The sequence below is a fragment of the Cuculus canorus genome, chromosome 1, assembly GCF_017976375.1.
Source record: "Cuculus canorus isolate bCucCan1 chromosome 1, bCucCan1.pri, whole genome shotgun sequence".
Classification (NCBI taxonomy): domain Eukaryota; kingdom Metazoa; phylum Chordata; class Aves; order Cuculiformes; family Cuculidae; genus Cuculus; species Cuculus canorus.
The window spans coordinates 203,098,224-203,242,402 of record NC_071401.1 but is presented as its reverse complement, the minus strand read 5'-3'; the positions used below and the strand labels follow the sequence as shown (position 1 = coordinate 203,242,402).

General features: G+C 38.0%; 1 long non-coding RNA gene across 2 annotated transcripts; it reads left to right on the top strand.

Moving 5' to 3' along the window:
• The first annotated feature begins 36,125 nt into the window (after positions 1 to 36,125).
• On the top strand, positions 36,126 to 96,016 carry LOC128854085 (uncharacterized). Of its 2 annotated transcripts, XR_008452986.1 has the most exons (6): positions 36,126 to 36,461; positions 46,036 to 46,162; positions 83,659 to 83,760; positions 84,224 to 84,297; positions 93,359 to 93,502; positions 95,825 to 96,016. It is a non-coding gene; the product is annotated as an uncharacterized LOC128854085 (long non-coding RNA). The 2 variants fall into 2 exon arrangements; XR_008452987.1 differs by lacking the exon at positions 46,036 to 46,162.
• The last annotated feature ends 48,163 nt before the right edge of the window (positions 96,017 to 144,179 follow it).

The window sequence follows — 144,179 nt, the reverse complement described above, 5'->3', positions numbered from 1 at the left end:
CTCTTCTCCCGAAGTTCCTTCAAATACTTCCTATAGCACATGACTATAACTCACTCCCACTCCATAGTTAAATATGAAAAGGCACACAGAGCAAGACCTTTGCTTCAGAGGGCTTCATAAATTCTGTGAAATGACAAGAATCCTCCCAAAGACTAATTTAGCTTTTGTTTTCCTTTAAAAACTCAAACTCAAGGGAGTTTCCCAAACAAAGAAATATTGCCAGAGTTAAAGTTGCGTATGATCATATCCTATCTACTTAATCACTAAGAACTTATCAAATAATATATCAGAATTAACCCTGTCAGCAGCTTTAAAGTACCTCTCTTCCTCGAAATATCAGAAGCAAATATTCCTACAGGCTTCTCCCCTCCACCCATTCTTCCCTAAGCTGGGATTCAAATCCTGCTCTTCAAGATTGTGTTCGTGTATATAATTCATATTTGCACCAAGCACTTCTCGCTGATGTTTTTATTGAGTTTTAGTGGTTGAGTCATGCTCAGCCCAGAACATGAAAACTGATCAGATAGGTGGTCTAACATGACTTTCGACCTATCTGGTTCTTCATCTAGCACGAAATGATAGTGGCTTCCCAGTATACCTTGCAGCAAACCAAATGCTACTCTAGATCACATCAAGAATGGTTTTACTTCCTAAATGGGGCTATGACTCACAGTCATTTTGGATTTCTATAAGACTGATGACATTGCCTTTGTCATCACTCCTTCTCCTCTGCCTGATCTGTCAGCCAAACATTGCCTTTTACAGAGGCAACCAAGTTGTCTGTTCATTCTGCTGTTTCATAGCCTCAAGTCAGTGTCGTTTAACTTCCTAGATAGGGCTGCCAGGCTGTGGCATTAAAAGATCTAATCCATGTTTGCTTCTGCTATCTCAGAGAGCTAATTATCATCTAACAGGCCTGAAGGACAGCTGGTCATAGGGTGGCTTCATCTGTTGCAGCTGAAATGGAACCAAATGGAGGTACTGAGAACATATCTATGTTCTGCATACCTATCAGTAGCTATAATCTGCATCTGAGTTATGGTTCCTTGGTGGTTGTTGGAGGAAAATGGTCACTTTTAGAGCAAAGTTTGCCTTATCACAAGATAAACATGTAGAACAGAATATATTAATCATATATCTTGACAGCCAGGGTACTCAGGAAGAGTTGGTGAGATGTAGACATCTAAAAATAAGGGGAGTGAATTCACTCCCCATTAAGTTGGAATCTTATGACTTTGACTTTGTCACAGCAGCAAAGAGCTGATGACCAGAGATATGTTGATTTACAATAACTCAGCTGTGACTAACTGTAAATATGTATCCTGGGTGCTCTGACATTATCCAAGCAATGTTTTGCACTACTTAGTTTTCAGAAGCATCAAGTAAATTATCTATAGAATATGTATGCATACACATACAGAATATGTATATGTGTATGTGTATGCGTATGCGTATGCGTATGTATATGTGGGACAGCCAAAAAGTAAGCTGAAATGAAAACGCACCAGAAATGAACTAACAGACATTACTCTATATAGAGCAAATCTGTTCTCCGTGTCCACCTTAATCCATGCATTGCAATTAAATTCACTTCTCTGTACCTGAGTCTATCCACTACATCAAAGCCAAGCCACTAAATGTACTTATTTCACAGTAATTCAGCTATTAATTGATGTTTTCCTTCCCTGCTCCCCCCATCCCAGCCCTCCTTCTGTCTTCCTAGAATGATTTATCACGAAGAGTGAAAATTCACACGTCACCTTGTAGCGTGGAGTAACTATGAAAGTGTGAAAGGTGTTTGGAAGGACTCATTGTCTGATCTATGTGATGCAAAAAAAAAGCACTTATGCTCAGGATCAACCTTGTTAACAAATTTCTTCATCAGTGAGGGAAGAAGTTGCTGCTGCCAAATTATGCAGTAATGTTGGTTCAAGAGGACTAGTTCTTCAAATCATAATGCCACCGTTTTAAAAAAAAAAGGTAAATCCATAGTGTCTTTTTATGACGTTTGGTAGGGAATAAATCCAGATTAAAAACATGGCTTAGGAAATAGTTTCCTGTTTACCTACCTTTCCTCGGGTCTCTGTTTTCCCTTGGCAAAGGTAAAGTTATCTTAAAATTCCTCCTCCCTGCTACCTTATTTTCATATTACAAAATGCTTTATCAAAACAGAAACTCTGAATGCAATTATATGAAAGAGTGACTATTTCTACCGGAAGAAAAAAACCAAAACATTTAATGGTATTGTATTGCAATATATTCATTTTTGTTTCAAAATAATTTTTAAATTCATTTATTTGACACAATAATTGTTTTGAAGAAATTAAAAAAAATAATCTAAAACTGAAATTAAATGCTTTCATTAACCTGAATCTTTTATCATTATTTCATTTCAGTTCCTGGAAAACTCTGAGAGAAAAAGCTTTGTTGTTATTCAGAACAAGGAGTAATTTCTGAATGCTGGAATTCCTCTGGGAGGGGAAACTGCAAGTACCAGCTCTAATCATGGCTTTCTCACTCAGTGTCTCTGCAACTGGTACTGCAGTGGGAGTTGTAGATACTATATGGCAGTTTGATGCAGAAACACTCTTGCTCTGTTACACAGTTTCCTGTTTCATGGCTATCTCTGTATTTTCAAAGAATCATAGAATAGTTTGGGTTGGAAGGGCCCTTAAAGATCATCCAGTTCCAACCTCCACCTCCAGCTACATCAGGCTGCCCAAGGCCCCATCCAACCTGGCCTTGAACACCTCCAGGGATGGGGCAGCCACAACTTCCCTGGGCAACCTGTGCCAGTGCCTCATCACTCTCAGAGTGAAGAAATTCCTTCTGATGTCTAGTCCAAATCTGCCCCTCTCCAGTTTATACTCATTGCCCCTACTCCTGTCGCTACATGCCTTTGTAAGAGGTCCCTCTCCAGCTTTCTTGTAGGTCCCCTTCAGGTACTGGAAGGTCACTATAAGGTCTCCTCAGAACCTTCTCTTCTCCAGGCTGAACAACCCCAACTCTCTCAGTCTGTCCTCATATAGGGGATGCTCCAGACCTCTGATCATCTTTGTAGCCTCCTCTGGACCCGTTCCAACAGCTCCATATCCTTCTTATGTTGAGTACTCCAGAACTGGACACAGGACTCCTGGTGGAGTCTCACAAGAGAGGAATAGGGGGGGCAGAATCACCTCCCTCAACCTGCTGGCCACGCTTCTTTTGATGCAACCCAGGATATGGTTCGCCTTCTATCAATTAACTGCTTTTGAATAGTTACTGCATTACTTTTCTCAAGGATCCATTACCTGTACAAGCCAAAAGACAGAGCTAATTCCTGTATAGAACTGTGCTATCAGCTCCAGCAAGGTAATACAGAGAAACTATCTTGTAAGAGTAGAGTAGTAGTAGTAGTTACTCCAGCGTAAAAGGAAAGCCAGTATCCTCTGAAGGGTGATACTGCAACAATGGCACGAACGTCCCTCTCCTCATCACGTGGGTAAACGTCAAAGCAATGCCAGCCAGCCGAAATACCTCTGAATGAGACTCAAACACTGCTAAATATTAGTCAGATCTCTTAATTTATTTTGCTTTGAAGAAAAGGAAGTAGGTACATTTGGAAATTGTGTCTAGGATCTAGCTGGAGCTGGTTGTTTGTCCATTGACTAGAATCTCAGTTAATGCCTTGTTGGGGACTGGATTTCACTGTAAAGAGGTCATAATATGTGCTGCTTAAATGGAGAACATAACAACATCTCCGCCCAAAAGTTCACAATGTAAAGTTTTCAGGTCTGGGCTGGAAAGTAAAAGCATTCAGCTTCCAATGGGGCTGATTTTGTGAAAGTGAGATATTCTGAAGTAATTAAAAAAAATACATTTCAGTTCAAAAATTATTTGGAAGATTTCTGCCTGACCACTGACATTGACAGCGGTGGCAGGAGTAGGTCCTGTTGGTGGTAAGTACTACTGAAGTGACTGAGAAGGAGTCATCTCCTATCCCCAAAGCTCTCAAAGCCTAAGAAGGTAATTTGTAAAGGCCACGTTACTGCCTACCATTTGCTGAAAGAAAACAGATGCACAGAGGAAATATAAGGTAGATGCACAGCTAGAATTAAATCTCCTGAGTGCTGTGTTAGTATTGAAATGGAAAGGCCTGTTTGCCTTCTGTTTAAGCTTAGTAGAATTTTTTTTCTGAATTGAGATCCAGGACTTCTTATCCAGGGGCATTGACTTTCCCTGTGCCTCAGTTTCCCTATCTGCAAGGAGAGTGATAATGTCATTTGCACCAGACTATCATTTACATGAGGTTAGTCATGAAAATATTACAGAATTCTATAACATTTATTAAAATGCTATGGAAGAACAAGATTCATCTGCTACTCATTACTCATTTTGTGGGATTACTCACAGGGTAAATTACACCCAAATTAGATGGCCACCAAGAATAAAGCGACTAACAGAAATAACTGTAGAGGTGATAGAGAATGACAAATATTTTTATTCTGTAGATTATTCTGTGTATTTTTAAAGAAACAACTGAATGAAAAACAGCCTTTCTGCAAATAACCCTATGAACCAAAGACACTTATTGCAAAGAGGCACAAACAGTGAATTAAAAACACACACCAGATTTCCATCTCAGTTCAACAAGTTTCACTTGGGCACAAGTCCATTGTCTTCTTCACCCAACCAAGTGAGACACAAATCAGGCTGACACATATTACGCATGTCAGATAAAAGTGCACAGGGTTATGTCCATATTAGTCATGCGATAACAGGACAGATACATGTTAGGGTGGAACAGTGTTAGCAAATTATCTTACAAAAGGCTATTTGTCTTCCTTGGGATGTGTGCCACCGTTTCAACAAGTCTGAATGAATCTACATTCCTGACTTCTTGTCATGGAGACTTAATCCAGCTCGGTCAGTGAGGGGAGGCAGGCTACAAAAATGTGGTTGGAGAAGGAAAAGCTTTCAGATGTTCTTCCATTTGGCCTCCTGTGGGTCCACTTCTCTGCACTCAGACTCAACAAGATACCCACAGTGGGGAAAGGGTGAAAGAAGAAACTCATTAGAGACACCTGTAACCCAGCTACGACGTGGCTGGCTGCATTCCCTCCACAGTCGCTGGCCAGATGTTGAGATATCAGTGATGTGTTTCATCTTATCTGCTGTAGCAGCAGCTCTTTCTGTGTTGACTACGATGAGAGCTGAGGGGGACTAGTTTGCATAGGGTGTGTTTGTCTTGTTGGATGCAGGTAAATTTTTTGCTATGCCTGGCAACTTTCACCAGAAGTCAAAGTGCAGAGCCACTTCATTTTACCTCTTCCTGTATTAAGCGGCAGTGACAAGATGACACGCCTGAGGACATGCCTCTGCACCACAGGTCCTCTCTATGTGACATTAAGAGCATTGTCACTGTAGAAATAGCTGGAATTTAAGCTCCCAGTTGGCTTTGCTTAAACCACCACTGATTTGCCCTGAAATGTGTTGGGAGCACTCACATATTCTCTTTCAGCAGCAGTGACAGCAGCCTGTAGCAAACAGCAACTCCTTAAACTTCTTCAGCTAGATATACAAAGCTGTTCTGCCTGTGCCTTAAGTTAAACAAGCACAGATTCATGGGGAGGCGTGAGCTGGGAAAGAGAGAGCATTAGACCTGTTTTCCTCTCCCCATTTGGCAGGGTAAATGGATGACCCGGATCACATCTGCCTGCGCTCACAGCCTCGGCTTGCCTGCTGCTTTTACGTGATGAGTTCTTTTGTAACCAGACTCTGACATGTAAGTATTTACAAAACAAATTTCTGATCACCGGGTCTTGCTGTCAGCTACCAAATATTATTTGCTACACTGGATCTAGGATAGGTAGAGGCTGAGGAAAATAACAGGTCGGGTCCTAACTCTGTTTACTGGAGCAGGATCTAAATTGTGAAGTTTACATATTGTTTAATACCGTGACCTCTGCGCACTTGCTAATCCCTCATCCACTGCTCTGCGGCTTCTTTCTTGTTCACAGCCTCCAGACTAATACCCAGAAAGATGCTTGGATTTCCGAAACTGCAAAGCACGCAGCTGTCAAATTCGCAGAGGACATTTTGTTGAGTCAGCACACCACCCCAGCACGACCACGGCTATAGGATCTCTCCTTCCTATGGATAATCACATCTTCACACGCATCAAGCACCTTCCCACTGCAGCAGGATTTTGATACTAGCAGCAAGATTGTTTCTGGCTGTCAGGGCAAGCTGAAATACAACCAGAGAAAAGACTTTGGAGACTATTATCCAGATAAATAATGTTTCAAAAATCAATGTTTATATCTTTTGAAACATCGATTTTTCCCCATAGTGATGATTTAATAAATACTATCAGATTTTATTGTTGGTTTGTATTCAGGAATATTTAGTTTGCATTTTGAACTTGGGAATATTCTCTTTTAGCTAAGAATATGCAGTGCTGCATTGGTGCAGACTCAGAATATGGAGTTCTCAGGCTCACAGAGAAGTAGTGAGGACAAATAAACAGTGCATCACACCTTTACAGTATCTACACACTGGCACATACTTACCTTGTGGTACACGCAAGATACTTCGTTCTTCATTAATGCAGACTTTAGTTACTTCACATTTTTCCTGCATATATTGCAATGACGTGTTGAACGTTCATATTCTATCTATGTCTTAGTCATTACTTGTATAATTGTACACTAAAAATCATTGTGATGAAGAGCTGCACTAGTGTACAGGTAGTACAAAACCAGAATAAGGTGGTGACACTTTCGTTCCCTGTAAAGCTTTCGTTTATGCTGGAAAAAAATGGAGAGACTCTTGGTGCAACACTTCACCAAACCTGAAATGAAATTTCAGACTACTCAAGGTGAGCAGAAAAGGAGGATATTCCCTGGAGGATATTCACTGGGAGATAAATCAAAGCAGGTAGGCACATAGACCCCAAGTTAAAATGGTTGTATATAGCATCCATGATATATCTGTCCAAAACAAAAAGGCTGGCAGTGCCTGTCACACACAGTTTCACAGGGAAATGCTGATTCAGCAGTGCTGTACCTCATGTAGTAAAAAACCGGTGCCACTGCTTCTACAACTGAGCTTATTGGAATATCTGTTTATTAACAAATATTGAAAACATTACCCTGTAGTCCCACTAGAAAAGCATCTGTTCCCTCCAACAAAGTGCCTTTTTGCTCTTCTATCTTAGAAAATCTTTCCTGTCTTCTAGGAAACAGTGGCTCTCCTCCTCTGTTTTTTAAACCTCAGTTTTCCTGAAATGCGGCAAACCAAAAATGTCAGTAGTTTGAATGCTTTGAAATAGCAGTTCAAAAAGAAATGCTTATTTGGAAGAATCTTACTAAATATCAAGCAATTTTCAACATTTTTTTGAAAAAAAAAGAAAAAGATAAATGAAAAAAAGAAAAAGATAAATGACTCAGCCTCATGAAAAAAAGGAATCATCTTTCATGAAAAAGAGAATCATCTTATTTAGGTAAATATTTGCCCCTGTGAATGTCTCAGTCCCCCCTGTCAGTAGGTACAGCGCTAAATAGGTGTGCAGGCCATGAATAAGCTTGAAAGAAAATAACTAAGGGCAAATAACAGAGAAAAGGAGGGGGAGGCTTTGAAAATAGATGTTATTAGGAAATACTAAGCAAGGGTCTTTCCTGAAACACAATCATGTTAATATTGAAATTAAATATGTTTAAAATATGATGCACACTTCACAATATAGATTCTCCCAGGGCTTTGATTATGAGGTGGCAGGAACAAGCCTATAATTAATATTCTATGGTGATTTCTGTTTAAAGTAGATTGTTCCAAGAGCTGTAAGCTCTACATAAGCAAGTTGTACTTCAATAGCTAAAGAAGGAATTAGGATCCAGAGTAAAGGTAAACATGCAAGGCTATTTAATTGCTGACAATTTTTTGTGCAATAGTCTAATTGAACCTGGGATTTGGATATTTCTGAGTAGTTTTAGCAGCTGCAGGGTGGGTCCTGTCTTGAATATAGATCCTTTTAATGTATCCGGACAACATTTATTCTGTATAACAGAATTGTCTTGAGGAAAATGATGCCTTCAAAAATTTTTGCTCTGTACCTTTGGCCTGAGGCATCATCCTTGGAGACCAAGACATTTGAAGCAAAGAAATAGCCTCTAAACGGAGCTGTGAAAATAGCAATAACATCTGGCACGGTGAGACAGAAATTAGTAATTATCATCTCCCAGCAGACCAATGGAAACCAGCTATCCTCTGTCCATCAAGAAGAAGGTAATTAATGCTTAAGAAAAAGAAAGACATCTTAAAGAACGAAATTAAGTCTACCTAATCAAATACTCTAATACAGGGAAATTTGTCTGGATCTCCATTTAACTAAGTGGTTATTGAAATGGTGTGTAGCATTTAATATCAATCCAAGATACGTGTTCCTTTTACATCCCATGGCAACATATTCCATAAGTTAATTACATGCTGCCTTAAAAAAAAAAAAAGCATTTAATCCATTTCATGGTGGCTATGTTGCTCATCAAATGCCTAGAACAGTTAGCATCTTGGTAAGAGCATCAGCTCAGCAATTTTTAAATCCAAAAGAGCTTATTTTGTCATCTTGTTTGACCAATTAAGCGATAAAGGCCAAGGGTCTTCTCTGAAGTTATTCCTGCTTTCACTGCACTAGATCCTGGCTTTACAGCGGGTGGCAAAAGGAGTTGTTCCAATGTATAGTTGCTCTCATTTTTTCCATCCTGTGCTTGTCTAGATTTCACCTTTCAGATCTTGTATATCTCTGTTTGACAGAATAACTATCCCCTTCCTTGTCCATCATTGATTTTTGGTCGAAGTGTAACACTTTGTCTTTGCTTGGGTCCATGTTAGGCAATTCAGACCATAATTGGCCCTTTTTCATTATTCGCCTCTTCTGTGCTCTTGTACCATTAATATATTTTTATCAGCACTGACTTAAAAATTTCTCATAGTCATATATGTCAAATAATAACTTCAGACCCACAGTGCTTAAAAGTGATGTTTTTTAGTCAATGAGCTGCTTTGGTCATCTCTGCAGAACAGGCCAAGAACTTGTGCACTGTCCCTCATTAGACTTCTCCTCTCCAAAGCTACGATTGGTTCCAGATACCACACATCTTTTCCCAGGTAAATAAATCCCGAACAAATAACATTGGTCTAACCTAGCTTTCCAAAATGTATATTCTCTTCCTAACAATGTTGTGTTAACCACTGATGAACCTTGCCCTCTTGTTTGGACTGTTGAATCTCTTGAAAGAGAAATGATACTGCTGTCCGGAGACAGTGAATCCATTAGTGCTGACGGAAGTATTTCCTGAAGATCAGCTGTTTGATCCTAGTGGGGGTATTGCATGACTGAACTCATCTCAAGCAAGCCAGAAGAATCCTTTTTGTCTATAAATTTTGACCTGTGTGAACCAGATCCTGAATGACTTCCTGTTCAATCTAGGGAATGTCCACTCCACCAGAAAAAGGATCTAAGGAGGTATTGGTTAATGCAAGAAAGGGGACATTTATCTGAGGTGCAGTACTCTGAGGACATAATTTGGATTTCAAGAAACCAAAGCTTTTGCAACAAAACCTGTCAATGTATTCCTGGGTATGTCAGGAGCAGTGTCTCCAGGAAGCTGCAGGGCCCATGACATGGGACACTACTGGCAGAGAAGCCCTGGCAGAAGTTCCAGGTTGCTCTCTGAAGAATTTGCAGGGAGTGGATGGGACCCACTTCTGGTCGTCTGTGATTATGAGACCATGTCCATGGTGGCCCTTCACAGGCAGGTGCAGGCCTGAACCCCAAGACCTAATGCCCTTTCATCATGTAAAAAATCATGGCTAAGCAGTGGGGCTATTTTCAAATGGAATAAAATGTGGAAACATAGCAACAGACACAAAGAGCACTTATGAAAAAGGACTTCTCACATTCATGCCCATGGTTTCTTTTTTAAATTCTTTTTGCTAGCTTTTTTCATTCTGACCCCTCTGTATTAGAAGGAAATTCAAACCAACTTTAAAATATACTTTTAAAAGTATGAACATAGTATAAAGTGATCCTTTACAAGAAGGAATGCCACATTAGAAACCTCTGTGCATCACTGATATGGTAACTTAGATTATTTTAAAATATCCTAGGGCAAAAATCCACTGCGGTTTCCCTGAGCTGGCAGCACAGATGGAAAGATAACAGTTGTGACCAGACTTTTTGGGTATGAAAACACATGGGAGTGCTGTTTTCATTCCTCCATCATGTGACAGAGAAGCAGTCAAGTGAACTTTAGCAGTTCAGTTTTTAGAAATTATCTGTGATATGCAATGTAGCTGAAATAAAACAACACTAAACCTTCAGTGCTCACTAGTTAACTCAACGTAGACTCCTTGCCAGCTTGTGGCCAACAATGCTCCTTATTTCTAGTTTCTCCTCCATACTTAAACATACTAGAAATCCAACCAGCAATTTCCTACCTTTATGTGCATGTGTCAGAGATCCCACGTTAGATGCCAATAGGATCTTGCCTCCATGGGTTGAACGTTGGATCCAGTAGATCATGTTTCTTTTCTGCTAGAGTGATACAGATGTTGTTGTCCTAACTAGAAGTAGAGGCATGACAAAGCGGAGTGTTCACAGAGTGCTGATGCTGCTCCAAGTCTGATAACGGACATCCTGAACCTTCTTCTGCCAGTTCTGGCTGGTGGGTACCTGTGTAGTAGCAAGTGTGTGCCAGATGAGAGCATGCTCCACACCATCCAGCTGCAGCCTTGGTCTCGGGAAAGCCCACTCATCCATCCTGGACTCTGTTTTCCCTTCTGTCTCCTGAGAGGTGGCTGCATTGGGCAGAAAACTTGATGCAAATAAGAGTTTTTCCCATTGAAATTATATAAGCTGGTTGACTGGAATGCTTTGTGAATTCATACCGATCAAAGAGATTTGTTTCAGCTGAGGAAAAAAAAAAGCTGTTGGAAAATGGGAAAAGGGTTTTGGAAAAAATGTAGATGTTTTTTATTTGAATGCTTTTGAAGTAATTTGAGGTGATGTTTCATTTTAAAATATACTTCAGTTTTATTTAAAGTAGAATAAACATTGTTTCCAAGGACTCAGAACTGCAACATTTCATTTCAGCTTGGAAAAAAATTGACTTCAAATAAAGCTTCTTTTGATGTTGTTCTTCTTGCTTTTGCCTCTCATTTTTATGTCACTTAAAAAAATAATTCAGAAAAAATATGAAAAAAAGTTACTGTGAAACACAGAAACTGTGTAGCCCTGAAAAATCCTTTCTGGGTTGACATCTCTTTCCACATCTCATGTTTTCATATAGAAAGCTGTTGGGCTGCTCCTACTGGAAAATTTCCCAGCCTATGGCATGTGGGTTTGACCTGGATGATCTTTAAGGTCCCTCCCAAACCAAACCATTCTACAATTCTATGATTCTTTGATATTTAGCATTTTTGTCTAACTGGACTCGTGTCTATAGCAAGACTGCATGGTCCCACAGGAACTATCTGCTACTATAATGACAACGATATCTCCAGGCAAGAGGAAGACAGTTTGCAATTTCTGTTACCGAGGGTACTACGCGACCGGTGGAAATCTGAAAACCAGCACAGTCTCCTCTGACAATGGACCAAAGGACCACTACCTGTGTGTGGATCTTGCATTTTTTTCACAGAGATCCATAAAACTAATTTTCAGTAGCTTTCCTCTTTTCTTTTCTCTGCCTGACTTCCAAACAAGAGGTCAGGTCAAACTTCTGGCTGGTATAATAGCTAATTACACCCCCTATTTGGCCTAGGATGTGGGGTGAGGTATTAATTAGGACCTGATAGCTTAGATGGTGCCGTGGCAGGTTATTAGATGTGTGTCAGCGAGCAAAGTTCTGATCAAAGCTCCCAGCGAGGCAGCCAGAGGTCGTGAAGCATGGCTGGGGACTAATTGCTGAGCTGTGCTCTAAAAGGAAGTTTGCAATGAAAGGGTATTAAGCTGCAGCCTTTCCAATCGGTGGAGCAAAACTATAGAGGCACGCTGCTTGCTGAGTGGGCAGGGAAATGAGGCGATTTGGTATGGATCCTGCTCCGAGTGATGGTGGTGGCTCACCTCACTTCCAAAGAGCTTTCCAAAGGAAACACAGGATCTGGTCCTAAATGCCTGTCCTGGAAAGGACTTATTAACCCGTTCTCTCCATTTAAATGGGTTGATGAAATGAAGCAAACCTTTTTTAAAAGCTATTTGTAAAATGAGCTGGTGGCAACAAAACTTTGCTGGTAGGACAGAGAATGGTGAGGGAAGAGGGGTTAGTCAGACACATGGAAAGGCTACCTAGATCTTTGAATGACAGCATTTACAGCCATATAGAGAAAAAGTGATTAATGTTTTTTACTCTCAAAATTTTCTACAGTTTGTGCAGCATACCAGCTGCATTTTGTCCATTTTATAAGTGGGAAAAATGAAACAAAATGAAATAAGCTTCCCTTTTTCATTATTTTTTTTTTTTTAACACTCACGTTCCCATGTGCCAGACTTTCTGGAGTCCAAATGACATAGCTAAGCTGATTTGAAGAAGAACGAACAACCTGTTTTTTTTTTCCTCTTCTGTTGCAAAAGTTAATCAGTTGTGACCTACCAGTCACATCATCAGTCTTGTTTCCTTCCAGGTCTTTTTCAGGGCTCTGAGAATTTTTTCCAGTTAAAGCTTTCTTGAGGATGGTATCCATCTCAATTTCTCTCTCCTCTTCCTCAGAAAAATTTTGAATAAAATAAAATAAATCATAACTATCTGTACATTCAGAGATTATGAGGATAAACACTTCTATTTACTAAACATTGGTACAATTTTTACATATGCAAACAGTTTAAACAGACTGAATATTTAAATTACAACATGACACAAGACCTAAATAGCAGAGACCAAATATTTTCATGTCTGTTTGGAAAGGGCACCTTGAATATAAACAACAATAAATAGCTAAGAAATGTCTAGTGACTCTGGCCAAATATGGGATATCAGAACCAAAGTAGGAATTTCCACACAGAGAAACGTCCACTCCATCAACATTTATTTTCAGTCTGCTTTGGGACAAAATGTCACATTTTTGGGGAAAGAAAAAGAATCTCATGAATGCTTCAGTCAGAAACATTGAAATGCATTTCTGTCACTTTGGCTTTCAGTGGCTCCTAGTTATGCTCTTGCGAAGCTATGGAAATCGTAGCTTAGATTAGTCATGTCCAACATTTCTTCGTGAGTTTTTTTGCCATAACTGCATTTCTCATGAACCCATATGTCCCAACTCAAGGAATGATGTCTTGATTCATAGGTAAATATCCGGCCTGTTGTAACACGTCAACCTAAAATGAGAACTGCAAGAAGGACAAATACCATTGCAGTTTTAGCTTAGAAAAAGCTCTTACACAAACTGCCATATGTTTGGGAGTCATTCTTCAAATATCTCTCCTCCTTTCCCTTGCAGCTGACTAACATTTTCTGTTTTCTGCTCCCCTTGTCCTTGGAGTAAGACGTGAAGGTGTCATTGGATATGGTAATTATTGATATAATGTGATTTCCAAGACGTAGCAGCAGCCTGTCAATTAAGTCTTACCTCTTAAATGTACATTTTATTATTTAAAAGCATATAATGAATCTTCTAAGAAGTAAACTGTGGCTGTAGTTTTCTTTCTTTGGATCAAAAGAATTGCAGTTCCACATAAATGAATGAATGTAGGGAAAAAACACTGAAACAAAGATTAAAATCTCTGTGTGGTATTTCACAGGTGACATAGAAAACAAGAACAACATTTAATAGCTTTCCTAGCTGCTTGCAACCTATTTTCTTTGAAGAAAGTCACTCACTGAGTTAAAGAAAGAAGGGAAAGAAATATTTTGTTGTTGTTGGATTTGTCTTTTTCTTTGCCTTGATAGTGAAGGAAATGAGAAATCTGTTCCATGTCTCTTTCTGTGCTTTTCATACAACTTAACTAGATTATTAGAAATGTTCACTAATAATTTGTAGATGAAAAGAACGTTAACTCTTGAGTCTTTGTTGTGATTACAGCTTGAAGTCATTTCAAAAATTGTATGTGGAACAAGATCTATTACATCTTATGGCAAATAGAAGCTCATACATTTAGGTTACAGCTAAAGAGTAACATCTGCCTAAACGTTGAAGAACTAATTGCTAGCAAAAAAGAAATGAATATGTTTGAGGCTATATGGTAAACTCAGCAGTAAAGAGAATAAAGTCCTCATGTGGCAAATTGTAAAGTAAGTTGTTCTGCAAAAACAAACCATTCTTCTGTGAGGAGTAACAGAAGAGATCTTTTTCTTGTCATAGCTTGAGACAGAAGGCAAGCATGAGACTGTATGGTTTAAGGTTGACCTTCCAAACCAACTGATAAGTTGGTTTCAATAGATGTTGTTGGTATCATTGCCAACAGCAAAAGTGCTCTGGAAACAAACTTGCTCCTGTTGGAGTCAAAGACAAAATTCCTTAACCTGTAGCATCCTTCTTGGTATTTACATAATTTAGAAATGAGCCAAATTCCCAGATTTAACAGTGGTATTTGAACTTCCCTAAATTCAGGCTTAACTTGTTACTGGGCTTTAGGTTCTGCTTGCTGGAAAGCCAGACTAATGCCATTTGAAAATTTCAGATCTGAATCCAGTTTTTGATTTAACATTCAGTTCCAAGATTTTATTTCAGGTCTTTCTACTCCCAGTTTTATAACTGTGTACATGCAATTGTTTGAAGCCTCTAAAATGATTAGTAATCTAAAATGATTATTTTAGCCCTGTAAAAACATTCTTTGCTGTTCCTCCCATTTGTGGCTTCATACATGAGAAAATGAAGCAAAGAAGAAATATTATCCTTACTTGCATTGCAGCAAGTACCACTAGTCTTGTAAATATAGCCCCAAACAGTAAAAATTACTCATCTGTATTTGAAACACTGTGAAGTTTAGCTTTGTTTTACTGAGGTAGCTATTAGAATCCAATGTCTTTAAATGCATAATTCACTTCTATGGGGAAAGAAACCAGAGTCAGTTCTTCTTGTGATGTAAGCAGCTATCAGGAGAATTACAGGAAGTACACAGGTTTATTACTCAGAACCTTTTCACAAGGCTTCAGTAACACAATTACTTAGCCATGTTTAAACACCTCAGAAAAATGTTTTTAGATGTGAGAAGGAATCACAGCTAACAGACAGGTAGATAAGCGTATGTATCTGGAACCAAGGAACCATGGATATGAAGTTCAACAGATACATATTTGCATGCTGCATTTACAAATATGCATAAACACAATCCATAGATAGTCTGGAAAACAATGAATTAGAAAACACCTCCAAATATCATAAGGATTATTTTGTGCACAAGACCGTTTTCTACATAAATTGGTGAAATGCAGGATATAATCCTGGCATGTTACTAACCAGATTGCCTTCTATGACAAGGTGACCTGCTTAATGGATGAGGGAAGGGCTGTGGATGTAGCGTATTTGGACTTCAGTAAAGCCTTTGACATAGTTTTTCACAGTATTCTACTTGAGAAACTGGCTACTGCTGGCCCGAACAGGCGCACTCTCTCCTGGTTAAAAAAACTGACTGGGTGGCTGGGCCCAAAGAGTGGTGGTAAATGGAGTTAACTCCAGCTGCAGGCCGTTCACAAGTGGTGTTCTCCAGGACTCAGTGCTGGGTCCAGTTCTGTTCAATATCTTTATCAGCCACCTGGATGAGGGGATTGAATGTACCCTTAGTAAGTTTGCAGTTGACACTAAGCTCGGAGGAAGTGTCCATCTGCTTGAGGGTAGGAAGGCTCTACAGAGGGATCTGAACAGGCTGGATCAATAGGCTGAGGCCGATGGGATGAGGTTTAACAAAGCCAAGTGCTGAGTTCTGTATTTGGGACTCAACAACCCCGTGCAGTGCTACAGGCTTGGGGAAGAGTGGCTAGAAAGTTGCCTGGCAGAGAAGGACCTGGGGGTGTTGGTTGACCATGACTGAACATGAGTCAGCAGTGTGTCCAGGTGGCCAAGACAGCCAATAGCATCTTGGCTTGTATCAGAAACAGCGTGATAAACAGGTCCAGGAAGGTTATTCTGCCCCTGTACTCGGCACTGGTGAGACCGCACCTCGAATACTGTGTTCAGTTCTGGGCCCCTCACCACAAGAAGGATGTTGAGGCTCTGGAGCGTGTCCAGAGAAGAGCAACGAAGCTGGTGAAGGAGCTGGAGAACAAGTCTTATATGAGGAGTGGCTGAGAGAGCTGGGGTTGTTTAGCCTGGAGAAGAGGAGGCTGAGAAGAGACCTTATCACCGTCTACAACGACCTAAAAGAAGTTATAGTGAGGTGGGTGTTGGTATCTTCATCCAAGTGATAGGTGATAGGAGAGGAAATGGTCTCAAGCTGTGCCAGGGGATATTCAGATTGGACATTAGGAAAAAATTTTCAACTGAAAGGGTTATCAAGCACTAGAACAGGCTGTCCAGATAGGTGGTTGAGTCACCACACCTGGAGGTGTTTAAAAGACAAGTAGACGAAGTACTTAGGGATATGATTTAGTAGTGGACAGGTGTGGTGGGACTTGATGATCTCAAAGGTCTTTTCCAAGCTAGGGATTCTATGATTCCATGATTCTATGAATGTACAGGTTAGTTAGTTTGAGTAGAAGATGACGCTATTCAGATACATAATATCACCATGATTGATACTGAAAAAATATGTGCAGTCTTGGTAGTCATACCTAAACTAGCATGTAGACAAATTGGAAAGTGATGACTATAGTATAAATTAAGTTCAGGGTCCAAAAATGAAAAATGTCTGATTCTTAGTGAAGTTCTTTGGCCTCTGCTGCCAAGACTCATGCAAGATGATTGTGGCAAACTCTTCAGTGCTCAAAATTTTAAAATATGACTGTCATTGATCATTTTGACCTGCCATTTGCTCTTCTAGTACAAATATAAGAGTATGGTCTTTGCCCTTCCTATTCTGAACCACAGATCAGAATGTCTTCATGTAATCCCTGATCTCATTTAGATGAAGGCAAAAAAAAGTTGTTTGGCAAGAACATGAACACATGAACTCTCTGACAGCTCTCAGCTCCATGGCTTTTCCCTAACCCTGTCAATATACATCTTTGATGATGACTGTGTGTGCAGGGCAGAATAGGGTCTGTTGGTGGTGGAGAAGTATTATGATAACCATGGTTTCCAGGTGTAAGATGCATCTTGAACATCTAGCCTAGAATGAACAATGTACTGGACTCCACTGTATAAGCGCATGTTAAGCAGGAGGTGAACTATGTGGAGAGATAAATAATTTCCCAGTCTGCCCCAAAAGTAGTTTGACACCTATAGGGAGAATATGGAAAAGTTGTAAAATTATAAGGTCTTCCTCGTCAAACAGTTTCCAAAATCATGAGTAAGTCTGAAAAAAACAGTCAGCATGGGCTGACATCTTCATCCACAGCCAGTGCAAATCCTGGACCGTATCCAGGTGTAAGGTAAGACTGCCTGGAGCCAAACATATCTCAAAACTCCCAATACGGTAAACATTTCCTGACCTCACTCTGCTCAAATTCCTTTTCCATAAAAGAAAGACTAAATCAATACCTAGTGAGTTTATGCATTTATGCACAAGTCTCTAATATCAGACTATAGATACATTTGGGGTAATGCATTAATATTGACATTGACTCCACTAAGATATTAGTACTAGGGGTATTGAGGACATTCAAGTTACACAAATCTGACTATGCAGAAGATAAATATTTTTGAGCTTAAATAAGCTCCAAATATTCACGCGATATAGCAAGTTATATAACCCTTCATATACTTCAGCACATCTACTCCTGGTTGTGATGGATAGTTTTTTTGTTCTGTGAGATCCGTGTGCTCTGGATTTAACTCGTTACTGACAGGTTTTGAGCTACTTAGTTGGGAAACGTAATTTTAAGTTCACTTTCAATGTGTGTCATACCTCTTTCTTAAGAGAAATTATAAGTCTTTGTTAAAATCCTGTTGAATGCTGTTTGTGTCCATTCTGTATTTGCATTACTGGAAATGAGAATGGTATTTGATGTTAAGATACTGGGGTGGGGACAGATCTTCTTTTGATGTGAGTATAAATCTGACAAAATATGTGAGAAATACTCCACATTATGGGTTTCCTCTACATTTCATCCCTCCCCTTCCACCCAGAAAATCAGTTTCCTTATTGGAAATTTCCTTTCTACCAGAACGTCTCTCTTGCAGATTTGCAGTGGTTTGAAGCATATCTAATATGGCAATTGAGAGGTTTGTTGGGTTCATACGCGGCACAGAAAGCAATTTGACTTTCATACTTGATGTTCTTGTGCACATTTGACCAGAGTAGCCAAGTGCACAAGTTGTAATCTTTCCAAAAGCAGTAGGTTGATATCAAAGACTTTGCAGTGAAGCAAGGAAATGTGGCAGTACTTCAAGGAACAGGTTTGCAATTAACTGTTAAATACAGATTGAAGGAATGCCCCGCTTGGTTGCTGCAGGCTTTCCTTGAGCACCAGCGATTTCTGAATCTAAAGCACAGAGCACAGAAAGATGATAACCTGTTAGCAGGGGTAAAAAAAACAGGGGAGAGTTATTGAGTAGTTGATAACATGCAGACTGCTTAATGGATTCAGAATACTGCACATACTACATAACAAATCAGATCCTCTGAATTGCAATTCTGTTGACAAAAAATGAAATGAAAATAACCAACTCGTATTGTGTATATGTGAGGCTTCTTTTAAAAATCAAATCAAGCTAGAAATTGTTCAGACTAAAAGCTCATTCAGCCATCGAAAGGATAGTACAGATGGCAGTGTGCAGAATTTGAAAAACAAAACAAAACACTTTGCTGGAAAAAAAAGAGACAAACTGAGACTGTTTTCGTAGTCAGTCATGTAATCTGAGTTCTCAGTTTTTCTAGATTTAGGACAAGGCATATGGGACAGAATATTTTTATTCTGGTTTTGTCACATTCTTTAATCATTAGTCTCATTTGTTTACACTGTAAGTTCCTATTTGGATTGCAAGCTCCATTGTACAATGGATGTCTGTAGCATAACTAGACACGGATTTCATCCTGATGTGCCTACTCTATAGGAGGCCATGATTTCAGATAATGACCAGGGGAAACTGGGCTTCCAAGGCTTCACTTCTCTGGCAAAAAGAGAGAGAAAGACTCAAGTCAGTTTCTATCTTCATGCTCATGGTGATAATTCTACTTACATCAAAACTTCTGTCCTCACTACTTGTCTTTAGTACATGTTAGAGTGCTCTATGCTACTGTGAACTCTTTCAGTAAATAAAGGTATCCACCTCTTTTTGTTTGCATATCCCAGTGGATGAGTACACCTTTAATGAGAATGATCATCAGAATTTCTGAAGGGCTTTGGGATTTTTGTAGTGCCATCCTTCTATGCATCATTAATCAAGAGTAAACCTCAGATGGGAAGATGTAAACCAAGAACTTTGATATCTAAAGAACTTTTTCTTTTAGATTTCAGACATGATCAAACTCTTGGATTTCCTGTGACTGGGAGTCACAGGGTCTCACTATAAGAGTGAAAAGGAAACCTTTGGATGCATTAAAAATCACAGAGAAATAGGACCTGAAATAAGTGTTTGTTCGTGTAGATGTTCTCCAGACTAAATCCAGCTTTTCAGAGGACTAAGGCTTTGTAGAGGGTCTTCAAAACCAACTAACATCAGCAAAATTGGCAAATATGTGCAAGTTGCTCAACATGTGTTAGGTTTTGGCACCAAGCTGTTAATGTAATTTGCTTAAGCAAATAACGTTTCTGTGCAGTTCATGGTTTAGCCTGAACCTGAAGATCAGCACTTAAAAAAATAGGAAAAGGTTATGAATAGTCAAAAGATACTGTGATTTCTCTCCTTTAACAAATTAAAAATAGCCCAAATAAAGAAGAATCATAGCTGGCTCTGCTTTGAGCAGGATTTCAGGCAATTTACAGTTGAATTATCCTATGAACATCCAAGAGGTTGCATATCAGGCTGCCTATTTTGTGCCACTGGCTGCAGCAACAGTCAGCCTGCCCAGAAAAAATGAACTCAAATTTAAACCATGTCCTTCAAAGATCAAACCTCACTGCTTTGGCATTCACATTCCAGGAAGTTAACTGATTTTCTGCCATTTGTTCAGGAAAATCTCCTTTGAGACAGTAGTCTAGCAAAGTTATATCTGAATGATGGGTTTCTTGTCATTGTTACTACAGGCAATCTGCCAGTGCAGTGTTCTGCAAAGATCAGGATTTGAGCTCTTCCTCTCATCCTATTTTTGTGTGTCTGTTTCATCCCTAAGTTCCTAACCCAGGTGGTGTGTGCCAATATCAATAAGTAGCACCCACACTCACCATCTCTAGTCAAAACTAGGCATTTACTGCATGCCTAAATGTCAATAGTTGCTGATATTTGCAATAAGAGCCCATGCAAAGAAATTTATTAAGTGAATGACTCAGTTTAGATTGTACCTTGAACTCCTGCTTTCTGCAGAAATACTTGCTCATAATTATGTTAAAAAAGTTCTGAGTAAGTTTTGCTTGGAACCTTTAAGTGTTTTTATTGTCATTGGAATCAGTGTTGATGGGTACCCCTAAAATTTTGCTCAGTATCAAATGTTCTACTAACTTTAGAGAGCTTTGTTTTGTTTAGTCAGAGAAGTCAGACAACTCAAGCCAGGGAATTAACTGGAAATTGCTAACAGTGAAGTTCAAGTTGAATTCTTGGGTTCTTGGTGTCCAGGTCTGCCGTCTATCAGATAAGATGCACAAGTGCTCTTAAAGGTCCAAACCTCAAAATTACTTTACATCCTTGAGTGGAAAATACAAATTTTCCCAGTGGAGCTGAGGTCTAGTCATGAGGGAAATGATTAACACAAAGCTTTCATTCCTGTTTTGTACGAAGAAGGATTGACTCCTCTCTTGTGCAAATAGGAATAACTCGTTAGAATATTCCATGGGCTATTCTGCAAAAATATGGGAAGCAGAAAGAAGGAAGGAGATGGAGAAAGAAAACCCAAGAATGCTATGGATAGAGATCCTATGGGTCAAGAAAAGCAAAGAGAGCAGTTTAATATGTGATTATTGTCCTGCATTTGACTGAAGGGATTGTATCTTGGGACCAGTGTCAAAATGGTTCTAGATTTGCTATGTGCAAATGAACACGTGGAAGAAGCTTTATGATCTAGAATTAATGATCCTGACGTCTTTTTTTTTTTTTTTTTTTAATTTCTTATATTACCATTAAAAAATGTCTTGGCACATTTCCAAGAATAAAAAATAGTATGGTAAAAGAGCTCATGTTTTTTGTTTTGGTGGGGTTTTTTTGTTAGAAAGGACTGCTCTGCAATATTTTCCCTTTCAAAAATTAGCTCTTTCCCTCCATATTTATCCTGGAGGTAGGGATTCTTCACTCCCGTTTACATAGGTGTAAAAGAAGGTAGAGACGAACCTTTGTAAATGCTGGGTGAACTGCAGGTATGGAGCAGTCTTAAAAACATAGCCCAGCTCAGAGTCCAAAATCTGACCTTGAGCATTGCTGAAAATGCAGCTTGTCAAGTAGCAACTTGTCTAGATGTTGGTAAACCAGAAGATGAACAAGCTGTCTAGCTGCAGAATCTTCCTACTTAGCTGCAGCCTCCACATGGGTGTGACAGAAGGCAGCAGTGGGCATAAACTATGTTATTCACAGGATATGATGTGAGGCATTTGAACTTCTTCCTCAGACCAGCAGTTGCACCTTTGTTTATTTGATCACAAATACCGTGAGAAGCTTTACCAAGGCTTATATTTCCAGAGAACCTTTTACAACCCATCATGGCCTTGCAACCAGTGTTGTTAGCAGGGTAGTCTCAATTGAAAGAAAACATTAGTAGAAACTCCAACCTATGGTGTAAGTAGCTAAACTGACATAGAATCGTAGAATCATAGAGTCATAGAATGGTTTGGGTCAGAAGGGATCATCCATCCCCCCTTCCGTGAACAGGGATGCCTTCCACTAGGATCAGGCTGCTCAAAGCCTCATCCAACCTGGCCTTGAACACCTTCAGGAACGGGGCTTCCATGACTTCTCTGGGTAACCTGTTCCAGTGCCTCACGGCTCTCACAGCAAAAAAAAATTCTTCCTAAAATCTAATCTATACCTACCCTCTTTCAGCTTAAAGATGTCACCCCTTGTCCTGTCACCACAGTCCCTTCTGACAAAAGGCTCATAGATTTAAAAAAATACCTTTTTCTCTATGTGCACACACACACATACCTGGCCAAAAATAACGGATGCTATTCATTTGGCCAGCTTTCTTTAACTATTTAACTACGAGGTTGTCTAGGGACTAAATCCATGAAATTCCTGCAACGTGCCTGCATTTCATAAAGTTTGAAAACAGTTTTGTCAACAGTTAGCTGAGTTAAATGGGAGATTGGAGCTCCCCATCACTTGCTAACTGCAGTAAGTCACTGAATTGTCATGTTCCAGAGACTGCTTTCACATTCTTGTGAATTAGTGTAGCGTGGATCAACATTCCTTAAGTGATATCATTCAGCTCAGAAGCTTTCAGCCGGTAACGAGCCCTGTCCTCCTTTAAGCAGCAGTTCAGTAAATTCAATACCTCTTCTTTGGGGAGCAGTGTCATCAATCATAACCAAACCTTAGTCTCTCACTGTCAGCAACAGTGATAGTGGTATCTATTGACTAGACTTTCTAGAAGAAAATGAGAAAATACATTTAAAGACTAGAAATTACACCTGAGTACGGTTTGATGTTTTCTTGATTCCATGTTTTTCTCAATTCAGAGGTACCTAGATTAATTGTGTTGGGTCATATCAAAGAGTGTAATAAATAAGAGTCCACAAAAGGTGAAGGGTGAGATGCACAGCATCTACCTTTAAAAATCAGTAGTGCTTGCATCCACAGCAAAGCTAAGTCTCCTGGTTGCCCTTATTGTTGAGTTAAGAAAAGGTGATTATAGCCCCATTTTCACATCCTTAAGTAGCTGCAAAAGTAAACCAGTTGACTTCATTCCTTGACAACAGAGTCTTAAGAAACTAAGATGCAGAAGACTACATTAAAGATGCCCAAGATACTTATGCATTCCCACCCTAATGAAATCATTCAAATTAGCATATGCATCACTTCTTGAGATGGGCCTTAACTACAGGTAGTAGAGGAAAGTAGCCTCCTATCCTCTGGAAGCATTGTGGTTAGACTGTGCAGAGAGATGGAGAGGGGGAAAAATTGAAAAGTGTTGGAGTGAGAAACAGGAATGAAGAACAAACCCGGCGGAACATAGTTCTGCAGCATAACAATTGCAGCACTCTGGGGAAAAAAAAAAAAAAAAAGGTGGGACTCCTAATAGTTGCTCCATGCGTTCTACAACATTTCTGTCTTCAAGCAAATTATCATCAGTACAAAATGGTTTAGGTGACATTAGAAAGAGACTTTGGAATAAGACCTGACAAGCCTGCCCTAAAAAATCTTTATATTTCTTCCATCTTGACCTTCCTGTTGCAGACATTGCTCAACATCAGTATTCCTGAGTCAAATATTTTCTGGCCTGGAGACTACAGACAAATTTCCTAAGAGGTGGAAGTAGCAAGAGGCTAAACTAGAAATGAACACATGTTTTCCAGTCCTTAGATAGGTGATCTAGCCTAAAAGTTATGATACAAATACCAAAGGTGGCTCCACCAGTCACAAAATGGTAGTCATCAGTGCTTCTTCCAGGGCTTTTGAGCTTTCTGATTCACGTCGGAAGTGCTCTGATGATGCCTGACAGTCTGGCCTCTTCATGAGACCTAGGCAGAGGAGCAATTCCTTGTAGACTGTGAAGCTGTCTAGACACAAGCCAGAGTGGTTCTATCCTGTCTTGTCCAGCGAAAAGCAGTTCTGGGTACACGCAGTCTTTAGTGCCTGGACAACTTCAACCAAAAGAAGTGAGGTGAAGCTGAGTGACCCCTAGTGTTAGGAAGAAGGTTTTAGGATGGCAGTTCAGGCCTTAGGAACACAGATTCCTTTCAGTCTTTCTGCCTGTTTGACTGAATGAAGATGGACACTGGTCTCCACTCAGCTGTGTACAATTGGGCTGTCTTTGACATCAATGGGAATATATTAATCTCAGTGCTGAGTGATTTTGAAAAAAACAAGCCCTTATGATTAGGTAAAGTGGATTTAGGGATTTTTTACCGACTCTTGCAGCAGAGCCCAAGATAAATGAGATAATCTAGCACGAAAGAGCACGAAGACCAATGTCTGATTTGAAACTATCTGAGAGCCAGGAGACTGCACAGAAGGAACCACAATGGACTTTAATCCAAAGACTAGAAAGAGACATGACCACTATACATGTACGTGAAGTCTTGGTGTTCTCTACAACTAGACATGGGCTAGGATATTTTCATGGACTGGATATTTTCATATGGTGAAGCATCAGCTTTAATATGCAACTGCCCTTGGAGCGGTGACAATTCTTTCTATGCCACTTTGTAGGGAGTGAGCTCTGCTGTTGTTTGAAGTGTCCATGGATTTTTTGGTAGGCAGAAAGGAAAGAATCTCTCTGTAAAGGTTTTGCAATGATTAGAGTGGGTACTGGTTGTCAATAAAGGCATTTAAGGGCATGTTGGCCTCTTGAAGAAGACGTATTTTCACCTCCACCTTAGAACAATCTCAACCCACCTTCCCAATGAAAAGGGGAAATCCTTAGTCCAACATCACAGAGCCATAAAGGATTAAATGCAGGGTAAGTGGAACTTGTCAGCCTCAAGGTTGAAAGTTCACTTTTATTTCTTGCACACACTAAGCTGCCTGAGTTTTTATTTCCCACATGTTTCTAGTTGTCATGGAAGGGACTGTGACTGAGATCCAGACCTGATGGACTGTGAATGAGAGCATGAGTGTGAGGAGAGAGAAGAAAAACTCACAGCAGCTGCAAGCAGAGAGCTGGGGTCTGAGACTTGTCAGAATTATTATGGATAGAAAGGTAAGAGACATGGTTTCTGTGCTGAATCAATTTATTCCAATTCAGAGAAAAAGTTCAGCTCTAAAGAAATGAGACATTTTTATGCTTTGGAAAGGGCTTTTTAGTGCACCGCTGGACAACCTGAGCCCTTTGACATACCTGTTTGGCAACTGGGAAGACATGACTGTGTCTAAACAAAACGAACATCAGAGTTTGTCTTTCTGCAGAAAAAGCTGGGGCTTCAGCATCTTTCGTAGAAGGGAAAAAGAGCTTTTAAAGAGTGGCAGTTGTGGACAGAAGCAAGAAGAAGAAGGGAAGGGAAAATAAAAAAGAGCCAAGATCACCTCATCCTTGTTAGAAATGACTGTGGTTCCAGTCACTTCGATGAAACTTTATGAAGCTGAAAGTCTGTTGCCACACGCTGATGTCCTTTATAAATGTGCTGGAGTGAGAAAGAGGTGAGGGAAGAGTTGTGATTTTACTGTTGCTACAAATCATGCAATGGGCCTTTTCAACCTAGCCCTTCAATATTTGCATATAAGGCTTCAAAGAAAAATACCTTAAATCATGCAATAAATTTGAAAAATCTTTCTTATATTACCCCTAACGGAACACACAATTTTTTATTTCTCTGAAATAGCATGGAAAAGTTATGTTTGTGACACTGTTCTCTCTCCAATGTGCTTAGCATTCCATATAAGAAAGCGTGATATTTTCTAATGGAGATTAGACATTCAAGGTACTATAGTTTCCAAGCTTTTTTTTGTAGTTCGAAGAGTTGAAGTATGAAAAACAGAAAAGGAAGAAAAAAAGAAAAGAAAGACAGCAAGGAGATCCGAGGTTATGATGAAATCACATAGTTGGAGTAACAGGTACGTTTTAAAATTGCCAAAAACTGGGACTGGAAGCTCTTACCATGAAATTTGTGTTCTTTGTGTTGACAAAATGGAGTGTTCTCATAGAGAAAGATGAAGTTTCAATAAAGCAAAATAAAGTGGTAAATGTAACATTTAATGCACAGTAAAAGTTCCTATTTCAAACACAGGGAAATAAAGCACTGTTAATATAAAAATAAAATATAAATAAAATATATAATTTTTTATTATTATTTTTTATTTATAATATATATAAAATATAAAACCATCTTATTTAAAGCAAGAATGTTGCTTAGTTCTCTTTCATATTTTTCGTAACAAAATAAAGTCCGAACTTCCACCGTAAGATTTTCTAATGCTTGTAAAGAATTTGGGAAAAATCGGAGTATATCCATCATTGTTAAGGTGAGTCCTAGATTTGCAGTGGACAGATTTCCGCCACATTCTTTAGGTAGTTAAGCACAGAGTAACCTTTAACAGAATAAGAAACTGTGGAGGGAAGAGACCGGACAGTTACACAAAGAGGATGACCCTCTTGATGGTCCAAAGTGATATTGAACTACCTAATCTACCTAGACACTTTCAATTGGGAGGAGAGTGGGACCTCTGCAGATGCTTGAATTAGATATTCTAAAGATATACTTGCACTGTGGCACCCAGTAGCACCTCCCTGTTCCCAGAACATGGCACGGTGCCGCATTGCATCCTAACTCAGCAGTGTACCACACCACCCTCCCTGTGCCTTGTTTTCAAGAGAAGACAACTCTTCAGTACGGTGCACAACCAGCGTCCGTGGCCAGGATCCTGACCTAAGTCGTCAAGAGCTGGTATCCCAAGGCACCCCATGACAATATCAATGCTGCCAACTTCAGATCTAGCTTGGAGGACCTCCCGGAGGAACTTACCCTCTGGGACCAACCACACCCATTAGCAGCCTTGCTTGACTGTTGTCTGCACTACCATATTAACTTGTTGCAATACAGTCAAAAGGCAGTTATGTCAACATAGGACAACTGATGTAGGCCTGGTTGTCCACCTCTCTACCAAGGATTTCTCTCTTTCACTCTCTTCAGCCCTAACAAATAAACCACCTCATCCCCTACTCAGAAGGCTTACATAAACCTCAAGAGAAGAGCAAAAGTATCAGGCTTATAGTCTTACTATACAGGAGAGATGGTGCTGTTCCACTTCTTTGTCAGCACTGAACCACGCTTGAAACTTCTAGTCCCAAATCGTGATTTCCCTAAAGGCCACAATACATGTGTGGAATTAACTATATAATTAGATTATCCACCATCATGGCCCTGGCAGGATGAAATATTTTGAGCATAAGTATAACAGCTGTATTATGAGTTAGGAGGAAGGTAACATTTTACAGACTTTTACGCTACAACAAAGAAAGATAAGTGTGACATGAAAGTAGAAGTCTTTTATCTATGTACGTCTTTGAAAAGTCAATCTACACAGACAGAAATCATCTGTTAATCAAATTATGGGCCATATCCTGCTCCCAAAACATTTACTAGCAAAGCTCTTACTGATTTCCTTGGGACAGAAACATGCCCTTAAGGAGCACTCTACTTCTTCATAGGCCTGCTTGTTAGAGAAACTTTTATACCATTCTAAAAAGGAAGGTAATTTCCTGGAAGCAGAAACTCCTACCTGCATTTTTAATAACTTGGGTTATTTTTAGGAACTGAAAAATTCCATCCAGCAATAGGATCATATTTTCAAAAATGTTTTGTTCTTGTTTCTCATGCTGTTTCTATGCCACCCATGAAGGGAGCTGTTTTTTAATTGACAGGAATCATGCTTTCTGTGAAACTTTCGTCCCTGTCAGATCTTCTCTTTCCCACCCTCTCATATTAATTGTTGGTCCTGAGCCCCTGGTAAGACACAGATGAGGGTATGAAACATTTGTACCAAATTCCATAGGGAACTGGGAATATCTGTCCACATCAGACTGCACCATCATAGTTGATGTTCACTTTGTTATTCATTCTGACAGCGTTATATGCTATTCACCAATCTTTTTCTCACAATAACTTCTTCCAGGTCATCTTTTATTCCAGCACTTCTGGTTTATTTCTATTTACAGGCTCTTGTGTTGTATTCAAATCTTCACCTTCCTTATATAGCAAATAAGAAGAGGCAATTGCTGCCTATATGTAAGTTGCAGAGTTTAAGTTACTTGTAGACTTTTGGTCATTAAGTAACAGTAACATTCTTACTTACTAAATAACTTACTTCATTTTAGTGAAGGAAACCATCAAAATGGAGATTTAGATATTTCCTTGTAGCTTGTGCGTTTTTGGGCTCCTCCATTACTTAATTTGGCTGCTAAGCCAATGTAAAACCAGAATGATTTCTTTGTGTTTTAGTCCCCAGAGTCTGATAATTGGGACACCTCATTATGGACACCTTTTGAGACACTGAAAATCAGGAGTGTTGTTGGAAATTGTTTGTCACAGTTATTTGCATTCTGTAGCCTATCTATTTGGGAGGTGAGGATACAATGGTACAAAACATGCTTTGCTATCTTGGAACACAGATTGCCTTCCAGCCCATGCAAAATGCAGCTTGCAACACTGCCTGTTCTCATGCCCACACTGACATAGACGGACACTTCTCCATTCCACTTGCACTGGGATCTTTGCTGTTACACTTTGGGCTGCCTCAAAAATACGTCAGTAGTTAATTTTAAATATATTAATTCCCACAGTTCGACAGCGGCAAACAAGTTTTCAAGGGCTTCCTGAGTACAAAATCTGGACTGAAATCTCTAGCTATATAATTTCATCAGCAGGAAGTACCTTTTGCAGACCTCACTGCTAGTCAGATAGAAACCACAGATTCTGCTTCTGTTGATAAACCCTCTACATTAAAGACTTCAACCTTCAACAATTTTCAATTCCAGGCAAAAACCCTGACAATTTTATTTCCTATGTACTTCTCATTTTCTGTGAGAAATGCAATGTCCTCTTCCACTGTATATCAGTTTAACTCAGCCCACAACACCACTGAAAACTTGTGGAAGCTCATTTTCCAGAAAGTATGTTGCTTTGCATTAGCTAGAAACAACTTCTTCCCCTGCATCTGTCCTGAAACTGCATGCACATTTAGTCCTCTACAGCATTAATTCATGATCATGCAGAAGCTTTAAACAAATTGCCTTCAGCCTGCTGTTTCCACAGCAGCCTCTTTTTATTTCCACTTGTGTTATAGAGTCTCTGCATTGACACAAATGGGAACCAGGACAGGCTTTATTGAAATTGAACTAATATCTGTTACTGTTTCATACAGATCCCAGCCCTAGTCCCACTTATTACATTTATGTAGTGCCTATATTCCCCCAGAACATAAATATCTGAGGACTTTTTGAGACTACATTAAGATATGTGACTAATGTATATCATGTAAAAATCCTACATGGCCTGTATGAAGTGCTGCTGTACAATGGGATCTGTTAAGCACAAAGCTCAGGGCAGTTGCCTTCAAGAAAACGTTATGAAAAACTGAATTTTTGCCTTGAGTCCTACCATTTCAAATACCAGAAGATGACTGACTTAGTGCTGTAAGGGGATGTCTCCATCCATTTAGGACCCCAAATCAGACCTTGCTTGACAAAAGAAAGGGAACATCCCCAGGGTTGATACAGTGGGACATGAATAAGGGTAAGCATGATTTATCTAACATTTAGGTGATATGGAGTTTAGTCAATTCTCGCTGCCTACAGTCCCAGTTGGGTGACTATGTTCCCTTTCATTAACTAAGTAGACAAGTCCTTCACTGTAGGGCAGTGGTTAGGGAACTTCTGAGGAGCGTATTAAATGTGTGTTTGAATCTCACTGAAGCACAATCTAAGCTTCCATTTCCCTGAGAAAGGTGCGAACCTTCATCTCCTTGGACGGTTTGAAGTGCTCTGTACTCCCCGTGTAAAAATGTCTAAAAAATAATTCACCATTCTCTTGGCAGGAAAGCCTAAAAGAAAACATTGCTCTTTGGTGACTGAGGGCTCATTTTGATGGAAAGAGTCCTACATGTCCGTCACTTTGCTGGAGACTGGTTTTGCATATTGTCTAATGACTGTTAAATATGAAATGACCAGAAATCACCCTTGGAATACGCACTAGCATCTAAGCTGCTTTCTGATCACAGGCATGCTATGTAATTACTATCCTCTTAAATCATGTCCTTGTGTTGCTGCTCAATGAAGCTAAGAATTTTGGAAGGTTTGGGGGGATGGTGTCATTTCCCCCTTTTTTTTTTGCAAGGACAGTTTCTAAAGGCAGATCCACCAACATACCCTTCCATCACTCAGACCACTATCAATTAGCCCACAGGTTTCCAAGCAGAATCTTTTTATTTAACGATATGTGTATGGATACACAGAGGGGAACAGCTGAGCTGGTCCCCCATGTCCTGGACAAGTGTTCTGACAAGAGGTTACTCTGCTGTTGAGGGTGCATATGTGGTTTCCTTCCTTTTCTATTACAAACACTATTTCTTACTTTCCATTTAAAGTCTCCAAGTTGGGAATCTTGAAAACATTAGGGTATCTCTTCACAAAAATAAATGAAAGGTCTGTGTCCTAGCAGATGTGGTCTGAAATGCTCTGCAGTTGGTGTATCAATACTTTGAGGTAGTACATCTTGAAATATTTTGGATAATGATTAAGCTTGTGGAAATGATGCCAACCAAATTTCTTAAAACGCAAGCTGGATTTTGAAACCTAAAAGTTCTCTCACAACATCTTTTGTGTGCTTCATCTTAGCTCCCATGGAGGCAAATTTGATTTGTTTTTCAACAGCTCGTTTACCAAACTTAACAAAAGGAATGGAATTTTTGTTTTTTTCCTGTGAGTACTGAGAGGTCTAAATTCCTTTCATGGATATATTCATGTACTAACAAACAATAAGAAATGTTCAAGGAGGGGCAAGAAGAGGTGATTTATCAGAGGGAGCAAGCTTATTTATTTGACTGTCTTCTTTATTACTGATATATTTTAGGAAATCTACCCTTCTTAGACTCCTTCCATTGTCAGTTAAGAAACGGTGTTTCTGAGAGGCCACTTGGTTGCATGTTTCAAGTCACATTTTGGCAGTGGCAGTGTGCATCTCATAAACCTTAGTATGCTCGATCTGGGCTGTAGGGGCTGCATTGCCATCTATAGGCATTTGACGCCCAGAAGGAAGGTAACTTTTCTTATTTTCTTGTGTGACTAGCTGAGCAGAGACGGTAGCAATGTGAGTTTTCTTTTAATCTTTCTGCTGTTTGCTCAGTCATAGGTGTTTTTCCCTATTTCTGCAAATACAGTGGTTAAGTTAAAGAACATCTCCAGAAAGGAGGCAGGGATGTAGTTTTGATCACTTTTGTGGCCAGTTGTGCACCAGCATTTAAAGGGAGCTGTCTGTGGAGGTGAGTTTTTTTGGGTATCCTCACATTTGAGTTGTGATATGAGTTGAGGTAGATGTGGATGTTAATGTTCCTATATCTGGTGATAATCTTGGGTTTGAGTGATGTTGTTGATAAAGAGGTGGGTGTCTTTGAGTAACCTTACAACAAGCTTCAGGTTAGGTTCGTATAATGCTACATATGCTAGTATTTATGATGCAGTTCTAGGAGACAAATCCAGAACTGTGCATTTGGAACTGTAACAGTGATTACTAGATGGGATTTGTGGTGATTGATCTCTGACTTGTCTGGTTGGCCGGTACAGTTGAAAAGGTTATCTTCTTGCATGGTGCTGAAAAAAACATTAATATCAACAGAAGCTGGAAGGAGATATTTGGCCTGAAAAGTTTAATAGCTTTTAGCCTGTTTTGAGCTGAGTTGGTGAGTTTCTATTTCTTGTACTGTTTGCGTTGTTGTAAAAGCAAAAAACTCCACTTTGGGGGTCACAGACTTCTTGCTTTATATATTTTGGGTGGGATATTTCTTCTCTTGCTTTAGCCATCTAAAGCTTAAGCATCAAAGCTCGCTCTCTAGTCTATGAAGAGGGTTACACAGCTACAGAAGACAAATCATACAGCCTGTTTTATGAGAAGATAAATGCTCCTGCTGATGTCCCACATATTTTCTCTAATTACATTAGTGGTAGACAAAGTAAAATTCAAATAATCTACAGTGAGGTGACTGGAGCTGAACTAAACCCTCCTCAATTCCCTTTGCAGTCCATGGAGAATGTGAAAATTTTAGGTAGGACTTATCCCACTCTCAGAGAGTTATATTTCAGAATAAGATGTCTGAATGAGACTTAGTCATAAGCACTAGCACAGGTGTAGTACCAGAACTGACTTCAGACTTTGACACTTACTTGGAGGAATTTTTTTCCTAAATAAATTATGTTTTTTTCTAATTAAAGATAGGAGAACTCACCTTGACTTTCTATGTAAATATCAGTATAGATCACAAAGATACACCCAATCTAAGATAAGAACTAAGAAAATGCAATGTCAGCCCAAATGGATTATCTGTCATAACAGCTTGAGCACACACTGAAAAATACATTTTAGCTTTTCCCCAAACAATTAAAGGTCAGCTGGGGTGTTACGTTTTTATCATGTCAAAATATCTCTGGAAAAAAATTACATTTTTACAAACAAAAAGTACTCATAGTAATAATGTCTTATTAATATTCAGATGTGAATTCTATTGCAGATATGGGAAATAAACTACAAATCTTCAGTGCCAGACCACCCCTTAATCATAAATCTTGTTTCCTTTTAAACTACCTGGAAATACCAGGAAGATATTCCTTTCTGGTGAGAAAGGCTGGCAAAACATGGAGTTATTATCAGCTGTCAAAATTAAATATTTCTGTTTGTCTTGGTTGAAAAATGTGTATTATAATATTGTTTCTATTTTACTAATTAAAAAACAATGCCAATATTTTTCTGTCTAGTGTTTTGATTTCATTATTGATTTTTTTTATGGTGTGAACAATTTTTAACTGTGTCGTGGTTTCACCCCAGTTGGCAGCTAAGCACCGGACAACCACGCGCTCACCCCCTGTCACCTTGCGATGGGGCAGAGAATCAGAAGAGTAAAAGTGAGAAAACTCGCGGGTTGAGACAAAGAGAGTTTAATAGGTAAAGAAAAGCTGCACATGCAAGCAAAGCAAAACAAGGAATTCATTCTTTACTTCGTACCAGCAGAGAGGTGCCTAGCCATTTCCAGGAAAGCAGGGCTCCATCCCATGTATCAGTTTCTTGGGAAAACAAATGCCGTCACTCCAAACATCCTCTCCTTCCTTCTTCTTCCTCCAGATCTATATGCTGAGAATGAGGTCGTGTGATGTGGAACATCCCTTTGGTCAGCAGGGGTTATCTGTCCCAACTGTTTCCCCTCCCAACTTCTTGTGCCCCCAGACAACTTTCTGGTGGAGTGGTGTGAGGGGCAGAAAAGACCCGGCCTCTGTGTTAGCGCTGCTCAGCAATAGCTAAAACATCTGTACTATTAACACTACTTCCAGTACAAATACAAAACATAACCCCATACTAGCTACTGTAAAGAAAATTAACTCTATTCCAGCCAAACACAGAAGAAAATGAAAAAAAAAAAAATTTCTCCAACCTAATCTCTTATATGGAAAGCACTTTACAGGATCATTTTCTTCTCTTTACAAGAGATATATCTGTTCCTGTCTCTGCAAGATACTCTTTGGTTCGAAAGTTAATATTTCAAGAACGCTGACGGACTTTTACAGCATCAGTCCCTTTTTCTGATCATGGAAATAATTGTGACAGTTTTAGGGAGGCATATCAGCTCCAGTAATGGTGCTGGATTTTTGGAACAAAGCCAATACTTTTCTCAAGGTACTTGAACATGCATGCACTTCTGGTTTTGTTTCCTGTATGTCTGCTTGCAGATGAGGCCTTTTCATTCCCTTTCAAATGCTGGAATGAAAGGACATCTCCCATATGCAAACAAACAGGAAAACTTCCTTCACAGCAATATTTGTAAATATTACTCGCCATTTGCATATGTATAGCCTTATGGACAAATAATCATCCTTCTTTTTTTACCTAAATAGGATGATTAAAATAGCTATTTGATTTCGCAAGTGTTTCAATTTACCTCCTTCAACTGTATTAAGCATTTCTGCACTTCGTTTTTGCTGTAGTTTGGGATTTAAGTGGGGGTAATATGGGGCAGGGTCTGCAGCTTTATTTTGTTCTTGTTTCTTTGTTTTAAAAAGGAAGGGTACTTTGCTTGTTTGTTTGCATTTTTGTTTTAATTCTTATAAATGTAAGTCTTATTTGTTTACATACACACTCCTGTTGCCTTTAAAGAAACCATCATGCTTTAAATACGAAATAGAAAAGGGGAGTTTCTTTAAAAGCTGTTGTTTTAAATCTGCACGCAGAAAAAAATTATAATCTTCTTTCCCACACTTTTATCCTTTGACCCAGATCAGCAAACACAAATTAAGGATTTAATCTCACAACAAGGAAATCATGTATATAAAATGGCCAATTGAGGTTAGACCCTCTATATTTTTCTCTTATTTTCATAGCTCTGCATTGTTTTTCCTCTAGACGTATGTCTGTTGGAATGCTTAAAGCTTTGCATTCGTAGAAGTCCCCAGAATGATCTGAATTAGTCTCATTTTGACCTCAAAAAGGTAAGTTTGTTACTTGTCTTCAGAACTGGAGATATCAAAGTATGGAAAACTCAAGTGACTTATCTGATCACCTAACACGTATTTTGCAGAATTAAGGAAGATTTTGGAAGACTAGACTTTCATGTCAACTCTTTGACCTGGGAGATTTGAGATGATCTTTTGGGTTACTGGAACTATGGCATGGTTCTCCACATTGATTTAAAATCTGTAGAACACTGAGACAGTACATCAAGCGTGACCTTGGCTGAACTTGCAACCTGAAAATAAGAAAAGAACACAGCAAAACAGAGTGACATGGAAGAACTAATATTGAATATCATGTGGACACTATTAAGCAATATCTTTGTAGCTGTAACTGATGTGAATGAGACAGTGACATCTAACCAATAATGTAGTGTGATTTTGGATGGGGGAACTGCACAGGGGAGCTGCAGCATTGGGGCACTTGGGGTTTGAGGAAAGAAATCAAAGAAAGAATGTGGAAATGGGATGCAGACGAACCAAGTGGGAACATAAGTAGAAATCTGTTGGGAAATGAGTACCTCATTCTTGTTTTAAGCAAAAAAGTAATTTCACATAGTCATAGTTGGAAGGAGGAGCTTTTAGAGTATTCGTGGTATTCTAATTCCTTAAACCACAAGGTAAACTGAAAAAAGGGTTCAAATTCTTTATTTCCTACTTTTTCAATATTTGCAAGAGAAGTGAAAAAGGGATTTATTCATGACTGTAGTGTTTGGATCTGGCAATCATGCTGCGGGGCTTGGGTACAAAATTTGCATTGCGGATGCCTGTTCCCATGGGAAACCTGCTGAGTACTGAACTCATGTCAGAGGTCCTCGTAGCTTTCAATAATTCATCCAGCTTGGCCAGAACAACCACTTAACATGTTGGATTCTTTACAAACCTTCCTGAAGTTTGCGTGTCCTTCAGGATCTTTTCCTCATATCTGTTTTTGATCTCTATTTTTAACCAGACAACTTCAACTTCTGATATCACAAGTCTGTCCAGAACACATAAAACCCAAGGTTATTCCTTGTAATACTTTTTCTTCGTCATTGGTGAGGTTTAATCCAGAAAAAGGTACATGAATCCTGCAACATCAGAAGTGAAAGACAAATTGTCATCTCCTCATTGTTTCCTCCTGATTTCTGACAGTTGACGTGGTAATCTTCTGAAGCATGAGGGTCCCTGTCTCTCCCTACTGCAATTCTGAATCATACAAAACTCTCTGACCTTTAATCATGGTGTCATTTTCCTGGTTGTTTTTTGTTTTGTGCCTTTCTGTTACAGAAATAACCAGATTATCTGTTCCTCTGAGCTTGTAGGGTCTACTCCAAAGCCTATTTAAGTCAACAGTTTCTTTCCTCTGGATGAGGCCCAAAATGAACATAACTTAACTAACTGAGTATTAACTATTAACTGGTTGCTACTGGAAATAAATTTATGAGCCTCTCACTCTAGGAGCCAAACACAGTAACTTTAATTATACAAAAGGAAGTATTTCTTGTGTAAAAACATTCCAACTACTTCCATTTCTTTTAAGCTACTTCAAAAGTGGGCAGAACTACAAAGTAATATTGAAAACTCAGGATGGGGTGGAGAGGTATTTCCCTTTCTCTGAAATTCCTCCTCCATATATGCATACTGCTAAACCATCCCTAGCAGGGATTACTTTTATCTCCAGTTCATGAAGAAACTTCTGAAGAGCTTTTTGCTTTTGTCCTTGGAATACAACACGTTGTACAAAATGGCACGTGAAAATCTTTCTTGAAGAAGGAACTTGAACGGCTCCCACCATGTGCTTTCCCTCTCCTTCGTTTGCCATTAACAAAGTTCCTGTTGTGCAGGATATAATATAGGATACCTGTGCCTTTGTTCAAGTATTTCAAAGCGAACACCCCGCTGAAGATCATCAAGCTACTGAAGATATACACAAACCCGCTAAATCGCATATCCTGTACATCGGGTGAGTAGATACGGTGAATTTATGCTTCATCTGTATGTAGCTATGCCAGTGCTCTTTGTTGAAAGTTTGTATCTTCTGGGAATTTGAACAGGTCAGTGACAATAATCACATTGGTTTAATTTGAAGGACTGTATTTAAACACATAGAAGTGACAAAGAGTGATGGGATTCCTCTATTAGCCAAACTTTAAGTCTTTCTGTCAGTACTAATAGCAGCCATGTTTTCATTTTTAAACAGTGGTTGGTGTTACTCAAATTCAGTTTTGGTTATGACTGACATACCCTCCAATGGATCATGCAGCATGTAATACTACAAATCTTTGCCTTGATTCCCTTCCTGCATGGTGGTGCTCCCATTTTAGGCTATAAGCTAGGACAGAGTTTGCTTTGTCATTCAGGAACTGCTTCTACCTACCATGGTGATATTCCAGTCTCAGAGCTCTGAAAGATTCTATTCCTTTTTCTCTGCTTTGATATTTTCATGGCAATGTATGTGAAGAAGAAAGCAGGAAGGAGAAGATTTTTTCTCCTCTTGCATCTACCTCCATTTGTTCACGCATATTTGGATGTAAGACATAAATACTAATGACACTGAGGAGTATTCTCCCAAGATCTTTGGATCAATATTTCGCAGCAGATTATCAAAACAGCTTCCACTCCATGAAGTGTAGAAACTCCCATTAAACGAGAAAAATCAGCAAATCTATTCAGCTTCTGTGGAAAGAATCGTACTTCTTTGTACTCACACAAACCCAGAACAGTGTTATCACCTTATCTTTCATCTAACAATTTCAAAGGACTGGACAAAATTTAAGCAATGGAGAATCGCTGTGTCCTGGGAGGCAGGCAAGTCTAGGGATGAGGCATTATCCCAGTCTCTTCCCCTTAACCCTGTATGATAGGAATGCCTCACCTCTTCTTGCTGGCAGAAGGAACAACCCCTTTACAAGGTAAGCACAGCAACTTCTCTGCTGTTCCCCTTCACTTCTGAATGAAGCCCAGAAGTGGAGGCAGCAAAAGAAGGGATAGAGACAGCCATGCAGTGTTAAACGCAGCTGTAAGAGGTTAAACTGTTGGTAGGAAGGCTGGAAAAAGGTGCTGAGATCTTGAGATAAAATGGCTGCTCCACGATTCTGTTAAATACTCCCTCTGTATTTTCTCCCATGAAACTAGAGTAGAGCCATCAAACCAGGCTTGTATGGATGAAAACACACTGCTATGAGTGAGTGCAGGGAAATCCTGTCACAGCTTTGGAGGTAGATATTTTACATACTTAAGCACAGAAGAACCCTATGACTTCCTAAGGTAATGTAGGAAGAAGGGAAAACACAACCTGAGCATCTTGACCCTTATGATACTGCTAGATGTGTCAAGTCATCCTGAATCCTCTCCTCTGCCAAAACAAACAGAGTGCTCCGAACTCTTAAATATATTCTGCTATAAAGATAATATTTTTGACAGATAAGAGTGCCATATGCATTATATATGAAGCTGGAGCAGTCAATAGTCTATTCATGCTTTCCTTCCTCTTCGCTATGTGAGACAACTCTAAGAAAACAATCTTAATGTAAATGAAAATTAAAAGAGATATAAGGAGAAGAACCACATAATACAAACACAGAGGTACTGGTTCATGGCAAGTTTTTGCCCTCGAGAAGCAGCTGGTGCCTCGCTTTCCATCAGAAAAACACTCCCACTTAGAGGGTTTTCTGTTTTAGTCTTTGGGTTATAACAAAGCTCCCCGCTGTTATCTTGTTTTGCCAAATACCTGCACTGTAATTGAAGGAAAGATCCACACTGATGAGGATGAAATGCAAGTATGGACTGAGTGGGGATGTTTTGTGTAAGGAAAATAATTATAAACATTCTCAGAAGGGAAATATAGATAAGGGAATACATATTTTATGGAGGCCAAGCTGGTGAGCTTAGTTAGGACTCAGGAGAGAGACTTCGCTCTTTCCTGTCTTAAGCTCACTGCCTGCATGTGGGATGCCAAGAGGAGGAGGATACAGCTATAACTTCCCCTGAAAATTCACTTGGAACTGGAATGACCACCTCTGGAAGCTCAGGGGGGAATATTCATTTCCAACCAGATGTTTGGGTATCATATAAATGTATGTATGGGGGCTCTGGCATCTCTATTATCCCCATCACCCTTATTAACAGGGACTCCAGACAACAGAAATTCACTGAAATTTTAAAGGATATAATTTAATCTTTGAGTGATGTTCTCTGAAAAAAAATTAGACAAATATTTTCTATTAGATATTAATATTTCTCAAAATATAAACACCTTATTTATTTTCCAGTTAGGGAAATAGTTAGAGCCCTTAACTCTTGGTTACAGATTAAGAGTTGAAAATAAATAAAGTGGGCTTTTTGGAAAATAAATCTGAGATTGTAATGCCAGTAAATCCCTCTTAGCTGACCTTCAACGATATGACGCAGAAGTCAGAGCTGTAGGAGCATGTGTTACGGACTCTTTCTTTGCAAAGAGGTTAATGAACATGGCATGTTATATGACTCTCATCTTTCAAAACAGGTTAGTTGCATCTAAATTGCTTATTGGGACTGATCCCTGGCTTGTACTAAATCCCAGACTGTGCCTACTAATTTTTGGGGAAAATGCAATCTGGCCCCAGGGCTAAGCAGCAACCTTCTAACAATGTAGTGGTGGGCACTGCACTCTTGATACAGGCTTATAGAACTTTACTCGTAACTAAGCTTGACTAAAATACAGGATTGGGATTCATTCTGGGATGGAGATGCTTATGTTTAAGTGTTTAGATGAAGATAACTGGATATTGAGGATGTAGACACCGATAACTGAATGGATTCTGGAAAGCAATTCATTTAACCAAATCTTGAGGTCTATTTTATGGTGAGTGACCCTTGGCCTTCCATGTCTTTCTCACATTTGGCAAGTCAGATTCCATAAGGAATCAGCCATGCTCAGCAGAACATTAAGGCATACTCAGGACACTCAGTTTATGTGTCAGTACTGTAAGGCTTCTCAAATGCAGTAAATGCCAATGTGGGAACGGCTGAGCCCTATGTATCTATTGACTATAACGATAGCTTAGATTCCTCACACACTTGTAGACACCTCTTATAGAAACTTACCCCTGTATGTCTTATTCTTGAACTGAAAACTACTCTACAGACTGTTTGCTCTTCCTTGAAAGCCTCCATCCTGAGAGAGCATCCAGATCATGCGTAACACACTGGCTTTATCCTAAATGGAGGGGCATCGCCTTTCTGCTCATGGTAGCAGCAATAGAGTAACTTAGTAGAACTAATGTCCTTCAGGATTTGGATGATCCCCTTCCAGTCTCCATCCATTCCTCAGAATGTCCTGTCCTATTTCCATTCCCTCTGTGTCCCTCTTCCACTCAAGAGGGGAGGACATCTTTACACACACTGTTGCAAAGATATTCCAATTGTTGGGGGAAACAGTAAACACAAAACTGAAAAACCTAGATGCCTGCAATCACGTCAGAATACCTACTAGTTAGAAACCAATCTGTAGAAAATGTCATTTGTAGCCTGAAGTCAGCCTGCACATTTGTCCTGGCTTGCAGTGAGTACAACATGATTACAACAAGTGAGAAGCTGAGGAGCTGTGGAGATGTAAAATGCAAAGAGATAGTTCTGCTGTAGCTTTATTGCTGCCTGCTCAGTTTGTGAGCTGTGGCAGCCCATGACATTCCCACCCTTAAAGTCACACTAGAGCAAGAATGTCTTTCATGGCATCCTCACTTAGGCTTCAATATGGCACTCATAAAGCTGGAAGGGAGGAGGACAGTTTCAGCAATGCCTTGTTGCTGTTGGTGTGTTTTATCCCAACAACCATTTGGATAAAATATTCTCATTTCATAAATGCTTTGGCAATATCAGCTTTTAATGTGTGCCAGTCTCAGCTTCTGGAGACCTGCTTCCCTTCTGTGCCCCAGCATCTCCTTGCAGCCTGAGTTAAAGTTCATATCTAAGTTTCTCAGGTCAGAAGGCAAATAGAAACAGTGGTAATGTTAAACAGTTTAATACCTTCTCAGAGGAAGCACGGGGCCAGAAACTACAGCAGAGAAAACAAAAACTGGCTCAGTCTGATAGCTTCCCCCTTCCCTCTTGGAACTGTAGTGCTGTACTGCCAACAACAGATACTCTTTGATGAGGCTACAAACAGCAGGGCATCCTTCAGAGATCTAAAATACACTACCCAGCCAGCATGACCCGGGGCTGCCCAGAAAAAAGTAAGAGATTCTTTGCTAGTTGATGCAGTGTCGGTATAGCCAGTAAAATAATATGATTTGCGTGGAATTTTCATAATGTATTTGCTCATTGTGTAGTAAAACAGGCATTATTCGATATCACTGGTGGAGTTTTTAAGTTCATGTATAAGAAGAACCAATTTCTGCTGTTTATCTATAATGTCTTGAATGGGATTTCACTGAAGGGATTTCCCAGGCTCTGTCTGTTTAACGGTTTTGGAAAACGTGTCTTGACGTTAACTCTGACACAGATGCTCCCTGTTGGGTTCGTCTGTTCTTTGGGATATATGCTGTCACAGTATTGAACTCCTCCACTAGAGAAGCACAAAGGTTACTATTTATACTCAGAGCTGATATAAAAAATAAAGGGAGGCATATTTTCTTCTTTCTTTTTCTTTTTTTTTGTGTGTATACCTCTGTGTGTGTGTGTCTAGAAAGGGAGGAAAAAGGTTTAAATCAAAATTGCACATATCTCTGGGACCAGAAATTTTATCTGATGATAAATAAATATAATTTGTATGTATGTGTGTGTGTGAAAAGTCATAGAAATGTTATAAAATTTATTTATTTGCAAAGTTTCAGTTACTGACAATTTAATGGGGAGACAGTCTATGAGTACCAGGGATAAGTGAGAATCCCTAGGAAAGATAACCTCCAAACAAATCTAACACATAGTCCACATAACAGTTTTTTCCCAACTTCTTCCCCCTTCAAATGTAAACCATATTTTCATTCTTATTGCAAGTAATAGTGAGGCTTCACAGTTTGCCCTGAAGGTCAACAGACCTGGGCTACCTCAGGGAAAGAGATCAGACAACATTAAAAGCAAAAAAGTTGGCTTTACTTGCAACAATGCTTTACTACTTGACAAACATAACCCTGATTTTTCAAGGAGACCCTTGTGGGCAGATTACACAATTCAAGGCCTAAATTAATATTTCATTTTAATCAGAACCTCATTTTAATGAACTTATTTTGCCAAGAATAAACAATTCCTGAATAGTATTGTAACTTTTCTCTCTCCAAATATGCTTTAAAACTGTTGAGGCACACGAGGGAAAATATTCATTAGACAGTTCAGGAAGTACCATACAGCTTTCACACTATGGCTCTATTCCAATTTCTTCCCCCTCTTTCCTTTAGTGTTTGAAAATTTTAAATCCCAGTGACAGTAAATTCCAGGTGTTCATTTCTGACAGGAGTGACAGCTTTGAACTCTGTGGAGGAAACCAAACCAGAGAGAGAAAGATGAAAAAAAAAAGGGGAAGGAAAAAAAAAGAAAGAAAACCTTTTGCTTAGATTAGGTCAGGAACCTCTTGGCACTGTCCACATTCTTCTCCTGCACCTTGGCTTCTTACTTCACATCTGAAAGGGAACAGAAAGAGCAGATAATCAACCAAGCCCGGTGCACTTTCACAATTTCTGTATAAAATTTCACTTAATGCAATTGTGGCGCCAGGGCTGGGTGTATGATGGTACCATTCAGAATATGTTTATATAACATGACTGCATGCCACTGCGATCCTTTAAATTCTTTTCTAAGAGCTTTACTCACTCCAGGTTCACTCATCCAAAACCCTTTATAATCTCAAATATCTCTGTTACTTTCTCCTTTGAGAGCAGGGCTGGAGACGAGGGGGAAGGGGAAGGGTGGGTAGAAGAATAGAAATAAGTAACTGAAGTGGACACTGTGAAGAGTTTGCTCATTTGGAAGGCATAAAGAACTTTTCTGCTTTAGTGTAAATTCAGTAGGATACAACTGTGATGGCTATAAAATAATATAATGAGAGGATCTGAGTTGCGCTGAGGAATGCTTGAAGGAGCTGCTAGGTTTATATCACCAGTGCTAGGTGTGGTACACGTATGAACACACAAATATGCCCTGGCTCTGGAGGGTTTGGGACCTCTCTGTACAAGCGTAGCTCAGTGAGGGACACAGAGAGGATGATAAGGTGGTGGTTTCTCATGGTTCCATTCAGTCCATGTTTACTGGTTTCTGCTTATCGCTTTCCATTCACTGTCAATGTATCTCCTCCAGCCTCTCCTTGTTTCTTAGCTGTTCAAGTACACCTTTGTGCCTGTGTCCATGCTTGGAGGAAACACCCCAGAATCATATTGTCACATATTTTTCTTTCAAATCCTTCTTGCTAATGTCCTTTTTCGTGATGCAATAGGCATACAAACATCCCTCATGGCAGGGAAGCTGCTCGTCTGCTGAACTCCCAGAGTGTCAGACAAAGCGACATAACACAATTTGTATTTTATTTTCCCTTTCTTTCTCCATTCTTACACTTTTCTTTGTCCATCTGGTATTCTGCAATGCATTTATCGGTGATATCAGAGGGACTATAATGGTGTATTACGGCTTCGACAGTAAATAAAGACATGTCAAGTAGAATTTACCTAGGGAATACAGTTCCTTATAAAGGATTTTTTTTTTTAATACGCATGCTCTTCCAAGCCTATTAATAGGACGTTTAAATACATATTCGAATTTTTGACTCAGCTTGCATAATTTCTTCACAGTTTGATTTAAAACAATATTATTGCCAGACATGAAAATTTCCAGCCAGAACAATGACACCCTTTCATTTGGATGGTACGTTGCTCAGTCATTTTAACCTAGGCTTGGGAATTAAGACTTGCAGTTTCTCATCATGTGTCAAAAAGTACATTAGGGAAGTGAAAGATATTACACTGTGGGGTATGTTACTTATTTGTAGAAACAGTATGTATAGCTACAGCAGTGCTGTAAAACTGAGGGGTTGATAAAGCATGTTGCTCTTGTACATTATCCAAAAATTCAGTTCTGAATGAGAAAATACCTCCAACAGGCAGGTAGGAATATGCTGTTGTGTAATCATGGCAAAGAAAGATAATAAACTCCATCAGGATGTAAAGTACGATTCTTTTAATATGGTACTGGTCATTTCCATGGAGTTACTGGTTAAGGGAAAAGGCAAAGAGACCACTCCAGTAACATGCTTTGCAAACCTCTTCTTGTGTTAATTCAACCTGTGCGGACTCAGTTTACCTATCAAAACAATCTAGACTCTCTGGAGGACTGCAAAACACGAGTACCGAGAGCAAGATTGTTGCTTTGCCAAAGGGAATGGGAGCCTGAGCGCTGGTTATTGTGGGCCATGATTTTATTCCTTGTGCAATGCACAGATCACACCAGTATTTTCAGGGCAATTAACTGCAGAGGCTTCATATACCAGGAAGAAACCAACATTTAAAGATAATTTCTCTGTTTCTGTTAACAGGCAAAAAGCTCCAGGCTTTAACTTTTGCTCAGTATATCCTAAGGGAAGTATTATGTGTGTCCTGATGCCTTTCCATGTTCTCCTCCCAGCTCTGCAGTCTCAGGGCACCATGTGCTCATCCAGCACACACTTCACATTAGAGTGATGTCTTGTGTGAATTTACGGCACAATAGGTCTTTTCTTTCTGCTGGTCTAGTAGACACTTATTGCACTCTGAGGCATGGACGCCTCCCATGGAGGCAACACACATAGAGGTATTTCCGTTAGGAGGACAGTTGCTATCGACTGCCTAGAGAAAATGTAACATATTCAGCCCCTTTAAGATCTGCAATATCTCTAGATTAAAAAGCATGGTATAGAGCTACATAAATGCTATCAAGTGTCACAGGAGACTTCTGGCTTTGTTTTTGTCACTAGTGTTGATCAGGACTTCGTGAAAAAATTAGAACTTGTATTCATGTAAAAAAAATTCCATGTGTTTTCAACTCATAATTTGATTTCTTTTCTCCTCAAACTGTCAGCAAGCACTCTGAAAAGCTGAAAAAAAAGTCTCTTGCTTTTCTGGCTCAATGTGACCTTTTTTTTGTTTTAAAGTTTTGCTAAAAAAAGTTTAGAAAAATAAAAAAAAATATGGACAAATTTCATTCCAAAAGCATTGAATTAACCAGAATGTATTTTTTTTGCATATTTGTTGTTTGTTTTGTTTGTTGTTTTGGAGTGAAGCAGGTTTTCTGGGATCTCAAAAACATTCTGGTATATGGAACTATCATTTACGCAACTTTATTTACTTTGAACTGTGGCACACTGGAATTGACTGGGAATCCTCCTTTGAATATCTGATTATCTGGATGCACTGTGAACACACTGAAAATAATATGAACTTTAAATGCATGCCTTAATTCTTATCATAGTAGCACAGGAAAAGAAAATTTATTTCCATGCTGTTTTCTTCATGGAGTTTTTACTAGCAAGTAAACACATCCAGTGATCATTCCATGGATGTGTATGTTTTAATAGGCATTTTAATAAAGTAATGTAGAATATGTTTACTGCCATTCATTAAGAGTTTGATATCAAAATGTCTTACAACCTGTCTGAATTCATAATAACTGCATACTTGTGAATATTTTAGCTTTGCCTACAATCACCTTGGAGGTTTATCACATTATGCATAGAAAAATATTGTGGGAAAGCACAATAAATATAATCTCAGCAGCTCTTCCCTTCAAAGACTTTCAGTTTTATGCATCTTGAATTCTAAATAGGTTTATTGCCAATTATACACGATGATGAAGCAGTAACACGGAGTATATGCTATATTTAAGAGACTCACACCAGCAGATGCTCTTGTAAATGTATTTAGCTTCAAACCAAGAAATCAGTATTGTGAAATCCCCCCGAAAGCTTGCCATTGCACTTTCTCAACTCAAAACTTGTAAGTATTCTTGCTCTTTGATGGATGGCTTCTTATAAACTCTGGCCAAAAGCAACCACAACACAAAGATGCTTGTTTATGCCCGTTTTTTCCATATTGCAGTAGAGCTGGAGGTGTGTATGAAGCTCAGGTCCTGCTGCGATAACATCCTGTATCCAAACAAAATTGGCAGTCTCAGAAATCATAGATAATAGGGTTGGAGGGCATGGAGAGAGGTTCATCCAATGAAACCTATCCTTGTCCTGTTTGCAAGTGCATGGGAGAACAGATTACCTTTTTCAGCTACCTATTTTTAGGTAGCAGATGACTGATATGGTATTTCTTCCCTCCTCAAACTTAAGTAAGCCTCAGTTTTGCCATCTTTTCTCCAGAAATATGTCATTTTCCTCAATAGCGAACACCACATTTCAAACAAAGCTGGGCAGAACCAAAGCATTGTTTCACAGGTTTTATTTAAATATACGGGGCAAATAGAATGACAAAAAGAAGGAACTATTTGGAAAGGAGAGAGATAAAAAATAAGGTCTTGATCCTGCAGATATAGATGCTCTCAATCAAGCTACTAATTGGGATGGTTTAAAGGATCTTGGTTTTGGTTTGCTCCAGGCATGCACCCAAGTACTGCTGAAGGTTTGAAAAGCAGAAGACTTTCTCAGCTCACACCAAAGCAAAGATGTGAACAGAATCCAGCAGTGCCTTTTCTTAATTCAGTGCCTTAACCACAAAACCACAGGTTGGTTGTTTTTGTTTTTTTTCCTGTGAAAGGGAAGGTTTCAGGCCTTTCAGAAAAAGAAATACTCACCTGTCTTTTACAGAAAGTTCAGCTTGTTTATCACAGTGATTTTATGGTTTGGTTTCACTGTTGTTCTCAAAGCTGGTAAAACAGAGGTCCCCAAGGTCTATGATAATTGCAAATGTGTCATTTTTAGCATCTCGTTTTGTGACTTGGTCCAGGGATGTCAATGTCCATATTTACAAACACGCCAAAGGGTCAAATCATTTTAAGAACAATGGCTATTTTTATTTGACTCCTTGCTACCTGTGTTTGAGCAGCCAACTCAGTGAAAGCCCTACACCACTCCTCGAGTCTCTGGATTCATCTAGACTTCCTTTAAAATAATCTCACTTCCTTTCACAAGACTTGGAAAACATTAATCTAGACCTGTGAGAACACATGGCTTTATATGCCACCAAGTGAGTCTTAGAGACTAATTTTGATTCTAAAAGACATACATGGCCCTACCTAAACATCTATTTTACTAAGTATACACATGAATGAGACAAAATGTGCCAGAATCCAGAGTAACAACTAGGCACTGTTCACATTTAAAATCAGAGCAAAATTTTATGCGGAAATTGCAGCCCAAAGGTATGTTTTCTTATTCATGTGTCATTTAACTCTTTTGCCCCTACATTGCACCCCATGAACTTTACTTAACAGCATCTATCTCCACATTAACACGTCTAATGTTAATACTCTTAACATCAAATAAAAAATAATGGAAATTCATTGCACATCTAACACTTTCTTTCCCATTCAGGAAAATACATGGAAATGCCTTTAAGCCTATCCATATTAAGGACAGCATGTAAGCAAATAACTTTAATCTTGTACTAAGTATGTGCTTAAATAAATGAAGATGCCTTTCTAGTCTATATTTTTCATATTACTTATAAGCATGTCAGAACTTTATTTATTGGCATAGGAAGGATCATATTGTTACAAGCCTGAAGTAGGAGGTCTAATAAAATTTCCTAATCTGATGAACCACATAAAAAACTCCAGAACAAATAAAATTATATATCTCTACCTGGGGGAAAAAACAGATGATGTGGCTTAAAGTTTGTTCCTCTACCTTATATTAGGCTGTAACTTATAGAAATTATATCAAGCACTACAATAAAATGAAGCTGGATTTATTTGTAGGCACAGATCTTCTTAAAAAGCTGATTTTTTTTAAAATCCCATAGGAAGTAGAAGCTGTACATAAAATTGCACCAGATTTAGAAGAATAGCAAATAAAAAACAGATGATGTTATTATAATATTTTAAAATATGTATTTATCATGTATTCTCATTTTCCTTTCTGAAAGAACATTGTTTCAGGTATTTCAGTAAAAATAGCAGTTCCTGTTCAGTCTAATAATAACAAAGTGCATAAGAGAAACTATTACCTGAATATGTGCAGCATGAGATGAAGCAGAACAATAAAAAAAAACCTAAATGAGAAAGAAAGAGAAAATTTTGGGAATGATCCAAGCTTTATGTTTCAGGTGTCAGACATTCTCTCACTGATAAATGGGTAGGAGGAAGTTTGCCTAGTGGTAATCACTCAGCTCTGATTCATCGTGCTAAAGTTTAGGTGTCTATGTATCTAAAAATTAAGTGCCTAGTCATGGCTAATTATCTATGTTCCTTCTGTAGTCAATAGAGATAGGCACCTCTGGAAAGTGATTCAGTCTACATATCTCAGGACATTTATCTTGGGGATGGAACAAGTCTCTCTCTCCTGGTGCCTATTTCTGTCTGTTCATTACAGAGGGAGCCTAGGTGGTTGGTTTAGATTAGATGCCTGACTTGTAGATAACTAAATTTAGCTAAGATGATTCTCTCCATAAGTAATTACTCTTATTGTTGATACTGGGGATAATTTCTGCTGATATCAGGACATGATATTTATCTGTATACCTTGTGGGATTTAACAAACAAAGTTTCCCAAATGATAGTAATGCTTTCCAGAAAAGAAAATTTGTGCCTGAATTTGTTCTTGCCCACACCATCCCTTCCAGTCACTGCCAATGGTAAAGTAGTTGTTGCCCCTGAATAGATTCTGAATAGATTCAGTTGTTGTCTGAATCTATTGTTTAGCAGTGAAATGAGCAACTCCCACAATCCACCCCAGGATTACACAGAGTTCAGAGAGGAGAGAAATAACTGACTTACACTACTACAAAACCAGCAGCATGAAAGTTCTGCCAGTTGTTCAAGATGGAGATAAGGATCTTCTCTTCTGGATTGTGAGAAAATCCAATTTTCTGCTAAAATTAGTAGCCTCAGATGAAAAATGCAATGGTACTCCGTGTAACACAGACCTAGGTTCAGTTCTGCAGATGGATCTCTTCCTGAGCTTCTTCTCATATGCTGTATGCTGTATGGTGGAAAGAGGAGGTCACATGATGAGAGGGTCTCTTCCCCTCTCACATATTTCTTTAATGGAGAAGACTCCATGCTCTGAAGCACTACCAACAGTTCCTATGACACACTCCAAGGCACCCAACCTATATCCTCAGTGTCATGATGGTAAATAAAAGACCTTTTGGGGAAATAATAAACATAATTTAAAAAATCCAACCAGTTGTGAAACAGTTTTGTCATTATTTCAGTCATTAAAAATTAAAGAAAAAAATGTTAATAGAAGTTGAACAACTACAGGAGGCCAGAAGAGACATGGGATGAATGCTAACACAGCTGTGGCTGGTCCAATGTAGAGACAACTAATTCTGACCACAGTAGGTATAAGCCAAGCAGCAAAGATTAGCTGGAAATAACTTATTTTAGGAACAAACCCAGATTTTTTGACACTAAACTTTATTTCAGTCGTCAAAGCCCATAAGTAATTCAACAAAATTTTCTTTTGTCGCTCAACAGAAAAAATTAGCAAAAATTGGAACTTGCTTTGAGATGTGGTGAGTTAACGTACATTACAAGTCAAAATGCGAAGGAGAAAGGTTCAAAGATTTTAATATTCTCTATGAAATTTCAAAAAAAATGTCCAGATTGGATAAGGAGTTCCTTTGGCCGTCTAACACACAGAACCCAAACCTAAGGGCTTCCTATTTAGTGTCTTTAACTGCTAGATCAATGGCAAGTCAAGAGCAGGGCAAACTTTCAAGAAAATTCTAAACTAACTTCTGGACTCCTTAGTCCAGAGCCTAACTCCTGGCACTAAGGAGGCACCTCTGTTCAAATGTTTGATCTAAGCTTGAGTTGTGTCTTAAGGCTGGCCATCACATCGCTCATCAAATTACTGACTGATATTGTCTATGGATGTAAGACAAGTCTTGAGGAAAGAGGTGATGCAGTTAACTGAGGAAAAAAGGAAGAACTACATCTCCTGTCTTTCCAATACACAAACCCTTTGACTGCATGAAGCTCTATTGTGCCTCAGAACTTTGTTTTTTTGTTATTCCCCCAGCTCTGAGCATACTGATTAGTCTAATAAAAGCCGTATCCTCTGTCTGCAGAGCCAACTCCTTTTCAAGTAATGTTTGAGTATTGATTCTGTAATAAACATTACTTTGGTTTCTGCAGAATGACAAGGAACTTTGTAGCTTACGGACAGTTCTAATCATGGACATGATTCTTAAGTAGCACAGTTAAATATTCCATTGAAGGGAGTTTGGGTGTGTGAGTAAATATCTTTCTCTTATAACAAGATTGAGTTTTACAGAGTTAAACAACCTATTACTGTAAATTCTTTGGGGTAGGGATCATCTTTGTGCTCCAAGTTAAGTGACTTAGAGCAATAAGCTTGTGGCTCTTAGCAACTGCTGAAACACAAAAGGTAAATAAGGATGCTCAGAGATTGATCACAGGCCTTTACTCTACTTGGTAATTTTTTATTTGGGTGACTCCCATGTACTTCGGCGTTACTGCAGGCCACGTTATCATCTAGGTACATACCACAGGAAAAACCAGACAGTGCAGCATCTCATTGCTTTCTGTGGACCAAAAGGAAAGAAAAAAAATCAACCTACAGGGCTATTATTCTGGCCTTTCTTTGATCACTGGCTTCACTTAATTTAAAATTAAAGAAAGATCAGAAAGAATAAATGCATATTAAATTAATAGCACCTATTCAATAGGCTTGCATATTGCAGATAACAAAGTAATGTTCACAGAAAAGATAGAGATACAGAATAGGATGGAATTTCCCTACTTGTTCTTGTTTTCAGATGTCCTTATTCATAATCTTTTAATCATTACCATAATCTGTATAGAAAAATGACCATGACAACGTGTAACTCACTGTGTGCACATGCACATGTATATTAATTGGAAAGGAAACACAAGACCTGTTTCTTTTCTCCCTTGTGTAGCCATTATGTATACAGAATTGTTTGTCCAGCGTGTGAATGACCCAAATGTCGTTCTTTCTTTGAGCATAGGGTCTTTAAACTTCTATCATCTTTTGTCCACAGGCATTCCCCACTCATCATCTAGCAGATTATATCAGAACTGAAACAAAGCAATGAGTTTTTTTGCTGTGGAGGCCAGAGTTGAGGGTTCATGCTATGGGTAATGTATAATTGTATGTATCTATTGCCTGACTGTCATGACATTCAAATAAAAAGAAACAGTCTTGAGTTTTTGTCCCTACATCAGTCTTACTTATTGTTTCACAAGCTACGGGGTAAACTATGGGATGAGCAAACCCTGGGGTGTTAGAACCAGAATCCAATTTCTCCTTTTATTTTGAGTGCTGTAACCACTAGGTCTCACAGTTCCACTGACCGCTTCTTTGTTACGATCTTTGAATGAGTCTGTGTAATTAAAACACAATCAGACGGATATCATCCTTATGTTCTTTTCCTATGCATTGTTTTTATACATGTTCCTCCTGTACCAGGAAACAAAGGTAAATGACACAAGAAGAAAAACAAGTTCTACCTGTGTCTGCTTTCTTGTACTATTCTTTATTGGACATTTTACCTGTTTCGTGAAGTCATATAACACCACAATATCCTTGGTAAATTGTCACCTCTTTTAGATGTCTCCAAGTTTCCCATCTGAGCTCCAGCATCAACATTAATAGCGATTAATAGGATTAATCATGGATAATTGAGGAATACTGTGGCATTGGCTGCATCAGGAAAACAATCCTATCACATCTCCTTTGAGCATGAAGCCTCAGGAGCTGTCACACATTTAGTGGTTTCACAGCAGCACAGTCTTTTCTGTTTCGACCCTTCTTGCACCAGACTGAGTCAATGTGTACTCACAGATAGGGCTGGTGCAGAACAGTCTGGGTTCCAGGGTGGGAAAAGAAAGGTATGCACAGGATGGAAAGCCGGTAGGAGTAGGGACCTAATGTCGGTGGTGACCAACTCAGCATGCAACCTGCTGTGCCTGGGCATCGCTGTAGATCAAATTCACACTTTGGATTCAAAGTGACATGAGATTCTTTGGTACTCCCAGCCCCAAAACATACATTAAAAAGAGACTATTTTTTTCCCCCTTGAAGAAAGGATATTTTGAGGTGTCATGTTAGAAAATTAATGGAGGCTTTGCTCTTGAAATAAATGAGACAAGGATCAGCTTGTTGTCTGCCCAGGGGAGATTTTGAAGAACAGTGTTTCTTAAAGGTAGATGGAGTTTCTGCACAGTTTCATACTGTATAAACCTCCTTGATTAAGTTCTTTTCATTTTCAAATTACTTAATTACTATCCCTCTTGCTTTCAAATCAAAATGTGCAATAGCTTATCTCAGTCGTATGAGAAGACTGGTAAGGAAGGCAATATCTCCAGGAAATTAAAAAATAAAATAATGATAAAGCCAGTCAGCCTCAAGAAGAGAAGGAAAATTGACTCTTACTGATGTTATGTATTAATTACACTTACCCTTATTTAATGTTCTTGTTATATGATACAGAGCAATGATCAGTAATCGCAGTGTATTTGACAGTCTAGTCCACCACATCAGTTAAAAGTTCCCTTCCACACTCTGCTGTCTTAAAGAAGCAAATTTCATTTATGCTTTTTTTGTGGTATTTCTGTTCCCTGAGAAGAATTTATTTTTTTCAAACAACATCAATCTTCAATTTTATGGGACAGCTTGGGTCAGATTTTAGGCAGACGTAAGTTTTAGATTAATCTAGAATATGCCCATGTATATTGCAAAACCATGAAGAAACCTGAGGCTCATTGATTTCAGATTCACTGATATAAAAAAAAAGGAAAAGAACAAACCTCTAGATTTTTCAGAAACATATTGAGAAGGGATTTTTTTCCAAACACTGTTAAGGGTTTCTCAGTAGCTGTTGGGACAATTTTACATTGATTTTTCTTTTTAACAAGTAGAGCAGAGGATTTTTATGCAAAATGTTTTCTTTTAGTGAAAAAAAGTCAGTTATACCAAAATGTTTAATGGTGCCACCTACAGTTTGCCAAATTATTCATTATATTAAAAAAAAAAAAAGAATTGTGGTTAATATAGGATTGCATTTCACTATTTCTACGGAAATGTTGTTTCCAGTGTGTTTATTATTTTTTCTATAAATTTTCTCCATATTTATACAAGACTGTATATACAGGAAACTTTATCATGTTTTAAATAAATCTAAAATACACCATACAAGAATTAGTAGAAAGTGTTGTAGAGTCCCTGATTTTTTAAAAAATATTTTATTTTGGTTTAAAAAAGATACAAACTTAATTTTGTTTTAAAACCCCTCAGTAAAAAAACACACTTTAAAAAAAATCACATTTAACATTTTGCCGAAAATTAGTCTATCATACAGGTACCTTAACTGACAGGAAGCTCTGTGCCTAAACTTATAATGAAGAATATATACGATGGTTGAGGTTTCCCATTGTTCTCACAAACACTGGTGTGGTAGGGATCCACTCTGCTCTATAAACACAACTCTTATCTGCTTCAGTAAGATATGTTCAACCTCATTCAGTTTGACAACTCGCGCAATATTTTAACTTACTTGATAAAAACTCTTTCTTTCTTAGATTTTCTTCTCTAGTGAAACTGTTATATTATTGTTCAGGTCTGATTTTTTGCTGTAGAATAAATGGTTCAAAAGTAAATAGTTACAGGCTATAGACACAACCCAAATCTTCCTGGTTGTTAGTAAAGTTTGATTTTGGTTGCTAAGCCACTCAAGCATTTAAAGCCTATTTTTAACTTTTTACTCAAGTTTCTAGGACTTCTGTCTAATTATTTCCATAAAGACATTCTTATTCCAGGGTGATTATGCAGATTTATGTTGAAAGAGTACAAGAGATCAGAATCTGGCCGATCCCTAGCATGAACATCTCATATCAGTCTTAGCCTCCTGAGCGTATCGCACTTTGTGTACCTATTGATGACTTACTAGTCCAGTGCAAACCTATATCCTGTTCTGGCTAGTCTTAAAAATGAAGAGTTGGCAAAGTTGCTCTGTCTGTGACCTCGTAATACTGTAATTACAAAGTCACAATGGATGTAATTGCTCTATGAAACTTTCACATACCATGGAAGTACATAATCACAGAGAATAAGACTGACAAGGTGTACATTGTACATTATGTTTTTTTTTTTTCCTCGGGACAGTAAGGCTCCATTTAGGGTGTGTTGTGACAGGAGAACTTGGTATTTTTTTCTTGCTGGAATGATGAAGTGCAAACAGTTCTCTCTTTCAGTCCTGGAGGTTACAGGTGCGCCACCATGTTATCTATATCACTCTGCAGCATTCTTCACAGCTATCATCATACCCATAAAATAAACCAAGCTCTTGCTCATGCCTGAGTTTATACACTGTTAAAAATTTACTGTCACCTCCTGATTTATGAACTTGCTTTTGTAAAGTTTTGAGCCTAGTGGTGGGTGACACATATTTAAGTAGTTTCAGCTTTCTTCTCCCACACCATGATAATACAATGTTAAGCATGTTATTTCGAGGAGATCCTGGGCTCCTATGTCCAATGCCTGGTGATTAGAGCAGAGCTACGTCTAAGAATTTCAATGAATGAAGAACCTCAAATGGCTCAGGGATTCAGGCTGAGGCAAAGCCTTCAAGTTTCAGGAGTTGTTTGAAATATTCAAAGCTACTGATTGTTCAAAGCCCATCTTGACATCTTTTCAGAACTATCCGATTTAGCTCATAGTTGGTTTTAAAAGTATCTTTCTGTTTCTAGCTACGGGAAGAAAGGGCAGATTTTTTCAGCAAGTTGTTGAATATTTAGAGGTTAGCTATATAAAAATTGTTTTGCCCCGAGTTTTCTTCAAACACTTCTTATTTTACTTTATTTCTTGCTAATGCTGTATCACAGATGGGTTTCTTTTGAAGCGTACGAGAGTTTTGTCAGAGGCAAAATCTGGCTTATAAAGGACATGCAGAAAATAATCTGCAGCAAATGTGTAAAGGGTTGGAAGAAGCTTCTATTGTTCTTTTGATAGATCAGATCAGTGACTGTCAAAGATCACTTTCTGATGACACACAGAAATCAGACCTTCTGACTCAGGAATTCTTGAACTTCCTCATGATGTAGGTAATGTCTTCATATGAGGGAGAATCTCACAAAAAAACTCTAAATACCCAAAAGTTAATCTCTGTCCTTGTTTTAATCATATCAGGCTCTCAAGGTGAAAAGGAAGAGGCAGTCTCAGAATGGAAGTTATCCAGCCTATCTCAGGTGGTTGTTTTTCAGTGAGCTGAATCGCTCTCTGCACACGCTTCTCTCTTCAAAGAGATTAGCTCAGACTTAAGTGTCTATCTTTTTTGTGTCTAACTTTTGTGTATCTATGTCTGCACACCCCTTTAATGTCATAAAGTTTCTGCTTAGTGACAAACGTTGTGTTGGAGGAGAGTGATCTTGTATGCTGGTTTTTTATATATTGTATTTTCTCATGATCTGGTCATGCGGGATGAAGAGAAAGGATTGGCTAATCAGCTGTCACTGCACTGCCAGTGACTTTGGAGTACTAGAATTGTTCTTTTGTCTTTGAACTACACATTGATGATGGGTTTTTTTTCACTTATTTCAAAGAGCATAGCATCAAATGTTGATGAGTCAGTCAGCATGGACCAGTAATCTTCTGAGAAGAAATAGAGGAATTATTCTGATTTACCTGTCCAGTCTCACAGACTGAGTCTTCCTACCTAACAGTTGCATACAAGTGATCACCTGCTCTCTCTGCGAGGCAGATTTCAGCCTGAAAAGTAACCTGTTAATAAGCTCTGCTTGAAACTTGGCTGCAAGAATGAGAGCAGCAACACATAGTAGGATTCTGCATTGGGAAGATCACCATTGGAAAGGACTCTCTCTGAGTGTGTCATGATGGATACCCTTTTCTCTCCTGTATCACAGGACCAGTCACCGCATGGCTGGTTAGAACACGGTCAGATGAGCCTCTAACTTAATGTGATGTGTTAGCTGTGTATTTTCATCTTGTAGCTTTACAAAGGGGTTCTTGCACAACTGAGGAAGAAGAGAAGAAAAGACTTCTTTAGGAGAAGGGGAGGCTTGGTTGGACCATCTTCCACTGCCTAAAGGAGGATTATGGAAATGTGAGCCAAGACTCTTTCCAACTGAAAAAGGACAAAAGGCAACATTGTCTTGCAAATTTCAACATAGGTACAATGTTTACTATGGAAGTAGTTAAGCACTGGAACAGTTTGCCTGGAGAGGCTGTGGGATCTCCATTCTTAGACATTTTTTAAATTTTAATGTGCAAGGCTCTGAACATCACAGTCTCCTTTGGAAGCAGGAGATTGAATTGGAGATTTTTTTAAGGTTGCTTGCTGCTTGACTGAGGCTGAGATTCTATGATTTTAGGTTGAGAAGTGTGACAGATATGATTGCATCCATGTGATAGAGTATCTTATTCTTAGAGCTCTAATTTGGGGAATAAAGCCAACGTCCAGTACTGCCAGAGACAGGAAGAAAATATAGGCAGATCCTAATGGCAAAGAGAGAGAAAAAGCTGCACAGTCATGTCCACTTCTCTTACTGTAGGCTCTAAGACCAAAGCTACTGGTTGAGTTACGAAATTGTCCTTGATCTTAGCTAGATTCACATTCAAATTCTCTCTGTATAAAGTTTTACAAATATGACCTTTTAAGACTGATTTTGTAAGGATACGAGGACTTTGTGAGCCTTCACTATGTATCTGTGAGATGCCCACAGTCACCTGTGCATCCTTTGGCAAATTTCAGCTCATTGGGCAAATTTTGACAAGGGGTTAAGCTGTCAAACGAAATGAGTTTGTAGGCATATTTTCCCCCTGAAGACAGATATCTGGATAGATAAACCAGAAATAAATAATGCACCTATTTGAGGAATTCTGCTAATGAGAATCCACTTTTTATCTGTTCATGTATCTATGTATCTATATATCACATACTTGTATACTCCCTTTATTATGAATGCACTTATGCACAGCATATCAGCAGAATAGCAGTTCATACATTTCACCTGATTTCCTTCTCTGATTTCATTCCATGTTTAAGGATTGCAAACTTAAATACATATATAAGAAAGTATGAATCAGTGACTATGTTAAAAACATAGTTACAGAGAAGATAAAATGTGTATTCTTTCTATTAAACACTTCTAGCTTCTGTCTCTGGTGTGTATACTTTCATATCTGAATCAGTTGCAGTAAAGTCTCCTGCTCCAGATATTGTTAATATGGCAGAGTGACTGTATCAGAATTCATTTTACTTTATACTTCTGGGGTTTTTTTGAGACTCTGGCTCAGTTGTAACTCCTCTATGTTGACTGGTGTGGAAACATTAGAAACAAGAGTAATATTAATGTATCGTTATAAAGGGATTAATAATATTATAACTTTAGTAAAATAAACTGTGTGTTAATGAAAGAGGGAATGTAACTGATCTGTCAATGCCTAGGGCTGATTATGTATAACTGTAGTCACACAACTCAGAATTTAAACTATATCATCAAAGTAATGATGATATAGATTCCTTTGAGAAGGAATTTAAGAATAAGATACTAGCTGAATTCTGCAATAGAAACATTTAAAATCATCCGCAAATGTATTTTTAGGACTACACAAGATACTATGGAATGACCTCAGATGAGGTTCTGACCTCACAAATTCCTCCAATAAGCCATGTGAGGGCTAACGTAGAAGGTTTTTTTAAGTGTGAGTAATTAATCATTTTTACATCTTATCAAGAAAAGTAGAGTCTCAGCCATCTGCACTTTAAAAATCTGGACTAAACATCCTTCTGAAAAATACCTACAAGTTTCAGAACAATTCAGGGGGGTTCAGTAAACTTAATCACCATTGAAATTCCATAGATAGCAGCTGGCAGTTCAGATCAAGAGATGATAATAATCCTCGTGGGTGTTAATGTCTTCAGGTGAAATCACCCCCCTGGCCTGGTCTCTTATCACCCTTTTGACTCATTTATGCCATTAAGAGATCTTAGAAACACCAGTACACCTCTGTAGATGTAGTTGAGGATAACTGGGGATAAGGCAAGATTTCCTCCATACGGGCATTGTGGAAAGCAGATGTGATATCTAAAACATGTCTTTTATGGCACAAAGGAGTAAGGCTGTTGGGATGGAAATAGACTGTCAGGAAGGAGGGGAGATTCAGAGCTTCATTTGGACACGTCTGAGGAGCTCTGCAACTGCCCAAGTCCAGTTTCACCAGGAAGAGAGGAGCATCCACATGGAGGGCGGGTGGCAAGTCTGCCTAACTCTAGTGGAGTAACACATTTCCCATGTTTTTGCTGGCATTTGGCCCTCAGCAGCTTTCCTGCCTGGTTGTCTGAGTCACAGTAGTTCAGCCTCTGCCCGGAACAACTCCAGCCAGTTCTGTCCTGATTGACCAAATGTCAATGATTTCCTTTTTTTGTGTGTGTGTTTGTTTTGGTAACCTCTATTCATCGAGGAAGTCTGGATCTGATAGCTTTCCTGTTTCATTTCCTACCTGTGTTTTATAAGTGATCATCTTTCCTTGTTCTCAAGCAGCAAGTCTCCATGCGGTTTCCCTTATGAAATTATTTTGGCCATCCTTTTGAATTCCCATCAGAGATGCTAAGCAGTGAGGAAAACAATTTTCTGGTTGGTATGAAACACAGCTACGTCTGAAAACAAAATTCTTGTTTAAAAAAATGAGAAATAAAAAAGGGCATGAAAAAGATCATGAAAGGTAGTATGCGATTTACTGGCTTAGATTAGTCCTTGAATGAGTAGAACATATTTTGATAATACTTGCATCACTCTTGCTTGCATGCATTGCATTTTCTCCCTGCTATTAAATAACGGAATGGAAAATCCAACCACAAAATAGGCAAGATTTGTGTTGTTTTTTTTTAAAGAAGTGATAAAGGAGAAGTATTTGGAAACAACTGTTTTATTTTTGGGTTCAAGATTATATCAGGATTAGGGTCCAGATGAAATTTTAATAAATTTTGCCTGTTGGCTTTTAGTTACACTCTTTAAACAGACTGGGACCATCTAAAGCTTCTTGGAGCTTTTTGAGGGGGATGTGTGTGATTATTTGTTGCTTGAACTGTCTTCCGGAACTTCAAAATAACCTAAACGTGAATTAGAAATTTTTTGACATTTATTTTTTAGTTCTATCCAACTGGAGAGCAGAAAGATAGGCAGTATTTTACTCATAATTACACAGAACTACACAGTGTCATTTAGTTTGGAAAAGACCTTTTACATCATTGAGTCCAACCGTAAACTAGCACTGCCGAATCCACCAATAAACCATGTCTGTAAGTGCCATATGTAATGTCAGATGCTTTTTATTTTCCTTTGAAGATATATTTCCCTCGAAATTCTGCACAGACTTATTTACTGTTCTTTAGAGCTGCTTGAAAACTCTGAGAGGACCTTTTTCATTATATTTTTCATGACGAGATACAACTTTTTTTTTTTTTTTGCTAACTAAACTCTTTCTTAACTGATAGACTTTCCGTTTTGGCAGTTGTTTTCCTGGATACCAAAAATTTTGCATGACCAATACCTCATCATATATTCAGACCTGATCATTTAAGACTTTGTACAAAGGCTATGAAAAACAAAGGAAAAATTTCCACTTACCTCAGCTGGCAATGGATCAGACCCACAAAAGACTTCACTCCAAAATTCAAAGAATTTTGCGTTAGCACCAATGTGCTATCTTTTCTGAGAATGATGCAAATGGAAACCCTACATCTAGATATTTATTTATTGTCTCGTTCTTTTTGTTAGTTGTTGAATCATTTTTCCCATTGCTATGATTTCACCACCCTTCTATAAGTCCTGTTAAATTCAGTGAATTTGAAACTATTTTATTCTAAAATTCTGATTATCAACCATATTGGGAATGTTAAGGTACAACTAGCAAAATACTAAAGTATGAACATCGTTTACTACAGTCTTTACCCTTTAAGATCATCATTAATTTCTGCAGTACAATTTATTTACTTAAAATTTATGGCACTATACGTGCTTTATTCCACTATTTTCTGTTCTAATTCCATCCTGATATTTTTCTTTTTTTGGCTTATATCTTTCCAGCTTACAAGACTGATAATTAGACTTGCTTAGTAATGAACTGTAGTAGATGTCAAAAGAAATCTTATATTTTCTAAATCCTTATCCAGGGCACAGACAGTAATCTGGATTGTGGGATGAAGAACTTTTTTGCTCTCCCTATTTCAGTATTATTTGCACTAAGGCAATATCCAGAACACCAAGAAAATAGTCCACTAAAGCTGAGTTCTGCTTTATTTAGAACAGATAGGCCAACAAATTTAGAGTTCAATCAGACAACTCATGAAGTTTACCAAGGAAGCTGTTGATGATGATTTTTGAAGAGGCTGCTCCACAGTCACAAGACAGTAGAGCTGGGGATACAGGCCAATTGTTTAATGATCTGCCAGTGACCGATCATGCAAACACCAAGAGAAAGATGTTTAGTCCGTATGTGACCTTATAAAGTACCACAACACTGGCTTGAAAGGAAACCTCAGCAAAGCCAGGATATCAGAACGAATCTCTAGATGTGTCTGCTCTTTTTCTTAAAGAACTGTAATTAAATGAATGTTTAAATGTATATATACACTCATTTCTTTCCAGCTAGACTGACAAATGTGCATTTTCTGTGTTTCCTATTTCCATACTTTTACTGAAATCTTTTCTGATTCTGCTCCATTGATTTTAACTAGTTCTTTTCACATTTCCATTTCCATTATTGCTCTTCAGAGAAAGAGGCTGATAGGTTACAAATGTAGAAACATTCTGTAAATGAACTACACAGTCTGCAAATAAATTGCAGTTTCTTTAGGAACACTAAATGAATCATCTAGAAAGATGTACAAAAGAGTTTCTATTTTCATAACCTGTATTTTTTATACACTCATAAATGTTTCAGCCAGCAGACAAGAATGTCAGAATTGAATTACAACATTTTGCTAAATCATTTTACTTCTTTTTTTCCTCTTAATTATCCTTATAAAAGCTTATGGTGATCATTATCCTTATAAAAAGAACGTCTTTCTCTCCTGGTTTTTTTTTTTTCTTCCTCAGTAAGATTTCTTACATCTATTTTTTTTCCTTTAAGGATGTTTACTGTCTATCAATATGCTTTCCACAAAAGTACACGGCAAGCAGCAAAATGCATTAGAGCTATTACTTTCCTCAATTACTTAAATTTCCAAACACTGAGTTTCATGCCTTTGGGTTATGCAAAGTTTGGTCTATATCAGAATACAGCGAAGACACGCTAATAGCACCATGTTTACCTTCTTCCATGTCTCTAATTAATCACCAAAGGTCCAAGTGATAGTCAACTGTAAATAGTACTAAAAGCTACTGGTTGGTACCATTTGTTTTGGTTGGAGGGCATGAAAGGAAATGTAGACTTGCTTTTGTTATTCGTTAAAACATATACCAGAATTTGTTCAACTTCTTCCAATCACTGATGATTTATGTGGCTGTATTAAATAATTTATTGTATAGATGAGCTCTTCTGTTTTCACATCCAGCTCTTCAGTATCATAGGAGTAAGTGTTTAGAATAGTTTTAAGCTGCAATTTTACCCATATGTTTTCAGAATAGTACAGGATGTGCTTAGAAAATACATTGGAGATAGCGGTTTAATGTGTAAATATCTATACGCACACAAAAAGAAAAATGTCATTTCCTATGTGTATGAGCATTCATGCAATCATATCAAAATCTTCTTTCCTATTGGTTTTAAGAAGGTCTGTGCTGTCTGTAGCTCTACTGAACTCTTAGTTTTGTCCCATGATTTCTGCTCACATGAGAAGGTACAAGCCTGGTGAAAACAATGGTACATCTTGCACAAATATGAGCATTAAGGGTCTAATAAAAATAAAGGTGATTGGGGGTTGTAGCTTTAGGACCTGAAAAAGTGTTTTGGGCTCTGCTCCACTGAGTCCAGTGGTTCACCTAATGCAGTTGAAACCCTTCTGAATCTAATAAGGATCCTGTGTTTGGGAGGGATATGCGATTGCAAATGTGCCTCAGACTTTTGTTTGCATGCATATGTTCTCCATACTTGATCAGTAATGGGTCTTGGGGAACCCTGGGACCACTCTTCAGATGTTTTTATAGTGAAAGTAAGATGAGTTCAGTGAAGGGAACAACAAAACTATCACATGGAAGTCTTATATTTCACCCAGAACGACTTAATCTTTTTTCTTCCTTTCAAAAACATATAAAAGAGCTTTCTTTCCATTCCCAATAGCCCTGACCAGGTAAGGTATTACTTCTACCATCAGCAGTCTGGAAACTTTAGGAAGTTATTTGCTAATGAGTTACAGACTGTGTGGTGTCTATATATGAGTCCCTTGAAACCTAATTATGTGTGTAAGTATATAGACATATACACACTCTCTCACAAACACTGTTTATGTGTTCGAGAAGTTTGGACTTACAAAGAGCACTCACTCAGGTAGTGTTTGAAAACATCAACTGGAATTTCCATTTTGATCCGATCCAGGACTTAGCCACCTGTACATGCACAAGCACAGAGACCACCTATGTAGCTCACACAGTAAGATTTATAAAGGGGATCACTCATACATTTTAGTTAAGTTGTGGTATGTGACACTTCTGATAGAAACAGGTGCATTTATTCTATCTGTAAACAAATTACTACACTCATAATCACCCAAAGAATGCCTTGGAGAAAAAAATATTTTTTATAAAACTGTAATAAATGATTTCTAGGAAAAAAGATACAAGAAAGCAGATCTTCCTCCATAGCTCGTCACACTCCTTGGCCTCTCAGTTGATGCTGCTGATAAACTTGCTCATAAATTGGGAGGGACTTTCACAGGGGAACTTTACTTTAAAGCAGCTATATAAGACTAAAACCTCCTTACATTGCAGATCTGCTGATCCCTGTTGTCTAACTGTGGTTACATGTGCTTACTCTAGTTGCAGAAATAATTTCTTAATCACTTTTGGCTCATCTTGGTTTTTCACATTGCAAAGCCAGTGCAGCTGTGGAAGGATGGACCAGATTCCATTCTCCCTCACACCCCATCAAAATCAATGCTAATCAAGTTCTAGCTTTAGGGCCAAGTTACACCCAGAGATACAAATGGCCTCCAGACTTGGTGTAAGGGCTTTTCTCTTTGTTTGTGCATTGCTTAGAATGATGAGGTTCATGGATCACATCTGAGATTCCTGGGAATTACTGCAGTAGAGATAATAAATAGCAATATTATATCGGTCAAGAAAATTATATTAATTCCTTCATGCAGAGCATGTCAGCAAGTCCACTTTGTGTCTGTATGGTGCAGTGTCCTGAAGTCCTGGGTTCATGACTGTCCAAGCTGGAGAACGTGGTGGAGTTCATCACGATTTTGTCCTGTCCACATGCAAAGAAAAGCAGAGGATGTAGAGAAGTGGTTCACTTTCACATGGCATCCTGGGAGCAGGGAAGGGCTGACACGTCTCACAGCACATTTGTGACTGCTGAACCTCTTTGCTAATTAAGCTGATTCTTCTCTTTAATGTACTCTGCTGCAAGCTGCTTCTCTCATTCTGCAAGGCTGCCTTCTTCAGCAAAACAGATGAGCTGTTCCATTAAATGCTTCAGACTTGTGATACCTTTCAGGGTTTTGTTTAGCTCAAGCAGACAAGTCCTCATCCCAGTACGAACCTGGCTCTCCTTCACTCTCTCTCTTTCCCTACAGTGTTACTCGAGTCCCTATTTTGAAATGCTGTAATAGCACGGAATAACTATTTAGTTGAATACAATCACACAATTGTGTGACAAGACAAATGTAATGTAGAGCACAGGGGAAATGTGATCCTAAACTCAGGGCATCCATTCTGCACAAGAACAGTTGAGAGCTATGTAGTTTTTGAAAGCCAGTCTCCTCTTGACAATTACCTTCAATTAATGGTACACTGCACTAAGCAGAAAATAAAAACTATGCCATTAAATCCTTCAGAGTAGCCTGGAAGGGTTCCAGATTAGCTCTGAACTATCCTAAAGAGCCTGTGTTCATATTACATAGTTATAACTTTACAGGCCTAAAAGAATATGAATCGAAAGTCATTTATGCTGTTCCCTGCACTTGTCAAAGCTTATGTCTGAGAGTTTTAATCCTGATGTAGCCAGGATATATGGAGGTTGTTTTGCATTGAAAATATAAACTTGTCCACAAACATCCTCAACTACTTTAAAACCAAATAGCTCCTACGCAGGTATTTCTTTTGTTGGCATGTATTTCACAGAAATCTATTGAAAGAATAAAAACTTGCTTTTCTTTTGGAAAGTATTTGCTATGAGCTTTACTTTGTAACTCATGCACCTGAAATTGGGTTCCTTATTTATATGCTCTCTGATATGTCAACTTTGAGTAAGCCATGCAAATGAGAGAGTTATCTTTTAGGATTGTTGAGGATAAGGTGTCCCACGATGCACCATCCAACCTGTCCCAGCCCAATTCCACAGTGGAGGCAGAGGTCGGATCCTTGGGAGCGGTTGTCACCTCCCGGTTGTCCCTCCAAATGTTGCTTAGAGTGGCCTTTGGCTATGTGATGAATACAGCATACAGAAAGGTCAAGAAGGATTGGCTGACCAGGCTAGAGGTCATCTAAAATTTATGATGGAAGCGTTGGGAGGTGAGAGACTATGCTCTGAAAAAAAGTGAAGCCTACTGCATTTAGTTATCTCTTTTGGCTTTAGTTGCCTCTATGGACTAAATTATTTTCTATGTAAGTTGCAACTTGGTTAAAATTTTTCTGTCAATAAAAACTCAGATATGAAAATATACTTACAACTTTAAAGGGAAATACTTTTAATGCAATACTTTAAAGGGAAACACCTAGTTTTATTTAAAAAAAGAAAAAGAAAACAGCTAATATTTTTTCCTAAATACGTATATATATTTACTTCAGTTTCCTCTAGATTTTTTGGCTTTCAAAGGCAAACTTTCTTTTGGGTTGGTTTGCATTTGTTAGTTTTTAATTAGTTTTTTCAGTATATTGACAAATGTAAACGTTTTCCTCTGATGTGTATAGAACAACTCTAACTATCCTCTGTGATACCTTGGGTATCAAACTGGGGAGGTGGTTTCCACTTGGTTTATCATTCAGAGGGTTGTTATCACAGCTCAAACCAGTGATTTGGTGCCTGTTCCCCTCTGAAAAGCATGTCTGAGATGTCCCCAGGGAAACTAAGGACATTTCCCTTGAGCCTTTCTCATGTAGGACCACAAAGTCCTTCAGATTCTCAGAGCAAGCAGTGTGAAATGTTCATAGAAAGTTATTGCTATATTCATCTTTTCCAGTTTAATTCCTAATAAGCTCTTGATGCATGCTTTGACATTTTCCTTACTTTACTGTGACAACTTTTTAGCTTTCCTTGCTTGTTTTTACCCTCCCATACAATTGGTAAAACACTTTCTCTCCTCATGTTTTTCCTGTCTGTTACACCCAACCAGTGCTTTTGGCAGCTCTGAAGGGAGACCAGTACACTTCTTCCCTACTTGAACCATTGCAAGGCTTTACAAACACCTCTCATAATTTTGAGATGTTTGGAAATTAACTTTTAAAGTATGAAGTTTAACAGGAAATCTTCTCAATGGTCTCTAGAATGACAGTATTTTAATTGTATAAAATGATAGAGTTTAAATGTCTTGTTTCCTTAAAACTCTTCAGACAAACTGTACTTCGGGTTAACCTTTAATAATTCATACAACTTCATTCGGCCTCAAAATATCCACACTGTTTAGAGTTCTGCTTCCGAAACATGTGATTATTCAGACCCAAAAAGAGAAGGATGTTCTCAATGCACAAGATGTCAAACTAAGATTAAACCCACTAAGGTCTACAAAGCCTGCTGCAAAAAATGATAACTATCTTTGTCAAAATCCCAAGCAAAAACATGTACGTCAAGTGAGATCTTCGATAAAATATGAATATCAGGGTGAGACTAAGTTGTGGCTTAGTTTCAAAGAATTTTTTTCTTCTGAGATGCAAAAATTATCTCAAATCTTACAACCCATTTCTGAACACTGCACTTATAAATTCTGATGACATGTGTAGTTTCCTTCTATGGCAAATCATAACTACAAAAGTCTTGTTTATTAAAACTATCTGTGTGTTTCTGTGTATCCCTGAGAGATTTGGGGTCCTAATTTTTTTTAATTCTAATTTGTCTGCTGTTCATTACAGGAATGCCCACAAACCTACAGCTTTCTCACACTGGATATGTTCATGATGAAAGATAAAAACCTGAAGATGGGACATTTGATTCCCACAGAGACATCACCTGCCACACCAAAATTAAAAGGGTTTTGTCTAAATGATACGATGGGGATTTGGGATTTGGGATTTCCTTACTGCTTGGGAAGGCTGTTCTGAGCTGCAGCTACCTCTGTTGTCTTAGGGGTCTTCATGTAAATTCCAGTCCAAATTCTACCTCTCTCCTTACCGTAACTGTTTATCTGGGATGTGGCAAAGTTTACTTTAAACATATCTTAGAGGTTCATTTGTTTGTCATTGCTTGTGAATCCAAAGTTGTAAATGACAAAACACAAAACCAAGCATCAGCTTATGCTTCATGGATAGTGCAACTGAGGTCTTCGAAGCTTAGTCTTTATTTACAGGAACTGATTCTACCCCTACATCATAAAATGTGAAAAAAACACTTACTGATGACTACCTAATTTTACCCAGGACATAGCGCAAGCTTGTAACTGTATCAAAGTGAAATTTGTTTTAGATCCTTTTAGGTCTTGATACATAGACTTTGGGCAATAGAGACAGCATTATGGGATTAACTACACCAAGATGCAATGTTACAGTCTGAAGGTGAGTGGCACACTACAGATAGGGTTAAAATAACTCGGCAGCTTTTGCTTTTAGGCATTTGTTTTTGTTTGATAACTACGAAAGTTTCTGGTATCAAGATCTTCCTACCCAGGCCAAGATCACTGGGTTCTGCTGTTCATCGTGAGGGGAGATGAGGGCACTGAGATTCCTTCCATGTGCTGAGAAAAGATGGATTGAGATGACCAAGTCTTTCCTGTGTGTGGCCAAATGCTTCTTTGTAGAGCCACAGATTGGCACTAATGCATTTCCCTTATCAGATTCCTTCTAGGTTCTCAAAATCCTGCACTATCATTTGCCTCTCATAGGTCCTTCAACTGTCAGGGTTTTTTTGTCTTCCCTCTGCCATTCTCCTGTTTTTCTGTCCTTTGGATTCATTGGGGTCCTTCCTGGTCACTCTGAATTAATTTCCTCTATGTCTGGGTAATCGGTGGCAGTAATTAATGAAACTTAGGTGTGTCTGATACTCGGGCGAATATGGACGCTTACTCTCCTCTAAGTCCTGATATGGTCTGAATTCTCACCATAGCTTCAGGTTCCCATTTTGCATCAATGCATAGCTCTTCTTAAATTATTGATGAATAATTAATTAGTAAGGATACTTGGATTGAAGGAAATGAAATGGGTCGTTATGGAAATATGGGTTTGGATTTGCCTATCCGTTTCAAGTATCCCACTTTTGGTTCTCTGAACAGGCTTAGATCTCATTTAAATCATTCCACTTTTGAAGCATACACGACATTTTGCCTGAATAAAACACAGAACAAAACTGAATGATAATTCCAAGATTTGTCTTATATCACAGAAAAGAAAGACAGCTCTAGTTCAATTATTTTGATGATTCATCTGTGAACTGTTCAAGTGTTAACACATCCTATCATTACAGTTTCCCTACTCCCACCTGCTTCTTTGGTTCAACCACCTGTTGCATCTTGCCTTCTAGATCTCAGGCTGTTTGAGGCAGGTACATTGTTTACTCTGTGTACGTTATACAAAGTCTAAGTATGACCCAATTTAGGGTCCTAGGTTCTTGTAAAAATAGAAGTAAAAATGCAATGAACATCAGAGATAAGCAAAGGTAATATTAAGATACTGATTAGTTTTGGGATAGAAATCTTTAATGTGCATTTTACTTTTTTTAATAAAGATATAATTAATGTGTGATAATAATCTTAATGTAAAATCTGACCAGAAAGTAGACACCTGTTGTTTTTTTCTGCAGAGTAGTTAAATGAGGTCAGCACTTTAAGCTTTCTCTCCTCCCTTCCCTGCAGCAGAGGGCTGACCTCGCCTTGGTTAACATGAGATAAAATTACAACCTCTGATCCCACCAGTGTCTTGTGGTAGGAAAATTAAAAGGAGGGAAGAAAAGCCTATCAGCCATTTCCTTCATCTGACATCCCATGGACTTCACCACACAGGCTGACTTTCAAGATGAACTCTTACGGTTGTCTTCCCTGCTTATTGCAAAGAATTTGCAGCCTCTTCCAAAGCTGCAACCAACAACACATGTGCAGAGAGGTAGAGATCCTAGCATAAGCTGGATTCAAGTCCTTGCTCAAGAAGAGATAGATTTGTCTGCTTGCTGCACTGTTCCCCTCTACCTAGTCTCTGTTTAAATAAAAGTGTTGTTCCCTGCTTGACAATAGAATATTTAGCAGGCACCAGTCATCAATCAAAGCACTATCATTAATAATCAAAGTGAGACATTGGACAGAATGGAAAATTAATCACAGGAGGTAGGTGAAGCACCTTAGCGCAAGAGGAGGTTTCTGCATACTAAGAAGAAGAATTTTTCTACTAGTCTTCACAAAGAAAACACTGGGTTTAATTCCAAGTTGCACCATATTCCCCTTCCCTCTGCTGTGTAAAGGGAATGGTGTACAATTGTTCTGTTGCCAAATGGTATAAACTTTGGAGTGGTACAAAGTAGTCTCCTACAGTACTACAACAGTGAAACAGGGCCACTATTTCTTGAAGCATTGGGAATTCCAGTGCTTGGCAAAATGATTCGGATAATTTCAGAACTCATTGTGACTGAAGAAATTTATTGTAATTATCACCTTTCTCCTTCCCTCGTGGATCCCTCAACAGGTACCAAGAGAACGGCAGTGATTAAAAGAAACAGAGTAATAACTCTGATTTACTCTGATTAATAAAGTAATAAAACTGATTGAAACCTAAACAATTCAAATGAAAGTCCTTCTCAATATACCAACAAGTTCAACTTACGTCACTGACTATAACCACTTTTTGTTATCCTCTCTCCTGAAATGGAAAATGATTCATTCTTTCAATATGACAGTTATGACCTGAATATCATGCTGAGCTAATTGAAGCTTGCCTTTACGTTAGAGAAATCTACAAGGCATAGAGATAATGTGTGTGTCTTTCAATAGCTTCTGTCCCAATGCTTTTTTTTAACCAAAGCCTATTTTTTTTCCTGTAATTGAGTGACATAAATTCATAAAGAATGGAATAAAATAAATGCGTATTTACATTAAGTCACAGAAAGCACACTTAGCCAAGAAGTGTGCAGTATAGTTTCCAGCCCTCCAATGTATAAGCAATGATGATTCTATTACTGATAAAGATAGGTACAGGAATCTTTATTGCTCCAGCTTTTAGCTCAGGGGAATACAGGGGTGTCTGGTAGATGTTTTAGGATGCTTGCAAGGATGGCAGCTGCAGCTGCAAAAATGTGGAAGAAGCTATGGTGGCTAGCAAAGGACTTTGAAGAACTAATGGTCCTTTAGCAGATCATCAGCTGAGAAAAGCTGGGCAATATAAACTTAACACACTTGGTGTAATATTCCTTTTTCACAGTAAAAGCCATTTCAGCATTCAAGGCTCGCATCTTTTATAGACAGCGGTCAAACACTGGTTGGCACTAAAACGAAGTGTGCTGTATTCTTTTTGAAGTGTTCTATCCCCTGAAGGATAATCCTGATCTAACTATTCTCCTGTATGTGGGATCCCTCTCTTTTTGCTGACATCTTCTCAGATGATAATGGTGGTCTGAAGCAGAGGAACATGAACCCGACATTCAGGGTCAGAACAAGATTAATCTTTCCCACAATTTTGTTTTAAACAGTAAATGATAGAAGATATTGAGGAAAAGAGAACGGGAATAATTCATCCTTTGATAATCAGAGATTTACATCAACTTTAGCTGAAACTATCTGGAGCATAATGTGTGAATATTTTGATAGACTATTTCATTAATTTCTTACTTTTGCCTTCACAAAATCCTGTGGCAATATGTTCTACAGCAGCATGAAAAATAATGTATTTTCCCCTTGCTGAAGGAACACACGGTTCATAAATATATAGGACATAATCATCGTCAACAGACTCTATTCCAAAGTAGACTGCTATTAGGTTTAGTACTTCCTTAAGATTTTCCACCCTCCGCCAATGACAGTGTCATCATTCTATAAGTGTAGGGAAGGGGATGCTCCAGCCACAAAGACCTACCTTGTTATCATTTCTAGTCTACCTTAATTCTAATGATAGCCGGAGAGGTTTGACTTGTTAGAGAAATCAAAGTGCAGCCTAACAAACACTGAGACCATACTATACGAAGCCTTCTTGCTCACTGTCCTGTGACAAGAGCATAGAAAGGACTGCTTGTTGCTTCCTGGATTACAAAACCACAATGCATCTCTGAGCAACTCCTCCAAACTCTGGAGCAGAAGTTGGGTGGTGCAGGACTTTGCAGAAGCACACTGTAGGATTCTTCTGGCTTGCATTTTGCAGGAGACGGGGCAAAATGTTAGAGATTACAGTTATAAGCTGACTTTCTAGCTGAAGTTCAGCTAAGTATGACTGTGGAAAAATCTCTGTCTATAGCTACCTCTTTAGTGAGATATATATGGGCGGTTTCTTAAAGAGTACACCTCTCCTGCTCACAATACTTTCCTATTGATAAATTGTCACAAGAAGTTTGGCTTCCATTAGAACTCATGATGCATATTAAAAACAGATGGGCGGTTCCAGATCTTAAGGGGATGAATGCTTAGGGAATGTGCACAATAATTCATTTTAATGTTTATATTCAACAATAATAATAGGGGTAAAGAGTAACTGACACAGGCAGATCATTTTTTGAGATGTTGAATTGTTTTAAAGCACTCGTTTGTGTTTCAGTGACACAGAATTTGGAGCCTATGAAAACACTCAAAAGCAAAGCACATTCCTTTACAGGGATAAGATTACCCTTGGGGTTGCTGAGACTGGGAAAAGTTCTTGTTGAAATATAAAATGCCTTTAAGTCAGTTGGGAATATCCTGCTGAAAAAGAAAATCAAAGAGTAGAACAGGGGAAATGTACTGTCATTTTCAGTTAAGGAGCTCATTTTTTGCCTCCTATTAGAACCATTAGAAATTACTTCAGACACAACTTAATAATCTACATCAGTATAGCAGGAGTTAAGATAGCAAATGGTATTATGGCAAAAATGTCTTAGATAAAATAAACCTTAGTAAAACCAGAAATGTTGCTTTTTCATTAGATTTCTGAATAGTTCAAGAGCTGTAACATCCAATTTTTAATTTTACTTAAATGGGGATATTCTTTCTCCTAAATGACAACAGTAGTTTAGCACAAGGTATATGCTGTGGAGTAAAATTAGGTTAAGTGTTATATAAGAGATTGTGTAATATAACTCTTTCACATGTGATTGTGCAATTGTCAGTATTAACTGTAAGTATGCAATTATCCATGTTCTTTGGATGTTGTTCCCATCCTACTTCCCTGATCCTATGGGCTGCATTCCAAAATCTTTATATGGGGGAGAGAGGTCGTGGGCACAGAGTGGCAGTGATGGATGGAATTCCTGCCTTATTTCACAGCTGAGAGAGTCACATCTCTTGTCAAATTCATGCCATTGCCTAGTGGATGTGGGCTGCATGATCTTGCCTTAGCAGCCCTGATTACCTTCCTCCAATACCCAGGAATTTGGCTTAGCTTGGAAATTCCTGCTCTATGCACAGATTGTTCCTCAGCTGTGACATTGTTGTGGCACAAGGTGACAGCTGTTATAGATGAGCCATATGTGACTCAAAACCCACAGCTCGGGCATCCTTGTCTACTGCTTCCTGCACATTATGGACTAAATGCATAACAATGAGTCAGGTTGAATCTAACAGAGATAAGTCCACATAGACGAAGTATCTGAGATGACCTGGAGTTGTTTTAATACTTCTTTTTCCTTCAGCTTTTAGCATAAGCACTCTGGCAATGGGCTCTGATGGTCTTTTAAGCACTGAACTACGTTTTATAGCACCCTTACCAATTCAGTATTAAATAATGCAAGTTTGCAGGCCAGCATGCATTTCTTTTTTAATGCCTCTGTTGAGGAACATAAGAGAGGTAGAATAGCTAGGGATAAAGGCTGGGAGGTACGGAGGGACATTTGACAAAGCCTACTTTAAAGGTTTCTGAAGGATGGTCAGGACAGTGACCAAAGGGAAAAATTGTTATTCCTTATTGTCATTCAAGATGGTTAGAATTCCTCTGACCAAGCATAGATGCTGACAATGATGGCATCTATGTGTTTGCAAGTCATTCCAGTTTCTCTTTATAGTCACAGAAAGTCTGCTTGATATATCCTATGATATATTCATCGCCTTCTCAAATATTCTTCTCAGTTAGGTCAGATGACACACGCCTAGAAGGGCCTGCTTTTCTCCTCTAACTGTAAGAGGAGCCAGAGAAGAAAAGCTCAGTTATAGATGTCAAAAATGCATGTATATGCCTGAAATTTGCTGAAAAGACTCGTATTCTAGTTTTTTATTCCTCAGTGTTTTGTGTTCAAAAAGGAGATACCAGTATACAGCCTTACCACTGTTAGGCTCCACTATTTGGAAAATATTAGATATTTTTTTTTCATTATTATGAAAGTGCAGTTTATACTATAGATCATGCATTTCGCAAATCAAATAGCAAGTAAAATGATGTGCTACTAGGCAAACAAAAAGCCCTTCTAAGCTTATTGACACAAACTTTCCTCCCAGCTGATGTTATCTCTTTCCACATTATATTAGATCATATCTCACCAGGAGAGCAGGCTGGTTAAGTGTAGAACTGACTATGATGACACACCAGTTTTACTGCACTTAGCTCCAAAAATTTGAATGGTGATTCCACTGGTGTGATACTGCCGCGTGACTAGAGTTAGATGCACATTCACGTCTTCGTTCTTTCTCCAGAGAAATCATGAAGCCTGCTTGTGAGTTTGTTCAGTAACAAAATATTGCCCACTTTGGAAGGAGAGAAGGAAATAAAGAAAGAGAAAAAAAGGAATAATTAGCTTTAAACCTGTATATATATAATTATATGTTATTCAGACTAAGCAAGCAATATTAAAACTACATTCAACTCTCTCCAGCTGGACTACACAAGGAATTGACACAAACCCAACAAACCTCACACTCCTAAGTATCTTCACATACCTTTATAGAACTCTATAAAACGTTCAAAACATACCTTTCATCCTAGTGAAAAATACCATTCTGAGGGGTTGTGCAATAGTTGCATCATTTCTAGTCCTTTGAATGAGAACAAAACACAATAATAGGAGTTGGACTAGATGGTCATTGTAGGTCCTTTCTAGCCGAATTATTCTATTTTATTCTATTCTAAAACACTCTATGTCAGCAATTAATATTATAGTTTAAGAACGAGGATTCCACATTGAACCCAGTAAAGGCCCAAGTTGAGTTTGGAAGTTTCTGGTTCACTCATGATGGGACAAACTCCAAGTATTGGCAAAGTGTTTGGAATATGGAGGTACAAAATTTTTTAATGCTTTGCAAGGCACCATTCCAGCAAGGTGCGAGAAGGCTAACAAAACAAACTAAATTAAAAACAAAAAAAAAAGAATAAAGGAAAATAAAATCTGTTTTATACAAGATTATATCATCCAGGCCCTTTGATTTCTGTGCCACTTGCATAGCATCCAAAAAGACCCATTTCCAGGAGACCAGTGTACTGAAAACTATGCAAAATTCAAGGAGAATCAGGTTTTATAGCTGATATATGCCGACATTGAGGTTATCGATGCATTGAGCTACTGATGTGCACTTTAACTCCAGGAACATAAAGCATGCTAAAGCAATATTACACATGAGAGTTATTCAATAACATGTGGAACATAAATCTATCCCATATCTCCTTGCATCAAGAACATTAATTAATCGTGTGATGAGAATGCCATTTTCAGCTTACCGTGCAAGCCTGGAGATACTGCCAGTGATCCTTTTGGTTTTAATAACTGTGCATTTAGTTCAAGGAAGGAAAAATGAATTTAGTTATTAAATTGGAGGCTTTTCTTGATCATTATAAGATTGAGCTGTAGGTAGAATTCACAGACTTTATATTAGAGCAATGATAGTGTGGATGCCTCTTTTAGTATCAGTATTTTGTTCTGTTTTGTTTTAGAAGACTGTACAAATTCAGATTTAGATTGTTGCAGAAGGGGGAACAGGGTACTGCACATGCTTTGGGGTGCATAGTGTAACAATAGCCACACAGTCCTCCCAGTATCCAGTGAAATCCAACTTACAGTCACATGAACCAGAATGGGACCAATCCTGTAGTTTTTACTGAAAACTCTTCATCCCCAATGCCATTTCCTTTGGTTTGTTAAAACTCAGGGTCAGCAAATCCTGTGTTTGCTACTGCAGATCACGATGATGAGAAAGGTAAAGATTATATCGACCTCAAAGAATATTGAGTCTGTGAGATCCTATAATGCAGTGTGACCCAGAGATATTGTCTGCTAGAAACAGCGAACAAGAGTGCACATGTTTAAATCTTATGAAAATGGGTCCTCTTAATTTATGCAGCAATTCCAAATGTAATATACGATAACTAAAAAATTTATTAGCTGGCAAAACCTTGGCTACGTATCTTTCTTAGAACAGCACCTTTAATGAACTCTCAATACTGCAGCCTAATTTCATCATGTGCTAGCATGTCTCGTTGAAGAGAAATCTTGTTGTTGTCTAGTTGATCTTTAAAAGCTAGAGATAAGAAATTCTCTGACAATGTCTATAACAGCCCACTGATATAAACCGTATACAAGCACTGATAGCACTTGCATCTATAGGGGGAGCTGCTTAAATATTTTTTTAAATAGGTTGTTTTTCCGTGCACAAAGGTGTCAACTCATGCAAATTTCTTTTTTCTGAGAAGTTATTTTTGTCTAAGGAATTATTAGTCCAAGGGAGGATGAAGTAGGGTTAAGACGATGTTGATCACATGCTATTCACAACAATGAACTAGGAAGAAGCTTGTTTGACTCCGTGCTCTGAGGCTGGTTTTCTAAAACTAGAATAGACTCACAAAGCACAAGCCTTTTAATAGCTTTTTATAAAAGAGATAGGAACTGAAGAATTCTGTTGTGGAATAAAGCACAAACAATAATTTCCTGATATTTTTCACATGACATTAGGGAAAAGGGCTTTCTGTAAGTACATACTACTGTGAGCACATACAGGTAAAAGCAACCTACAGGATATATGGTTATTTCCAACAATTAATGTAGAGCCAAGTATAGTTTTCCTGGGAGGTTAGAAGATGACTGAAGTCCTCATATAATCCATTCCTTCTGCCTTACAAGAGCCTCTCCTGTCTCCATTTATAGTACCAACATCCCACCCAAGTGTAAGTCCTCCATGAAGTCTCTTCCCAGGGTCCCAAGGACTTCCACACACTTCTCTTTTGGGTCCATTATTTGGGGAGCAAGATGGGGCCCTGGAAGAATGGCATCCAATCAAAATGATTGCTGAATGTTGTCTCCCTAGTGGATGTGTCTGCACAGTAGAGGACTATGTGGCAGGGAGGAAACATATATTGGTAGTAGCCATTGACCTTTCATTTATATGTTTATCGGTTTTAAATCTGATATTTACTGCACAGGATTAAGAAGATGAGACCACACAGACTTTCACACCCAACTGATGTACTACATTTTATTACACAAATTTTGTCTCTCCTGTAGTATCTGAGGAAAAAAAGTCATGAGTGAATAAAGTGAATTTGTTGGCACTGTCCCGTGATTGACCATGCTTATTTACCATTAAAAGACGTGCCTGGCAGCTTGTGACTCCCACATTGTTTTACTGAGATCTATAAGGGAGCGATGCTATGCCATATGAACAAAGAGACTTTTGCCAAAGACCCTGGTTCTTTCATTGACTTTGCCCTCAGTACGACCATATTGGTGAAACCAAAGTGCTTTTGTGTTTGTAAAAAAACATAATAAAAATCTGTTTGTAGAGGTTCTGAAGATATCATGCAAGTCGCATATGCACAGGCAGGATTTCTGGCACACTTACCCAACCTTTTCTTTCTGTGATAGGGGTTCTTCTCTTCCAGTTACACAGGCCACCACAGAATTTGGCAAGGATGTGCAAGCGTGGGAACCTTGATGTGTTTATGCCGTTGTTTAAGTGATTGGGTATTTTAATCAGAAACTTAGTCTGGTAAAAAACAGATAATGGATTAATATGCTGTCCTATCTCTTGGAAATTCCTAAAAGCCATCTAAATGATTTTTTCTATGTCCTTAAAAATTAGTGCAGGAAAATATCAAAAGACAAGTTTTAGGAGAAAGGAAAATATTTTAAATCTTTCCAAAACATTTCTCGGTACTGTGCTGGAGAAAACTGTCAGTCTTCCTCTGTTTGAGAAGTTTCATAATCACATAATCCTAGTAACACTGTTTCCTTGTTGCATATTAACAAAATATTCCCAAGTTCACAGAATTATAGAATCATTTATGTTGAAAAGGACCTTTAAGATCGAGTCCAACTGTCAACCTAACATTGTCAAGTTCACCAAAGGAAGAACCACTAATTCCGATATTAGAAAAAAAATTCATTTTTTCTGCTGTTGGTGGCTTTTAAAAGTCGTAGAGATTTAAAAGTCATGATATTACATGTACAAACGTTTTTCAAGGCCAATATCCAACTGATTAAATCTCTGAAAAAGTAATTAACTCATTTTCTTGAAACTCCGCAGCAAATTGAAGTATTATCCTGGGCTTAAAGCTGAAAGTTTGGGGAAGGTTTCATTTATTTTTAAAAATATGCCAAATTATTAACACTTAACAGAGCTTGCTAATTATTTCATTACAACAGTGCTGTCATAACCTTTAACAAATTATGTAAAGCAGTCAATATTTTAAAATAACTCAAGATTAACTTAGAGTATCCGAACTGACTCTTATCTAATGCATCCTTATTTGAAAGTAGTGTAATGCTGATGTTTTGCGGGAGTTAATCATGCTTTGCAATCATAAAAATAATAAAAGGACTGGCGCTAAGGATGCTAATGTAGTACCTTAATTCTGAATTTCATAGTGCAAGGAGAATGCCTAGAGACATTTGCAGTGTATTCCTCGAAAAACAAAACCAGCCTGCTTTGAAATGAAAAACTTGTAAATTAAATATTATATGTTCAATTTCTGCATTTGGCTTTGTATGTCCAGGACTGATGGCTTATATTGCTGTTGCTTCATAGATGCAGTTTACCCTGATACAGAGGGAAAGGGGAAAATCTGATTTCTTGCATTTCAGCACTGCAATGTGTCCAGTCATCACTTAGAATCAGCTGGTTCATTCTAGGAAATAATAATAGTCAAAAGCAATATTGCAAGGGGCAGGGAGTTTTTTTTAAATGATTCACCAAAATGTTCAAGGTCACATGGAAGATTTGAAAATAGAAAAATATTTGTTCTGTAGTTGGGCAAATTAACAATATCTACTTATTCACAATAATATTAATTGGTCTTTTTTTTAGTTTCTCTTATCAGGAACTAAGCCTAATTAGACTGAGGTGGTGTCAAACTCCTTGATTTAATGTTGATCTTTGCTGTTATTGTCTCAGAATCTTTTCCCATTTGTGACATAGTTACCTTTTAACGAGACTATTTTTAAAGGGATATTTGTAAGGTGTCACTTCTTGGAGGATTTATCAATGCTTTTTAAAATATGCTCAAAATAGATGCAGGTAAGAAAAACTACTGTTAAGTGTTATACTAAAACCTAACAAAACCAGAAATTCCACCTTGCCCACTATAAAAATAGCAATCACATATTTAAGGAAGCATTTGTCAAGGAAAGCAAAATTAAATACCTTCCTTATAAATATTGTTTTGCTCATACAAAGGCCAATTTGTTTCATTTGTTGAAGTTCACATTAGGATCCATTTGATTTAACCATATCTCCACTTTGGAGATAAAAATACAATGTATTATTAATGACTCACAGTATATGAGAAAAGAGTATATGAGTCAATATTACTCCAGTGCTGTGCATTATTAAGGAAAAGTTAAAGTAGGTCACCACGGCACATGAAGCTAAATAGACTAATAATGCATTCTACGGGTAGACGCTCATCTACCAAGGAGTCATGCGTTATGTGCTGTCACCCACACAAGATAAGCATTTTGATTTGTGAATTTTCAAGATCACATTTGTACTGAAAAAAGAAACAGCTGCTTTGGCTTCTCTGAATTTCACCCTCACTTTTATTAAAAGGACAGAGCTGGGTCTACTTTTGCTCAAAATTCAGGAGCTTATTTGGAGCTTTTTTTTATTTTTCCAAAGCCAAATCTAGTTAAGTTATACAAAAAAAGGAGATGAGACAATAAATTGATCTAATTAAATATTCCCCTCAAGTGTTTGCGAGTTAATCACAGAAATTCCGTGATTCTGTTCTGTCCAAATTAAAGGATGTGCTGAAAGCAAGCTGCAGAGCACCAAACAAGGAAGAGTTCCACAGTGAATGCTGCTCGGCTAGCTGAGACTGCATTTTAAGAGCAATCACTGCAAAAATGTTTTTTTTAATTGTCATCAGCACCCTTTCAGGGAAATTCATCTTCAGAAAGTATTGGAAAATAATAATATGGCATTCCATTACTATTAAGTCTCAAAGTCCACAGACCACATCTGTTTAGGTTACAAGTTAAAACTAGGTTATCGTGCTCAGGTTTTTATTTTCTTTCTTGAGTATCATTCATCATCAATAGGAGAGATAATATAATTGAAGATTATTCCACGGTTCCTGATCTCTTAGCCAAAAGCTGAGTTGTCTCCCCAGAGCTAACAGTACTAAAATGCAGTTAAAATGATCAAGTATGAGTCAAATACACAGAGAGAAAGGTTTATTAAGCAAGGAGCCTTTGATGGACTTACACTTTAAGCAGTGTGCTTCACTCTCTGCTGGCTGCATTATAAAACCAAAGGGGAATATCTCCTCTTTTGTTGCTTTAAAAAGGATAGCTTTAGATCTGTTAAAGTAAAATTTTAATCATGTTGGGTCTGTGTTTTCCCAACCACTAAATAGTCCCAGAACTGTATTCATTTCCACAGCCTAAATACTGCAGATGCTATAGGGAAAGAGCGACCACCTTGTAAATCATGACCGAAGTGCAACCAAACATGATTCCCAACCTGGGGTCTGTCCCCTGGGTTTCTAAGCCTGGTGAAGGAGTGACCTCTGTCCAAACTGCTGCTGACATTAATTCTGGGTGTTAAACTCGGACACCGCTGTGGACTTGTTCCTCTCGAACATTGAGTCTGGGGAACCATCAGCATCTCTGTCCTGCAACCTGTACCCCCTGCTTCATCTCCACCACATACGGGGTTAACTTCTGAGACAGACAGGGAAAAAAAGTCCGTAAAAATCAAGTTAATGCATGCAAATGATAGCATTCTTGTATTTAGCCTGTCTCTTTTGTGTCTTTAATGTCTAAATATCTTCTGCCAGTAGCTGCCAATCATCTAATTTTGTTGTGTCATTAACAGCCTTTGAAACAGCACAATGCAGGTAATGGAAGCCTGAAATGATATTGGGATATCATGTTATGATTGTTTTCTGGCCCTAAAATCAAGTTAATAAAGAGGAACTTGCCAGAAGAATTGGGCACTCCCTGGTAGAGAAAAACACAGGATGAACTCCGTGCACTTCTTTAGTAGAACATACTCTTGCATAAGTATTTAATGATTCATGTATATTGCTTAAAGATGAGCTATCTGCAAGAGAAAAACAAGGAATCATGTGAGATTTTCTCCTGCTTTGTTTGCTTCAATATACAAGTAAACAATGTAATTTGTTAGGTATAAATTTTTAGTTTTGTTTTTTTCCTTAATTTTCATATATGCAAATAACAGATGGCTAGTGGAGAATGAAAAGAAATAATAACATAATGAAACTCAAGACAGTGAAAGACAAATATTTAAATTCATGTTTTTCAGAATATTTCTTTGTATTCCACTGCCTGCTAAACACTCCGACATAGAACATGTTTGTTATATATTTGTAACAAATCCCATGTTTCATTTCTCAATTAAAGTGCTCAAGAAGCACTCCAGAAAAGACATGCAGAAACCCCTTGTCCTCCAGGAATAGACAGCCCTAATGTTTCTAGGTTTTCCTAAGCTGAAAAACATAAGCAGAATAATCTTCTATTTAGATACATCTAAATATCTAATGACATCTAAAAATCAAATTAAATTTTGCCTGAAAGTTCCTTTCTATTAAAAAAAAAGGCATAAATAATAAATTCTGCATTCTAAAAAAAACTGTTGTAAGTTAATCATTTATGTACAACAAAACCAATGCAAGGACTGTAAAAATGCCCTGAAATACCACTTTACTTGTATGTATTATTTCACAAGGTGCTTATTAAAGGTAAACTTTGCAAAACTACTTCTGCATGTTTGGCTTTTTTTTTTTTATAGAAAGAAGAACTGTCCCTTTTGAGTATGCATTGAGGACACATTACTATAAAACAGCTTGGGGAATATGGGAGATTTCTTATCTTGCTATATTTAATAGGACAATCTAAAACTGTGAGCTCTGGTTTTGCAATAAGAAAAACATATCTCCTGCCATCATGTGGAATATAGCAGTATCTCCTTTTTGAAATGATCTGATGTTTGAATACCACGACAGTAAATATATCATGACAATGACATTGTTTTGTGCCTCACTTGAAAACTGAATAATAATGTGAGCATTTTGAGGGGTAGTGTCTCAGCTCATCTTCAAAGAAACATCCTTGGTGATTTTGTTGGGGGAGCTCTGTTTATGAAACTCTGGTAAAATGAGCCCATTTATTTTAATTTCTGATATCAGAAATTTTAAGTTAAATGACAGTTTTGAGACTCCTCCCCACAGGATTGTGTCTACATTATGCATCTCACAGATTTCAATGATGTTATACCAGGAAGAGCTTTGGTTTATACTGCATTCTCATAGCTATCAGACTATCTGAAAACATGCCAGGTCTGATACTTATCTGCTGGTATCACTTACACCATTTTAAATACACGGAGCAGAATGAAGCCAAGGTTGTCTGTAGAATATCTTGACCAAAGTCGAGAATCATACAGTCATATGATCATACAATCATAGTATCATTAAGGCTGGAAACCTCTAAGATAATTCAGTTCAACCATCAGCCCAATATCACTGCATTTACTAAACCATGTCCCGAAGTGATTCAAAATCATTGGATTTCTTTTGACCTTGATTTATTTTGACCTCAGGTTTTGACCTGGGGTGTACCCAAATTTTCCATCTTTCTGCTGTTGTCTATCTCTGGGCCCTCAGAGATAGCCCAGGTCATGGGGGGGATTCTGCTTACTGCTCTACTCTGTCCAAGATAGATTTTAGCTTAATTTTAGTTTTCAGTACTGAAATATTCTTCTCCCCATTATTTTATTCTTCCCCATCACTGTCTGTGGTACTTTCTGTTTTTCCACTGAAGACAGTTCTCCTGATTTTTTTTTCTGGTAACACATCACTTACGCTTTTCTTTTACAGTCTGATGGTTTTCTGAAATGACTCAAAAGAGTCTTCTTTTCTCAAGGTGAAGGTGATACATGAATGTTTAAATAGAAACTGATGATAAAATGAGAATACTGGCTTCCAACTATCCCTGGAATTCACATTATTTCCTTCATTTAAGTTGTTGTTTAAGAAAATAACTGTTATAAAATCACCTTACAGTGATGCATTTGCTGTTAAATGAAGTCGCACACCTAAATGTTGGAAAGCAGAAGACATCCTTATTCTTTCAACTCTGCACAGAGCTGATCACTTCAACCTCTCTGCTGTGCAAATGGACTTTATGAAACACTCACTGTTTATGGATTTCATCACATAAGATGACTCTTAAAATATGTCTTAAAATAAACAAACCATGAGTTACCTCAACTTTGAAAAAGAGTCAGAGTGGATTGCTGCTCAATATGGTGATTTTCAGTATTCTAAGACCCAGTTAAGATGGAATTTCATCTCTTGACTCTAATTAAAGAATACGCATCCATTTTAGAGTAATAAAGGAAATTTTCATTTTCCTTAGAAATTTTGATCCCTTTTAGACTAAATTCTGAAATGATTTAATAGAAAGTACGATTGCTCTCAGATATAAGGAAAATAATGCTTCTAAGTTTTAGAGTAATTCCTACAAGATATTTAGCTTCTGAAATAATTTGTTTCTCCCTTGTTTTCCTCTATTCCTTCAGAAAAGTTTAATTTCTTTTCATAATGACTGACGTATGAGTTCTGTTATGTTTTTTTTAGAAAAAATGTTTAAAATATTTCTAGGATAATTTAAAACATTGTCAATCTTTCAATAGAATACATTCTTGAAATTATTTACCTCATCTTTTTTTTCTTCCCCTGGCTAAATGCAGGTGGCCAAGCTGTGTAGGGTTAATATAAAATCTTTTAAAAATCAGTCACTTTTGTTTAGGGAAAGCTGAAAAAGGATGTAATCCATCATATTTTCCAGTAATAATTTTCCAGGAGATAAGAGCTGAACTAGGAAAAAAGCTGTATTCAGCCATTAGAAAACTTGTCTAACATTAGGTAGCCCGTAGATCTTGCACCTCACTGACACTTTCTGTCCCCATGGACTTCCATCTGTAATTCTATAATATTGCTGAGGTCCAAGCCATGGTTTGGAGAACAGTGGCATTAATGTAACATAAAAAAAAATTCCAGAGGTATATTTATTTTTCACACATTTTATCAAATACTTTTCAATGATAATTTAACATCAGACCAGTTTTCTTGGCCATGATGCAACGTTTGCTGCATTTGTGGCTACTGTGAACTATTAGTGAATTCTTCATTCATTCAACAGTAACAGTGGTTTTATAGGTGTCATATGAGGAGTTTTTAACTATGGGGCTTTAGCTTTCTTCTCTGTAAAGTGGGATGATTCTTAGTCTCTGGGATTGTTGTGAAGTCTAAATCAGTTGTTATTTTTGGCTTAGACTCCAGCCTATGAGGTGTCCTTGAAGAAGTCTTTTTTTTTTTTTTTTTTTCCTAATTTTTCTAGTGTTAAATATTATGGTAATTCATAGGTCAGATCATGAACTCTTTACTCAGGCAAAATTGAAATTGACTTAACTTCTGTCGGTATGACTATATAAAAAATGCAGTATTATTTGGATTTGTTATTTACGGTGAGAAATACAGTACATATTTATTTGTGTGTGTTTATTTTACAGAACCTTCTGAATTCTTATCTATTTTCATATGTACACTTATTTATTTCAAACTGTTTATACAAGATAACTAAAATGAATAAGAAAAAAAAAATATCTTGCATGTGTTTAAATACACCAATGTGATGCATTGGCTTTTTACAAACACAAACAATACAATGAATATATAGGCTTCCTATTACACGTTCAAGTGGAAAAGCTACACAAGACCAAATTAATCAGGTCTGATATTCTTGCTGCAATCTCTTGCCAGACAAATTAGGTTCCTTATGGCCGATGTCAATGGCATTCTAAAGTTCCAAAATCAATAAACAGGCTGTAAAATTGCATCTGTAATCAGGATAAGGAGCACAAATATTTACAGAGTAACTTGCAAACATAAGAAAATACTGCAGCCAGCTAAAATTGAACGAGACGTCCTGTTCAAACGCCATTATTTTTAAATGCATGTTTAATTTAGAATCTCAGCTGAGATAAAATGCAGACGGAGCCATGTTAAATTGGTATTACTAACCGCCTGAAGATATCTCCAGATTAACCCACCTAACCTCAACCCATCTATAGCAAAAAATAAATTAAAACTAAACGACAGAATTCAGGCTTTTTGGTCTTTTTTTTTTTCTTTAGTATTGTACACCATTATCGAAACATTCAGAGAGAAAGTTTAGCCATGCAGAGAGCTGTTTATTATTTAGACAAGCTACAGAATCAGCACCAGGATGTTCCCAGGTAAGCACGTGTCTTAAAAAGTCTCTATGTGTTGTAGCAAGTTGCCGCGAGTGAAATGTTTTGGAACACTCCAACAGGTGTTTCGGGAACACGTTTTTTAAGCTAAAGCTGCTGCTCTGTAATCTGTCCAGTTTGCTCACATATCCTGTAATATATGAGTGATCTTTCCAGAGGTTGGGGGAATAACCCACAGCAGTGTGAGTTAACAGCAATGATGAAAAGAGACAGAGGAAAATATCATCCAAAGACTGGAATGGGGAAGTGAGTGTGAAAAATGAAGCACAATCTATCTATTATTGTTGATGTTTGGGGGACAAATGTATGGCGTTTGGTTCTTAAAAGGAAATACTGGGTTGCATATAAAAGAATATTGCAGAGAATGTCTCAATCTATAACATGGTGTAAATTCTCAGGCTATCAAGGAAATTTTCATTGTGGTTTGTGTTTTTCATTAAACTTTCAGCTCCTGGAAGAATGTGATTATGGAAGGATCTCAGATTTCAGTACAATAGAACGAATGAATCCCTGACGTGAAAGGTGCATTTGATTTTTTGAGTCCTTGCTCTTCCACGGACATGCTCTTTCAACAAGCAGTTTTTCCTTTCTGTGCTTTCATTCCCAATCTGTGAAATGGGAATGAGTGTATTTGATTTCCTCATAGGAGTGATGTGAAGATAAATACATTAAAAAACATACACTGTTCCAGTAAGCTATTGCATTCTTGACTTCCATTTAAAAAAATTATTAATACAGGACAAATGAAATTAAGCTTGATGATGTGCCTGTACCTGAATACCCCTAAGGGCGCAATAATCAAAAGTCAAATGAAGGAAATAATTTGATATCAATCTCACACATTCTTGGAACTGGATCCTGTTTTCTTTTTGCATTAATGGTTGACAGGATTGCCGTCAAGAAGTGTGTACAAGGTAAGTCTTCACTTTAGTTGCAAGTATAATGTTGAGATACCTGTGTTAGCTTCAAGCAGGCTAGCGATCTAACTATGTTAGCATGGAAATCTGAGAAAGTTATTGGCATTTCCTAGGTGTAAAATAGTGAAAAAGGTGTAATTTTGGTAGAAAATGCACCAAAAAAAATATAGTTTCTCCAAACTACCATACTTCTTGTAAGGAACAGCTTTGGTACTGTTGTTTTCCAAACCTGTTTTTCTTAGTTCGGTTATATGCCTCAGCTATGAGCACTAGGCAGCGTCAGGTGAAGGGAGGGAAAAGTGCAAATAAGTGAGTGGCAGGGAGAGAGAGGCGAAAGACCAAAAAACAGTTGTATTTCAGGAATGAGCTGAAATATATCAGCAGAGTTAGCAGGGGTCAGAGCAAGGGTATCATAGATGGTAAACATTTCAGCACATAGAAATTCTTTTGTTGGAACTACTGGAGATTGCCAGCTGAGAGGCTAATGACATACTTGGTTGGATGAGTAAGAAGTGTGGAAAGGATATAATATGAGGGAGAGAAAGAGTCCATCTGAGAAGTTTAATGCAGTGGCCAGGATTTACCCCATTTAAGCTGAAGTGTTCATTTAGGCTTCTTGTGAGTTCCTTCTGTTGTCATCATGGTTGTCTATAGGAAGAGAGATACTCTGTGCTGCCATACAGTGGTTCAGATACAAAGAGGTCTAGAAAGCATGATCTAACTTTACTGTTAGCCCTGCTGTGACCTGACGACTTCCAAAAGTCCATTCTAACCTAAATTTCTCTGCATTCTCGTGATTCTTCAAACTGTCATCTGGTTGCAGCAACTTTCTCCACTGATTGCCTAGAAAGCTAAAGAGGAATACTTTCTTGTAGATGTTTCTGGTAAATTCCAAGCATGGGATGGAACCTGGGCCAAGTTGAAAGGAATATTTTCAAAATGACTAAGAAAGAAAGGTATTTGTTTGCACATAGGTGGAGTTCCCAAATGGGCACTGTCACTCTAGAATGCAAGACATCCAACTACCCTGAAAGTATGTAGGATGTAATTTTCTTAGGGTAGAATGTCTTCTAGAAACTTAAGTTAATCTCAGTCATAAACACTTAGAGAAGATGTCTAAGCTCTCTTGTGTCTTTTTTTTTGCAGAAACTCCTTGATATCCATTTCCTCTTACAGAAGTTACTTCAGTGCCGACACCAAATATTAGCCAGGGCATGTCAGCGCTAATCCATCTTTAAGACAATATGAAATCACATTATTTACTAGTTACATTAGACAAGAAAAGACAGAAGCATACTGACTATTATGGAATTAAAATCAGAATTTTATATGGAACAGGAATAGAAAAATATTTGGTTTTGAAAATGCCATTGAAAGCTGAGATTTGGGAATTTCTCACCGCATAAGAATTAAAGTTTCCTACAAGGTCTTTACTTTATCTTGTCTAATGTAACTAGTGACTAATAAAACTTATCTTGTTTAATAATGGATGAACTAATTATCCCTATACATGTTTAATCCTTTATAAAACCTGCTAAGCTCTTGGACTTGCAGCTATCATGTGGCAATCAGTTCCACAGGTCAATTATCCATTGTGAAAAAAAGTCTTACCTTTTATCCTCTCTGTATGTCTTGCCATCTGATTCCATAGAATGTTTCATTATTCTTGTAATATGAAATGGGGAAATTTGGAACAACCATTTCATGATCTCTATCACATCCCTCATGTTTGTTTATTCTCTTTCTTTTCTAACCTATGTTTCATTCAAAACATTTTTTTCTGTGCCTTGAACATTTCCACTACCCATTCCCAAGCCCCTGATTTGTTCTGTTTTGATGGTGACAATACCTTAAGCTCAGAATTCTACTTTTTTCCTCATCATGTTATTGATAATAACATAAATTGCAATGTTGAATTTGCCACTGCCGTCGACTAGTCTTATAAATGTTGCAGCAGTTATATTTAATGGGTTTACTCACTGTCCTAGGTTGCTCAGCTTATATGCTGCAATTATTATTAATAAATCACCATGTATCTACAGTTACGTCATTGGGGAGTTGTTATTATTTCCTTTTTCTAATTAAAAGGAAATAATTCAGCGGTGATGTATTAGCCACTGGAGATGCAGAAAGACTAGAACACTACAGTGCTCATTGCTGCATTGTCTAACTTTGGCTGCTGACTGGTGTATGCAGCTGCAAAAGGAATCTGTATTCTCCCAAGGCAAACTCACAGAATAAGGTATGCATCTCCTAAAATTAGTTTCACAAACCCAGTGCATGATCCTGAGCATATCACCTGTTAGATATGGGATTAGAACCCAAGTTTTCCTATTCTGCTTATGTCTAGAGTTATTATCTCTTCCATAAACACAATGAATATTTAATTAAAGTGGAACAGATTCATTGGAAAAGATTGTGAGACCCACAATCTCCTTCACTATCTCTTGGTGGTTAGGGTATTCTCCTGGGAGGTAGAGAAATAGAGATGTGGTTTCAAATCCCCTCAGGAAGAAGAGAAAATTGCACCTGGGACTGCCCTATTCCAGGTGAAGCCCTGAGACTTTTGAATAAAAAGGAGTCAGCAAGAGGGTTATAAATCTCATTTTCTTGGATGAGTTTCTCTGTGCTCTGAGAATAGTTTTGGCTTAGGTTCCGTGGGCCAAATAGGCAGGGAAACCACCTAGTTTGCAAATCCAGTCCACAGTGGAATGAGTGTGGAGCACCTTGGCAATATGGGACTGCTTCAGAAGTGTAAGGGATTTTACTGGAAGAATGGTAGCTGTGGTAGCTCTGCTGGACTGAGGATACAGTGTGAAGTGAGGTGAGGTTTGTAGACAGCCAATGTCTTTATTTAGATCAACTGATATCAGTGGTGAAAACCAGGTTGTTGTTTAAGTAAAGAACCCCCAAATTTTTCAGGTTTGCAGTAAACCCAGGAACATTTAATGCAAATAACAAACTGAGAATATTTATTCTGAATTTAATAACTTTTCTTAAGTAAACTAGTCTAGAGGAAAGGTAGAAAATCATGGAAACCCAGGCGTCTACTGGGTTAGGCAAAAATTAGGCAGTTAGGGTCTAAAACATGACCCTTGGCACCAGCAATTTCTTTCAGTGGTTGTGGTTTTGACTCCTTAACACTCTTTCTCAGCAAAAGCATTACAGGAAGGCAGTAACTGCACCAGGCTCAGGGAGCTTGCAAGCTAAGAACATTAATCAGTGCTGTTCAAAGTTCCCATCCTCCACAAGGGAAGCATTAGGGATAACACAGAGAAGGATGACAGTTAGAAGCAGATGGTGAGTAAACTGTTAAGAGTCCAACTTCATTAGCATTGCTTTGATAGATTAATGGTGCCCTGAAATCCTGCCAGGGAGGCTGTTGCCAAAGGTGCCATCTGCGTGGAAAAAAGCATACACATCAAGAAATTCAGCAGGAAAAAAAAAAAAAGAACAATAAAAAAGAACAACTAGCTCCATCAGTCACACCCCAAGTTATTTCCACCCACCATGTGTTGATGGATAACCAAAAAGTCAATAATAATTATAGTAATGTAGAATTATATTTAAAAGAAAAATTATACCTGAACGTCATTCTCTGTACTTTCAGACAGTGGGTCCTCTCAAAGTTAATAACATCTTCTATTATTATTATTATGTTGTCACCAACAACATCAGCATCATGACGCTTAGTACTTTTTGCCATCATTTGTAATGTGATGTGGACACAGCTGGAAGGCCAATTGTTGTATGACTTTGCATTTCAGTGGCATGAGGTAAACCCTGCCCCAGAGAGTTTAGCAAAGGATTTTTCCATTCAATTCTAGTTTGTATTTAGCTGCAACTGAAATTATTCTTATTTAGTTCTAGTTCAAGACGCTAACTCTTTCCTAATCTCTTTGCTAACCCTGAAACAGGTTGACGTCGTTCACAATCAGAATATATAGAAAGGGGAAAGTTTCAGCTGGGGAGGAGATGGCCAAGGCATCACCTGAAAAGAAGCTTTCTCCTAGCTCCTGTACCTGTTTGAAGGGACTGAAAACTTTGGTGCTACACCGGATTAGGAATATATGGGATCCATGTTTTGGTAGGCAAGGAAGATACATCACTTGGAAGAATTAGATATCTCACAGTTCTCCCTTCCTCCTTATTCACTCCACCTGCAAATAAATATGTTCCTAAACATGATTCATTTCTGTATAACAAGATAAAACAGTGAGATTATTGCACTAACTTCATCAGGCTTGCAGAGCTGCAATACAATACCTCTGATAACAAGAATCAAAGATCTAGCCTCTTCTCACTGGATCCGATTTGAAGAACGCTCAACTGCAGCATGATCAGAAAGCTTGTGGGCTACATCATTCTTACATGGGCTCTGTAAAGACGCCCAGCCTTGTGATGTAGAAACAAAGCCAATGTGATGCCCAGCCTTGTGATGCAGAAACAAGGCCAATGTTGTATCAGCTGATACTTCGTTATTGAACAGATATAGGTATGTGCCTAACCACGGACTTCTACTACCACTCATGATACCAAAGGGTATTAAGAAGGGCCTGAGAGGGCTTAAGGCTCTCTTATAAGCCCTGGGTCAGACGTGCAAAGGCTACAAACATGTCTTAGATATGCTACAGTGTCTCAAATGGCACTTAATGCCTATGTGAGCAACTGAGTCAAGTCTATGTTCGTATAGCCATTTCTTTAATTGCAGGTGTCTGAATCTGGAGTTGAATAACATCACATGAGGCTTTGTGCTGGACAGACTTTTGACAGAATACTGTATATTCTTTTCGACAAAAAGACCCCAACCATACAACACCAAACCCAGACTTTAAATTAGTAGTACACTTCAGTCAGGCAAGTAGTACACAGAGGAAATATTACCGATACCTGCTGATTTTTGGTCCCAACAAGTTAACAAGGTACACCAACCTTGTATGAAATTCTCTAGAATTCAACACAAACCCAGCCTACATTCCAATAGCATCCAAGCAAAATTTCAATCAGTGATGGCAACAGACAGAAACAGCAGATGGAAAGGGAGATACCTGAAAAGGAGGGTGGTAATATTGATGGCATATAATTATCTGCAATACCAGCAAAGGCTGGGCAGGTGGGGCATTCTCCATTACAAATGTTGGCTGTGTTTAACACGTTGGTGAGTTCTGAGTCACTTGCACAATGTTGACTATGACTTCAAGTCAGTTTAGACCAAGCTCACTTGCTTTCAAAGCTTGGCTCTCAGTTCTCCACCTTGCTTAAGAATGTTCTCAGGTCTCACCAGCCTCAAACCTAGTTAAATCCAAGTATTAATCACAATTAGCTGGCATGATGCTAAATACATTTTTTCATGAGTTGTGGTCAAAATCCCTGCATGTACAGTCAAGCATAAAAAAATTCCCAGGAAAGAAAGCACACAAAATGTCCAAAGTTCATGTTAATGTTGATTCATGGCATATTGATTTTCCAAGGAAGCAATAAATCTCTTGTGGATTTAATATTTATTCTGACCTATCCTTAAGAACCATGAAAAAGAATTGAAAGGAATTAACTACACTACATTAGAGTATTCTTTCAGCAGTGTTTTTGCCTTCATGCTAAATTAGCAGTGTCTGTATTATTTTTCTTTCATTTATTTTTAATACAGACTAGTCCAGACTAAGTCTAGCCTTGCAATTTGCATACTCTATTGTTTGGCTACAGAAAGCCAATTTAGTTATTTTCATATTTTTACCTGTTAAAGTTCTTTTTGCTGTTAGGATATAATTTCTGCATGTACTTAATTTATACTGCTAATAGACTCCCCAAATCCCATTGATACTGTGAAATCAGATATAGATTCATCAAACATGAGAGACAAAGAAGACCTGACAACAAGAGTTTGATATTGTGTCTAACTAAGGCTATGAAGTTTGCCTTCTCTATTTTTACACTGAATCTCATAACTGCAGTCACAAGAAAAGATCTTGGTCCTCTGAAGTCTAAAAACCAAACTGGGGACAGGGAGGACTTGAAATTAGAGTGAATATGACTTGGATTTGAGGCAGTGGGTCCTTGAACTTAGTGAGTGTGACTTGGAACTGCTGCAGTGAGTCCTGCTCATATCTGTCCATGTGTCAATTTTCTCAGGGTCTTCAGCAATGTTTCAGGGAGATCTCAGCTGCTTAGAGAATTCCCATTTGTGGCTTGGTGCTTGGTAAAGAACATGAGGGGGCTGTTGGTTCGTGTTAATATGCTCTGCAGTAAACTACAGTGGAGTGTGAATGGTCGGTCTCTAGGACATATCCTCAGAAACCAACAGCAAAGAGAGAAGAATGGCGGAAACAACCATATTTGTCCTAATCTAAGACATTGCCACTTGTGAGTCAAGGCTGTGAACTACCAAAAATGCTTGCAGCCCTCCAGAAAGAAGTAGGTGCTTGCGTGAAGTATTTCCAAAGGTGCTGGACCCTGGTAAGAGTAGACACAATGGATAAGCATCAATAAAATAAAATTTTCTGCATCACTGTGAAGGCCTAGTCTGCCTTAATAACTACTTATTTATTTTCTTTTGTCATTTATCTCCACTGAACTTAAGATCTACATTGAAAGGAATGCCAAAATATGGAGGCATATCAGATAATATTATATGACATGCCTCAGATACCATGTGCACTATAGTGCTTTACATTTCAATAACTATTTGTGGACTTTCAGGACATCAAATACCCGGTATTTTCAGTATCCAATACAGGTTCTTCTATATCCTCTGAATTAGGGAGACAACTTTTTTTTTTTTTTTTTTTTTTTTTTAATTACTTGAGGGTTCATCTTTCTGCTTCTTCATTTCCCTCTGGTTTTGATGAGAACAGTTTCTATACCTCCACTTCTCATTTATTTTCAATTTCTGAATCCCAAGCTAAGGAGTGTCCACACCCAAACAACAGTGACTAAGACTTTGGAACAACAAGAGGCATCTTTAACTTATTCCCCAAATGTGTAGCAATGAGTGAGGTGCTGCCCAAAGAAACTGGGTGAGACAATTTCCCAAGTAATGAATTAATGAATATTGCAACACTTGTTAATGCCAGCCAAAATCTCAGCTTGGCGTGCTAGAACGTGATCAGAGCTCTCCTTCTCAGTCACCTTCACTTTGCTAGACAAGATGTTCTTGTTGTATTAAACTAATATTGAAAAGGAGGACTTGGTATCTGAAATCTGTTTCAAAATGCTGGAGAAGAAGTTCACAGAGCAATAACTGGAATCATATACCGAGATTAAGCTGGTGCTGTGTGATCTAATTTGTCCAAGAAAAGCTAGACTTCATGTCAGTCCAGCTCCAGCTGACATTGAGAACTACTTAACCACATAACCATCTACCTTCACCAGAAGCAACATCATAAACCACCACGTCAGTTTATCAGGAGTGATTTCTTTAGCCTTATATAACACTGAATCATGTATTCCTCACTTACACCCATCAAATTTTAGCGATCTTAAATTTGGATTTGTATTCTAAATGAACTATCCGACGCGCCTCTATAGGTGTGAGAAAGTGAGAAGTGACTTCAGTTGGGCTTAACTCTCTTGGAGGTGCCATGTGTCTCAAAGAAAAAGAAAGGAATCGTAACCAAGTAGTTTTGACCAAACACCTAGTATCTACATGACCAATGGGCAGCATGGTGCATCTATCATAACTGCTCAGAGATTCAGCCTGCCACGATGTAAAGCTGAGGTGTGGTTCTGAAGCATCTTCTGTTAAAGTTTGAGACAGATGCATCCTGGTGGTAAGAATGTCTCGTTCCCTCAAATTAAACACAAACAGAGAAATAAGCCCTTCTAGGGATCTTGGGGAAATTTTTTGATGCAAAAATGAAGAAATGTCCAGTTCCTGCACATGGGCCACAACAACTCCACGCAATGCTACAAGTCTGAGGAAGAGAGGTTGCAGATCTGCCTGGTAGAAAAGCACTTGGGAATGTTGGTTGATAACCGGATGAATACAATTTAGCAGTGTGCCCAGGTGTCCGAGAAAGCCAACAGCATTCTGGCTTGTGTCAGAAACACTGTGGTTAGCAAGACAAAAGAAGTGATCGACCCCTGTACTTGGTGCTGATGAGGCCGCACCTTGAATACTGTGTTCAGTTTGGGGCCCTCCAGTACAAGGACATGAAGTTGCTGGACCGTGTCCAGAGAATGACAAAAAAGCTGGTGAAGGGTCTGGAGCACAAGTCTTATGAAGAGTGGAAGAAGACTGGGGCTGTTCAGGTTGGAGAAAAGAAGGTTTCATTGCTCTCTACAACTACCTCAAATGAGGTTGTAATGAGCTGGGTGTTGGTTTCTTTTCCCAAGTAACAAGTGATAGGATGAAAGGAAATGGCCTCAAGCTGTACCAAGGGAGGTTTAGATTGGAATTAAAAATTTCTTCACAGAAAGGCTTATCGAGCATTGAAGCAGGCTGCCCGAGGAAGTGGTTTAGTCACTGTCCCTGGAGGTACTGGAGGTATTTAAAAGATGTGTAGATGTGACGCTTAGGGACGTGGTTTAGTGGTGGACTTGGCAGTGTTAACATTTACAGTTAGACTCGATGATCTTGAGTCTTTTCCAACCTAAATGATTCTATAATCCCAAATGCCACCCACTATCTGAAGAAAATTCAATGTTTTCTGTGACCCTTCTTTTTGCAGAGACTGGAGACACACTGAGTGACTAATTTGCACCAGAACGTTGTTCAAGGCAGGACCCCTCAAGGTGATAAGAACATGTCCACTGCCTTAGAGGACCCGGCCTTCCTATGAGACTGGTGGCCTCTGTGAATATCTCCTTAGCACGTGAGTCCAAATTCTGTGAACTAAAAGATTAATCAGGATCTTCTGAGTTTCTAGTCAGGCTCTGGAAATCAAGGCCCAGGAGTCTGGAGTTTTAAATGATCATCTCCCCAGTGGTTCTTAGGCGTTTGCAGCTCTTTACAAATCTAGCCTTGTGGACTTAAGCCACCAAACCACTGAACTAGATGAATAATTTTCACAGCAGACCATTGGCTTTCCCATGCTATTTGTGCTTCAGATTTAGGACACTCTTGAGGGCTTTCCTGTCTTGGAGTCTACGAAATATATCTCCTGAAGCCAAATTTTCAACAGCAGACTGTCACACAGGAGGGAAGGAGGGCTCAGTTCTGGGTGTCCAACTTTGTCCCATTGTATTTGGTGTCAGAGACCTTCTCACTTGCAAAGTAAAGCATGTAATACTTACGAATGGGGGCTCTTGACATGCCTGGTGTTTTATCTTTAAAATCCACCCTTCTTGTTTAATCTTTTTTATGTGCCTTTATGCTCTTTGGTTGACTTACATCCGTGTAAATGTGTGCATAGACATGCTCTGAATTGCTGTTGTCCCAATGAGTCACTATTACTCTAGTCAAAATGGTGGCATTTAACGCTGCTTTTGTCTTAACACTTATAATTGCATAACTGGTAGACTAATGGGTGGTTGATGGAAACCGAAATGTAGGCAGGGGTGTTAACAGAAGGGAACAGAATGTAGCTTGTTCTGTTTCAAGAAGAACAAAAAATAAGTAAAAAAAAATTACTTAGGGAAAAGAAAAGAAAATAAGTAAGGGAAATTAAAGGGAAAGGAAAACTAGAAGAAGAAAAATTAAAGAAAAGAGAAAGAAATTCCTTTTATTCCTTGTGCTAATATTATCAACAGAAGTACTATGGATGACATCAGAGAAATCACAGTGAAATTTCATTTGCATCTTCAACTGTGGATATGAATCCAAATAGGATTTAATACGAAAAATAGAAATTTTTCAACAATTTATTTTTTCACTTCTCTTAACTGACTCAAATTTTTAGGTCCCTGAATGTTTTCAAGCACTGATTAATGTGATTAGCAAGATAAGTAAGGCTATTAAGTGTTTTGCCTTTCACTTAAATTTTTATTGCAGTCAGAACAGATTGAATATGTTATAAAATTAAAACCTAAATTTAGGCTCCCAAATCCTTATTTAGAAACTTAAGTGAGAACCTTATTTAGCAAAGATCATAAGCACATGTTTAAATTGATCCTGGTTCAGGAATGTGCTTAAGTATATGCTTTAATCTGATTAAATATGTGTTTAATGTTAAACACATGTTGAAATGCTTTGCTGAATTGTGGCCTGATTTTCAAAAGTGTTAAGTACCTTGAACATCTCATTAAGGTCAAGAAAAGCTGCATGTGTTCATGCTCTTACCCATCAAGGCATTTTCTTACATGGTTAAATCCAGACTGAGGAGCCTAGCCATTTCTTTAGTAAAATTTTGGACTCGGTATTGCTGAAGATAAACACAGAAACATCTGGATTCATACCTTATCTTCACTATCAACCCCTAATGAGTTTTCAAAGTTGAACTGAAAGACTAAAAACTTCAGCACAGCCTTGGTTGTTTGGTTTTGTTTTGTTTAGTTTTTTTTTTTAATGTAATTTTTAGTGCTCTCTGTTTCCATTTGGAATTGCTCTGCTTTTTCCAATCCCAGCCAGCACCAAGAAGTGAAGAGGTGTGTGAAAAGAAATATTACTATTAGCATTATTTATTAAGTGCTGACAGCGTGCTTAGTTCAGTACAAAACACAAGTGAAGGCATACCCTTCTTTGCAGATCTTACTCACAGGTAGTCTGGATAAATTTCAAGTTCCAGATGGCTTTTCAGGGTGGTTTTCATTTTATCTGAAATAGTTTTCCTTTTTCTAAGAAAAACAAAGAGATAGTTTAGGATTAGAAAGATTTTTTTTCCCTGTTCTAAGACTATAATAAATTAAAGGCCAGCCATGTTTTGGTTTCTAGAACTTCTACAAGTCTGCTCAACTCAAGTACTCTTTTTATCATTGTTCTTAAGAAGAAATAGCTTTTAAACTGTCTCTCACTGTATAAATACGCATTTGTAGGCTTTTTGCATTGTTTTTCCTCCATAAGGACCTTTCCTTTCCAGCAGTATTCACCCACGTATTTTGATTTACATCAACAGCATCTTTCCTATTGACTCAGAAAAAGAAAAAAGGAAAAAGAAAAGCTTTAGGTCTAACCTAAAAGCCTTTCCACAGCTAAGCTTTGCTAAGAGTGGTAAATTTTAGCCTATTCCCACCTGCTTATCTTCACTCTTTTCTTCCAGGGAGAAGAAGGGACTCTTGATGACCTGTTGTGCTAAAGACTCCAAAATAGTGTGACTTCTTCCAGGGACAAGTGCCGACCCTTCCCAAAAGAGCAGATCAGCTAGAAAAACAAATGTACCCTAAGCCCTTCCTCCCTGTCCCCCTTGTTCCCAAATACAGGGGTTTCTTGGACAAAATACTTAACCATGCTATGATACTTGCTGATACTGTGATGCTTTTTGCATCTTAAGAAATAAAAGATTCACGTTATTTTTCTGCAAAATATCGTGTGGTCATGTTGACTATTCAAAAGGGCTGATAAAGTTAATATTATATGAAGGGAGTGATAAGCATTTTGGAGCAGACTGACATCGGTCATTATTTCACCCTGCTGCTGTGTGGGCCAAACATGACATCTGACTGTAGCCTTTCAAGTAAGTTACTAAATCCTTCATTTTGGTCTCACATAATATTAACTATCTAAAATACATCTTGATAGCTGTCTAGGCTCCCTCTACAGATAATGAATAGAATTCATAAAGTGGTTCATCCCATAATAGTGAGGTTATTTATTCATTTAATGCACTATGTCTGTCTGCAGCCATTTGGACTATAGGGGGAATTTAGAAAACTATCTAATATTAAACATTGCATTTTTAGATGCCTAGCATAAGACGAAGCCATCTCAAAACCTTTATCAGCAAGGCTTAACTATCAGATCAGCAGAAGAATTGCTTTGGTACCTTTATTTCACCTCAGCTGATTCACAAGCTTATTTCCTTATCGGGACTTGTTTCGTGTGTTCCAGATTAATGATAATCATGATAATTCTTTAGGGAGATTAAGTAATCTTCGCAGTCACCATGTGTAATAGGTAAATATAGATATCACTGTTTAACAGATGAGGAAATACACAGCGAGAGTTTAAGTGACTTGTTCTATCTCATTTAATCTTGTTTGAGCTAATCTAATCTATGTTTTATAAATAAATCACCCAATCACTGTGATATGTAGGCAATAAACAGTCAAGAGAGTGCAAGAGACATTATTCAGGAACTCCTAGCTTCAAAGCCTATCTTTGTCCCACTAAACCATTTCCTTAAGAAATAAGACATAGCAGCAAATGATCCTGAAAGTTTCCATGAAGAATTTCCAGGCCATGTGTTTTAATGCAATTGGAGTTCTGAAAACATGGTACTTTCTTTCTCTGAATGGATTGGGATAAGGTTTGTCGCTGCACAGAGGAGCTGAGTATATGAGGAAATAGATAAGAGAACTGTGTGGTAGGTAGCATTTCTGTTATCCCTTTGAAGCATTTTTCTGGGAGAAGAAAAAACCCCTCTGAGAACAGGATGATGTGAATTCAATCCTAACTCCTTTCCCTAGGACTCTGAAGGACATTAAAATTAACAAAACAAAGTTATTTATTTGAATTACTTTACTAGTTTGATTTTTTTTTAATTTTTATTTTCTTTAGTTGCTTTGTTTCTTTTTTTTTAATTTTTATTTTCTTTAGTTGCTTTGTTTTTGGTTTTGGTTTTTTTTTTTTTGTTAAATATAAATAGTTTCTACTCGGGTAGTATTTACTCCTAAAAATTGAAATCTGTTTGTGAGATGTGCCTGTATGGGCAGTACCCTGATTGGGAAGCAGGAGTTAAGATCTATAACTCACTTTTGACTTACATGACTGAAGGGATGAGGTCCACTCGCTGCAAGTCACTGCTTGCTGGAGCAACAAAGATGAAAGTTCAGTTCCCGTTCCTAGCGCAGACAAAGTGCATATATGAACCAGTCTGGAATGAACGGTTAACCTTGAAAATATTTGCTATCTGTTGGCAAAATCTGTAGTCTTCGGGATTTTCTAGTGGTTGTTAAGGCTGGTGAGGTTCTTCTGTGGAAATGCGAGATTTTTGAATCTTACAAAGACCATGGAGAACGAAATAATTGTTCTATTCAATTATTTCAGCTGATAACATAGACCTTCTAGATATATATAGGAAGGGAATACATTATAATAAACTTGTGGGACTGGCTTCCGGGGTTCTCCAAATTATAGAGTGCATTTGCAGAGGAAAGAGTATTTTTTGGTCTGTTAAACATGAAGGTGATCTCTGTTCAAAAGGAATGATTTCTTCCCTGTTCAGTTTTCACTGTGGGTACAGTCAATGAGGCCTTCTGCGATTAGCTCTATCTCGGAAGTACGGGGCAATCACTTCTCCACAGAAACATGTTCTACCTCTTTCAAAGCCTCTGGTTAAATTTTTATCTAAGTCATCAGATTTAGCAATTTGTAACTGATCTAATCTCTCTGCAAAATCCTTGCTCACCGAAACTGTATCCAACAACCCTTCACTATAAACTTTGTTGTTCATATAAAAATAGAACCACAAATTATGTCAGTGTCTTTTCTTTATTCTCTCTCTATTTTTTTTCACTTCTTATGACCTATCGCCCTTTCTTTTAACCTAAATCAAACAGATTTGCAGATTTGCTTAACAATAGTACTTTATGAATCATATCACCAATTGCCAGTTATCATCCTGTGAAACAGCTAATAATGTATAATTAACGTTATAGGCAAGTAATGAATTACATCATCATCACTGTCTACCACATTATTAAAAGGAAAGATTTAAGTAATCCCAACTACCTTTTTATTTTCTTCACTCCTTCCCGCAAAGTACTGCAAGAAGAAAAGGAAATTCCAACTGTGTATGTCAACTGTTATTTCCATCAAACAACATGATACATCAAAATGATAGCCATAATGATTTACATAGGAAAAAACTAAGGCAGCTGAGTTACCGAAAGTCTTCACCTCTTTATCTATCATATTCACTGTCAGCATGCACATTCAAACAAGGCGTTTGCTAAGATCAAGAATATCTCTGAGCAAAAGGAATAAAGAATTCAATTAAAAAGACATGTTCATCTACCCTACAATTGGAAAAACTGATAGAAAGACCTCTAGGCTCCTGGTGGACAGTGTGCAACACCTGTACTCTAAGAACTAAGGCGTTCTTCAGGCCTCCAGGTTTAGGTCACATTTTTTTCCCAAGTTAGGCAAAGTATTTGAACAACTTGTTTCACACCTTCTGCACCAAATTCTCATTTATCTTTCTTTCTTTCTTTCTTTCTTTCTTTCTTTCTTTCTTTCTTTCTTTCTTTCTTTCTTTCTTTCTTTCTTTCTTTCTTTCTTTCTTTCTCATTTTTTTCTCAGTTTTGGCCAATAATTCTGCCCAGATCTGAGCATAGGTATATTGATTTTTCAGATCAGGTTTCACTGAAAATAATGATGATTTAGTGGAAAGCTTCTCTTCCTGCCCTCCCCATACAGGAGAAATGGTTCACTCTCTGTCTCACCAGGACTGAAGTCACCAAAAGCCCTGTCAAAGCCATAAATTGCACATTCCAATAGGTGAGTAATGAGAACAATATCCATACAGCCTTACGTAATATAGGTAATAGGTCAGATGAAGAGTGCTTGCCAAGCAGTTTCATTGTCATGTTTGCCTTGTTCAATTTGATTGGTGGAAGAGCAACTGCTAATGCTGATGAAAAATCTGCACAACAGCCATTCTCGATGACCCTTAATGACAGCCCAGGAACTCACCTTGTTGAGACTGTTGACACAGAAGTTGAGTAAATATTTACATACAACAGAATCAAGACTTTTTGACTATTTTGTATGGTCTCAAGTCTCTTAAAGAGGAAAGCTCAAAGTATGTATCTCCCCAACACCCCTCAGATTTGACAATATACTTACTTGCAGGTAGGTAGATAGACAATAAATCCCTTTTCAATAGAAGTCTGTATCGGACAAGTGTATTGAAATAAGGTTATCATCTGTCTTCTTGGCAAGTTTCTAAATACCAAACTATCTTTCTCCCTATAAACTTTTTATTGTTAATTCTTCTTTCCAAGTCTCTTTATTGAGCATATTTTAAACTTTTTCAAGAAATAAATTTACATTTTTAATCAGAAAAGAGAAACTGATAGAATTTCAGGATTCTAATATTAATTTTCTAATATTATTACCCTTACTTTCTCCCCCATTCTTCACTTCTTCCTTCTGAGGGATTATCTCCCTGCCCTTATTTCTGCTTTGTTAATGGAAATAAACAGAAACTTTGGATAAGACTTATTTGTTCAAATGCTGAGGTAATCATGGTAGACTCTTTTCCTAGTGGAAGCACGTGCAGAAGGAAAATCTTGTGATTAACTGCTACCTTTTCCAAGTATGCCTACATCTGTCCTTTGAATACAGAGTATGCCTACAGCAACTGGTTCATACTCAAACCAGCCAAGTGTAAATACGTGAAGTTAAACAATAGCCATACCACCCAGGAATGAACACTTGAAATAAATTTGATATTCTCTTTTCCTTTGATACCTTTTTTTTCCTCCTTTTGCAAGCCAAAGTACAAATGAGAAGGGGAAATGAGAGAAGAAAATTAAAAATCACTGGCATTCAGCTTGTTAAAGAAAAGCTAGGAACAAATACCTACTAAGATTTCCATCATTAGCTACAGTTTAAAAATTATTAATAGCAATAGCAATCTAAAACATAGACTGTCACAAAATCACTCAGTATGTAAGTATCAATTCAATGTAGCTCAACGCAGGTATATGACTGATTTCTGCACAGTAACCAGCAGTTAAAACAGTCAGTCAGAAAGAGAGAGAGATGAGCTTATATCTTCCCCAGAGTTTAAGCAGCTTTGTATATGTAAGACTCACTTCCCGTAGTTTTTTTATTGACAATGTAGAAGAAGAAAAATGTAAAGAAAATCAGAAATGGGAGCCTGACTTGTTCTTATAGCAGTTAAGCTGCCCAGCTGAGAAGGAGTAGGTCAGGATCATGACCTTTGTTCCCAGGCTTGGTTTTGTATTTTACATTAGGCAGTTGCTGAATAAAACAAACCTGGGAGCTATGCCAGAGGTTGTCCACACCCAGGCAGTTGCAGAACTGGGATCTCAGTCTTTCCCACAAATACAATTTGTCAGTCCTTTCATTAAATAAAGGGGAATTTTCTCCTACAATGTCAGTGACTTATTTGTCCCAATAGTATTTGAAGAAACATAAATAAAGTTGTTTTTTATATTGATTTATGAATTATTCTTTCTATTGGTTTTATTTCAGACGTCTTGTTGATATTGTTCCCCTTTCCTGGGCCGTTTGTCAGATATGTTTTTTCTCTTGAGCTACTGAGTAATTTACTGTTTTATGGAATGATAATCTCCAAAAATCTAACAAATCCTCGTGCCATTTTCCTTTAAGAAAGGCCTTACACATGCTACCAAATTACATTTGTAATGCTTCTCATTGAATTTAAATAGCATTTCTGGTATTGGTCAATGCACAATTAAGTTGCCTCCTGGAAAAAAAAAAAATTAAGCTGGTGTAAGTGTGAATTTTGAAGTAATAATTATAGTTTTATACAGTAAAGTATTTATTATATTATCAAATTAATACACCTTTTGGCATGTCAGGGGCTGTGGGTAATTATAGTTTAGCATTGTGGTAATAATTTGTATGATTTATGTTACCTATGGAGCAGTACTGAAAGCCAAAAAGCTGTCTGGCATAATTACTCTTAAGAGGAAAGATCAGCAGATATCCCTAGCCAAAAGAACACAGCCCTAAGGGCAACAGACTCAAACAAGCAGAAGTCACCTCAGGTATTCACTTTGCAGCTTGCCTTTTCTCACCTGAGAGATGGCCCACCCACTATTCCAGGCTACATTAACAAGAATTGGTCGCTTTTATGTTATTGCTCTCCACTGACTTTGAAGTTCTCATTTTAAAAGTGAAGTATAAGAAAATGGTAGTGGAGGACCCTTTGCAAGACCTAATTATTTTGAAATGTGAGGAACAGGGTTTGCCATGAGATGAAGGTGGGTGAATTATTGTGGATTTTCTTCTTTCCACTGGTTTGGGCACAGAATTTTTTTTAATTCTTTCTATATTTATGTCTAAGGTTTTATTTTTTGTCCGAAGTGCTGTGTAAACACAGAACACAGACAGTCTTTACAAGAAAAGTCTGTGCAAAGCTGATTCTATACAGTTAAAGTTTATTACATTTAAAGCAGATTCATAAGTGACTTAGCAGCTTGAGTAGAAATAGGATGAAAGTCATCATTCTGCACCCCGCTGCCCCCAGTTTCTGTGTATTTATGCAAATAAATGCATGGAAATGCAAAGACTACCCTCATCTCCTTTCAAAACTCAGACTTCCACCGGAAAACACTTACCACTGGTTTTCTTTCTGAAATAAATAGTCCCCAGCAATTTTACATCAATAGCAATATCTCAGGAGCAATCTAAAAATCTTTCCAATAAAACCACGATCACACTGTCCCGTCTAAACTGTAAACCTGCCTTGCTTCCCTTTCCCCTCCATCCTCAGCATCCCTTCTTCCAAACAGAAAATGTATGTCTGGTATCATGTTCTGTCAAGGTTATAGACTCAAGCCTCAGCTGAGGAAGGTTATGAATGAAGGCCAAGATCCACAAAGGTATTTAAATAAGTAATTCTAATTAATTTACATGTGCCTGTTAAGTACATTTATGTATGTACTGAACTTTCACTGACCATATGATCTTCTTGAAGTCAAAGACTTTACACATTTGCTAAAATAAAGGTCTGTACATGGTGGTTCAGTAAAGAAATATTGAATGGAGAGTGTCCTGCCAGTAAGTCCTTCTTTTATTAAATTACAGAATGTCACAAATTCCGCCTGAATCTTGTGAGGGAGAAGGTATTTTTTTCCTTCCTATTCCTGTACTACTTTATTACTGAAACTCTGTCCTACCTAGAGAGATAAGTAGCAGTCCCCTTCCCCCCAAATGCCCAAAGACCCTGTTCTTCATTTTCCCTGACAGCACCAAATGACTGTGAGGGTGCTTGAACCAAGCCTGAGTAGAAGATATGAGGTTGGGATTCATCTCACATATTGTTATATATCAAAAAGTTAAATGTCTAAATCTGAGATAGGCTCACTTCAGAGTCAAAGGAGACAAGCAGGAGACCTCCAGTGAGTGATTCGTTCAATCTATTTCAGACACTTATGATGGGATGACTCACATTCTGGAGGTGCCCATTTCTCTCCACGAATGGAGCTTGAGGTGACGAGCTCAGACTTAGTTGTTTAGTCTTAAGACATCCAAGTTAGGGCAGATGAATTTTACCTCAAAGGCTTGGAGTGTTTTCCTGAAACTCAAACCAACCTTTGAAGTTTACTTCTCATCCTTATAGAATACAGGTGTGCCAATATCCAATTTCTCATGTTTTTAATTCTATAGAAATAAAGTTATATATGTCTGTGTCTGTATGTGTATATACTTAATGGCTACAGTGTCGAGTTGACCTTCAGCAAATAATTAAGATGCATTCTAATCCTGCTGCATAATGTTTTTTTTTGGCAGGTACCCCAGAGAAAGTACTTTCCTACAAGGAGGCAGCCTGAGAATGTCTGCCCTCTGTATCATTATTACACAACAAGTGGGAGCTTAAGCAGCTTATAGACCATCCTACAGCTTGATAAGGCTGCTTTGTAGTATGGGGGTAATTAATATAAGACCTCCTTCACTGGGGCAACTGTTATGCCTTTATCTTTGTTTACCTTCTCTGCCTCCCTCATATGATGAAAGTCATTAGCTATCGCCAATGGTTATGCAACATCCCTGGGCATGATCCTACATCCAAGCTAGCCATTGAAGTTGGGAGGGGTGGAATTAGTTCTTAAATGCATATTCAGATGGCGTCAAATATCAATACCCTCAAATAAACTTAAGAGAAAGACTTGTAAATGGTCTGATGAGGCCAATGCTTTTGCGCTATCAAGGAATTATTAAGGTTCAACAAGTAGGCTCTATTATTGGCATTTCTTTCTTTCCCATGGTGACTAAATATCCTTTCCATGTGCCTTCTTTGCCTTGAAGGTGCAGATACTTGAGTGCAGCAGTTGCTTGGCTGAGAAATAATGCCAACACAATGAAGCTCGTGAAAGTGAAGCAGTCAAGTCAACAAGGTATTTCACAAGCCTAATGAATTTGGATGACTCATGCAACGGTACGAACCAGGCTGGTTGGTTAGGGTCCTTTGTTAAAAAAAACCAAAACAAAGCATAGTCAATCTCAGACAAAGAATTCTGTCATGTTTTGCCATGCTGATGTTTAATGAAGCGTGTAATTATGATGTTACCCGTGATGTTGCCCAGGCATGAGGCATGATGAGGTGGTCTCAAAACAGGTCAGAAAATGCTGCTGCCTAATATCTGAGCTCAGGTGCTCTCTGTCTCTTTTGAGAGATAGGATGAGTAACTTAACGTTGTTTCCTCAAGTAATAATCATAATGATATGTATAATAGGAGTAATAGTTGTCTCACCTGCCTGACAGGGAGAAGGTTCTGTGAGAATTAATTAGTTTGTGAGGCACTTTGAAGATAAGTGCTATGTTATTAATAAGTAAAATGCACTGCACTTAGATACAACTTGCAAGTGATTGTATTATATTACAGTGCTTAGATAACACGGAGATAGTTGCCATAGAAATACCAATAGATGATAGAGAGTTGAAGAGATAGATAACCACCGGATTTCTTGTGTTTTCATTTTACATCACAATTTTTACTTGGTTAATGATACTTAGCACCTAAAATATGTTCCAGTAACGGAAATTATTACCCCTGTTTTAAACATGTCATGGGAGAAAGGAAAAGCAGTGTGTATGGTGAACAAATACCTCCCAAGAGGGAAAACAAGATGACCTCTCCAGAGCCTCTTCCAACCCTGTGATGTGTAATCTTTAAAGACAGTTCATTAACCTCAATTCAGATCATTCAGCACACCTCTCTGCTCACTAAACTTGTCTACCATGAATTGGAGTTTGGGGGATGAGTGAATAGCATTCAATAAAAAGCAACAACTGCAAATGTGTGAAAACTGGCGAGAACAGTCACCTCTCAAACGTAATTAAGCCAGTGAGTAAGGAAGTTTAGTATCTTCTGGGTCAGCAATATGATCCTGTGATATGAATTTTTGAGCTGGCAGTGGGAGCTGCAGACTGGAAGCCTGACAAAAGCTGCTTAGGAGGAAATTTAGCAAATATGTGAAAATAAGTGAGTTAATGTAGAATTGCTCACACTTACCTTTGCTTGTCAGAGAGTTCATTGGTCTGTAAAGAGTATAAGGATGTAGACAGCTATAATCTCAAAGGAGGAAGGTATCACAGCTGTTGGTATTGAAGACTTCTGATTCCATACAGGCTACTAGACTTGATGGTCTGAGAGGTCTTTTCCAGCTTTAATGATTCTATGATTCTGCGACCTGACTCTTGCTTGTGAATAAGGAGGGCCTTGAGCAATGTCATGGAATTTTTTCTTTCCATGTGACACTGCATTATTCTGTCACTGGAAAGTGTCCAGTACAACATTTATGCTGTATGTAGCTTTCCCACCAGGCCAACACTTCACAATGGGGAGCTACCTCAAGAAATTAATGCAGCTGATGAAGTTTGTTTCCAATTTCGAGTCTGATGCGATCTTCTGAATCCTTCACAACCTCTCCTAATTTATGAAACAAAAAAAGTGGTATACGTGTCCATTTATATATTCATATAGTAAACAGAGTGAAGCTACAAGACTACAAAATTAGCATGATTCTGAAAACTACGGGCAGTCAGAACTGCATAGAGACAACAAGGACATCTTCCTAATCCTCTTGTTCTTAAAAATCAAGAGAGAAATGGAGCTGTTTCTTGGTTGAACACAGGACCTCTGCCACCCACCTCAGCAGTGCTGGCAGCACCCAGAAGAGGGCGATGGCATTTTCAGACAATGACCACTTTATTTTCTTTCACAACAGAGGCACTGGAGGTCATAAAAATCGCCTGAAAGCCATTTCTATTCTATTCTCTGCTGAATGTGGGGGTGTAGCTGCCATAAATGTTAATGAGAGATCACGTGCATCAAAAGAAGAACATCCTCCTTTGTGAAGACAAGATGAAAGCCTTTTATAAATATGACCTGCTGGTGAAAAAAGCATACATTCAGATGAAACCTATGGGTTTATACTGATGGGTTAGATTTTTTTTAATACAATATATTTTGTTAAGAAGAAGGATTAAAGTATTTGCCAGAATGATTTGTGTTGACAAAATGGCTTAGTACATTTGGCAGATTTATTTTATGAAGCGGAATAAATTAAGGTGTCTCGTAAAAAATGTGGGTTACATCCAGTGAAACAATTTCAAGTATTTCAGAAACTCTATTTTTATTCACTTTGCAAACGTGCTTAGTTGAACTGCCAGTCACTGTTACATTTCCATTTCCAAGCAATTAATTAAAATCCCAAATCAGGTTTTTTCTTGATCATGCCAGCAGGAGTTGGTTGCCATGGTAATAGGACGATCAGTAGCATTTGGGAGGGAGGAGAGGGAGAAAAAATGTTCTGTGTTTGGGCTTTTATTATCGAAACATAAGTGCAGGTCTGGAGGAGCGTGTTGGCTGATCTGTGCAAGCCTGTGGCCCCAATGGTGACAACTGGAAGTGAACAAGAGTTCTTGGGATTACATTATTGTCAAGGCTATCATTTGGTCCAGTGTAGAAATCATTAGTGAAGCCTTTTCAGTCCTACAGTCTATAGGCTGTAATGGTGAATGCAGCTGATCACAGAGAGTTTCAGCAGGGCTAAGGAGGATTTTTTTTATCTGTAATTGCCTACATTTGCAGAGAGCTATCAAATATAATGGTTTTTCTCTCCCACAGGCCTGCAAACCTTTAGATTTGAAGCTCATTTTCAGACAATACTTTAGATCCATAGTGGCTTCTGAAAGCTGTTGCATACATGAGTTTAAGCAAGCATTCATGGTGTAGTCAGAATGGCAAAATTCTAATCATTGGTGTCAGGGATAGGTGATTAGGGAGATCACAATATCTGGCAAACCAAGAAGGAGGAAAGGGGGGGACAAGTCATTCTCTGAAGCAAGCAGAGAAAATTGAGTCCTTCTTGAATGAAGAAACAGGTCCAGGAGAAAGCAGAGCTTATTTGCAACACTCAGTAATATGCAGTGGGGGAACAACTTGTGATTTAATAACCATTTCTACTGCAGCCTTCCAGCAGCAAGAAATTTGTCATACCCATCAGGTGTGATCCACAAAGCCCACTGAAGCTGGTAGAAATATTCACATGGACATCTCAGAGCTTGGGGTCAGGTGTGCATCTTCTGGGAGGCATGTGGATCAGTAGACAGTTCAGCTCTGAATCCTGGTCTCTTATCTGACTCAACTGCTAACATGCCAAATGTGTTCTCTCCTCTGACGTGTGATCACACGTTGATTTCTTCATTACTGCTGTTAATGACTGCTCTCTTAGGTCAAGCCAGTAGTGGACAGCTGAGAAACTCATGCCTCCAAATTGCCCCCCAGGACTGCCCCTAATCCCTTCCTGTGTTAGCCATTTCAACCCAGTTCAGGACAGTTTTGTTGCTCTTCCACCATTAGTTAGTTGTGTCTGAATTGAACAGCATGACCACAGTGATTACAAAGGTTGGAGGAAAATAACATTTACCTTGTGAATATAATGTTTACCTTGTAAAAATAACATTTACTCCTCTGAAGAGAGGCACTAACTAGAGGCAAACAGGCTGAACACCGCACTGGTGTAACTGCACAGCCACACTGCAAGGTGGACATAAAGCTGCCTCCAGTTTAAATAACTCCTCAACATTGCGGTTTTCCACTCAAATCTGATCAGTTTTAAATGTGATCAGCTTTGGTACATAGCCAGAAAGCATCTCATAGGTGGGACCATGAAGCAAGTAAGAGAAAATGTGTGCTGGCAGATGAAAGAAGTTGAGTACTGACACAAAAATCTTGTGCACCCAGAGCTTTGGTTGAAAGGTGGCATTCAGCAGTGCACTGAGTCATGAGGCTAAAGCCTTTTCCTGCTCCTTCCACTATGTTACTCAACACATTCAGTTAAGGCGTGCTCTGGACTGGTTTATGCATGGCTGTGTGGTGCCTTAGGGTCCTTTGCAGCCTCGAGGACATCAATATGGTAAAAAACATTTCAGCGAACCTCGATATTGCCATTCTTCAGCTGCTGCTGGCTTGGCAAAGCAAGATAGTAGCAGAGAGATTCCCTGGACTGTTAGGCTATATTAGTGCAGAGGAACACAGTGCTTCACATATGGTGCTTGTTAAGACCCCCACGAAATCAGGAGATTGGTAACAGAATTGCAACATGCTTAGGGTTATAGGTCACGCGCCAAATTTCATCCTTATGTATTAGCTGGATATTAATCTGAAAATAATTAGGAAAGAATCCAGATATTTAAAAGAAAAGATATTTAGTACATTAGAATTTCAGGTCTTGCTGCCATGCAAAGTTCAATTGTGAGAGAGGATTTGAAAACACTGACTAATGGCCTAGCACTTCTGCTGGGGAGGAAAGTGATTTTAATGAAGCTCTTGGACAAAGTCCTCACTCAGTTGTCCCTTCAGAAAAGCCTCACCCAGCTCCAAGATGTGTTACTTGCCTTATGCTTGCATTGACTTGAGTAGGGGCTCAGTGTGTTTGGGATCTGAACGAGTTCAGATGGAGGCCAACAAGGGATTTATTGATTTGGATATATCAATTTGCACTAGTCCAAACAAGTTGGGTTCAGGGTTCTTCAAATTCTAAGGGCAGCAGGGCAAAAGTTGAGCTCTCGATCTTCTATGTATTAGGATGTAGTATAACATAATGATTCAGGGCTTTTTTAATGTCCCAAAATGGGTGGGATGGGATACGAGAACAATCACTCTCTTTGTCTTTTCCACTCTGTAGAACTTTAGAAAAGTTTCATTGTAAAATTATCCTTATCATTTTATGGTGACTTCATTTCATGCTCTTTTCCCTGTCATTTATCTAACTCTTTGTTGACCTCAGGCACCCACCTTACATTCATGTTGCTACGTACAGGCATCTAAAATTTGGGGACCTGGCATGTAGATTAAGATACTCAGATAAAACAACTTATGATTTTACAAACTTAATACAACATTGCCAGAGCATTTTGGAAGTAAAGCCTGCATTCAGATTGCCTGAAGTGAGTGTCTAGTGACACCTGAAAGCCCCCAATAAATGAGAGATAATCACACGAGGCTGGTAGATGGGATACAGGACCTGCAAGACAGGCCTGTTTGGAGACACAATTGGAGGCGGGGTAGATACGAAGTAAGCTTCACATGGCACTTGACACTCTGAGGCATGAAAGTAAAGTCTTAGATGTCTCAAATAGATCAGAAGCACAGTTTTAAGATTGTTGATATTTGATGAGCTGAGCCTGACTTTCACTGTCTTCCATATGAGGGGTATGTAATTTTGGGTTCTTTTTAAGAAATCAGAATTTACTGACAATCTAAGATTTGCAGACAATCTTTAATTGAAAGAAGGAGGAATTTCACTCCAGTGATACATACATATATCTATCTGTAACTTTTGGGGGGTTAATATTTTTTTCAGTTTCACACAAAATCCTTCTTCTACTATTCAGAAGGAAGCAAACTACTGGGTATAATAGATATGTACTCTTGGAATATTTAATACACTTATGTATTATTAATTGTGTAAATGTATATATATTTAGGTATATGCATAATTCTACATCATATGTATTTTATGGTTTTTAGTAATATTATATGTAACCCAGCATGCTAAAGTGAAAACATTTTTTTTAAATTCCTTAAATAATGTTATGAGAAAATATCTTGAATGCACACATTCAGAAAATAAAGTATTACAAAATTAGAAATCCAAATCTGCTTTTTTTTTAATAAAAAAGCACAATCATGGATCCATTAACTCAAGAATCAGGCTACATTAACTCAGCCATGTATTTTTTTCACACACCAGACATCCTCTTAAGTCTGCAGACAGGCTTCTTTGAAAGTGACTGTCTTGCTTTTATTCCTGATAGGAGTGAAGCTAATATTCACTCAGATGATGTGGAGGCCAGCCATCCTGTCAGACAGTCAGAAGACGAACTGTGAGAAAACGATTGTGTCTTTTCTTGAAACATCAGTTCCACCAAGCACTCTGGGAACTCCAAACCATTGCAGAAATCCTACACAATATTGTTCAGAATGGAATTTTTTCTCCGTCTCTACTGAAGAGCAAACTTATAGAGTGGGAGAAAAAATAGAAAAACAATAACCTATTCTAAAATTAAAAAAAACCAACAAACAAACACCTTCCACTATTGTTCGTGTTTGAGATCTCAGTGAATTTAAACAGCATATGATATCTGAAGAGTGTGTTATTTTATGACTGTGATCATTTGGCATAAAAATAGTCCTAACTACAGCTGAAAAAAAATTTAGAGAGCTAAATTATGCTTTATAATTCACAACATCCAGATATTTCTTTTACACCTAAGGAATAAGCCCTGTGATTGTTGTGGATGCTGTGCTGTATTCCTTAATATATAAGCAAATATTTAACTCATTCTAAATGGCAAATATAACTCCTCCCAAACCAAGAGCAACAACTATTTCCACATTTGAATGCTTCAGTTTGTTCTTTACTATCCCATCACAGTACAAATTACATGAAGTTTTACCTCCAAGGCTCAAATAAAATTCCTCTATTTAGCCTTATGGTGGTTTGTATTACTCATTGTTTCTCATAGACTCTCATCAGGAGCAACTGAGGTTGCTCTCACATTTTGTTGATTGAATACACAGTGACTTTGACAAGAGAACACATTTCAAACTGTACCTTTAAAATTTGTCCTTAGTGCACCTGGTACAGATTTACTATAGAAACCAGAGAGGTTCTTGAGTCCACTGTTGCAATCAAACTGAGAGGCACTGCATGATTCGAGGAAGATGGTTGTGCAGTTCTTCATGAGGCTGGAGTCACATCTACTTATACACATCTAGAATTTTGATTAAAAAGCACAAATATGATCCCTATAAACTTCACATTTATAAGACCTTGTGCACAAACACTTTTACATTAGAAATCAGGATAAAACTTTTTTGTTGACCTTTAAATTTTAGTTGCTCTGAAAATGAACTCAAACAGGGTACGTACATATCTGTCTGTCCCTTCTGTTAGACTTTGAAACCACTAAGCTCTTTCAATCAGTCTTCAGAGAGGGAAAAACTAAAAATATTTAACCACTGTAAGATCTGTGAATGCAAATATTTGAAGATGTATATATGTATTAACCAATATACTGCAAGAGAAAGAATGTGTTAATGTTGATACTATAGCAAGAGTATAGCTACAAGCTTAGGTGTAAGAAGATTCGATCCAGTTCTACATACAAAATTATCTAACGTTATTTGAAATGCTCTAGAATGTTCAAGACATCAATGTAGGGATGGCAGATGTAATACAGGACCTATGGAGAACTGATATCTTTCTAAAACAATAAGAGTGGACCTGGTGGGATAACTTAAGGCATCTCAAACTGCACTACGCACTATCACAGAGGAACTGAATGGAGCCCAAGTATTTTTTCAGTGCTGAAGATATGTTAAGTGAATCCCAACTCTAAATCCAAAAGCTCTAAATATGGAGCTGAATTCCACCCTGCCTAGGTGTCCAGAACCAATTTAGATATTAACATTATAATGTAGATTGGATTCAAAGGTTCCAAGTTTGCTAGAATTTACTAGTGTGTCTTCACTTACGCAATACAGAGTAACTGAGAGTAGTAGTACAACATGAAAACTTCATCAATATAGTATGAAGTTTGTTGATTCAGAAATTATACCTCACAGATTTTTCCATATTTTTTTTTTGTTTTTTAAAAATACGACCATTCAATGAACAAATCTGATATTGCTTCTCTCAACAACAGCAAGAACTGTAAAACCGCAAAGACTTTTAGCACACCTTTGTGTCAGCAGTGGTCAGAGGAAAAAGAGGGGGAGTAGTAGTAGTCTAGAAGTTCAAATTACCAAATTTGATTGCAGGCATTCACATAGGTAGACTTAACCGCACAGAAGCCAGACAAGATTTGCTCACTAAGATGAGATGACAGACAGTAATTTTTCACTAGAGAAATTACAGCTCTGCTTTGACTACGCTACCCAAGTCATACAAGGTGGCCAATTCTATGGTGAGTATAAGAAAAAAGGAAAGTCTTATTCAGCTATAACAAGGCGAGATTGATGGAAATAAAGTTTTAGATGATAACCTGAAAATGAAGTTGATCTAAAAAGGGATGTGCCTCAAAAGACTGAAATTTCCTATGTTCTCAATAATAAAAAGCTATTAACAAAGCATTTTTAAGAGTATTTTATCTGATATATCATGGAATAAAGATCTAGATATAGGCAGTAATTAAAGATCAACTTTGATTTTGATAATCCTTTTTAATTGCTTTTTTAATTGTGGTGAAATTTTAAAACATTTCTGTGAAGTGCTCTGTGGAAAAACGCTGATGTAGAGAGATTAACTAATCAAGATTTCTCTATTCTGTTTGAATAACTAGAAAGGAAATTTGAGTGGGTAAGTGTAAAATAAATCTTCTAACTAATGTATGGTTCCATGTAATCTCATCTCACCTTCTGGGAACAATGTATAACAAATTAAGCTTGGATCATGAAATGTCATACAAATCTGGCAGTGAGATTTCATTTGGAGGGAAGAACTACTATTCTCTTGGTTCTTAACAGCCGTAGAAAATTTCAATTACGTGAGCATCTTGACAAATTCTACCTCCAGGGTATGTAGGATATGTAAAAATTTTTCTTTAACCAACTACAGTGTCCCAAAAAACATCATCTCATTTACCCATCTTGATTCATACCTATGTGCAGCTTGTTTAGCCTCTTGTATAAGAAAACAACTTTGACAAAAGATGTGATTGAAAAGTAAAATATTAATAGATGAATATTTTATGTAGCACAGGAAATGTCCTCAAAACAAGCTGTAAAATACTGGTATTGTAGTAAGAGTAAACAATCTTGGTTTGTCTTCTTCAAAATTTGATAAACAATTAAAGGACTGGATATGCACCTTGAAGTTGAACATATTTAGACTATTAAAAAAGGAATAAATAAGATGTTACAGAGAAAGATTTCTAAGGGAACCTCTGAGTGAAACAAATCGAAAATTTATACAGAAGGAATTGAAGAGGAAAAGTGCTACTGAAGGATATGCACATAATATATACCATATATATATATATTAGGATGGCTTTTTGCATCTGGTTCTTCTATGGCTTTTATATAGAGTCATAGAATGGTTTGGGTTGGAAGGGACCTTAAAGATCACCCAGTTCCAACCCCACTGCCATGGGCAGAGACATCTTCCACCAGATCAGGATGCCCAAGGCCCCATCCAACCTGGCCTTGAACACCTCCAGAGATGGGGCAGCCACCACTTCCCCGGGCAACCTGTTCCAGTGCCTCACCATCCTCATTGTGAAGAAATTCTTCCTAATGTCTAGTCTAAATCTGCCCCTCCCCAATTTATAGCCATTTCCCCTTGTCCTATCATTGCATGCCTTTTTAAAAAGTCTCTCCCCAGCTTTCTTGTAGGGCCCTTCAGGTACTGGAATTGGTTTAATTAAGAGATCTGGTAACTGTATTTTGTAGTGCTATGCCCTTGTTTTAAATAATTAATACCTTGGCAGCTGAGAAAGAGACATAAGTCAGAGGAAAATATGTTAAATCTGTATGAACTTGGTAAATCCTGGACATGTCAAAAGCTCTTTTGAGAGGCTGGTCAAATTTCTGTGTTATTAATATTACTGTGAGATTAAAAGTATGTCTCCCATACCACGTCTGCAGGAGTTCCTTGCTACACAAACTCCAGAAAAGAAAGAGTAGGAACAATGTGCATCTTGCATGCAGAGTAATGAAACTCTTTCATTCGTGTATCCTCTTTGTGGATAAACTATACATGATAACACAATACACAGGTAATTTTTTCTATAATTCTTCTCCTTTGTAACACACGCATCAAAATCCTTAGAAGGAGAGCAGGAGAGAAGGGGTTCTGTTCGCATAGACATACCTTAGGGAAATAAGGTGGACTTTGTCCATGATATGCTGAGTCCTTGGAAGTATATAATGATCCTTGATTTTCTAGTACTAAAAGCCAGTAACAAGAAAACAAGACATGGTCTCAGTTGAAGTTCTGTGACTTCTACTACTCCAAAGAACCCTTCAAAAAGACAAAATAATTTAATCTGGATAAAAAAAGACATTGATAACTATGGCTAAGAGCCAGTAACCAACCACTAACAGCTTTTACCGTTTCATCGAGAACAGCTCTAAGAGAGTCCTGCTTGCTGATTTGAAAGCAGCGGTGATGTTTTAGGAGACAGATGTCAAGATTTTTACTTAAAAAGTGACACTAGGACTTGGCATCACAATTAAAAATAAACACAAATTTCTGAAGTAGCATAAAACGGATTAATAATGCAAAATGGAAGAGTTAATAACGCATAATTACCATGTGTACATTCTGAAGATGATAACATAGAGAAAACATGTGTGAAGAAAAATAGATAGAAGGTTCTTAAGGAGATGGACAGAGATGGGCTGTAACAGACAATCAACAGTTCCAAGAGAGAACTCGGAGGAGGAAAATCCTGTAAAACTGCTTCTCAAAATAATTTGGTTTTTTGAACTAAGTTGTTAGCAGCTTTGCTGCTGTATCTACTTTCTCAGAGAGGGAGGAAGGAGGTGTGAGTGGCCACACAGCAGCCAGAACCACTTTGCCAAGCCTCTGTTCCACGTGTAGCAGGCACTGCATTTCAGACCCTGTACAACTATTCAGAGGCCTTCAAAAAGTCATGGAAGAAGGAATGCTGAGCAGTTCACTTTGTATCAGTTCTCTAGATGAGTGTTATCAATTTTCACAATCTTTTTCAAAGCAGGTTTGACATGACTTGGGCCATATAAATCTCATTTTCCCATTTTACTTACAGTAAAGTGGAAATCACAACAAATCTGTATGACGATGGGGCACTGCTTCATGGCCAGAAGGTGTTTTAGCAGTGCAGTGTTTTGGGGAATATATTGGTCCTTCATGTTTGGGCATGCAGAGCTACTCTAATTTATTATAACTTCAGTTCAAACCTGTAAAAATATTATGTCCAAATCAGTCTCAACTCTATTTAATTCATCGTTAACTCAAATATCTTTCCATTTGCATCCTGTAAACATAGCGTAGAAGTCACTGACATAGTGCGCACCTGCCCGTCTTTCTTGACTCCAAAAGACTGTCTGATCAGTAGCTTCAACTAAACTGTTAATAGTCAGGCAAGACGATCTCTCATCTAAATACTGCATGTAGACTTTTAATAAAAACAAACACAGCATTTTGCAAGCAAGTAAACTTCAGCCAAACTTCAAATATTGTCATTATTTAAAGTATCAACACACATTTTTAATTTCCACTGGTAAAATCAAGAAGCTTCCATTATTAATTAAGCAGCTAATTTTCTCTTGCCATATGAAAGAGGGAGAAGCAACTAATTGCATTTGAGATTCCCTTCAGCATAATTAGATCTAGGCAAATAGATAATCCCCTTGACACCAATGGCATGCATAAGACTCATTTCAAAGCAATCATTTCATTTGGGAATATCACACCTGTAGTAATTAGGCAAATGCATCTCATTCTCCTAAGGAATTATTTGGGTAACACATAGAATTACCTGGGAAAATGGACAAAATGAAAGACCATTTGTAAAAATAATAGTATAGTTGCTATAATTAGTGACAATATGTTCTATTTTAGTTTTCAGATATGAGCTTAAAGTACAATGACAAAAATTATGACTATGCTATAATATTTAATAAGATAAATTTTAGGTGAATGGATGCAACTGCATTTCATAACAGTGTTTCTATATTAAGCAATATTTTGAACTGAAAATTGATTCATAACCTGAAGTGTTGTGCACCAGAAATTTATTTTTGAAATATATATATTTGACAATATAAGAAGTTGAATTTTACCATTCCTGAAAAAAAAGATTTTTTTTCCCTTTTCAAATGCCCTTTCATTTTTAATTTCTTGTCATTATTTGTACTGTAAGTATGCAGTATAACATAAAAAGTAAAAATCAATTTTTTATCACATTAAAATATATTTTTCCAGAGGGTTTTTCGTTCCAGTTCAGAAAAAGACATCTTTTCTCTGTTTAAATAAACTTCATCAGTCTTCATTATTTCAAGTTAAAATACCTCTGTGTGTGTATGCAAATGCATACATGAGAGACATAAAAAGATGCATGGAGAAACAAGTATGCCCTTATATGTGTAAGATATTAACTGTGAAATTAGCTCTGCTTGGTCAAATTAATTTGCTCTTCTTTGTGGCTACACTGAGATAGAGATAGATAGATAGGTAGATAGATAGATAGATAGATAGATAGATAGATAGATAGATAGATAGATAGATATCAGCTAGTTTACCACAAGTAGGATTGCACTGTATCCTGGAAGACACACAACCTTAAAGCTTCACTGGAAGACCATGGCCATTGTCTTTTCAGGTACTTGAAATCCTTCTTGCCCAGCATGCTATTTACATCACCCTTAAATGTACTTTGTAACAAGACAGAAGGCGACTAAGAATGTTTTTATTGAGTTTAAAATTATTTTGCTAGAATTTTTCAATTTTCAAATCCCAAGGAGCACTTTGGAAAACTCCAATACATACAAGCTAAGGTGTACTTTTGAACAACTCAGCAGAGTAAACATGAGAATAAGTGGAAGCTGAGATGTGTTTGAGACAGCTTAGTGCATGTCAAAGACTGCAGTGCCCTCTGAAGTTCATATTCTAAGAACTTCTTAATTATTAATCGATAAGTAATATATGACACTTTTAATACCAGTCAAGAATTGAGAAAAATACAGCAGCTATTGAGCGTAGCACTGATCCTGTTCTGATGCACAAATACACAATTTACAACCTAAAACCGCAGTAATAGACAGAAGAATTAAAGTAAATACCTGTTAATCAATGATCACATTTTTCCACTGTAAATGTTACATTATCAAAACATTGATATCTAGGCAAACAGGTTGGATAACAAAACCAAAGCATAGCAAATGTATTCCCTTATTCTAGAACTAGTACACATTAGATGAAGTAAACACTATTCCTTTTTGTTACAGCCTGTTCTGTGTGTTATGATCGACTGGCTGACTTGTAAGAAATGGTGAGGCAGACTCTTGGGAGGTATAAACTGATGTTGATCCATCAATGAGATTGTTGCAATTTCCACCAGCCAAAAATTCATAACTCTAGCATTATGATAATAATATGCCAAATACATAAAAAATAAGCACCACTGCCAGAAGAGGATAAAACCTTGGTCTTGCAAAGGTATTTGAAGGACTTAACACATTAATCTCTGAAAAAACAGCATGTGAATAAAGAAAAGGAACAAGATGAAGAACATTCTCTGAGTTTGACACAAAGATAAGAAAATAAAGAAAAAGAAAAACGGAAAGAAAACAGATGAAAATAAAGTTTACTCACATGGGACTTCAAATGAAAACTCACCAATATCATGTGGTAGTCTTTCGTTGATCTTGACAGGATTTGAAGTAAGCTTCGGGAAATAAATATCTTTAAAAAGTACAAATGAGAAGAGCTTTCAATTTAATGAGACAAAAATCTCATGAAAAAGTGTTTTCACCTTGGATTAATCCAAACTTTTTTTTCCTGTGTGAAAAAATTCTCCAGTTTTAGTGGATTAGTGTTTTGCCCATGCCCTACAAAATGTTTGGCTTTTTTGTTTTTCATCCTCATTTTAAGAGTCTTCCCTGATGGAAGTTATACTCCTTGTGAAAACGACATTTTGAAATATAATGATAAAATGATTTACTTTGAGTATTTTGCCTTTTTGTTCTCTTTCCATTCCCACCTTTTATTCTCACTGAAGTTATTTCTAAATTTGCACAAAACACAGTGAATAGTTTTTATTTCTGTAGATTTTTTTTATTCAGTGAAGTTTTTATTCATCATATATATTTTTTCCATGCTTTACATAGACACCATGACTGATAGTTTAGGAAAATTGTTGTGGTTAATATTATCCTTTAAGATCTGTCTGAGTATTTTGGCTAATCTGTCTCACACAAGTCACAAAATTTCAGTTCCTTCTGCATTAAGTTCAGTTATATAGATTGACTTTCTGCTTCTGCCTGCACAATGGTTTCTGATTTGTTTTATGGATTCCTACAGCTAAATCTTGATTTTCCTTTCTGGCCGTCTACTATCTGGGTGCAAAGTGAAATGCCATGGGCTTTTAGCTGAATGATCATTGCGATTATAGAGCAGCTGGTAAGCACTAGTACTGCTTCTGTCTAATCAAATTTTGTTACCTTTGAATGAAAACCAGGATTTTGGGATAGGATGGAGACGGTCTTACTCGAATACCAAGTTGGGACACGGCCAACATATTTACTCAGACCTTAGGATTTGGAGGCACTCCTAAGTTTAATAATGCACCAATGCATCCCACCCTTACCACCAAGTTCTGAGTCTCATAAGACAGATTCAACTCAAACTCGTCCTGTAAATATAAATACATGCTTTGCCACAACTTGTTTCATTAATACAAAACAGCCTTCCTAATCATTCATCACTTGAAATGATACACACAGGTGCTGAAGTGAAGTGCAGCTGTTGATAAAGGCTGATGCCAAATAATTTTCCTGAGGTGACTTGGCTTTCATTTGTACTAAGTGGGGAAGAGGAGAAGCTTTGGGATTTTATTTTTGTTTCTTTTCTTTAAAAAAACAATGTCTGTAAATTTGTTTTTAATCATAGCAGACACATCTGGTCATTTGGTAATTTGTGAGGCTACATTCACACTATGAAAATGTGTTGTCGCTCAAAAGTAGTGCTGAGGCTATCGGGTTAAAAGCCTCTCTGGTGGCTCTTTCAGCTGAAGACAGAAGCTCTCAGGATGTAAAAACATTGAATTTACCTTTCATTTCTGGCTTTAACTTCCTCCCCTCTGTATTCCAAATCAGAACAATTGTTATGAATTTGGGGCAGAATGTTGTAGATGTCTGTTTTCATGAGGACAATGACTTCTGGGACTCACAAAGAATGGAAAGAATCTAACTGCAAGTCTTTCTTCTATTAGATCCTGATCTCAGCCTCATGTTTTCACAGTCCAGATAAGAACCACAAACAGAGAGGATTTGCTATGTTCTTGTGACTGTGACATTACGGAGGCAGGTGTCTCTCAGAACTTCCCATTGAAGTAGTTCCACTTTAAATAATTAAATAGCCATTAAGGCAGAGACCTAAAATATGATCTTCTGTATGATCTATACAGAAGCATTAACTACTTAACAAGGTTGTGTATTTGTTCCTATGAATATTTGATTATTTAATATTAAGTGGAGACAAGTTGCCCTCAGTTTCCTACATGAAGCAGTACATGAAAGCAGAAATCTGTTGTATGCTGTCCATGTAATCTGACATATATGCTATCAGTACTGGTTGCTTGACTACTGTTAAATGATAACAATGCTACCTTTTTCAACATGATCTTCTGCATAAAATGGGTCAGTAGAGGTCAGGTTTACCACCTCACTGTTGGTCAACTAAAAGTCAAGATATTAGTTTAAGCTGATCTGTGAGGACCCCTCTTTCTTTCACTGAGGAGAGGTGGATATTTCTCAAGGGGGTTTTATGTTACCCGTTTTGCTAAAGTACCTCAGGGCAGAATGAATCTTTTAAATTGTTTCATGTTCTCTGTCCAGCAAAAAAATCTTCAACTAGATATTTTAATTGTAGATATATAAAGTTAAGGGAGACAAAACTCATTTTTGCTTTAAAATGAGTAGGCTTTGACAGTGTCAAACTCTGTTTTTCGGGTGGCCAGTATAAATGGTGAATCATAACATATGAATGGACATAATATTAAATTAGATTGTTTTACTATGGCAATGAACATAATACAGTCAAAGGGAAGTCTGGTCAAAGAATGTTGCACCCCAAAAGACAGATAACTGATGCATATAAAGCCAAGAAAATTCATCTGCTTTATTAGTTAATTAAGATTACTGACTAGTAACTAGATAGGAAAAACCACAAAGATTTCTGTTTATGAATAAAACTAATCCCCAGCATGGGAGGGCGATTTTGCCAATAGTGTCTTGTTAAAATATTATGTTTCCCCTCATTTATGTCACAGCTGGAGAATGTGCTCACAACATCTCCCATTTAAGAGCATGTCCTGGCTAGAGTCCTCAGTGGCTTTTGTTTCTTCATTAATCGAAGACTTTATTTGGAGATTGCCAGAAGCCAGCACTATTTCAGAAAAAGCCAGTGGACCACAGCATGACATAAGACACTCCCAAAGAAGGAGGGTTATGGCCCTTCCCTCCTCGTGTAAAAGCAATCACAGCTCCCGGCGCCTCCGCTTGCAAGGGTGGAAACCTGGTTGGCATGTCCTAATCTCTGGCTCCTATTAACCCAGTGACAAAGACTACCCATCCCTATGTGCCAAATGAACATCCAAGTGCAAAACAATTCAATCCCTGCTCCCTTCCATATTGCTAGAGCAGCTCGAGACAGTCACTTAAATGACCTTGTAAAATGTCTGCAGGACCGCAGACACAACCAACTCCCCTTTGTAGCAGGAGAAGAGGAGGATTTTTTTTGGAAGAAGGGGTGTTTTTATTTTATTTTTCCAACTCACCCTCCTTCCTCTTTCCTTGAGCAAATCCCCATAACAAATAAAGTTACACTTCAAGACTGGATTACGCAGACTGTTAGGTTTGCATGCCAATGTTTACTTTAAGTTAAAAATGATACTTCTGAGAATTCAAATAATATGTTTAAAGTATTTCCAGGCTATTGCTTTGCTTGTATTTGTTTTGGCACTGATTCCTTCCACGAATATGTCAGTTTTGAAGGAGAGATGAATGCTGTTCAGTTACAGCCTTTGCCTATTGATCATACATTTAACATCTGTTGACTTTGTTTATGTGCAGTTTTGAAGGGATTTATGGCAAATGTAAGAGCACTTACTGCAGAGAAATTTTGTTGATGAGACCTTACCTCTTTTAAGGGAAATATTCTTGGATAGGAAGCAGTCTAACAGGAGTAGAAAGGGCCTACAGCACTGCTATTCGTAGATCAGGGTTGATAACAAGAATAGTCCTTTTTAACCTTAAAATTTATATATCTATCAAAAGGTTTCACTTCAGTTTTTCATTGTAACGGCTTGTCTGGGACTCAGATGAAAGGACTGCATAGTGCCGGTCTCACCTGACATCCTCTGGAAGGTATTCCTTTCTGTGGCTGTCTTTTCCCTGAGCGCCAACTTGCCTGATATCCCTGAACAACATGCCGGATCCTGTATTCTCAGCCTTGATTCCGCTTCTCCTGAGGCGTGCATATCCTGTGGCTGCATACACCTGAGTTTGATCCTCGTGTTACGCCTGGAATCAGACCTAAGTGAAGATACAGGCCAGGGACAGCTGAGCTGTATTTAATTGAGCCACTTACATGTGCGTAAAGCTTATTAACTCAAGTTGAAAACAGCATAACGGTGGCTGTGACTACAGATACCTGGACTGATGCTGTGCAGCCACATCTTAGACTGTCATGGTGTCAAGATCTCTTTAACTGACTCCATTTCACCTACATGGACTTGAGAGATACAGGGGTTTTGTCTGTTATTTGTTCCCTGCCTCCATTTTGCCTTGGTCTTTGATAAATCTAAATTGAGGCAATTTCTATATGAATCAAACTTCCTGTAAGAAGTATGGCACATACTTGGTTTCTGCAAGTTTTAGAAACAGAGAAAGAAGTTAAGGATGGCAAATGAGCAAATCTGTAAGTGAATTTTTTTTTTTTTTTTTCCGGTTATAATTTTCTCTAATGGTCTCCAGGATTGGTCCATCTATTTCTCCTGAAGTTTTTGAAACACTTGTGAAATCAGCATGGAAGGCAGGTAGAATATTTTCCAATCTTATCTTGAAAGCAAGCAGATGACAGTTTTTCTATCTATTCCATCCAGAAAAAGACCAGATATTTTTTCTTGGGAATAATTTGTGGAAGAACTTCACAGACTTTCCTTCCACAAAGCCCCCTTAGATTTTCTGTTTATTTAAAAAGTATACAGTAGAGTAGGAAAATGAGTCTGGAAAGTAACTGGACTTTCCGGATACTTGGAGGAAATGTTCAAGCAAAACCATTCAGATATATTTCATTCTTGTTTAGATAATGGATGAATAGAAAAGAGGAAAAGTTGGCCAAGTTAATTAACACTTAGTTAAAGAAAAAAAGAAGACATAACAGCTGTTTTAGAAATTACTTGACATTGAGATAAAGGAATAAGTCATTAATTGGTTATCTTCTTAGGACTATAGAAGGAGTCCTAACAAGGTCATCATGACTTTGACAGTGACCACAGCTACATTGCTTTTAGGAACTGAAAGGGAGAACAGTGATAAGGAAATTGGATAGGTAATTATGCGAAGGTCATTAGGGAGGGTCAGATGATTGCCAAGCTGGTCAAAGGGTAAGGCATGCCATCAAAATGTCTGGAATGATAGTTGTCTGTAAACTCATTGTCCCTTTTCAAATTGACATCAAAGAAAATGGAAAGCATTGATAATCTCTCTAAGAAGATAATTAAGCAGATGTGCATAAAAAAATCAAAAAGATAGATAAATAAGCTAATGAATAATGTACCAGCAAAAGAGATGCAAATGTAAATGTTGAAGTATGGACAAGCTTAATAGCAAAAGCTTGCAGGCTTTACTAACCTGGAAATTTTAAATAATGGAAATCTGAAGATTTTAATTCATAATGATGTAAATTAGTTCAGTGGAGGGAAATGGCATGACCATGGATCTCTGCTGTTTCTGGAAACACTTTTGCTTACGTATTTTATGGCAACAGGAATGGGTGTGAAACAAGAGTGAGCCCTCTGTTCTCAAACTGTTCAGCACCTCAGTGCACAATTTGTCCTTTGAAAATTTCTTCTTGGCTCTATTCATCTCTCTCCATTTTCTCACTGCATCTAAATGCAGGTGTGGGTTTACCTGGGAGACACTAACCTTCTTCCAGCACTAGGAGACTCCTCCATACGGTTTATGCTTCAAACTAGTCCAACTGCAGACTTGCAATGGCAGATCTCACCTATTAAGATTAAGGCTCTGTCTGCTGCTGACTCACAGCACTGTGAAAATCCAGCCAGAGCCAAGGACTTAAATGCTGACCCACAGTCTTGTAAGTTTAGTTCAGCTTAGTTCTGCAACCCTAAGACGTGCCCAAGTGCATGTGAATGCCATAAATAAAGATGAAGTAATACTTCTTGCTTAGAGAGTAGGAGAGTTTTCCTCTTTTCACAGAGAATATCTGTTTCCCACTTAACATCAGTTAGGCTGTCATTTCATAAAGCAAAGATTTGCTGTGTCAATAAAAGTACCTTCTATTGCTACAATTATTCTGATTACTATGTAGGAATTGATAGCATTCCCGTCTATGGTATGAAATCTTTGATATAAAGGTTTTATTTTGCGCTCAAAATGTGTTCATGATGTTGCAGCTGAAGTGTGTTCATTGTATCAATTTATTGGTATATTTAAAATAAAAAAACATGGTGGGAGAAGAGATCAAAGAGAAAGAATACCTGAACTCTTTTCCTTCCTTTGTTTTCATATTGACTTGAATGGCTTGTGTCAACAAAGTAATAATAAAGGATTAAATCTTCCTCTGAGCTTAACAAACAACATATTTTAAAAAATACGCAGAAATTTAACTGGAAGTTCGAGGGAGTTGTTGCCAAAAACCCCAATAACCTGCTGTATAGGACATCCATAGTATCTGCATTCTGGTCTGGATACATAAAGCAGGGATTGACCCTTAATTTTCTTTCACTGCAAATGCTTTGTGTGCATTAGGCTACTGGAGAAAGAAAATCTTAATTTTAAATTCCATTCTTTTCTAGGATCAGTCATATACTTTCATGGAGATTTTCAGTCTCCATTAAGTGCCACCTCTCAGAGGAAAATAACCTCTTTCTGTTCTAATGATGATATGAATTTCAGAGAACTTTTGCAGAAAACCAAAATTCCCTGCAGCTGAAATTTTGATTTTAATATGTAGCTCTCCCACTTCTGTTCTGCAGATGCTCATTCAGAGTGGGACACTGTCTGCCTCACCACATATTTTATGTATATCAATACTTCAGGCAACTCCACAATGTTCCTATGTGCAATCTGAAGAGTTACAGATCCCTGAAGCTCTCTAGAGTGAGATTACATTTTTCTAAGTTAGATACCTAAAATCTTTAAGAGATCAGCCTTTGAAGGCAGAAAGCCTCTGAAGGTTTTTGAAGTCCATTACTTCTTTCCGTTGACGATACAGGAAATTTACATATTTAAGAAAGCTTAACACCTTCAACTTAGATCCAAAACATATGTCTATCTTGTTGACTAGATCCCTGTAGCCATGCTCATCTTCTCTTTGCATTAGTGGATTGACATTATGGTAACAGACAGAACAAAATCTTCAGATCTTGTTCACTTCATATTTAATTCTCCCACAGGAACCATAGTATGGTTCATGCAAACTGAAAACCAGAGGTGAATCAGGTACATTAATTTATTTGTTGCAGAGGAAGTGGAGAGAGAGGATTTTTTTACGTTTACAACACTTACACAATATAAACCACTCACAGCACAAATATCTTTAACAGGGATATTTGAGGTCTCTCCCAACTTCTTCTGAAATGTATCTTTTTGGTTTTTTCCCTTTATGAAATTTTATCCTGGTCGGTGAAATTGTGAAAAACTCACCAACAGATCCAATAACTTGTCATCCTGTGGTCTTTACTCCTGTTGAGACCCCTGCCTGATGCCTCCAGGCACGTTCATGGGATACAAGTTCATTTCAAGTACTCCTTGAAAGAGTTGGACTCCTTACTGTAATGCTCTTTTTCCTTGTCCTCCCTGTTTCCTTCACATATTCCTTAGGCTTCTTCAGAGTATTCTCCAATGCCCTTTGAGCATGTGTCCTGTAATGGAAATTTTCCTGAATTCTCATGCAAAGCACAAGCCACTGTGGGTGCATTTACCAGAATACAAGAGAGAATAAATGATGCAGAGGCTGAACAAAAAATCTTTTGCTGTTACTTGTCATAGACTTAAGACTCATAGGAAAGGTCATTCTCTGCTCAGACAGAAAGGGCATCTGCTCACCATGTGCTGACTCACCAGGATCCTCATACAACCTTCTTTATCTCAAGAGCTTGAAAAATGGCTGCTTAAGAACAGTACTGTCCCTCTTGTGACTTTCATGTGCCTTTGTCCCATCATTCTCTGATCAGCAAGTTGATAACAGTGTTTGGGCTCTACTGCCAAGGTGGCACCTCGCCCGACAAGCTTGCTGTCCCTGGCTGGCTTCACATCTTAGACATTTGTCTCTGGTTAGAAGATCATTCTGATTTAACAATATGCTGGCAGGTCTTAGCATTCACCATTAAGAATTCCACCCTCTACAGAGATGAGGAGACAGAAAGATACATGCAAATCTAGTCCCTTCTTTGCACTCCACTCAGAAGTTCTGTAAGGTAAGATCATTTCAAAAAATGCATCTTGGAGCATACCAAAAGCTGCTGTAAAGTATATTGGCATTTGGAGGAGCCCTCTGATGAACTGACATCCAAGAGCAACAGGTGCCCAAGGTCCTTGTTGCTATGCAGCTTGACTTTTCCCATTTTGCAAGTGTCATTTTCCATGCCATCCCCAGAAAGGCGAGGACAAGGGGAACGTGCAGTGTGTTTCTTAAGCTGACTTTAAAAGTTCTTCAAGTTCCCAGATTTCAGGCTCTATCTATAATGTCAAAGCACTATGATATTTTTCATAGTTTTAATGCCATCATATCTTTTAATGCACTGCCTTAAACTGAGAAAATATAATGCTCCCAATCAAGGCACCTATATTTTATATACGAGCTATGACTTACTTCTTCTTAGTGGTGTTAATCAGATTTCATTTATTTTTATAGCATTACGGACATTAACATTACCCTCTGGAAGCGTTACCCTTTCTATTTGTCCTTGGATAAGATATCTCCTGTATTAGGATAACTTTCTTCCTGAAGATAAATGTTTCCCGATAAAACAATATTGTTAACCTGTAACAAGTGCAACATGAAATAAATGCAGTTGTCAAGTAAACTTTAAAAAGGAGAATTAAAAATGAAAAAAAAAAGAGGAACCCAAGACACAGATTATAATACTGCTGTATTTTTCCTTGCTATCTCCAAATACATTTATCTTTCTTGCTATCTCACATGATTGAATAGCAAAGAAGTCACCTGGAATACTGTCAATCATAGAATTATAATGGTTTGGATTGGAAGAAACCTTAAAGATCATCTAGTTCAACCCCCCTTGCTGTGGACAGGCACACCTTCCACTAGACCAGGTGCTCAAAGCCTCATCCAGCCTGGCCTTGAACACTTCTGGGGATGGGGCATTCACAACTTCTTTTGGCAATCTGTTCCAGTGCCTCACAGCCCTCATAGTGAATAATTTCTTCCTTATATTTAATCTAAATCTACTTTCTTTGGGTTTAAAGGTATTACTCCATGTCTATATGGCCTTGCAAAAAGTCCCCCTCCAGCTTCCTTGCAGGGCCTCTTTAAGTACTAAAAGGCAGCAACAAGGTCTCCTCAGAGCCTTCTCTCCAGCCCTCTGAATCATCTTCATGGTCCTCCTCTGGACTTGCTCCAACAAGTTCACATCCTTTTTGTGTTGGTGGCCCCGGAGCTCCAGTCCATGTCTCATGAGAGTTGAGTAGGGGGAAGAATCATCTCCATCGATCTGCTGATCACATTTCTTTTGATGCAGTCCAGGATATAGCTGGCTCTCAAGCCTGTCCAGGTCCCTCCAGTTGGCATTCCTTCCATCCAGCATGCTGAACGCACCACACAGCTTGGTGTTGTTGGCAAAGTTACTGTGGGTGCACTCAATCCCACTGTCCATGTCACTAACAAAGGTGTAAAACAACACTGGTGTCAATACTGACCCCTGAAAAATATTACTTAACACTAGTATCCGTTCTGGATATTGAGCCATTGACTGAAACTTTTTGAGGGCAACCATTCAGCCAGTTCCTCATCCACTGAGTTGTCCGTCCATCAATTCCATGTTTCTCCATTTTAGAGACAAGGATGTGATGTGGGAAAATGTCAAATGCTTTACACAAGTTCAGGTCAAATGACACGATATGTATTGGCAACACAAGGTAATATGTTTGCTCTCAGGAACAGAAAGGAGAGGCTCATATGTTTTTCAGACTGTGGCAATGAAAATAAATCAGGATGGATGAAATACCCTTAAATTTCTACGTATGAACTATAGGATGGACTTCAAGTGTGAAACTACTTATGGATACCTATGTCTCTCTATTCTTGTTCTGTAGCATGTTAATTTTAGTGCTTGTTGAAATCAATGGAAGATTTCCTACTGACTCCAATGGATTTTTCATCACACCCTGACTTCTTTCAGATCTCGGTCTAGATAAATGCTTCAACATCTGCTTAACAAGTAAGCAGTTCTATTGCAGTACAAGAGGGCTTTGCCAGGTAATGTCCACATTATGCCCATGACTTTTTGCCTTGTATCTTTTCTCCTTTTGTTTCTTACCTCTGTTTGTCTGCTCTCTTCTGATGGCAAAAGAAATGAATTGTTTAAATTGTAAGGTGCAATCAGAAAAGTCACTTAAAAAGATTTTTAATATTAACGTCCCCTGGAGAAGATGGATTTCATAGAAAAATTGATAAATGTGTGGGTCATTCATGAGTGAAGGAAAATTGAGGCATAGAAATATTTGAAGACAAGATGACAGAGGTGAATAATTTAATGTTTTATTTCTCTTTAGATGTCTACTTGTTGGTTTTTGTTTGTTTCCTTGTTTTACTCCAGGAGGCACTGAAAATATCCAAGAGCTGTTCCCCCTCAACACACTTTTTTATTAGATATCTTAGTTCTCTACTTATTGCTTCACTTCTTGAAATGTTGGCTTCATAATGAAGACCAGATTTAGAAGTTGCCTTCCTTTCCTAATTGAGGTCCACATTAAACTTTGTTTAGAGTATATATTATACCCCATGGATTATTTATGTCTTTTGCATTTTCCCAGACTTAATCCCATACTGATATCCTCAACTTGTGATTCTAATTTCTCAGGCTCAGTGCCATCAATATTTCTAACTCATCCCTCTTCAGCGTCTGCTTGATTAACTTTTCCATAGATGGGCAAAGGAAAGAAACATATCTACTACATGAAAATAAAACCAGAATAAAGTCATGAACTACAGAGGGGTTCGGTTCCTTCTCATGAACCAAAATAATGCTCTGATATAGTATTTTCATAAATTCATTATGATTTATTTATATATGTGGTCATATGGAAAATACGTAGCAGTAGTTTGTGACCACACAGGTTCTGTGTTTCAGGCCTAGGTTATCTTTTGAGATTATAATAGACCAAAGACCATAAAAAGAATAAGGAAGATTATTCTTGGTGGTAGGACTACTTGGGTTCAATTCCCCACTTTAGTGAAAACTTTTTGATGTGGTTTCTCCACACGTTAGGTTCAGACTTGCAGTGTTGTGATAAAAGCACTGCCCTTCTTTTCTTTTAGGGATGGTGAAAGACTAAAGCTCTGGAGTGTGCTTGGATTTCACAGAACCACAGAATCATAGAATGGTTGGGGCTCAAAGGGACCTCTGGAGATCATCTAGTCCAAACCCTCGCTAAAGCAGGTTCACCTAGAGCAAGTTGCACAGAATTATGTCCAGGTGAGTTCTGAGTATCTCCAGAGAAGGAAATTCCACAGTCTCTCTAGGCAGCCTGTTCCAGTATTCTGTCACTCTCAAAGGAAAGAAGCTTTTCCTTCTGCTACGGTGGAACCTCCTACGCTCCTGTTTGTGCTTATTGCCCTTTGTCCTATCACTGGGCACCACTGAAAGATCTTGACCTCATCCTCTTGACATCACTCTTTTAATATTTTTAAGCATTGATAGTATCCCCTTTCAATTTTCTCTTCTCCAAGCTAAACAGATCCAGATCTCTCAGCCTTTCCTTATACAAAAGTTTCTGCAGTCCCTTGATCATCTTTGTGGCCTTCTGCTAGACTCTTTCCAGCAGCTCCTTGACTTTCTTGAATTAGGAAGCCTGGAACAGGACACAGAATTCCAGATATGGCCTCCATAGGGCAGGATAGAAGGGGAGGATAATCTCGCTTGACCTGCTGTCCACACTCTTCTTGATGCATTGGCCTTCTTGGCCATGAAGGCACATTACTAGCTTATGGTTAACTTCTTGTCCAGCAGAACTCCCAGGTTCTTCTACACAGAGCTGTTTTCCAGCAACGCACCCCCTAAGCTAACTGGTGCATGGGGTTGTGCTCACAGAGGTTGCCTTTCTTGAACTTCATGATGTTCCTCTCCACCCACCTCTCCAGCCTGTCCAGGTCTCGCTGAATGGCAGCACAGCCTTCCAGTGTACCAGCCACTCATCCCAGTTTTGTATCATCAGCAAACTTGCTGAAGGTACACTCTGCCCCCTCATCCAGGTCACTGATGAATAAGAACAAGACTGGATCCAGTACCAACCCCTGAGGAAAATTGTTAGCTACAGGCTTCCAACTAGACTCTGTGCTGCTGATCAGTTCTCAGTTCAACTCACCATCCTCTCATTTAACCCATACTTGCTAAGCTTACCTATTTGGAGACAGGGAAGCCGTATCTTAGATTACACATGCCTGGAGCCCTTGAAAATATCTCCATGGGTGCACTTAGGGGGAATACTGGTATTGTTTTACTGGGAGCAGTATTAGAATAGAAGAGTACACTGGTGTCTGAAGCAAGTTCTAGGGATCCACGTTCTCCAGCTACTTCTGTCTTACCTTCTATGTATGGTCAACAGCAACAACTTACTCTCCTGCTGGGATTTTTGAGAAGTTATTTTTTTTTCAAAGACCATTGCTTTTAAAGTAAACTATCTCTGTAAAGCAAAACGTGCTCCATGTTCTTCCACTGTAGGTTCAGCAGCTGAAACTTAGCTTCTGCTTGCAAAATAATGCAAGTCAAAGGCAATCTATGGCAGAACCAGGGCTGTTTCACTGTCACCAGGGTAAACTGAACTGACTTCAGACCCCTGTCCCGCATTGTAGAGGTATCATCTGCAAAAGCATCTGCTCTGCTATTGCCTACTGCTGAAATTTTTTTTTGTTTTCTCTCGAGATTAATATTTCATCACGTTATCTGAGCTTTGAGACAGTAAATTGCACCTCGTCACATAACCCCAAAAGATCTAACTGTATGCCTTTCTGTACCCTAAACCAGTATCTTGGTGTGTGTTTTCTTTGCAGTTTCAAAGGAAGGAGGAAGAAAAGGGGATGGAAAAGAGGTTGGGAGCTTTTATAATTATAAGAGCTTTTCTTAGGGCTTTAGCTAACTATTAAGTAAATATGTTTCTTATTTTAACCTCTGGAGTGCCCGAGGCCTCACAGGGATATTTCACATACATGGATTTTTGCGGTAGGATGTAGGTCATGCTATTGCACTGATTAGCATGGACTCTGCCTTTCAAGATATGCCTCTGGGTGGGATGTTCTTCCAAGGAGTAACTGGATTAATCACTAAGTAAAAGACTAAGTGCTTGGTCTTTGTGGCCTAGAAATTCAATACCTTGTCCCAAGCTGGAGACATTGAACCTAACAACTGAACTCTTCTGAGACTTGATCTAGCATCTACCTGTTCTGTATTTAAACAACAGGAAAATTACTTCTAGCATAAGTCCGAAGACATAGCTCTTAGACAAGGTTGTTATAAGGTGAGGCAGTCGACAATAAGTTTTGTCTTAGTGTTAAACGTGTTTTATGAGACACTTTATAAGCTAAGAAATCTCAAATCCATTAAGAACTGTGAGACAGATAAAAAATTGAATTTCATTTCCAGCCTGATGTCTTAATCCATTTCTGCCTAAACGTTTTACACTGTGTTTAGTGTTAGGGACATCTGCAAATGAGCACACACATGCACACATTGCGCTAAGCTTCTTTTTTCTTTTCCTGCTTTCACAGTTAAGGGTTTTCTTCTCACTTCCCTCACCCCTTTTAATGTCTTTTTAAGAGAAAGATGCAGTCAGCAAAAACCAGCATTCTGTGGCTAATGTGAATCAAGAAGGATGTGTCATGTATAATGAGACATGAATAGCTAAGGAGATTGCACAGCCTGTATCATAGGCACATGGAATTGGATGGCGAATCCTGCATTATATAGGTCAGCTTCTTGCTAAAACATATGATCATATCCCTATTTCCAGCCTAAATGTACTAATGGACAATTTCTATCATCCTTATTCCTGGTGACATTGTGGTTTAGATTGTCTCGCTTTGGCATTCGACTCCCAAATGTATTTGTGGACTACTGTACTTATTCCTAGATTTGTGCACCCTTCCAGCTTTCATCACCCATTTTAAACTAATTTTCTTGTAAATGCATAATCAGGCTCATCCATGTAACTCCAGACAAAGGCTGAGGTGTGATAGTAAACACCATTATCTTCCTTGTCTCAGTGAGAAACAAATGATGCAACACCTTTAAATTGCTAATTGCACTTTTGTCATGACCATACCACTTTATTGGCCCATTTTCATTCTCGTTGGGAAAGATCTCATTTTTCTCTGACGTCCAAAAATCAGGCATCTGGTGCATGCAAGTGAAAGGTATAAGCTCTCAATCAATCTAACACACTGAAAAAAGGTACTTCAAGAACATGTTTAATTTTATTGTTTTCAGATAAAAAGCTATCTCTAGGATTCTCTCACTTAACCTCAACATCAAATATTACTTAAATGAGAATGGAAGAACTCAGCTCTCCTTGGTCCACTAAATCACCCACGTCTCTCTCAATGCCATTTCATAGGAAAAAAATTGCTCATATGTTCCCACACATGAAACAGAAACACTGAAGTGTTGTGGTAAGAACTTAAGGAGAGGAGAGAAATACTGTCATCTCGTTCATACTGATATTACCTACAGCTCAATGAACCATAGTCAAAGACTTTTACTCTCCTGTGTTATGCAGTGCACTGGGTACCTCCATCTCAGTAGACTGACCAATGCAACCTGAGTCCTACAATTTAATTCGTAATGTCTGTGCAGTATTTTATGAAGAGCTTGGAGTCAGCAAAAATAGGCGACGGGGCACATCTTTGTGTTATCATTACCCTCTGAAGAGTGTAAACCCTACTTGCCTCTGAGGCACCTGTTGCAGATGTTTTTAGAGCAGAGATGTGTCTGTAGTAGGATTATCAGCCTAAACTGTACCTGTTTGTAGAGGGTGTTTTAATTTGTTTTTTAAAACACTGAGTGTCATTAGTTTCCCTTTATGTCTGCACAGAGTGGCACTCACATTATAACCATGGAAATACTGTAAATATGACTTCACGGTTGTCCTTCAGTTTTGTTGGATAGTACTCTGTGATTAAACTCAACCAAGAACAGATACGGAACAGATCCTCCTAGAATGGAACAGATCCTCCTAGAAGCTATGCTAAAGCACATAGAGGACAAGGAGTTGATCAATGGCAGCCAGCATGGCTTTACCAGGGACAAATTCCTTATGACCTACTTAGTGGCTTTCTGTGGTGGGGTACCGACAGTAGTGCACACGGGTAAACCAATGGATGTGATCTACCTAAACTTCTGTAAAGCCTTTGACACAGTCCCACACAACATACTTCTCTCTAAATTGGAGAGATATGGATTTGATGTATGGACAGTACGGTGGATAAGAAACCAGTTGGATGGTTGTATTCAAAGAGTAGTGGTCAATGGCTCAAAGTTCAGATGGAGATCCATGACGAGTGGTGTCCCTCAGGGGTCCGTACTGGGACCGATGCTGTTTAATATCTTTATCAATGATGTTGACAGTGAGACTGAGTGCACCTTTGGCAAGTTTGGAGATGACACCAAGCTGAGTGGTGTAGTTGTCATACTGGAAGAACAGCATGTCATCCAGAGGGACCAGGACAGGCTGGAGGAGTGGGCCTGTGAGAACTTCATGAGGTTCAACAAGGCCAAGTGTAAGGTCCTGCACCTGGGTTGGGGCAATCCCCATTTTCAATACATGATGGGGGATGATGTGATTGAGAGCAGCTCTGCTAAGAAGGACATGGGGGTGCTGGTTAATGAGAAGCTCGACATGAGCTGGCAACATGTGCTCGCAGCCCAGAAGGCCAACCATGTCCTGGGCTGCATCAAAAGAAGCATGGCCCCTCTATTCCTCTCTTGTGAGATCTCATCTGGGGTACTGTGTTCAGTTCTGGAACCCTCAATGTAAGAAGGAGATGGAGCTGTTGGAACAGGTCCAGAAGAGGGCTACAAAGATGATCAGAGGGCTGGAGAACCTTCGCTACGAGGACAGGCTGAGAGAGTTGGGCTTGTTCAGCCTGGAGAAGAGAAGGCTCCGAGGAGATCTTCTAGAGACCTTCCAGTACCTGAAGGGGCTACAGGAAAGCTGGAGAGGGGCTATTCGTAAAGGCTTGTGGGGATAGGATGAGGAGGAACAGGTAAAAACTGGAGAGAGGCAGATTTAGACTGGACATTAGGAAGAATTTCTTCACCATGGGAGTGGTGAGACATGGGCACAGGTTGCCCAGGGAGGTTGTGGCTGCCCCATCCCTGGAGGTGTTCAGGGCCAGGTTGGATGGGGCCTTTGGCAGCCTGATCCAGTGGCATGTCCCTGCCCATGGCAGGGGGATTGAAACTAGATGATCTTTAAGGTCACTTCGAACCCTAATTATTTTATGAGTCTATGATTCCATGATTCTAAGAACTGTCCATCTGTGACAGAGGCACTTTAGGAAATCAGTCACCTGTCCTGAAAGAGTAGAGTGCTTTTAAGTGGGGTCTAATGAGGTTTTTCTTCTTTTTATTTTATTTTTTTTTTTTTTTACTTTTTTCCCTCCCATCTCTGCTAATATTTCTAAATGTTTTAAACACTGCATTTGTGTTTCCATTGTAGCAGATGATTGTCCAGGTGATATTTCACAGTCTAGTTTGCTGGATGGGAAAAGAGAGTTGAATGATCTGGAAAGATACATCAATTTTAGGGACACCCAAAAGTCATCCTTGTCAAGAATGAACAGCAAAGAACAAATTTCTTGTCTTAGCTGTTGTTTATTTACCACAGACCTTAATCCAATACTTGCCATCAATGTGAAATAAATAGTGTTATAACCTTAAATTTAATACAGTTTCATCCTACATAGCAAATCAAATTATTGCAACTGAATCAATATTGTTTTTTAAATATTATTACCATTTTTATGTATGTAAGAACTCAGTCTAAAAAATGGGATATGAGAACTTGACCTTTTACACCAAACCAACATTTAAGTTTTAAGCATATTAGAACAACATGTTCCTTAGGTCTAAAAACAACCCACCTTTTTCCATATATCTGCTGCCCCCTCTTATTTCTTAGAATTTATTTTTCCCCATAGTTACCACAAAGCCACCCACTTGTTTCTAACTGTACTCTTGTTTACAAGTCCTACTCCTTTATGTAAGAACATGCATTTTCATTATCACATAATCTGAAGTCGTTATGTATACACTTTTTAATGAATTTTTTATACAGAAAGAAAGACAAGCAAATATTGTCATCTTAACAATTCTTAAAAAAAAAAAAAGATAAAAATGAAGAGGTGGTGGGTACGTGTGTGTGTCAAATTTAAAATTTCCCAAATGCTGAAGAAACTATCAAAAATACTAAATTAAATTTCCTTTGCTTTTGAGGTTTCATTATTTCTGCCCAAAACCAAAGCTAATGATGGTTGTTATCAATTGCTCTGCCTAGAGAAAAGAAGGCTCCAGTGAGACTTTGTGGTCTTTCAATATTTAAAAGAATTTTATAAGACAGCTGGAGAGAGACTTTCTACCAAAGTCTGTAGTGACAGAGCGCGACAATTGTAAAATGAAAGAGAGTAGGTTTAGACTGAAAAAAAGGAAGATGCTCTTTTCTAATGAGGGTTGTGAGACGTTGGAACAGGTTGCCCAGAGAAGCTGTGGATGCCTCATGTCTGGAAAAATTCAGGGCTGGGTAGGACAGAGCTTTGAGTAGTGGAAGGTGTCCGTGTCCAGTGGCATGGGGGTTGGACTAGATTATTCTCAAAGGTGCCTTCCAACACAAATCATTCTATTTCTACGGTTGTTTTTTTTTTTTTTACAACTCCCTCTTTTTCAACAACAAAAACAGAAAATAGAATAAATGAAGTCTGAAGAATGACCTTCGGTGTGGGGTTTACAGTATTCTGTTTAGTTGGTTTTAAATGAGACAGCACTGTGGATCGTTTGTTTTCCCTTATTCATTCTCTCTCTCCTTCTCTGTTTCTGTATTTCTCTCATATGAAGTCCATTTTTTTGCCTCTGATTCTACGTAAGATGAAATACATATATCCTTTGTACTTTGTTGCTGGCACTGCATACTGTTATCCTCAAAACACTTGATTCCATTACAACTGTTTAGAAAGCAGCTATTTTTCTCAAGATTTTTTCTTTCTTCAACATAATCCTGAATTTGAGATAAAAATAGTCTTTAACGGTTGAAAGAGGGAAAAAGTTCCATAGACAAATAGTTTGACTTTTCAATAAGAAGGTATTGTCTTAAAGTACAAAGACCAAAGTTACAAATCTGTTTTTTTAAAAAAATATATAAATATCCTGTCTTTCAGTTTTATTCTTGAATTCTAAATCTGATAGAAATTGGTATTCGCAGATATCTCATATGAGTTCACTGCTAAAGCAGTACATTATTTTCAGGTACAAATGCATTTTTCACATGAGTTGAAGAAACATTTACCCGTCCATAACAGGGACAGTACTTTCACTTCATATTCCACAGTCTAACAAACACATTGTGATTTTTACTTATGTGCTTATTTCCTGTTTAGCATACGAAACAAAACTGGTATCCATTGTCATTAGAGGGAGGTCACAATCACACATTCTGAGTCATAACTCAACATTCCTCCTTCAAAGCAGTTTGTAAACAATCTGAGTTACAGTCTTGGGGAGTAAAGCAGCATAATAATTCCAGAGTTAAAATGGCTTAACTGAGGAAAAGAGATTTGAGTCCTGTCGCACAAGCACAGGCATATCCAAATGTCAACCTATCTATTTTAGACAATTTTTCTCAGGCTGGGAGGAATTGTACCCTGGAGGTGCCTGGGTGTCTGTCTTGTGTCTGTCGGTGTCATGGATGGGTAACTTAGGCTGCTTTCAGTCAGCTAGAGTTCACAAAGATGAATGTAGATCCCAGCGACTCGTTAACAGAGCTGGGATTATGTTACCATTAATAATAAGACCTGTGTCAGATGCAGGAACTTGCTTTAAATAAGAGCAACTAATGTTAAAATGTGGTGAGTGTATTGCATGTTTTGGAGCAAACGTATGTTTGAGAGACAGTGTCTAAGAGAAAAAGAAGGTCCAAAGAAAGAGTTTAGAACACGCTTACACAGAAAATGGATTTATTCTCTTAGTGTGTTAGTTTCAGGCAGGGTGGAGAGAAGAAAGGTTCAACCTTTCCTTGGAAAAGTAATAAATGCTAAATTGGCATGAAACTTTCTCATTCACAGGTGTACTTGAATGAGTTCAACTTTCATTCACTGTTCAGGCTTTGAAGATTTGGGATTCTGAATGATTTTGAAACTATCTGGGGCAGGTTTAGCAGTGCTGATCTGAACTGAGCAATACATGAGAAGCACGTGGCCTGTGAACCACCCTCAGACATTAGACAGCATGACAGTGACTCAGATCTTCAGAAATGTCTTCATTTATCTAAATCGTCGATATGAAAAACTCTGTTTGCTGTGTCGCTTAAGTCTGAGTAGAAAGTGAAAAATTCTAGTGACTCTGTCTTTCACTGACATACATATTCTCTTATGTTATTCTACAATCTACACTCTACTCCCTAATTCCTGTGGGTCTAAGCCCCATCAAGATGTTACCCTATGAAAACATGAACATTTCATCCTCCTCCAATTCACATTCAATAAAGTAATCTCACTGGATATAATAAATCTGTATTAATGTCTCAGGAATTCAACATCATCTGGATGAAACTCATCAGTGTTTGTCCTAGGGAAGAATTAGAAATAATATTTATGATTGCTACCAAAAAGAATATAATTGTGTTTTGTATAGACAGTAGAATTCTTTCCATTTCTTGTGTGAGTAAATGTGATATGCATGTGATTTAGTAACTATGGGATCACAGATATTTGCAAAGAAAAAATATACCATGCCTCTCTCATAAAGAAATATTCTACATTGAAATATAAAAACTCTCTCTAACACAGTAATAATAATGCATCTGATTACTTGAAAAAAATGTAATATGTGGGAAAGGAAGAACTGTATTCTATTAAAAAAATGCAAGTTGACTTGTTGATTCAAAAATCAATTTGAATATACTTGCAATTACAGGTCCCCTGTAAGAAATTCTTCTAACCAAACGGAAACCAGGGATTATTTTTGTTCCTCACAGTATGGTTTGTTTTGTCTTTCCCATAATGAACTCCATTTTTTTTTCCAACAACATTCAAATGCAACATTCACAACAACAGAAATAAGGAGATGGTATCTGATTTACAAACTGTGAGTAAGGTAGTTACATCAGCAACATGATATTCAATCCCTAAAGGTTTTATGCTGGTTTTAAAGAAAGGATTTAACCCAAAGCCTCCCACATTGTAAGAAGATGCTTTAAGCATCATACTATACAACCTCCTGTCACAGTTCCTGTCTGTATATTTTGCCTCCCTTTGGCTGAAACCTACCGTTCTGAGGTCAATTTGGAACCTTTTTTTCCCCTTCCTCTGGCTTCGTTATCCTTAGGACGATATAGATAACGGAACAGTTTTATCACCAGCACATAAAAATCCTCACAGGCTCTCTGAAAATTTGTCTTCCAGATTCTCGTCCTGCATCAGCAGAACATGAACTCAGATCCTTCACACTACAAGTCAATGAGGTGCTGGAGGCTAGAGAACAAAGTCCTTGTGGAGGTCTTGTGTGAAGCTCTTTCATACAGCCATTACTGTGTTTAATTACAGTACGTACATCCAAGCACTTAAGGTTTCATCACTGTGAGGGAACACAAAACTGTTTAAAATAGAAAAGAATATTTGATTAGTTTGTTAATGGCTTGCCTAAACAGTCACGGCCATGGTGAGGGTACCGCATGGTTTCACAAAGAGTCTGCAGCTGGGCAGCAGGAAGAAAAGGGTTTGACATGCAAGGACATGGTGAGAAAGGGGAAAAGTCTGTTCTTGAATTGTTTTGTTTTATCTCTGTTGTCCAGCAGAGCTGGGTTTTCTTTCTTGGTTCTGTTTTGTGTAGTAACAAATCCTGACTCTGGAAGCAGAAAGTTTCATTGGAGTATTCACTTAAAGGAGACGTGGGAGCAGGTCCAGCTCTGGTGATATTTGGGTTTTCTCTCAGGACTGGTTCTGCTTAGAGGGAGAAAACAGTAACATGACAGTACTTCACCTAGGCAAATGGATCTGGTCAGAAATATTTGATCACAAAGGCATAATTTTATGCTTTTCCCTGACCATTTCACTCATTCTAAGCCTTCAGCCCCTAGTGTGAGTTTTATGACACTCCTGATGTTCAGTAGTTACTGAATTTCATCTGTAACCTAGGATGGCTTCTTTGCAGTTACCCCTATTCTTTGAGAAATCTTGTGTAGCTAAATTTTGGGAGAAAAAAAAAAAGCAAATAAATTATAAGATCAAGGGCATGTGACTGTGCAAACCCACTGGGGCTCAGAAAACCTTTGTTGACGTTGCTGCTTTATAAGAAAACCTGCTGCCATTAGCCTAAATCAGATCCACTCCCTTGAAGAGTTGCAAGCTGGGCATCTGAAACTTGTTAACAGCAGCTGTTGCTGGGTTGTGGTTTTCCTTTTTTTGTTTTTATAAGAAGTGGAATCTTTAGTTATAAACTGTTTTTCTTAGTAATAATTTCAGAAATAAACATATTTGAATATATAGGTAGATCTGGACTGAAGCTTGAAGCTGGAAGAGAAACTCCTTCTGCTGATATTGTATATAGTTCATTGAGAGTTCTGCCTGACCCTACAGCATCATAAGGACCAATGTTTTTGCAAAGAACTGCAGACACATGCTGGGCTTGACTGCAGAAACCCACCTCCAATGCCAATTACACTTGTTGCCAAAAGTTAAACTCAAATGACTCATCAGACATACTAGATGAAGTAGAGAATGTTTTGAATCTGTGTTGCATTTGCAGAAATTATTATTAAAAATATATCCTATTAACTTATTTACAACCTTAGCTTGTGTGCATGCATATATCTTTGTACTAGGGCATCGTACTATAAGAATCCAGAAGTAATCCTGAAGAGCTGAGGCTTTACTCGACTTTGACATGGGAATTAATTAGTCCCAAGTGAAGGGATCTTGTTTCTCTTTTTGACATATCAATCATTATATTTTATGTCAGGAATAGGAAATTGAACTTAGGTGGCCCACAGAAATGATCCAGTCCTGCAAAATTATGTTCTTCTTAAGATCATGTTTCCATCTTCTCCAGCATACTGTGAACTCTGCATTTCAATAGATTTCAGTGGTCACCTACATCTTACTTAAGTCATCTGAGAGATAGACGAGGCACTGAAGGTTTATCGACTTCAATGTGAAGTGAAGCCATAATGCTATTGTTTCTTTGCTTTAATTAAGAAAAATTTGCCTGGACACGCCTACCAAGGGACTAGGAACCATGTACTGAAGTCCCCCAGCTGGTGACAATGCAAAGTGGATGGAGGTTTGGGGGGTCCAGTAATTGATATAGTAAACTAATAATGTGCATTGTAGAGAAAAATGAGCTGTACCTTTCTGTAAGACTCACTGTCTCAGCACATGGGCATGTATGATGGGACTGTGCAGAGACCTGATCTGGCTCAGTAATTCTTTCCCCAATGCAGTTCTTAGACAGGCTCAGACCTACTGTCTTTTGAATGCAGAATGAATTTACAGAGCCAAAGATATGTTCCAATTCTCTCTCAGACTTTCTTACTTTTTTTCAGAATTCTAATTTTTACTAGAATTTAGAAGACAAAATCAAACTCTTTAATTAAATGTGGATTCCAGGAGATCCTGCTTTGCTTCCTGGTCATAAAGAATCTGATTGTTCCACCTTGACCCCTAATACAAAGCATCGCAGCAATTTCCTACTAATTCTCTAGGAGAGCTCAATAAGACAGAAAGTCTCTGAAGGAGACAGACAAACCCCCTTCCAATCACTGTTCAGATTAAACTGCTTTGCAAATCAGAAGCCAGAAGCTGACGAAAGGTCTTTTTTTTGCCTATTGACACGCTCATAGAAATATTTTCCTAAGCGAATTTTACTTGCTCTGTATGTTCTCCTTAGTTGTTTCAACAGATTTCAAAGGTCTCAGGCAAGAGTCACTTCTTCCTTAGGTGTTTTGCAGAAAAGTCTAATTTCATGGGCCAGTCTTAAAATAGCTGAGGTTCGAAAGTCTGCCTTAATCAGCTTTTGCCCCAGCGGCTGATGATGCCAATAGGCAAACAAGGCACTTAACTATGTGACTCTGGGGTCGCTGTTCGATAGCACAGAGGAATAGAATCATAGAACCACAGAATTGTTTGGGTTGGAAAAGACCTTTAAGGTCATCAAGTCCAGTTGCAAACCTAACACTATCTAAATCACCAATAAATCATACCCCTAAACATCATATCTACTCGTCTTTTAAATGAGACGGTGACTCAACTACTTCCCTGTGCAGCCTTTTCCAGTACTTTTCAACCCTTTCAGTGAAGTAATGTTTTCTAACATATAGTTTAAACCTCCCTTGGCACAACCTGAGGCCATTTCCTCTCATCCTATCATTTGTTACTTGGGAGAAGAGACCAGCACTCACCTCTCTACAACCTCCTTTCATGTTGTTGTAGAGAGTGAAAAGGTCTCCACTCAGCCTCCTCTTCTCCAGACTAAGCAACCCCAGTTCCCTCAGCATCTCCTCATAACACTTGTGCTCCACACCCCTCACCAGCTTCCTTGCCCTTCTTTGTTCACACTTTAGGAGCTCAAGGTCTTTCTTGTAGTGAGGGATCCAGAACACAGTATTTGAGGTGCGTTCTCAGCAGAATGGGTTGAACCTCAGGCTTTATTGCTTCTAGAGAAAAACAAGATGAAAAAAATTGCTACTCACAGACACATCTCCAAAGGCTCCTACACATCACGCAAATACAACAGAGTACTGACATCTCACACGTGGTATAAGACTCTCATCTCTGCAACAGCCTCAATTGCAGGAACAGATTAATCACAAGGTTTTATCTTGATATCTCTGCAGTGGCATTTCCTTCTTTTTTAACCCTCTGAAAATTTTTAATCAGATTACAACTGAGAATTCTTTTCTTATTTATCTTCAAATTGGAACTAAACTTTTAAACTTGTGCTGAACATAAAATACAGTTTTGGTAATAGGGAAGGCATTGAAAAAGGTTTGGCTGAATATTTTCATTAAATAATTTGGAATGTTGAAAAAAGATATGAAAATGTCACCAACTGTGAAAACCAAGGAGAAAGTGGAAAATAAATCTTTCCAAAGTTTTGTAGATTGGAAACACATAACAAAGAAATATTAATGTTCTCAAAACCATTACAACATTTCCCAATAATTTTCCATAAATTTATTATATTTGGCCATGGAAATAATTCCAACAAAGTACCAAACCTTTGTCTCATTGAAGCCTTGGAAGGACCTACAGTTTGCGTATGTAGCAGCTGGAGGAAGGAGATTTTATGATTACATGAACGTTTCTGCTATTTCTTATTGATCCTAAAGTAAAATAGTCCAGCCAGTGCTGTTTCATTCTCCCTACCACTTCATTCCTTCAGGACATTCTGCATGAATCTAGGACCACATTCTATCTAGCAACAACCCTCCAGATCTTTTAACTACAGTGTCTTTGCCATTTTTTAGTTGTTTTAAAAGATCAGGTTAAAATCTATACAGATATCTTCTGAATTTGAAACTAATACATTACACAGCTCTGTCTCTTGGTGATTTCTCTTAAGATTTTTCTCTGCACACAATATTCAGATGCTGAGTTTTAGAAGAAAGTGAATCAAAGTATTGGTGAAGTGAACTTTGTATTTTTCATTCAAGCAGAACCAAAATTCATGCAGGGCCGGACATGAAATGAGTAAGTTGTTGCAGCACAGCATCATCATCGTAATCGATATTTGTTTTGACTGAGGATTTCAGGTTTGGGTTCAAAGCAGCACTTCTAGCCATTATAATTTTGAGATCTGAAAAACAACTCCTACATGCCATTTCTACCACTTCAGAGGTGCATTAATTAATTAATTAATTAATTTATTTATTTATTTATGACACTGGAAGAGTACCAACAAAGCCAGGCAATTGATAACAGTTCTATTTAGTCAGGCAAAAGGAACTGCTTTTCCTGCATGATTTGAAACACAAAATCTGTAGAGCAAAGGTCATTATCAAGTTCCTTAGAAATGATTCTATCATTTATCAAAAATGGTAGTCACTGAATTTCCGTAATATTCAGACCCTATGTCATGTTTTTAGATTATTGGTCTTGTAAACACAAGAAATTTTAATGATGAATACTTGCTTCTTCATGACACAATGATGACATACTTTGTGTTTGCTACATAGTAGACCATTATAAAGAGATTTATTAAGGCAAAGCATGTCTCATACTTCAAACTGAATAAACCTAAAACAACCAACACCCTTGCTCTGAAAGTTTGGTCATATATTTAATATCATAAGTTAAAAGAAAGAAGACAGAAAATTGCATCTTAATCAAAGTTATACATTAAGATATAGTCTATTAATACAAAATATTTACAGGTCTACCATGAAATTTTCAAGAGCACCTGTGCTACTCAGTGAAACCAAGCTGAAGGAATTAATGGCTTAGGGATGTGTTAATTCATCTGGCTTTTCTCTCACGGTTACTGCTGCATAGGGAGGAATAAAACCAGTTGCCCACTGCAGCAGCTTTGGCTTCTGCATCTATGCATATATTTGTAATTGCATGAAAAGTTAGAGTTTAGGAAGACTGAAATGTCTCCTTGATTTTTATCACACCAATAAATACAGCTCACCAGAGGAAAGAGGCAGAAGTTGAGCTAGTGCAGTTAACTCCATACGTGTCCATAGTTGGGTTCAGAACCTGAGATGTGCATGAGCAAAGAGCAAGTTTATACTTCTTCCTCAGATAACACTGAAAGTTTGGTCCTGGAAGGTAGCGAGTTATCTGGCAATGACCTGGCAAAGCACTTGTGTGCTTGCAGTCAGATTAGGATCAGAACTAGACTGTTCAACGTCATGTGGGATCAAATCCTAAGTCCCGAGGCTATAAGCCACAAAACATTAGAGGAAAATTATAAAGGAAGGAAAATTTCCATTCACTAGAAGAAACCAGACTGCACATTCTCCAAGGAAATATTTCACTGTCCAGTTAACATGAATGATTGGCATCAGGACCTGATCAGCAGAATTACCCCCAAAGTGAATCACATAGTTTTATGTTATCTGCAATGTTAATACACATTAGGCATATCCTCACAGTCCCTGTGCTGAGACATTTACATCTTGTGGGTCACAAAAGAATTGATATATCTTCTGCAAGGAACCGTAGAAACAGCATTGAAGACTTATCATTACGCAAGTGATATCATACCTCTTGATTACACAGAAACCAGGTTCATTTTACCAAGAACATAACACTAGCAAATCCAAACATGTTGGCTTTGGTTGTCTTTTATTTTGTTTGTTTTATTCTTTGTTTCTGTGAAGAGTTGCCTAGGTAACAGGCCAAGCTAACTGCGGTGAAGGTGATGGACACTGACATTTCAGTGTTCATTGCTCTGAGGTTGCTTGTGTCCCAGGTCAAAACTCGGCTGGCATCTTTCCAGAATAAAGCAATCAGATACAGGTATGTTCTCTCTAGTTATTGAAAAGTGAGACCATTATTTCTAAAGTCTCTGTACGGCATGTAAATAAATTGCATATATGGTTGTACCAACATTTTACACTATTGTGAGTCAAATCACTTTAATGTAAGATTAGCTCCTGATTCTTAGTATACTAAACCTTTAATAGACTTACAATTTCAAAACTGAAAAGATCAAAGCAATTATAAACAGTGTGTATAATACATAGTTTGGAAAGACTGGAAGCTTTCTTGTATATATTTTTCTTTATTTGTTAATCTGCACGGAAGGAGCAACATTCCGTAATAACAGA